At 44.9% G+C, this 105,706-nt stretch overlaps 5 protein-coding genes, 2 long non-coding RNA genes and 1 pseudogene across 10 annotated transcripts; 1 reads left to right on the forward strand and 7 right to left on the reverse strand.

Annotated features, from left to right (window-relative positions):
• Nucleotides 1-24,366: 24,366 nt before the first annotated feature.
• Nucleotides 24,367-36,994, reverse strand: mstnb (myostatin b). Of its 2 annotated transcripts, XM_029247462.1 has the most exons (4): nucleotides 36,373-36,994; nucleotides 27,503-27,774; nucleotides 26,305-26,675; nucleotides 24,367-25,686 (listed from the first exon to the last, which is right to left on the reverse strand). In XM_029247462.1, exons 1-4 carry the CDS (start codon nucleotides 36,498-36,500, stop codon nucleotides 25,306-25,308), a joined length of 1,152 nt encoding a protein of 383 aa, XP_029103295.1. In that variant the 5' UTR covers nucleotides 36,501-36,994; the 3' UTR covers nucleotides 24,367-25,305. The 2 variants fall into 2 exon arrangements, with proteins under 2 accessions (XP_029103295.1, XP_018590973.2); XM_018735457.2 differs by lacking the exon at nucleotides 36,373-36,994 and having other exon boundaries at nucleotides 27,503-28,224.
• akap19 (A-kinase anchoring protein 19) lies at nucleotides 31,530-36,383 on the forward strand. The gene is made up of 2 exons (XM_018735587.2): nucleotides 31,530-31,783; nucleotides 34,434-36,383. Exon 2 carries the CDS (start codon nucleotides 34,677-34,679, stop codon nucleotides 34,947-34,949), a length of 273 nt encoding a protein of 90 aa, XP_018591103.1. The 5' UTR covers nucleotides 31,530-31,783; nucleotides 34,434-34,676; the 3' UTR covers nucleotides 34,950-36,383.
• Nucleotides 36,995-39,976: 2,982 nt separating the features above from the next.
• On the reverse strand, nucleotides 39,977-65,721 carry hibch (3-hydroxyisobutyryl-CoA hydrolase). Of its 2 annotated transcripts, XM_018735599.2 has the most exons (15): nucleotides 65,598-65,721; nucleotides 65,191-65,233; nucleotides 62,574-62,705; nucleotides 62,373-62,457; nucleotides 61,725-61,805; nucleotides 61,245-61,297; nucleotides 52,179-52,257; nucleotides 49,139-49,284; nucleotides 47,540-47,626; nucleotides 46,438-46,496; nucleotides 44,604-44,685; nucleotides 41,382-41,501; nucleotides 40,925-40,958; nucleotides 40,635-40,770; nucleotides 40,207-40,309 (listed from the first exon to the last, which is right to left on the reverse strand). In XM_018735599.2, exons 1-14 carry the CDS (start codon nucleotides 65,627-65,629, stop codon nucleotides 40,655-40,657), a joined length of 1,149 nt encoding a protein of 382 aa, XP_018591115.1. In that variant the 5' UTR covers nucleotides 65,630-65,721; the 3' UTR covers nucleotides 40,207-40,309; nucleotides 40,635-40,654. The 2 variants fall into 2 exon arrangements, with proteins under 2 accessions (XP_018591114.1, XP_018591115.1); XM_018735598.2 differs by having other exon boundaries at nucleotides 39,977-40,770.
• A 1,770-nt stretch (nucleotides 65,722-67,491) lies between these two features.
• Nucleotides 67,492-69,976, reverse strand: LOC108924264 (uncharacterized). The gene is made up of 4 exons (XR_001965286.2): nucleotides 69,861-69,976; nucleotides 68,718-68,744; nucleotides 68,315-68,610; nucleotides 67,492-67,768 (listed from the first exon to the last, which is right to left on the reverse strand). It is a non-coding gene; the product is annotated as an uncharacterized LOC108924264 (long non-coding RNA).
• A 434-nt stretch (nucleotides 69,977-70,410) lies between these two features.
• Nucleotides 70,411-72,745, reverse strand: LOC114909287 (uncharacterized; annotated as a pseudogene).
• A 648-nt stretch (nucleotides 72,746-73,393) lies between these two features.
• LOC114909288 (uncharacterized) lies at nucleotides 73,394-74,236 on the reverse strand. Its single transcript, XR_003797205.1, has 2 exons — nucleotides 74,140-74,236; nucleotides 73,394-74,011 (listed from the first exon to the last, which is right to left on the reverse strand). It is a non-coding gene; the product is annotated as an uncharacterized LOC114909288 (long non-coding RNA).
• A 4,414-nt stretch (nucleotides 74,237-78,650) lies between these two features.
• ftcd (formimidoyltransferase cyclodeaminase) lies at nucleotides 78,651-88,544 on the reverse strand. The gene is made up of 14 exons (XM_018735517.1): nucleotides 88,405-88,544; nucleotides 87,667-87,850; nucleotides 86,491-86,619; nucleotides 86,296-86,384; nucleotides 85,827-86,006; nucleotides 85,558-85,695; nucleotides 84,887-85,018; nucleotides 84,694-84,755; nucleotides 84,489-84,618; nucleotides 83,585-83,746; nucleotides 82,139-82,182; nucleotides 79,393-79,531; nucleotides 78,910-79,005; nucleotides 78,651-78,815 (listed from the first exon to the last, which is right to left on the reverse strand). The coding sequence occupies exons 1-14, from the start codon at nucleotides 88,525-88,527 to the stop codon at nucleotides 78,732-78,734; spliced, it is 1,692 nt and encodes a 563-aa protein (XP_018591033.1). The 5' UTR covers nucleotides 88,528-88,544; the 3' UTR covers nucleotides 78,651-78,731.
• Nucleotides 88,545-89,969: 1,425 nt separating this feature from the next.
• lss (lanosterol synthase (2,3-oxidosqualene-lanosterol cyclase)) lies at nucleotides 89,970-104,427 on the reverse strand. Of its 2 annotated transcripts, XM_018735514.2 has the most exons (23): nucleotides 104,360-104,405; nucleotides 104,165-104,217; nucleotides 102,990-103,158; nucleotides 102,583-102,721; nucleotides 102,001-102,109; nucleotides 101,718-101,839; nucleotides 101,517-101,613; nucleotides 100,289-100,424; nucleotides 100,105-100,213; nucleotides 99,909-100,027; nucleotides 98,596-98,693; nucleotides 98,208-98,235; nucleotides 97,847-97,903; nucleotides 97,618-97,689; nucleotides 97,458-97,508; nucleotides 97,139-97,288; nucleotides 96,402-96,498; nucleotides 95,183-95,288; nucleotides 95,002-95,067; nucleotides 94,847-94,927; nucleotides 94,584-94,754; nucleotides 92,043-92,121; nucleotides 89,970-90,327 (listed from the first exon to the last, which is right to left on the reverse strand). In XM_018735514.2, the coding sequence occupies exons 3-23, from the start codon at nucleotides 103,020-103,022 to the stop codon at nucleotides 90,190-90,192; spliced, it is 2,058 nt and encodes a 685-aa protein (XP_018591030.2). In that variant the 5' UTR covers nucleotides 103,023-103,158; nucleotides 104,165-104,217; nucleotides 104,360-104,405; the 3' UTR covers nucleotides 89,970-90,189. The 2 variants fall into 2 exon arrangements, with proteins under 2 accessions (XP_018591030.2, XP_018591028.2); XM_018735512.2 differs by lacking the exon at nucleotides 104,165-104,217 and having other exon boundaries at nucleotides 104,360-104,427.
• Between the last annotated feature and the right edge of the window lie 1,279 nt (nucleotides 104,428-105,706).

Genomic DNA, 105,706 nt, shown 5'->3' on the forward strand with positions numbered 1-105,706 from the left:
CAGGATGCCCCGCGAGTTCAGCGGCCCACCGTTCTGGTCGAGTTGCAGTTCAAGGACTTCTCTGAGAGTATTAATCAAATTGCCGTTGCTGATGCATACCATAACCCTGCTATGGAAGCTGAAATGTCATTATTGGGTCCCGCCCTGTTTTCAGACATATTTATGTACCCATACGGGGTTGCGGGGAGCTGGAGCCTAACCTGGCAACACAGGGCATAAGGGGACGCACCCAGGATGGGACGCCAGTCCACTGCAAGGCACCCCAAGTGGGACTCGAACCCCAGACCCACCAGAGAACAGGACGAGGGCCAATCCACTGCACCACTGCACCACTGCACCCCCCTCCATATTTATGTATTATAATAAAATTCTATAAGACATTAAGAACTGAGGAGCTACTCATTGTTACATTTGCTGCATCTTTCCTAAGGGTCACGCTTGGTTATGTGGCTATTTGCATAATTATTAATATGAATTCATGGTTTGATATGTCAGTGTTTTGGTATGACACCCAGATTATAATATAATGTGCTGGGAATATTGAAATATATTTTCCTCTAGTTTTGTTGGGTTATAACTGAAATGATGCAACAGGCAACCTGCTGGCAGAAATATATGCATGAAAATGAACTTTGATATCCTTTCAGACGGCCTTGAACTTCAGATGCCGAGTGTGGCATGGCCTCTCTACGCAGAAACAAGTGAAATTCCTCGTAAGATTAAATTTTTCAATGGAAATTTCAGAAACGATGCTGATAATCCTGGAGGAAATGAAAATGCGATTATTGAAAGATATTCGTTCTTAGGAGCCCGGAGAAGGAACGGTCGGACACACGGGGCTCCTTTGGACGTGTCGTAGAACTTCTCTCGTGTCTCGGTGTCCCAAGGCCATAAGCAGAGCAACGTGGACTCTTTAACTATCAACAAATGACCGGACTCGAGCGCGCGGCGATCAAGAAGAAGGGATGCTACTCCTTGCCTGTAGATCGTGATAACGGAACGACTGCGCCTTCCTATCCTGGAGCCTGTGTTGGACCCACAGCGACCGGTGCCTATTAGTCAAGTGAGCTGAAGGCCTGGGACAAATGCAGCACCGATTTAGCAGAAGACGCACGGATCGCAAAGCGTGTGGACAAGCGCCTGTCCGGGGGACATTCAAACCCCAAACGGATTCCAGAGCAACCAGTCAAAATGACCACCCTGAGACCAGGCTTCTCCATGTCAGCCGGAATATGTTTTTCGCTGGACGGAAGCCAAGATCCCTACCGAGCCCCCTTTTTTCTTTTCATAGCGCTTTAAGAATAGATTTTAATAGACTGCGTTCTGTGAGCTCTAGACGTCGTAATTGCGTTTCCGCAGAAGGCGGAAGCGTCGGGCTGGTCGCGGCAGGTTTGCCGTGAAAGCACCTGCACGGCGCCTTCCTTGTTAATGGGCTCTGACGGGTATAGCCGACGACGGCCTGGCGGAATCCGCAGCCCGGTGAAAACAACCCTTTGTACTTCGCTTCCTGTAACAAATTCGTGGCGTGTTTTCCCTCGTTTCCTTAAAGGTTAGCGATCACGGCGCGCGGTCCGAGATGCCGCAAGGCCCCCGCCTAGGCGGCGGAGGAACCGCGGACCTGTGAAACACAATGTGACACAACACGACAGTCCGCATTCCTGCCCAGGAATTAGCAAGCATTCCATCACGGGGGCCCAATCAAATTAATAAAGGTCAACACATTAATTTACGATTCGGTGTATTCTGTTTGCTGCTGCGCTCAGTTGAGTAATCTGTCACTGGAGTGAAAGACACTCTGTTGGGCACAATGTGTTCCGCCCCGTCACCTAAGCCTACGAAGGACACATGCACCTTCCTTCGCTTGCACATGCAGACCGAAAAGAGAAGTCGGGGAGGATTTTCCAGGCATTAATGTCGTCGTAGCAGATTTCTGGAATATACGGTTAACAAGACAAAACATGTGGCCGCATTGAAAGGTGACAAACTCATTTTGGGCAGTCCGTAAGTCATCTCGATGTTATTTCTGTGTCGGTTGTACCTAAAAGCTCCAGTAGAACAATATTCAAGATATTGGAAGAACCCAAATTCAATTCAATTCAATGCAATTCAATTCAATGCAATTCAATTCAATTAAATTCAATTCAATTCAATGCAATTCAATTCAACTCAATTCAATTTATTTTTATAGAGCGCTCTTCTTGAACTTGAACTTCTCACGCAGTGACACAGAGCTCTTAAACACAGGCATAAGGGCAAAGAAACAAATAGATCAGACAAAGAAACAAAGACAGTTGACTGCAGACTGGCGTAATACATTATCAATGTTTTTATAATACTATTTTTATTTTTACTGACCACGGAGGAGAGGAGCAAAAAACTCCCACCTGAAAGTTGAGGGTGAAAGAAACCTCTGGGGGTCCAAGTACCAGTGATATTCTAGATTAAATAAGACTCCTATGCCAGTTTACAGGTTGTAATGGCTTTGCTCTATGGTAGCTCGATTTCCCAGTTCTGCGAGGTACGTCTCGTCCATCACAGCGGTTGGTCATCATCTTCAGTCAGCATGGGACTGCTTCTGTAATGGCCGGCCTCCTCGGGTCTTACTGTAGGGAAACAATACTCAACAAGAAGAAATTGTTAGTAATTCATAACTTAAAGAAATGAAACAGTTCAATACATGTTAACACAGAGGTGGCAAAAACAGAAACACAGCTAAGTGGAATGACATTTCTCAGCGATATGCCCGAGTGATCATATAAGTCTTTAGTCGGGATGTGAAAACAGAAACAGACGGGGCATTTCTGACAGTAACTGGTAGACTATTCCACAGTTTAGGTGCTCTATAACTAAAGGCATGACCTCCTACTGAGGTTTCACTGATCACAGGTACTTTAAGGTAACCTGCATCCAACGAACAAGGATATCGCCCTAAGACGTTCTGTGCTGCTGAATGGCTGTGTTATGTTTTTGAGTCTCATCAGCTTTACAACATATTTATTCATTTAGCTGGTGGTTTTCTCTTAAGCACCTTGCAGTCATTTACCATTTAAATGGTGCTTTATATACGTATATACGTGCTTTCCTCAAGGCAACCACAGCCGGATCCAAACACAGGTCTGTCGAGTCCAAAAGTAGCAGCTCTAACCGCTACGCCACCTGCTGGTCCTTTTATTCTGTAACTCTGCTGCTTCTAAACTTGACGTTGTTTCACAGGGGATAAAGTGCTGGAAGACGGTGTCCTACTTTCTCAGTAATGTGAGCGCAGCGTTTGCGGCAGTGCGCACTGGTGCTTGAGTGGCCCCGGACGCTTTGGCATCGACCAAGACGGAATAACGGCCCCATTCAGTGGCAGAGATCCCCCGCACAGCCACACAACGCACGTAACGTGAAGGGCTGCCGTGATGGTCGCGAGGCTGATAATTAGAGAGTTTGTAAAAAACCCCAATTAAACTGTCCTCTTGTCTGCAAGTGGCAGAGCTTGTTAGTTTAAAATCCCATGTGTCAACTATACATTGTTTAGTGGTTTGTTTATCCATCTGGACCTGGTTCTCGTCTCGGAACCGCACTGGTGTTTACTAGGTGCTGCCAGCACGCTGTAATAGTGGCATATTTTCAGAGCTTGGCAGCAGCCTTGCTGGTGGGTGACAAATATGCTCTGATTGTGCATCCAGAATTTAATTACTCGCTGAAAAGCTTGCAAAGAGTAAACCGTTTGTATTTTGTTTGTTTTGAAAAATCCCATGTGGACTCAAGTACAGCGCACAATAACATTTTGTGCGTATAGCCTGTGATTGGGTAAGTGTCCCATCCCCTACTGGCTTTCGTAACACAAGAAACCAGAGAGAATATTGGAGGCGGGGTGTAATTTTACACCTTGTGAGACTATTCTGAAAAGGTGTATGAAGAGGCTGATGTAAGAAAATGTTTCTTGGACACAGTGTGTTTTGGCTGATAAAAGTTCAGATTTTTTGATTTTAAATTCCACTGTTTCAAATGGATCATTTTTTAAAAGAGATTCGCCAAAGTGCCCGTGACTCATGGGGAAGATACTTTTTCATATGTGATGAAGCTGTTTACCTGAAAGATACACTTAATGAAATTAATACTGGATTACACATGACATATTCCACAGACTATTGTTAAAACCGTTTAATAAAGTAATTTAATGTACCCAAACTGTGCTATTTTGCTTTTTTTGATTGTATATTTGTACTGTCATCCATCTATTCATTTGCAACAACCGCTCATTCTGAGCAGGGCTGCGGAGAATCGGAATGTATCCCAGAAGAATTGGGTGCAAAGATGGGAGGTGCACCACGGATGGGACGCTAGTCCATCACAGGGTATGTTTGCAGTATCATCTGATGTAAATCTGCCTATAAATCTCACAGCTGAAAGTTCCCCTTTTCTTTTCCTCTCTCTTTCACTCCATCTGTAAACGGCCGATGGACGGACCTTTCTGGGAGAAAAACTGTCTCTTTCATATTCTATTCACCTTTCTTTTGTATCTTCAAAAACCACATAGTGTTCTGGAATAAATCACAGTTAGCTACATATTTATTGTGCTCCGCAAATGGAGAACAACATTTTATGGGCCTACAGTGCATAGGGCTTGCGAAATTTTGAGGACTTAAAAAGGAGGGAAAAATTTTGGAACACAGGAAAATAAGGAAAAATGATTGTGAGACAAATTTACTGGAACTGAAACTTCAAAACTACGTTTAAAAATGAGAATTGCTAAATTTCTAGGCATTTCGTGTGATGGTTTCTCTGTTTGGTTTCTAATCAGTGGATGTGGGATAAAAGTGCCCAGGCTCTACAGTTCCAAAAAAATCCAGCAATGGACAAGTGATTCAGTGGCACTTGCAGCACTAAAACATAAAATATTTTTGTACTCGGAAGTTAAGAATACCGTCTACATCACGCCTAAGTATTCAAGATAATATTATTGCCTCTGTCAAGTACAGATCTTCCCTCATCTCTCGCACAAAAAATATCGCAGTGCTTCCCAGCCCTGTGACTCTTCTTAAAGTTATAAATTGTTCTACCAGAGACTCTATACCTGCCTTGTAAGGACACTGTAAAATAGGTACGGAGGCCTTTGGTGCGATGGATCAGCTCAGCAGGAACCTCCCTGAGCTTCGTGTGAATGAGTCCTTCACTTCGGCTACATGGATTGCGGACAGGAGACCAAGCGAACGGGAGGCAAGGCTACAGTCCTACAGGAAAGTCCATGACCTGCTTTCCAGACGGCATCATCACCGGTTTGGAGGTGGAAAATCACGAAGAAGGCCAAGATGTTTCCACGCTTCATCCGTCCAAAACCATAGTTTCCATGTGCTGTTGATGCACTAGCTGCAGAAAAAAAAACTGCCACCTGTTTGTGTAAAATATGAACTAGAACATCTGCTAAGCTGGTTCCTGCTGCTTCCCAGGAGTATTGTAGATACCAGCTATGTTTGTACTTTCCGCACAAGTGTATCTGATTATTGGGTAACATGGTCAATATTTTTCCATCGCAAACGGGTATTCTGCTCCATGAAATACTGCTCTTGACTTCTTGATGTAGAACGCATTTTGTGCGAAACTCGTCTTCCGCGCGTTTAACTCCCAGGTATCCCGCAGTGGAAACCCAGCACTGCTCTGCTCTTCAAGAAATTCTCTTCACGTCTTTATTTTAGCACACCAAGCAAGGGGCGTTTATCAATCCTCGAACCCATTTTCCAGACTAAATGATGCTAATTTTACGCTTAAGCCATCACGTTGCTCTGGCAGACACATGTACCCATGACAAGTTACTTGCACGTGTCGGAATCCACGCTTAACTTCCAAAAAACACTTTCAACGTACAGCAAAATATAGAAAATTATCGGTTGTCATGTCCATCTCCGAAAATTGAGGAACGTTGACGTACTCTGTCGCGCTGACTGGATAATTGAGTGGATAGAAAAGAAGGATCAGCAGTGGGTCTTGAGCTTATGTCAGCCATGGAAGAACACATGGAAAAAGACAAGCTATGTTTAGAACCCTTCGGAACATTACTGCAGCCTTGACATGAAACACGGTTAGGTAAATCCCTGGCACTTAGCTTTGCCACCATATTTTACAGTGAGTTACAGGTGCTGAGCACTTCCAAGAATGGTATTTCCATAAACCATAAACTGCAGCAACTCTGCGGTTATTGTCCAATTATAAGCCTCTACAAGATCTGGTAACATAAAACCACACTAAAAATATTTCCCTTGACTTTATGGAATACAGCGGCAAAAATGATTGGCTTCCCCCTCCTGCGGTTTTGCTGAATCCCGAAGTCCCTAAGGTTAGTGAAACCCGAGGTCTTATTTTACTCTTATTTTTCTATATCGTTCTTAAATGAAAAACGTTTAATTCCCCTAGTGAATGAAAAACAATCTCTGGGATCTTCCCCGGTGCAGTTCAAACTCAAGGAAAGAGACTAAGGGACATGAACATCCTATGCACTTCAGTTTCTTCTCAAACACTGCCATACTTCGTGTAAAACTTCACCAACCCACACACCTTATTCACCGCGGTGACTTACGCTGCTAGATACACTTCTTACAGTGGGTCACTCATCCATACATCAGTGGAACACACACACACTCTCTGTCTCTGTCACTCACACACTATGGGTGAACCTGAACAGCATCTTTGGACTGTGGGAGGAAACCAGAGCACCCAATAAACTATAATATATATATATATATATAGTATATATTATATATAATAGAATATTCCAGTAAGCTTTACCATTCGTAAATATGTCTTGCTTTTTTTTCAGAACTCTCCCCGTGAGATACGAGTGACTTGAATCTGTATTTATTTCATTCCTAACACCAGATACAAACCAAGTCCTACGCTGCTCTCAGGACTGCTCGTGTTGTGTGGCTTTCTGAGAAAAGTTATGTGAAACAGAGCCAAGCGAAGTGACAAAGGCATGTTATGACATTTTGGCATACATCGAATGTAGTTGATTTATGTTGCTTCTGAATTATTTATACCAGTGGGTTTCCCCTTGGAGGAGTGGAGTGCTTGGAGAGTGTGGAATCTGAGCTTATTGTAACACTGCAGCTCTCCTGGACTTCGGGACAGAGACGTGTGACACGCGCCGATCGCAATAATAACTTTTTTATATTCAAGGCTACAGATTTCCAAATTTCAGCTGCGGCACTTAATTGCTTGTAAGGAGCGCTCATTTGTGCTTCCCCCCCTTCTGTCTGCGACACATGTAGTCCCTCTTTCTCATCTCTCCTGCCCTACACGTGTTTCTGCCATTTGCGGCCGGAAATTGAATCAAACGTCTGTATGTGCATTGAGAATATCTGACTAAAAGTGCCGACCTGCTCCTTAAATTCCTTTTCTGCCAAGACAAACCGAGTAATCAGCGCTGCACGAAAAGTATAATTGTAATACAGTTTTAATGTATAAATGTCAGGAGGGTTTAGAGCAGAGTGAGCAGCTCAGTGTGCACACTTACCACAGGATGGAAACAACCAGAGGACTGATCTCTCATACACACACACACGCACGCACACACAAACCACTTGTCCCAAGCTGGGTCACAGGGAGCCGGGCATCACAGGGCTTGAGGGGACAAACCCAGGACAGGACACCAGTCCGTTGCAAGGCACCCCAAGCAGGACTCAAACCCCAGACCCACCAGAGAGCAGGACCCGGGCAAACCCACTGCGCCACCATGCCCACCGTGAGGGCTCATCAGTTACAAGAAACAGGGGAAATGGCCTTCTTGCAGCTATTTTATTTTATGTGTTATTTATAAGCAGATGCTCTTATACAGAACTTAAGTATAATACACAAAGTGCAGATGAAAGCATATAGCAGAGAAAGGCAAATATGGACAAATGTGAAACATTTTAGATGTCTTATTATTAGTAAAACAACCAACAACCAAACTGGTCTTGTTCATTTTGGTGTTGTCTAAGATACCCAAGACGACTAAAGACTCGTAGAGCGGAGGCAGGGAGTTGATATTCAACGCAAAAGCGACACTGAGTCCTAAATGCTGGAAATGCTTCCATCCACAGGTCTGTATCCTTTTCACATGAAAATAAGAGAGAAGCGGAGTTGGAGAGAAGTAGAATCCCTACCAAATGGCCCAAGGCCGTGATATTTACAAGATTTCAGGAGAATAAAATGCAGTGTTGGCCACACTGTTTACACACACACAGATCTATCTATCTAGCTATCTAATGTGCATCTGTATATATAGATATAGATTTTATATATATCCATCCATCCATCCATCCATCCATCCATCCATCCATCCATCTTCCACCGCTTTTATCCGGGGCCGGGTCGCGGGGGCAGCAGTCCGAGCAGAGTCCTCCAGACTTCCCTCTCCCCGCAAACCTCCTCCAGCTCCTCTGGGGGAACCCCAAGGCGTTCCCAGGCCAGCCGGGAGACGTAGTCTCTCCAATGTGTCCTGGGTCTGCCCCGAGGCCTCCTCCCAGTGAAAGATGCCCGAAACACCTCCCCAGGGAGGCGTCCAGGAGGCATCCGGAACAGATGCCCGAGCCACCTCAACTGGCTCCTCTCAATGCGGAGGAGCAGCGGCTCTACTCCGAGCTCCTCCCAGGTGGCTGAGCTCCTCACCCTATCCCTAAGGGTGCGCCCAGCCACTCTGCGGAGGAAACTCATTTCTGCCGCTTGTATCCGCGATCTCATTCTTTCGGTCATGATCCAGAGTTCATGACCATAGGTGAGGGTAGGAACGTAGATCGACTGGTAAATTGAGAGCTTCGCCTTACGACTCAGCTCCTTCTTCACCACAACAGACCGGTACAATGACCGCATTACCGCGGACGCCGCACCGATCCGTCTGTCAACCTGGCTCTCCATTTTTCCCTCACTCGTGAACAAGACCCCGAGATACTTAAACTCCTCCACTTGAGGGAGGAGCTCCCCCCTAACCCGGAGGGGGCAATCCACCTTTTTCCGACTGAGAACCATGGTCTCGGATTTGGAGGTGCTGATTCTCATCCCCGCCGCTTCGCACTCGGCTGCAAACCTCTCCAGTGCACGCTGTAAGTCATGATTCGATGAAGCCAACAGGACCACATCGTCCGCAAAAAGCAGAGACGAGATCCTGCGGCCACCAAAACAGACACCCTCCGTTCCCTGGTTGCACCTAGAAATTCTGTCCATAAAGATAATGAACAGAATCGGTGACAAAGGGCAGCCCTGGCGGAGTCCAACATGCACCGGGAACAGGTCTGACTTACTGCCGGCAATGCGAACCAAGCTCCTACTCCGGTCGTACAGGGAACGAACAGCCCGTAGCAACGAGCCCCGAACCCCATAATCCCGAAGTACCCCCCACAGGATGCCACGAGGGACACGGTCGAATGCCTTCTCCAAGTCCACAAAACACATATGGACTGGTTGGGCAAACTCCCATGAACCCTCCAACACCCTAGTGAGGGTATAGAGCTGGTCCAGTGCCAGTTCCACGGCCAGGGCGAAAACCGCATTGCTCCTCCTGGATCCGAGGTTCGACTATCGGTCGGATTCTCCTCTCCAGTACCCCGGCATAGACTTTCCCAGGGAGGCTAAGGAGTGTGATCCCCCTGTAGTTGGAACACAATCTCCGGTCCCCCTTCTTAAAAAGAGGGACCACCACCCCGGTCTGCCAGTCCAGAGGCACCGTTCCCGAACTCCACGCGATGCTGCAGAGGCGTGTCAGCCAAGACAGCCCCACAACATCCAGAGATTTGAGAAACTCGGGGCGGATGGGTCGGCCGGGCACTCGGCCCCGACCACCACCCAAATCACAACGCACCGGCCCCTTATGGTCTCTCCGGCAGGTGGTGAGCCCACCGAAGAGCGGCTCCACGTCATGGCTTCGGGCTGAGCCTGGCCAGACCCCGTGGGCATAGACCTGGCCACCAGGCGCTCGCATGCGAGCCCCCCCCAAGGCCTGGCTCCAGGGTGGGGCCCCGGTGACCCCATACCGGGCAGGGTAAACGAAAGCCTCGATTTTATTTTGTTCATAAGGGGTTTTTGAACCGCGCTTTGTCTCGTCTGTCATCCAGGACCTGTTTGCCATGGGAGACCCTACCAGGGGCATATAGCCCCAGGCAACATAGCTCCTGGACTCATTCAGGCACTCAAACCCCTCCACCACGGTAAGGTGGAGGTTCACGGAGGGGTTTTATATATATATAATATATATATTTATATATATATAGAGAGAGAGAGAGATAGATGGGGGCTTGCGGTGGCATGGTGGCACAGCAGGGGTTTGGCCAGGTCCTGCTCTCTGGTGGGTCTGGGGTTCGAGTCCCAATTTGGGGTACCTTGCAATGGACTGGAATCTCATCCTGGGTGTGTCCCCTCCCTCTCCAGCCTTGTTCCCTGTACTGCCGGGTTAGGCTCTGGTTTGCCGCGACCCCACTCAGGACAAGCAGTTTGAGTCAATGTGCGTATATATATATATATATATATATATATAGTGCAATACTTACTTATTTGGTTGTTGGTATTAAGTGTTCTTTATGCTGCTGCTCTTCTGAGGGTTGCCATGTGGAATTTCATTGTTTTGTTTAGAGTGACAATAAAGTATCTTATCTTATATATATGTGCATACGTGTGTGGTAGACAAAAATGCTCTTCATGTACATATCCATGGACACATTTTCACACAGCTCACTCTATACCATGATGTGCATTTCCTTGTCTTCGAGGAGGGGAAGAGCACATGTAGCATGGAGTCTGCCGCAAGAACCCGTGTCTCTTCCCTGGTTTGGTGGTTAAAGTGTTCCGGATCTGTTCCGGGTACGACATCGACATTGCAGACACTTGCTTGGGCTTCAAATGGCCACGCGTTAAATTGCTGGAGCGTCTGCAATAACACCGATAAATTCATCGAAATTTGCTCAGTCGGCACCTTCGATATTCTTGCCAGCACAACCGGACGCTGAGGTACAGCGTATTATATGAGACTAATAAAGATTAATTTAGTATCTTGTGTTTCACGTAACAAAAAGCGTTCGAGAACGTGCGCCGCTGAAGTATTAAAACGATTTTTTATCTTCCGTATTTTTCCCCTCTTCTTAGTGGGAGTCACCAGTACTGTTTACAACTCCGAAGTTTGGAGTTCAGAAGAAAGGTCCTTGATTATTTCTTGATTCATGCTGTTTAAAGGTCTCTGGGATTGTCCAATTTCATTTAACAACGGTTGGGCCGATCGGGCATTATTAATGTCATAGTTCAAAATAATTTAGAAATGTCAAACATCGAGGCTTAAATGAAAGGATTAAGGTTAATTATTTCAGACAGAGTTGCTGTGTCAGTATTGGATTACCAGTGGAAGAAAAACAATTCTTCCTCCTTCCTCGAAAATGTCCTTGCCATATGGAGCTTTTTTCACATGTAACCTTTGGAAAAGACAGTATAGGTCCGCGAAAGGTTGCCACTTAACTTCGGCTGTCCTTCCGCTGGGCCAAAAACAAAAACAAGGAAAAGTGCAAGAGCGAAATAAGAGGTGTGACATTTTAAAAGCCATCCGGAGAAGGGTAAACCGCATCACGTGGCGGGTAAGCGAGGCACGGCGGTCGTGCGGAGTGATGCAAAGCGCATGATGAAATACGTAGATGTCCAAAAGACCACTTTGATCTGACGGTTGCGTAAGAGGAGGCGCTCGAGCCCGGCCCTGTTGTTTTGCAACTGGACGGAAGGAATGGTTACATGGGCTTGACTTCTAGAACAGCTTCCCTCTGAAGTTTTGTTATCCCTCCCTCTGGCCAGTGATAACAAACCCTCCCGTGACATTTGCTCCGTGGCCTCAGTTGACGTGTCCTTATTTCTCCTTGCGGCAGGGTGCGTGGGAGGCCGCGGCCGAGCTCCCATCCCGGTCTGCCGCCGCGGCGGAGCAGGTATGGCTCACCTCGGCTGACTCCGGCCTTCGGCCCAAGGCTGTACCCGCGCAGCGGGGAGACGCCCTGCGTGGTAAGGAGGGGGACGGCTGCCCTTTTCAGATGAGACGAATTCCGCCCGTGGGGAGAGCTCCGCTGCCAAGCAGGCCCAGCGAGCGTGCTTGATTACTGGCCACTTCAGCAGGGCTCATGGCAGAGGGCGACAAGTGGGACTCGGTCTAGGAACTCGGACGGCGAGCCGTGCGCGAGCCCGAGCCGCCACCGTGGCTTTGCGCCGCTCTCCCGGATGGGGTCTGCCGAGGGATGTGAAGTTCAGCATCTAAACACGTCCTTTCACCACAGAAATATTCCTTTGATCTTACTATTATGATGGTGTCCAGATGTCTCTGATATTTTTTAGAGGACCGGGTCGTTGAGCCCCTTGGCACCGAGGGCCACTGAAATGAAGCGAATGTGGTTTTTAAGCAGTCTCGGTCACGGTTTGCTTACGAAACTGAGGCATCTTGGCATTTCCAGTCATGCATGGTGGCGCAGCGAGTAGCACCGGTGCCTCGCGGTGCAAGGGTGGTGTGAGAGGATGTGGGTTTGGTCCCCGTTCAGTCTGTGTGGAGTTTGCATGTTCTCCCCGTGTCTGTGCGGGTTTCCTTCCGGTGCTCTGGTTTCCTCCCACACTCCAAAGACATGCTGCTCAGGTTCACCCATAGTGTGTGAGTGACAGAGAGAGTGTGTGTGTTCCACGGATGTATAGATGAGTGACCCAGTGTAAGTAGTGCATCTAGCAGTGTAAGTCACCGTGGTGAATAAGGTGTGTGGGCTGGTAACACTGCATAGAGTTCATTGGAAGTCACTTTGGAGAAAAACCTCAGTTAAATGAAATAACATACACATGCATTGGATTGTGAACATCGATTGCTGTTTGAAATTGTTTGTTACACAGGATCATCATCCACTGACAGTGTATTTGCTGAAGAGATCAGCCTGCCCAGTGTTGTCAGCTACACAGACACTAAACTTCTAATATGTCGCCAGAATTCTCAAATTCAAATTTTATTTGTCACACACATCCATAATTAGTATGACGTGCAATGAAATTCTCTGCATTTAACTATGAATCCTCCTTTAACCTAGTGAAGTGAAGATGCTTTCATCTATCAGTTCAATTAAACGAACATTAATTAATTCCAATATTAGAAGTTATCTGTGTTTTCAGCCCTCTGTCTTTTTTTTGTCATTGTTTATATATTGCAAGAAGTATTTGAATACACCATATATCTGCCAGGTATTTACAAAAAGTGCAGATATATTAGCGTATACATTGTTTCAGTCAAAAAGAAATCAAATTTGTTTTTTTATGACAAATAACGTATTATGGTCCACTGATCGTTGTTTTGGGAATTGAACTGTTTTGATATTTTCTGTGAAAGCTTTTTCCCATTAGTGTATCTGTTTTATTAGCTTTTTATGTTTAATATTTTTACTGTTCGGGTTCTATGGTATCCAAGATGGATAATATTTTCGGGCACACGAAAGCTGCAAGTGCTTATTTACTGGGAATTTCACAGTGTTATCTGAGGCAACACAGGTTTTCAAACACGTTGGTTATTTTGGCGACTAAGAGCAGAACTATATCCTCTCCGTGTTTTCCCACTCTCCCCGAAACGGTTGATCGCTGCCTCGTGCTGTGCGTTCCTTCTTAAGAAGTGCAGGAGGAGAGCTTGATTCAGCATGATTTTGCACCCACTAGGATAGCTGATGCCTTGAACAGGTGCCAAGCTGCTCTTTCTTCCACATAATGCTGGTGGAACGCGGTGCAGCGATGGACGGCGATAGGCTCAACGGCACTTTGCCATGTAGTGTCATTCCTGAGGACTCCTACCTCCGGAGTTAGGATAATGTGCCTCGAATACCATCAGTCTTCGAGCGGCACGTGTGTCCCTTTCGAAAATGTGAAAGACTTCTTCGAACCTAGAAAGTTCTGGAATGCTGCAGTTATGCTATAGCATCTGCTGGTAGCCTAATGGTCAGAGCGGATGCTTTTGGACTTGAAGGTTAGAGGTTTGAATCTCAGCTTTGGGTGTAGTACTCTTGAGCAAGGTAGTTATCCTAAATTGCTCCAGTAGAATTACCCACCTGTACATTCAAGATACACAGGACAAGATGTTATACCCCATGCGTGTTTATCAACGGCTGTACACAAAGACCCAGTCCAACCACATGAAGCCACAGCGTAGCTAACAGACATCTCCATGATCCGAGACCAAGAAGGTTAGCTGCCTTCTCCCACAAATCCACCAAACCAACCAAACGAAGAAATCCACCAAATCAACACACCAACCCAACGACACTACCAAGCCAAACTAACAAATCCACCAACCAGACCAACAAACCAAACCATCAAGCCCACCAACCAAACCAGCAGGGTACCAACACGAGTACTTCGTTGAGGTTGTCAAGCGGGCACCTCTCTTCGTCACCGTTTCGTTGAATTAGGCCCACGACACGTCCGGGAGGCTCAACAGTGCAGTCTGATGTTTCAGACCCACCCCGCTCCATACACACGTTAGATGCCCTTCACCCTCAACAAATACTGCACCTCCACTAACTCCACAACCAGTTAAACCACAGCTCCATGCATACCTTCCAGACACTGCACCTTCATATCCACCAGCAGAAACTGCAAATGCAACACTCTACCAACTTAAACTACCCTAATTAAAGGCCACACCTCCTTAATCACTGCCACTACCCACCTGTATAAATAGATAAAAAATTGTAAGCTGCATACATATATTCATTTATCTGACGCTTTTCTCCAAAACGACTTACAGTGTTAGTCTACCTACAATTATTTCCCCATTTGCTTCAAGACAGACATGCTCTGGAGAAAAGTGTCAGCTGAATGAACAAATTCTGAAACACCAGGTCTTATACTGTATGGTTACAACAACGTGGGAAGGAATAACACAACAAACTATGTTCTGCATGGGCTCATATCCGTCAATAGTCAGTAAGGGTAACTGTGTGAACTATACTTAAATAATCAATCAAAGCCACAACCTACAAATGATCCTTGTGCAAATTTGGGTTATTCCTTGATTAGTCTTCGGCTCCGTTTGACCCCTCCAGATTTTACGGAACTGTTTCCGCTGACTCGATCTGCAAATCAAATTTATTAAGCATTAACTCGTTGTACATTTTGAAAATGTGACCACTTTAATACGGAAGTTCAAAAACATAAGTGCGATGTTCGCCGCCCAGAAACGAGCGCTGTTCCAAAGGAGTCCCTGGGGCATTTGAGGACTCGAAAACAGAATTACAGAAGTTGTTTCTTGAGTAAGAAACTAAATATGATGTTACCCATTCTTTCTCGTGTCAGGTTTTAACGTTCGGCTCTTGGTCCTGTTTATTTATATGTTTATATAACGCATTGTTTATTGTTTTTTCCCCCAGTAGAAAACCTGTGGGAAACATAACGCTTTGAGGAGAGCGAAGCAAATACTCGAAGAGCATGCGGCGGGAGGGGAAGCGAGCGCCCTCCGCACACTTGCCTACCAAGTTGTGCTGCGTTTAAAAAAGTGCGCGTTCCTCGTTTGTTCCCATTCCGTTAATCGGTGCGACGAGAGGGATTTCGTCGACATTTACCCCGCTTTATTTTGCCTGAAGCACGCTCACCGTTCAGGAACACGGTGCTGTTCGTGCAGAGCCTCTCAGCTGCACTTTCCATCACCTGCAAAGCTGAGAAGAACGCCCTTGCTGCACGAGAACATTAGGGCAAATGCGGAGTATGTGCCGACAACTTTCACTGCTTTAGGACAATATATAATCCTTGGCTCGTAGCTGCATCTCGGACGCTCACAGGAAGTTCCCCGTTAAGCCGACAATTTTACGTAGGTTCGGCGTAACGTCAGGCTCATCTTCCAGCACCGACCTGAGAGTTTTTGTTGCTTTTTATTTCTGCGCTTTTCTTTTTTTTGCATCAAGGTCTGGATGCCTTGGCAAAACGCGTGAGTTTGAACCTGAGCCTGAATAGCCGTTATAAATATAAAGCAATTGAGCTCTGAAAGGCTAAGGTAGCCCATGCGGGGTTGTGTGTCGCAACCCGGTCCAGTCCGCTATTGGAGCAAGCTGTGTTGAGCACCGGATAGGGTGGGGCCTTCAAAAGCCCTCTCTGGGGTGGGCGGCTTGGTGGTCTTATATGGTCACGCACGTTTTCTCATAGGACATGGGCTGCTGGCGGCAAGGTGAGGGGTTGGGGGTTGCGAGCAGCCTGCTGCTGAGCTAGCGATTGGGTTAATGGCCCCTAGGGCTGGGAGCCAGGGACCGGATGTGTGCCAAGCTGAATGCCATAGCAGAGATGCCCAGGTCGGGGGGGGAGCGGGGAGTGGGATGATATTTGAAGTGCTCCTGTCAATGATTCTATCAACACGCGTCGTGACGTCACCGACCACTAGGACTCTAAAGAGCGGTGCTCGGTTACTGTGATGAAGCTTCATTTGGGCGAAATCAGCACGGGCCGTGCCAGGCCTTACAGTTGGAACATTAAGAAAACATATGGAGCATTATCGCGGAACGAAAAAAACGCAGAACTCCGCCCGATGCAGGACGGGACACGGGAACGCGCCGTTTCGCAACGGTTCGCGTTTGCCAATCCTGCGCTCTCAAACTTTCGGCTGCGGTTCGTCGAAGGCCGGAGAAGGACCGCCAAGATCTGTGCCGGCATTCGTACATTGCATCAGGGTTAATCTTAAATCAAAATCTGTGACCGCAGCTCAAACCCCTGTGTCATTCTTCACACCGTATCACCGTATCACTTCCTATTTCCAGATGTAAACCGCTGTAGGGGCCTCTAGCCGACCGTTCTAGGCCAGTGGAAGTTTTAAGGATCCAAAATAGCAGGCAAACTGAGAATATAGCTCATGTCACTTTATTTTTAAATTGATGAAGTTGTTATCTGAGTAAAGCCTCATGCTGCTGAGAAGGTCTACTGTTACCACAGAAGCTAAGAGCAGCCTGAAATGTAGAAGCCGTAAGGAAGTTCAGGGAATTCCACAGGAACAAGCAGAACACCAACTATGTCGTTTCATAAGTTGCGCTGTAGCTTCAGTTTATCTTTGTAATAGTGTGCCCCTTACAAGAAAAATACATCAAAGAATCATCACACCGCTTGTAGTGACTTAATTTTGTTTAAATCCTCACAGCTATGTTGAGTTCCAGCTTGAGGTCATGTTAGCTGCAGCTCCGTACTGTATTTCGCGATGCTCCCCGCGCGATTATCGTCGTGCTGCTTCGTGAGCGCATTTGCAGCCTCCAGACTCGACACCCTAAGTCGCTTCAGAGAGAGCCTAAAGAATAAATAAACAGCCAGATAAACAATAGTTCTCTGAAGTGTCGCCGTAGGCTGTGTTTCTCATGGCAGGAATTTTGAGGGAGAATTTAAAAGCTGCTTTTGATTTGTTCAACACGATATGCGTTTGTAGATTTCTTAGCTGGTTAGTTCACCGTTTTGCCTCACATCCTCAACTCGTTGTAGGGGAAGACGTAAAATCTTCAATGCATCTTTGGACTCTGTTGTGATTTGCTGGCAATAGACCTTTGACTGGATCCCCTGGCAGGGCCTCCGGCAGAGCAGGTGGCAGCAAGAACGAAATTGTCCCGTTGATGTCTGTTAGTTTTGTTCTTTCATGCGCACAACAGACTGGAACAAGGGCTGTTTTACACCAGCATCCCAGAAGGTACGTAGGCGACACTTTGATGCATATACACGGAGCAGAAAAACAGCGGTAGAGCCACAATATCATCGGTGCTCGATCACGTCAAAAATCTGGTGTGCAACAGACCATAAAACACAACCCCTGCCAGGTAATTTGAATGACAGATGGTAAAATAAATCCACGATGACCTTTTTAACTGACTGGTCACATGTTCGAAGATGGTCCTGCGCTAATCCCCACTAATCACCCTGATGCGTCCCTCGAGGCCTCTGCGACACGTGCTGTTGGTTTCCACTGCCTCGGCGGTCTTGGGGCTGCACAGAACAAGCGGTTTTGACGGAACTGGATTGTTGGACCTTCAGAATCATTGCATGACCATGTGCAGATTTGGCACCCTGCAGACATGTGGCCTTTGGCGCTGCAGTTGTGTGGGGGTGTGAAAACCAAGACGTGTGCTCTGGGTTGACCTTTCTCTGCTCTAACTATAATATTATCATAAGATGATGTATTGAGTTGCAGTGGCTCTGAATAACTGAGTTGGTCAAAGTGTTAAATGGGAACTGGCCCTTTTCTATTCAGACGTCTACAAGCCATGGTAGTGAAATAGAGAACACATGCATTCTTAAATAAATGGTTAAAAAGACTATTCGAAGTGGTAGAGACTGAAAGAAAATGATTTCTTTCAGAGGCTTTTTGATTGTTCGAAATAGATCCCAAGCGTAGCGTTGAGTTTTTTTCCCCTGCAAAGTTGCCGCAGAATCCCTTAGTGTGCGCATTCGGGACGTGGCTACGGCATACCAAAAGTGAAGGGTACTGAATGACTTGCCTCTACGCTCTCTACATTGGTAGCAGGGCCACTTGGTCCCTGCAGGGCCGTGGGAGGAAAAAAGTGCAAAGCTCCAGGGAACGCTACGCATCCCAGGGCCATGCAAAACCACCTGTCAGCAGACTCAAGTCGATAAGGGCCCAAGCAGCTGGCACTAATTGAAGGTATGAGAACGTGGAGCATCTGATGTTGGCGAGAATCTGCTTCCCAAGGTGGGATCTGGGTCTAGCTGTGCCCAGCATTGCTTCAGCGGCACGCAGAATTCAGATGAAATGAAAAGCCAGTCGTCTTTAATGGTACCATGTGACCTGCATTTTGCAGATCTGTGAGATGAGAGTACATTGGGAAAGTTCTGGATGCTGGGATGGAGCTGGATGAAATGACACTGCTCAACACCACAACTACCTATGGACTTCGGGGCCTGAAAGTGTCCACCTTATCCTATTCCACTGGGTATGAATGTAGAATATCAAAGGTGGAATACTGAAGCCGACGGTTCACTTGCTAGGAGAAAACTGCACTCGTGTTCACGTATACCGATGCCGTAACGAGAGGCAGCTGGGTGCTCAAGGACACCGTCTTGTAACCGGAACGCCGCAATTACGAGCCTGGAGGAGCGGAAAACTCGATCCACTGATCCAAATAAATAGCACATAACCTGACAACTCAGGCCTTCGGCGATACATTGACCTGTGTGAAGATCCACTATGAAGTGAAGGAGATCGTACACCTTCATTCACTTGTGTGATTTTACATATACTAGCCCCCATCCTGTGGGGTATTCGCTTATTGAAGCACGGTGATTTTGCGCTATTCACCCTGGTACAAGGACTCTCTCATCAAGTACAAGATAAAGGGTCTCCAACCATACAATGGCGGTTGATTCTGCTTGTTCAGATGCTAATCCCAGTGGAGTGAACAAGCTCTAAAGATGGGATGGAACACACTGCTGTGTGTCCGGACCGAGGATGCTGGGAACAGACGCTTTTTGTGCTTACCTGAAATACTGCGTTATGTTGTTGTGTGCAAAACGTTTCTTGAAAGTCGTGAGAGGAACAAAGTTGTGATAACAGCTATAATTTACTACACAAAGGGTTGTAGAACTTGTTCTGACACATGTTCTGCACCGAAAGTCTAAGTCCTCTCTCAAGTTATTAATAATCTGTGCCCATGGCCGGCTCTGTTGCATGTCCGTTTTACACGCTCCTCTACACAACACTCTCCTCTACTCATTTCTCTGCACTCGCTTCCTATAGCTGCCCGAATAAAATTCAAAACCCTGGTTATTGTCTACAAATGCATCAGTAGAACTGCTCCCAGCTATTTACAGGTCTTGATCAACCGCTAAACCCCAGCTAGACCCCTTCGCTCGTCTGCTTCTGCTCGCTCGGTGGTCCCGCGCACAAAAGGCAAAGCTCGGAGGTTCTCGGTTCTGGCTCCGTTGTGGTGGAACGACCTCCCCCTGTCACTCAGAACTGCTGAAACTCTGTCTAGATTGAAGAAGGGTCTGAAAACTCACCTTTACTGTACCCATTTCTCCCAAGATCTCTCCAGCTCATGTGTGGTGTAAATGTTCATGTGCTGTAACTTGATGAGTAATGAGTTATGGGGACAGCTGGTAGTGTAGTGGTTAGAGCTACTCCCTTTAGACCCAAAGGTTGCAGGTTTAATCCCCACCTCTGACTGTAGTACCCTTGAGCAGCATACTTACCCTAACATTGCTCCAGTAAAATTACCCAGCTGGGTAAATGATTGTAAGCATGTAATAATTGTGACCTTAACACTGTAAGTCACTTTGAAGAAAAGCATCAGCTAAATTAATGAATGAGCATCACCAGATAAAGCCTTTTATCAGCCACTACTCCGGCATTGTATTTGCTTGCTTGTGTATCTTAATATTATTTTAAAAAAAAAGTGTTTGGAGGGCGTTAGGATCTGTCTATGCTGTGTTTTATGCACCTACTTGAACGATGAACCTCGGTGCAGCAAGTGGTAGGTCACAAACTAGGTTTACTTGAGAGTCACATGTCTGCAGCCATGTCTCTTTCTCTTAATGTACTACATAAATTGTACTTTTGCTGAGATTTACATTGCTTTGGACAAAAGCGTCTGCTAAATGAATAAATGTAAATGTAAACGTAAACACATTCCTTTAAGAGCTGACAAATAAGATGTTAAAATTTGTCTCATGCTACTGTAAAAAACTGGAAGATTTGGGAGTGCATTTGAAAAGATCCGGAAGACTATTCCGTTACAATCTGAAGAAGCCCCGGAGCTCGATGGTGCAGTGGTTCCCCCCCCCCCCCCCATGTCCGCGGTTTTGCTTTCCGCAGTTTCAGTTACCCGGGGTTGACCGCAGTCGGAAAATATTAAATGGAAAATTCCAGAAATTAACAATTCACAAGTTTTAAATTGCACGCCGTTCTGAGCAGCGTGATGAAATCAGTACAATAAGACATTCTTAGAGAGAGAGAGCACATTTGGATCATTTTTATTACAGTATATTGTTATAATTGTTCTATTTTATTGTTAGTTGTTGTTAATCTCTTATTGTGCTTGATTTATAAATTAAACTTTATCATAGGTATGTATGTATTGGAAAAACATAGTATATGTAGGGTTCGGTACTATCCACGCTGGGGGTCTTGGAACATATTCCACTTGGAATGATATATGTCCACCACATGCTTAATTAAAGCAGGCTGTATCCCGGAATCCTGGAAAAGAGCTCAATTAATATGATTTTGAAGAAAGATCAAAATCTATGAGAATGCTCCTCTATTCCGCTCATCCGTTTGCTTAATTTAGACTTTAACGAAAACTTTTGGCTGGAGACTTTCCGTTTGAAAATCATCAAACCTGACAAGACTGTATTTATTGAAGCAAGATATGGGGATAATGATGTCTTAAATGAAGTCGATATCTCATTATATTAAAAAATTAATTTAATTAAAATGACTAATTTGATTGACTGAAGTCTGTGGGAAGACACGTGAGTCCCGTGCCGTTAGCATGCAGGCTGGTCACTTTCTCATACATCACGCTCACATAAAGGCCTATACCTTTCGGAGAAGGCTTAAGACTGTCCTCATTTCTTTCTCCCCAACATCTTGCTCAGTGTAAGGGCTGCAGAATAAAGTCACTGAATGCAGAAGCCCTGAGTCAGTGTTCTCCGCACACATTAAGCAAGTGGTTAGCTGTTTCCAGGTTCAAATGGGCTCATTTTGCTGCTGCCGAAGAGAGTGAACCCAAGAGCCCAAGACCATGAGTTACACACACAACCGCTCGTCCCGAGTGGGGTCACGGTGGACCGGAGCCTAACCCGGCAGCACAGGGCGCAAGGCTGGAGGGGGGAGGGGACGCACCCAGGACGGGACGCCAGTCCATCGCAAGGCATCCCAAGCGGGACTCGAACCCCAGACCCGCTACGCCACTGTACCTCTCGACCATGAGTTATGATTTTTTAATTCAGAAAATCCCAGGATCCAGTCTTTACCCAGAACTTCAGGGGATGGAAGTATTAGATTGCGTGTCTCACCAAACACTTAGCGCACTGTCTCGTTGGGCTTAGAGGGGAGTGTTTGCACCTGCTGTCAAGTAAAGTGATTGAGCCCCCCCCCAGGCCACTTTGGACAATAGAAAGGAGGTGGTGGGTTTGTGGAACGCAGCATTTTCAGGAGTCCGATGCTGAGCGGCCATTTATATTCACATTGCCCGTGACTGATGGTTCGGTATTCTCTCATGAAATGTTTTTACAAAACTCCAGTATTACTGAGCCTTTGAAAGGTGTCAGGAGACACTTGGAGATTTAAATGTGGACGGGTGGATGTCACATTTCCAAATCAACCCATCAGCAAAACAGACCAAGGCCTTATTTGTTAAACTGATAAGTTTTAATTGCCAGTCCCAAAAAATTCTTCTCATCTTCCAAGTCCTGGTATAATAATAATAATAATAATAATAAGAAGAAGAAGAAAATAATAATAATTTTTTTTTTTTCAGATAAAACTCAAGGCACTCTAAGTGCCACTATCAAGACTAATTGTGCAGGACAACTATTTACAAGTGCACATCTGAAGCTCTGAAAATGTATATACAATTTTGTTGCTCTACACTTGAAACAGAACAGAATTAACATACTGCAAAAAGAGCGTTTTGAATCTTCAAATACGTGACATTAAAAATGACTAAATATAAAGTGTGTCCATCGATATCTTTATGCATTTGGCATCGTTATCCAATGGTCAGCATGGCTGTTACGGAAATTAAATGTTTCGCTTGTGGTAATTAGTGTCGTTTTCTTTTGTACTTGGCAGGGTTTACACAACTTTGTATAGCGTTCAAATATATTCTACAGTGTTTAGTTTGATTAATTTTTTTTCTGCCGTGCCACCTGGAATTACCTCTTGAGAACACTGACAGTAAAAAGAGTTTGCATCTGAAGACATTATTGAATGCGGTTTCATGTCTATATGCAACAAGGTGCGAAAATTCTGATGTTACGCAATAACGCGGGATGTATTTGTGATGCCAGGAAAACCTATAGCACTAGATTGAGTTGTTTAGCTGACACTTTTTTCCAAAGCATCTTACAATGATTTACACATCTGTACAGCCGGCTAATCGTACCGGAGCAGTTCAAGGCAAGTACCTTGCTGACGACTACTAGAGTCAGAGGTGGGATTGAACCTGCGACCTTTGGATTCAAAGGCAGCAGCTCTAACCGCTACATGTAATTCACCTTTGGATCACACGTGATTATGATGATGGTGTTCATATAAGAACACGCCATCCTATGCTGCCCTTCATACACTTCCAATACACTGTGGTAAATAATGTGATCCATATGGAATTCGCTACTTTCGTTTTTCTTCCGAGACGTAGCTCCGAGCGCACATCTGAATGCATCACTCTTGCGGCACTTTACAGAGCCTGGTAACTTTCGCTACGATTCTTCTGTTCCAGGCGTGCCTGGTTAGCTGTGTGCGGTCAGTCTAAACGCCGTAAGAGAGTTTCAAAGGGGCCGTATCCTACTATGGATGTGACAGTGTTCATAGGCAAGTGCTTTCATAGCGGGCCTGGCAGGACAGTGCTGTCGATTCTCCTCGAGGACGTGGCCCCCTCGGGAGCGACGGTGCTCTGGGATGGCCAGCAAGGCGGCCGTTTCACCTTGCCACCGTCCCGTGTCTCCGCGTCCACGTCAGAAGAGCGTCCCACGAGTAAACGAGCGCCGGAAGAGGAAAGCGGCCTTCGCAAAGCAAAGTTCATCGATGCTAAAACACCCAAACGCCGGGTGTCGCCAAGAAGATGCCCATCGGCTCACGGTGCGCCGCATAAGATTTATGAGTTCGCTGCTTTAAATTCTTCACTTTCAAGGAACAGATAGCGCATAGCAGAAGCCCACCTGGCCATTATGGCAGTGATCCAGCTCGCAGCGAGAAGGAAACTGGCTGGGAACAGTGGTGCCGCTGCCCTCTACCGGAGGGAATGGAAGGTTCCGGAGCCTCGCTCCAAGCGCCTCTCTCGAGTCAGCGCACGTGTGACTTTGAGAAGATCGGGAATTCAGAGCGACGCTTTTCCGTGAACACGTGAAACGGTAAACGGTGCGCACGTGTAAGTAAATGCAGTACATATGCGCAACCGGGCGACTCTTAGGGTCGGTAGGATCCTCGCGATCCGTGACCTACGAGCCGCGTCCCAGGTGTTTATTACATCAGCAGGGTGTAGACTTGGGAGTTAATGCCTAAATTCTCATTACACAACTCTTTCTAGACACATCCGTTGAGTCGGTAATAATTTTCGCCGATTCCGGCTCACGGGTTTGCACTGGTTTGAACTTCTACTTCAGCAGGAATCTAGCAGTAAAAAAATGGCTGGATAAATAACGTGGAGTTAAACATAAAAGCAAGCACCTTTATTTGCGTAACAGATATATAGACTTTTGTTATTGTACACCTTTTTTGCTAGTGCGTTGTCTTATACATTTACCAGCAGCGTCTACAAAAGGAAACGACTAGCAGGAACAATGCATGTAGACGATTCAAATTAGCAAACGTATCAAAATCAGTTTTTACAACTTTTCGTAGCAACCAATTCTCTCTATTGGTCTGCCATAGTGCAAACGGTATTGTTATAGGAAGACAGAGTTTGAGCGTGGTTTTAACATTCATAAGGTTTGTGTGTCTCTGCCTCGTACACATCTTACAGCGTAGACTGCATTCGTAGTGCTTCGGATTCAAGTCCTTCGGTCCAGTAATTCTGATTGACCCAAATTCAAGTGCATTGGGCAGACGGGTGGCAATGTTACGGTAAAGCCGTGGGGTACGTCTCGTTCGGGTTATACTGCAGACGGCGCGTTAATGATCGGTGACGTCCGAGCGAGGACCGCTCAAACCCTCCGCTCCGTTTCCGGTCCTTTGCCGAACGCACGCGAGACCTCTCGGTGTCCCTCGGACGCGTCGCTCGTCTGACGATCGGTAATGCGGGCTGCCCAGGCTGCTGCGTGATGAAGCGTGTGTCTCGGAGTGTTTCGCTGTTCACTGTGTGTGTCTGCACGCGTGGAAAAAGAAAAAAAAAAAAAAAAAAAAAAAAGAAGTAGAACAGATCTTTGCCGGGAGATGCTGTAGCCTTTTTCCGCCACTTCCAGCCTCCAAGTCCAAGCGAAGGCTTCGCCACCTTCGCCTGCGGGTCGAAACTCCACCCGACGGCCGAGAGGTTCTTGCTGCTACTGCGGTTCTATTGCACAAAGTTTTCGGGAGAAACGTAGCGAGAAGCACTGACAGACAAAGTCATTCGGAAGCCCGCAGGAGTCCAGACCGGCACGGGAGCTGCTCCCACCCCCTCCCGGCCGGCACACTCATGAGCAGCCGCAGCGGTCCACCACCATGGAGGGGATCTTGCCGTAGATGATCTGCTCCTTCCTGTTGAAGTAGAGCATGTTGATGGGCGACATCTTGGTGGGCGTGCAGCAGGGCCCTGCCGTGCCCCGGGGGTTGGCCTTGTTCACCAGGTGCGTGTGCGGGTACTTCTGCAGGTGCATGTACTCGCACTCCCCGGAGCAGTAGTTAGCCTTGTAGCGCTTGGGCGCGATAATCCAGTCCCAGCCAAAGTCCTCGAAGTCCACGGTGAGCGGGTAACGGCAGCAGCGCGACTCCGGAGAGTTCTCGTCGCAGTCCAGGCCCGAGTCCCTCCTCAGCCGCTTCGGGTTCTCCGATATTTTCACCTCCATGAACGGTTGCTGGGAAAACGGGAGCACATGAAACAGATTGTGCCGTACAGATTTACAGTGCGCGGTTAACGTGTCAAGTCGGAGCGCGCGATTGGAGCGTTTTTGCAGGTTCTCTTAAACCCGTTCTCTGCTTTATTACTATTGGCAACAGGTAGCGATGTTCTCATTGCAACTGGAAACATACATACTGATTATACAAACATATAACACACACACACACACATATATATATATATATACACTGTATATATGTATATGAAAGCATTTAAAAACACATTCTTATCCTGAGTACAGATATAGCTATATGTACATATGTGTGTATATATATTATATACACATACACACATATATACAGTATACTGTATGTATATATATATATATAAAATATATATAAGACACAAATCTGACCTTGAACTGCCCAGTAAACCACAAAGACACAACACGAAGAACAAACCTCACGAGCTCTGCTTTTAACTTCTCAGGGATCATTTTACGGTTTTTTTCTTCTCACACGCTTCCACGTTAAAACTCTTTACCCATCAACCACTGCTCGATACCCTCGGTGCTGGTTTTACGCCGAGCGACCGAAGGAAAAAAGCCACAGTGGGGAACGAACGCGTCACTCACCAGTCCCTCTTCTCCCGGTTCTGCAGAAGTGACCGCTAAATCGTTTCCTTTTGAGTCGAAGGCGTTGATCTCGATGCCCCAGTTGGTCTCGGGTTGCCTCAGCCACACTTGGAGGACCTGCTTCACGTCTATGCTCTGCCAAGAGTTGATCCCGGCCTTCACGTCAATCTTCAGCGAGCGGATTCTCACATGCCTGCTGCCGTCGGTGGCCGGTTTCAGGCGGGATATCTGCAGGAACACCGTGGTGGCCTCCTCCGCAGACCTCAAGTGCACCCAGAGCTGCGCCCTCACCACGCGGCTCGACTGGATCTTCGGGCTGAACGAGAAGAAGCAGCACCTCGGTCTGCGATCCACCTGGACCGCGGGGTCGGCTGGAGGAACGGCACGGGGATGTTACAGACGTGACAAAAATCCAAAAGTCAACCAGCGAAGCATATCTGCCGCAGCTGGCGGAATTCTCATTACCGTTCCTTATTCAGCTGACGATGCTCACTATTAGGTTCATGCAAAGCCGACAGCGTTTTAAGAGGTCTGGGGATCAGGGAGGGACGACGACAATCCCGCTCTAAAGAGGAGCCGAGATGAGCCGAGGGCCGGACCAGGCAGGACAGGCGTTAACAGGAGAGAGCGAAACAGGGCAAGAACAAGCGCCTATTACCACACATCAGAGGGGATGAGAGAGGGAGAATTTTCCGGAAGGCTGTACTATTACAGGGGATTATCTGATGACTGCATGATTCAGTCTTTATTATTCCCAACCTGTTATTTTCCTACAGCCGGGGTTCCCACACTTGCCTTCTGGAGACCAAGTCTAAATAATACTGGCCGCAAAAGCGCATCGTTTAATATTTACTTGATTAGGGAGGGGAAGGAGGGAAGGCAGAGGAAGGCACTACTGGGTACAGTTAGACTTAAGGAGTGCGAGTGCAGCAACCCAGAGCTCGCGCGTGTGCGCGCGCTCGGCGGTGGCCGCGGCGCGGATCGAGGTGCGAATACTAGTGCGGTGTCGCGTCCGGCGGGTGTAACGCTTTTCTCCCGAGTTTAATTCACGTTAAGGGAGCGGCAGCGGACCAGCCGCGGACCAGCAGCGGACCAGCACCAGCAACACACCCCCGTCATCCTCCTCATCATTCTCCTCATCATCCTCCTCCTCCTCCTCCTGCCCGCCGCGCGGCACTACTCTCTACTAGTCTCTTACGCTCCGTGGCCATGGCCATGATGGTCTCGGTGGTGGCGTGGTCCTCGTCGTCCTCCAGCACCACGTCCTTGTTGTCGTCGCCCAGCACGTCGTACTGGTCGAGCAGCTGCTGCAGCGGGGGCGCCTTGGGCAGCAGCTGCTTCACGGCGTCGCGGCTGATGTTGGGCGCCTGCTTGAGGCGCAGTTTGCTCAGGATCTGCGCCTTGATGGCGTGCAGCCGCAGCAGCTTGCTGTGCTGCCGGACCTCGCAGCTGGAGCACTGCTCCGCGTCCCTGTCGTCCGCGCCCAGACCGAGCGGAGCGCACGCGAGCAGCACGCCGAGACACACCGCGACCTGCGCCCACTGCATGGCTCCGGCACGGCTCTGCGTTCGGGGGCTCCGGTGCCCTTTAAATCCCGCACCGCGCGAACAGGTGTCATGCCGCTCCTCACCGGGGCCTTTTTATACCGCGACTGCGCCTTCTCCATTGTGTCGTCAAAAAGCGATGATTGGCTGGACCCGCAACAATGAACGGAGCGCTCGGACCCGCGTCCACTCCTCCGAGACGCGAGCGCGCCGCTGTCGCTCGCTGGCACTCGACTCGCGCCGCCGCGCGCGCGCGCGACGTCAGCAGCGCCCGCGCGCGCATTTCGCTTCCGCGACACGCGAGGGATGGAGTCGGGTCACGCCGGCTCGTGCTCGCGCTCGCGCTCGCGCTCGTAGCCCGCCTCGTTCGCGGTAATTATCTTCACGCGCCGCCGAACGGACTTTTCTGGAGACGTCCACGAGATACGTGATTAGCTGAAGTGAAGTACAGTATTTATAGACGCGGGCGGGCGTATGACGCATGCGATTTATACATTTTGTTTTGTTTCGTTCACTTCCAGGGAAAGAAATCAACAGATTCCTTTATTTGGAATATTTTTAAAGCTTCAGATAAAAGTTGTACTGTAATAGCGAACTCCAAACCGAAGTTTTGTGCACTTGTTTTTTATTGTCTGAGAAGTGGTGAAGCCTGCCCCCTATTGACCGCATGTGAGGCGGCAGCTGAGGTAAACACGGTTCCGCGAAAGTTATGAGAACAGCGCAGCCCTCTCTCGCGTAAACGGGTTAATTCGTTCCGTGCGATAAGCCCGTTAAGCGAATTGCCGCTGTGAGGGGGATTGAGTCGCCGTTCTTTCTCGGGGAAAAAATGATTCCTGCTCCCCTCAAATTCACTGAAATGCCAAAGTAAGAGGAATCTGTATACATGACGATGACACTGACGTCTTCTACAACGTTTGTAACAAAAAATATTATTTCCAGACTCCCCTGTTGTTATATTCTCATTCTTTCGCTATAGAGAACTACTGGCCCAACAGAGGCCCACGGCGAGGACTCTGTCCTGGAAGCGTAGAGCGTGACGTGGGGTCCATCCCGGGCAGAAACATTTTGATCATTTGGCTCATCACGTTTATGACGCAAAGAAAAACGCTCAGAGGGTCACTGCCCATGTCTTTCACTACGCAGCACACACCTATGACTCTAGAGCTACTCATGATTCTCATTTGGCTCTCAGATTAAGGTTTTATTCGCAACATTGCAACAATATTCCTGTTATCAAGGAACTTTTTTATTCAAATAACTGAGCCAGCAGTTAAATATTGATAATATTTATTTCTAAAATTTAGACAGTATGTGGCATAGTGGTTAAAGACACCACTTTGCATTCAAAGGACTCGGGTTTGAATCCCACCCTCTGCTGTAGTACCCTTGACCGAGGTACTGTATCCTGGATTGATACAGCAAAAGTTATCCAGCTGTATAATTTTGTAAATGATTGTAAGATGCTTTGTCACAATATTTAATTAAAGACATTGACTATTTTAATCATCCATCAATCCATCCATCATCAACACCACTTGTCCCAAGCGGGGTCGCGGCAAGCCGGTGCCTAACCCGGCAACACAGGGCGCAAGGCCGAAGGGGAGGGGACACACCCTGGACGGAATGCCAGTTCACCGCAAGGCAGCCCAAGCAGAACTCAAACCCCAGACCCACCACACAGCGGGCACTGGCTGTGATTTATATTATTTAAACGTGAGTCTGAGAGAGACTATCCCAAAGGCACAAGGTGCAAGGCCAGTCAGGGTATAGCTACTCACACAGTCACACACTACATGCAATTCAGAGTCCCCACTTCACTTGAAACTGGCCTGAAAATCCAGAACACACAGACTTCTTCACAGACTGTTTCTTTTAACAACCTAGATCATTTCATATAGTGCTCTCCTCAACAAGGTGCCCCTGCTGGGCATTCTACTGTATTCCAAAAAACTCTTTATTGATTATGTACAGACAGTCCCTGCTGTGCGATGAAATATTAGCCGAAGGTGCTACTTATGGCAACACAACATACAGCAGCTCTATTTTCCCCTAAGAAATGAGGGAAATGCCAACCGAATACAGGCGGTCCCCAGATTACGAACAAGTTCCGTCCCTAAATCTGTTTTTAAGTCGAATTTGTACGTAAATCGGAAGAGTCAGGTACAGCTCCTGTCTAACGTCAGTAAGTCAAATGTTTGTCTTAGTATACAGTATATCTTGTACCTTTTTATGCATAAAAACATTAAAGAAACACTTCTGGATACACTAGAGTGTGAGTGTATGGGTAATAATAATAATAAGTAATGATAATAATGATAACAATAATAATACTGTATGGGCCCAAGTGTCTGAACGAAATAACATAGATCTTTTCGTCCTCATTAATTTTTCCATGATTAATAATTATTAATTCATCATTAATGGTTCATTAATTAAAAAAAATCCTCCATATTAACGCGTTTTGCCTTTCTGTTTGGTCAGCTAGCAAAGATACGTGAGACTGAGCCGTAAATATAAAAGGTTGGGCTTCTAAACGAATCCAAAAACCCGCAAAACAAAACACTGCGCCGTTAACGCTAAGCGCGGGAACAGGAGCCTCATCTAATAATAACTGTAACTTAACCACTCGGTGACAACTGAGCAGTTTAATAACAAGCAACGAGCACGGTGCTGAATTAACGTTAGGATGTCGCATGTTCATCATAGGATGCGTGGACAATAAGGCGCAACAACGGCACAAGGCAACAGTTAAGAAACAGGGGCGGACGACGCTCTGGGTTTGAACAGGAGAAAGAAAAACAACGGGCAACGTAAATTTTAAACGTCTTATTTTAACAGCAGTACGAAAAGAAATAACGCTCTCGATCCGAAAACTGCGGTTCTAACCAGCTCCCCGAACCCCCTTAACACCCAGAAATCTCCCTCCCCCAACACGGTCATCCCATCATTTTCCCCAGAAGTGCCCCCAGTGGTTGAACACTTTATTTACAATTTACCCAAAATGCAACTATTTACAACAAACGCAGTTCCCGCTCGAACACAGTCGTTACAGAACAGACATCGGTGCGCCGTAGTGATCGTGTCATCAATAAAACATTTATCATTTACAGGCACAGACAGATGTTCGATAAAAGTATAAAATCACATTTAATTTGTTCGATCGCATAGTAAAACGCGTGCCTCTAGGGGAGGTTAGCAACGCGTTTGCGGGGTTAGAGTGTCTGGGGGGGGGGAATAAAGAGCGAGCGGCTACAGCGGGACCCCTGAGAACGGGGAAGGAGCGTAACGCGCTTTGCCTCTGCTGTATCCTGATACTCTGTCTCCCCCTTGTGGAGCAAGGCGCTCAGTACAGCTCTCCGTCTCTAAATGCGCCAATCAGCAGCACTTCAGCCGCGGCCTGCAAGTCGGCCCGATTTCCCGCAGTGAGCACAGCTACGTCGAGGACAGTGTTGGCCGTAAGCGCCGCGGCTTCTGCAAATGGCTGCTTTTGGCGTCCCTTCAAAGGTGTGAACGTGAGCGGTAGCTGAATCGCAGGTCCGCACCAGCTGTAGCTCCGCAGCGGTAGCAATATCCATCTGGACACCGGACACAAGGGGGCGCCGTCGTCCTACCGCAGCGCAGCGCTCCTGCTCCGCTATAAAGGAGACAGAGCGGAGCGCGATGTGTTCAGTAAAGCGCGCGGGTTCGGCGCTGTCACGCGTCGCCCGGCTCTGCGGGTGTGTCGCTGGGAGCGCTGGAGCACGTGGAGCGGCGCGAGGGAGCCCCCTGCGGGCGACTCGAGCAACTGACAGGTGAGGCGGAGAGGGAACGCGGAGCGCGAGCTCGGAGCGGCAGAGACGGGCGCAGTCCGTGGGGTCGCTGTAGAGGAGCTCACCGTGGAGAGCCACCCCACCCCACCTCGGGACCTCCTGGGCAGGATCGGCGCTCCGGGGCCGGTAAGTGACACGAGCGTTTTCGGAACGTGTCTGTTCGTGGTCGTAATGTGCGCGTGGGGTGGGCGCGTGCACACGGAAGGGGCCGTCGAGGCGGCATGTCACCACATCTAGAGCCCACACCCCCCACGAACCCGAGTGAATCACTGTGTCCCTGAGAAGATGCGATGGAGGGGGTGTGTGACTGCAAGTGTGTGTCACGGAGCGCTGAGGAGCTGCACACGTGCGGTGGGCTGGGGCGGGGATGGGGGGGGGATGGGGAGTGCGGTGGAGCCTTGAAAGAATACTCTTGTTTATTTAGGGTTTTACACCATTTCTTCTACATGTTAGTACATGACCTTGGCTTTTTACTCAAGGGCATACAGCGTTTTTACTGATGTCACTCTGGGAACAGTTCAGACCCATAACGCTGTACCATACTGCTCATTAATTAATACACTGTTTATTTACATACATACATACGTATACTGTATTGTGTATATACTGTGTATGTACACATATACATTTACTCATTTAGCAGATGCTTTTCTCCAAAGCAACTTCCAGTGAACTCTATGTAGTGTTATGAGCCCACACACCTTATTCACCACGGTGACTTACACCACTAGATACAGTACTTACACTGGGTCAGTCATCCATACATCAGTGGAACACACACACCCTCTCTGTCACTCACGCACTATGGGGGAACCTGGACAGCATGTCTTTGGAGTGTGGGAGGAAACCAGAGCAACCGGACGAAACACACAGACACGGGGAGAACATGGAAACTCCACAGAGACTGAGCGGGGTTCGATCCCACATCCTCTCACACCACCCAGGCGCTGTGAAGCACCAGCATAAACTTCAGTGATAGAACAGTTTATTATGTGTGTCTTCATGAAGTGGCCAATTTGTCAGCCCTACAGAATATATAGATATGACCCAACCTGACCTTAGATAACATTTATGTACAGCAAACTGCCAGTTCAGCGCACTGTGTGTGTGGATTGTCTGACGCTCCCGAACACAGCTGGTGAAACACACGGAGGTGCACATGCAGGGTCTGGGGTGGCGTTTTCCCGTTTTACATTCACTGCAAGGGCCAGCGGTGGACCGCACTCGGAGACACACACACAACCGCTAACTTCTTTGCGGTGTGTTAGTTCCAGAGCACTTCAGAATAACCCCGTGTGTGTATTGTTTTGGTTTCATGATGTTGCTATGCTGGGACTCCATAATGATTTGAGAGTCATAGTAACTAACCTCTGATAATTAACAGCGGAAAACTGGCCACCGGTAGCTGTGTCAGTGTCACTGACAGTCGAGGGTCCGTCCCGCTCCATGTGTGTCCCCCCAACAACATATGGTAACTGAGCGGTCGCTTCAGACTCAGTAAGCTGATTGTCTTCGCAGTCATCTGTTTCACAGGAACTCTGCGTCTAGACAGGCTCGGATAATCCCACACGGTGTTAAACTGCTGCGGCTGGTGACACTTTTACCGCGAGGATCGCATTGATCTTCGAAAACGTCCCGGGCTTCATTTGGAAATGGGTGTCTTACGCCGGTTACTTGAGTTACTGACATTCGAGTTATGAATTTTCAAAGACGCAAACATTCCCTGCTTAACATTTCTTTTTAAATAGCTTTTTTTGTCACTGTTCTTTTTTCTGAAATTTCTGTCCAATGAGGAGTGGAAAAAGTGACCCGCATTTCCAAGTTCGGCCATTAGTTGGCAGCAAAAACACAGTAGGAGTGCAGCGCCTCCTTTATTATTCTGGATTCCGCAGTGTTTACAGTATTTACGGCTCATTCCTAGTGTCCCCAGGTGGAATTTTGCATGTTTGAGATATTTTCAGTGTACATTTATTATTTAGACCCATTTTTTATTTCAGTTTAATTTAAATGGAGCTGGAAGTTAATAAAAATGTTAAAATTCTTCAAAGTATTTTTATTTACCCTAACCCAAGTTTTTTACAGAGCCGTATCCATAAATAAATGCAGTGACATCTGTTTTATCAACCTTTTACTGATAGTGTAGATGTTAAATGAAGCCAGAAAGTTACAAAAACTGGACATATTTATGTAAAAAAAAAAATCAGTCAACAGCACTGAATGGGTGGTTATGGAGCTGAGATATTTTTAGTGTCAGTCATTTAAAATTTAAATTTTAATGTAGTTGAAGTTAATAAAAATAATAGTCACACTGCGATGTAGTGGTGTTAAATCCACACCGCTTGTACTCTGCTTGGGGTCCAATGTTTCCACGATACGGCCGACCACCCGGAGCACACGTTAAGTAAACTGCTACTGATAATGTATTTATGGATGAGTGGTTAAGGAATATTTTTTATTATAGATTTGTCTTAGGTGTTTACACAGTCTAGCCATTAATAAGTGTTTGTACTATTCAGCTTTTACTGATTGCAACTTAGTGGCCAAAGTGACTTTGGAGTTACGAACATTCGAGTTCCCAACAGACCGGTGGTCCCCACTGTGTTTGTAACTTGAGGGCCAAGTGTATAAAGCTGTCATGAGTAATAAGCATATATTATATTTTATATATTGTGCTTCATGACCGGTTTTGCTTTTGCAAGTCTGTGCAAAATTTTGTATAACTAATGTGCAGGGATGTGATTCCCAGAAGTGGAGTAACAGACTTCCTTTTGTGCAGAATGAAGAGCTTTGTCGTTTTACCAAATCATGAAGAGACGGCGGATTACGCTGGATGCCGTCAGCCGTTCCGAGGGGGCCTGCATGCGGTGTCACCCAGTAACTGGAGGGAAGCAGTAAGCCCCGGACGTCTGATAGTTTAAGGCTGAAGAGTGGAGCACTGACGCTCTGCGCTCCTCCTTTCCCCACCACCACCATCACTCCCGCCACCCGGTGTCGTAACCAATGCTACATTATTTACATCATGGGATGCGTCAAATCGAAGCACGGCGGGCAGACCCCCGACGCGAGCTCGGTGGAGAAGGCGGGCAGCCGGCAGGAGAACCACGCCGGGGAGAAGGCGGTGCTGGTGAGCTCGGAGGTGGGCCCCGGACACGATCGCCCGCCTGTGGACCCGGCTCTCCTGGACTACGCCGAGCGACTGTCCGAGGACATCGTGGCCCGAGCGGTGCAGCAGTGGGCAGAACTGGACAGCCGTTATAGCGACATCCCCTACATAGAGTGTGACGTGCCGTGAAGCCTGCCCCCCCAAACCCACCCTCACCCATGTGTCTGAGCGGCGCGCGAGAGCAACGGCAGAGCAGTCCGTCTCGGCCTACGTCAGCGCCGGGGAAGCGCCGCTTCCTGGAGACGGTGGCGTGTCTCTGTCCTCAGGCCAAACTGCTGCTTCTCCTTTCTGTACCGCCTTTCCACTGTTTTACCATGTTACGTATGGTACTTCGGACTTCCAGCCAGTACTGGAAAACGTCACGCACGTGCGCGTAGCTGAGAAGAGGCGTGCGTCTCCTCCAGACCCGTGTGTCTCTTGCACGGCACTAATGGGAGAAAGCGGGCTGAGTGGATGTAGGGATATGGATCTTTCTTGTGTGGAACGGCAGGGAAAAAGACAATCTTGTTGGTAATGCAAATCCGCTCCGCTCAGCTGGCGTCCTCGTACCAGAACAGCTCAGTCTGACGATGCTATAAATAAGCCCCTGCTTATGACTCTATGTGCTTGTCCAGGGCAGGGGTGCTGGAGCCCCCAGCCCCCAGCCATCACCCTCAGCCTGCTGCAGCATGGAGGAGAATGGCCTGCGGTAATGGGCCTTGCGGTTAACCACGAAGGGGCCTCTTCTCTCTGCTCACACTGTCCAGCCTAGAAAGTGCACAGGTTCCAGGAAGCCCGTGATCATTTAGGTCCTGCGATTAATCACGCGGCCGGACGGACCTAGTAAGAGGTACGGATGGGACAACGCGATGACGTGGATGTCCGGGGTGAACATGTATGTCAAGGCCCTGTTGTACACAGTCATTCGGTGTCACTCCAGTTGATACAGAGGAGGAATTAGACAACTTTCAGCCAAATCTCAGTCCCCATATTTCATGCATTTAGGTTTACTGCACTACATGGGGGGGGGGGGTTCTATATTAAACCTTACTGCCATATGCCTATTATAATGTCTAGCACAAAATACATTTCCGAAAGGCCTTGAGATTTCTGCTGAGGAATTTAGGCAGTCTGAAAATAGCTGCAGACGACTGCGGGAGACGCTCACCAGGGATGCCTGAGTTGTTTAGTGTGCAAAGTCCTGGCGACTTTACCTGGACGGTAGTACAAGCGCATTTATCTCTCCTGCCTGGGCGATTTATCTAATAAAGAATCCGAATGGCCGGTATTTTGAATTCATTTAAAAGGGTGCTGAAAAGTTACTTGTTTTTTAACGCTCGTACAGCGTGTCACGTAAAGTCAGAATAAGGACATGGCAATAAAACACGTGAGACGGCACTCGTGAGACTTCCACACGAGGAATATTTAACCCTGATCCTGGGAATGCCGCGTTCGGCAGGTTTTACAGCTCTCGTATCAGCACAAAGAGCCGAGATAACAAAATAAACAGGTTCACATGGGTACAGTAAATTTAAAAAAAAAAAAAAAAAAATCAGTTCGTTCGCTGTCAGACCCAGGGCTCGTCCCTGCAGCCTTCTGTCGATGACATTCCTCCAGCTCCACGGCGCCCTTCCCGACCACTAAACATTCCTTTGGGAGCAACGAGGACGCGATGAAACACGTATTACTAGAATATGACATTTTGATCAGAACGTGTGTTTGTTTACATCGTCACGCTTTTTTCCTGCCGTGTTTGAGCTGACGTGCTGCTGTTGCTGCTCTGAAGCCCCTGTGGGCACACGGAGCGCAGGCCGCCCTCGCCATACGGTGCTTTATCCCCGAAAGCAGTGAGCAACGTGAAAGTCCATTCCAGCGAACATCAACAACATAACGTCCTTTGACCGAGTCCTGGTTCAGCCCTTAACATTGTGACCCATCATCCGAGATCAGTCGCAAACAGAGAAGCTTACGGAGAGACCGAAGCACAGCCTTTCCCAGAGGCCTGTGATCGGTACATCGTTACAAGCAGATTTTGTCTGAGGTATGTCAGATTTCGTCAGTTTCTCCTTCCCCGTATTAAAATGCATGAACGACAAAACACGCATTAAAATATTCAACAACAGATTATATTAACAGGGCAGTTTGTCATGTAGTGGTTAGAACTGGCGCCTTTGGACCTACAGGTTCAAATCCCACCTCCAGCTGTAGTACCCGTGAGCAAGGTACTTACCCTAAATTGCTCCAGTAAAAATTACCCAGCTGTATAAATGAGTAAATAACTGTAATTTGCTTTGGGGCAAGTGTTAGCTATAGAGTAAGTGTCATGATGTTTTAAATTTAGCAGTCGATTTAACATACGTTACCTGACATGTAATGAGAATTGTGAAATGTTTATTCTGCTGGGAGCATTTAATTTCTCGAAAGATTCCGTGTTGTCAATTCCGAATTTTAATTACTTGTAAGAACTTGATACAATCAGAAGTTTCTTTGACATGATGCTGACACGATGTCAGTGCGGATTGCCTGAAACTGAAAGTCAGCGTGCGTGGAAGTGTGTCTGATGAGTCCGAGAGCGTTTACATTTCAAGATTTGATTTTTTTTTTTCTTCAAAAAAGGTAAAACATGATTTTACTTAGTTTTCACGTTTGTGAAATCCCAGGGGATTTTTACCTTTAATTTCTCGCTCGGAGGTACATCGTGTCAAATTCCTTTGTAACTCACAAATACGTAAATAAACAAAAACCTATTCTTCACCAAAGATGAATTTTGATCCTTTCGCTTAATATTCCCGACTCGATCCTTTCTGTCTCGTCCCAGTGCTGTGGATAAATGGAAGAGAAGTTAACGGCGGGTGGCCTTTTTCAGAGCAGCACCCTGCTTTAATTCATAGCTAAGTGAGTTTTTTAGGCTTTTAGAGAAGCACTCGGATCGGGAGAGTTCGCCAAGAAAGGCGGCAGAGAATAACTACAATTGCGCACCAAATGGCACTTATTAACTTTATTACCACAATAACTGAAGCCACGTTGAAAGAACGCAGTCAACTGACTTCGCTACTTCTATCCAGCACTACAGCATGGCCAAAAGTCCAAATGCAAAGCTGTGTAAATCCATCTGGGCTGTAGACTTTGTTCAGCAAATAAATAATGGCGTGTCAACAGGATGAAGATGAGGTGGAGGACAAATAATGACTTAAGCCCAGCTGTTACACACTGGAAATTTCCCAGCCTCAAAAGCTCAAAACTGTAAAATTAGGAATGCTCACCGCAAAGCTGATAAAATATCAGCGGTGACCTGTACCCACAAAAATAGTGAAATACGACCTGGGCAGTTGAACCTCTTTATCTTGGACAAAGGAGAAAGGCATCAGCTAAGTAACAGGTAACAAGGTTTATGGGCAGCAGGTGGCATCGTGGTTAGAGCCTTTGGTTTGCACTCGAAGGATGCAGGTTGCAATCCTAGCATAGTGCCCTTGATCACAGTACCTTGAACTGATACGGTAAAAACTACCCTGCTGTGTAAATGGGCGAATCATTGTAAGTAGCTTATGGTACGAAATGAACATTTAGTTCACTTTGGAGAAATAAAATGAGAGTAGTCTTAGAGTTGGGTACTTATGTATGGTCAGCGATAGTATGGCCTGTGCCTCTTTGTCCTGCTGGAAAGAGCAGCTATGTTTCTGCAGTGCGTACAGCAGGGCTCATGGGTCGAGTTCCTGTGTACCCAGTCCTTTTACTGTGTGGATCCATTAATGAGCTTCTATGGGGTCAGGGAGGATCCCACGGAACACAGGTGTGTTCAGTACTGCGGTGGACTCGGTACACATTTATGCACACATTGTCAACACAAACGGTCACAGTGAGATCCCTTTGAGGGACAGTAAGGGAAGATGCAGCCTCACCTTAGTCATGGTCAGATGGGAAGATGACAAACCTCAGCACAACACCTCGGAACACAGACCGGAGGGGCATCTCCTTTTGAAAGTGATTTTTTTCCCACATGAAGGTTAAATCTCTACACGTTTATGAATTAGAGGAGGAAACCATGCAGCTGAGTCCCTGTATGTGGGGCCACAATGAGCCAAAGTCATGATTCAGCAACAAGGCTGAGATTGCTGCAGGAAGCAGGGGGCAAATCAGGATATGTCCATGAGTCACAGAGTGTGTGAAGCAGTGTGTGATGGCAGCAGAACTGGACTGGGAAGAACAAACTGCCACACATGGATCCATCTGCAGCAGAGCGCTTGCAGCGTGCCAGTGCAGGGAGGGAGGTCACAGACCTAATGGCCGGACAGAGGATGGCTTCACACACACCCTTCTGTCATGAAAGATCAGCCAACCTCTCGACTAGGCCTTTACAGGGAGACACACAGTTAATGTTTCTAACAATGTCACTGTAACTATTACTGCTGCCACTTTATTGAAACATCAGAAAAATGTTTATCAGTCTGTGGGCAGGAAGGGAAAACGATGAGATATGGATTCCGAGGCATTGATTTATTGTATGTTTACAGTAACTCCTTGTTTACTGTACTTCACGCTGGCTCATTAAACTGAACCTTCCCAGCCGAGTTCAAAAGTGCACCATATTTCTCAGTACACTGGGGACCTTCTTGTATTGTTTACTTTGGGTAGTGGGATTTAAATTATTTACAGGGGATTTACTGTAAGTAATTAACAGAAATAATGGCGATAAAATGGAAGTCATACATAATTCACAAAGGCATCTCTACTGGGTAAATGTTCTTAAGGATATGAAACAAAAAAAAAAAAAAAAAAAACTGAACATCTGTGTACCAACGATAGGACGTTAAGGCAGTTTAATGTGGAGCGGTTTAAAAGCAGTTCCCAGCTGACCACTTGGACCACACTGCATATGTATACATGCACACCCTTTTTTCCTGAACACCAATGTATTAATTTAATGCCATTTAGGGTTAGCACTAAAAACTTGTACTGTGATTTAACATCAACTAGTAAAGGGAGCTGCATCACATCATCTAAAGGACTGTCACACAGCTATTTGCACATCTTTAACGTTCTTGTACAGCCCAAAAGTGATTTTTAAAATAACTACAGTTGCATCATAGTATGCTTTACAGAAAAAATTGCATTTAATGAAATACATTTAGATTGAAATGAAATACGACTACATCACCTGCTACTTCATTTGTTAAATATGCCCAGCCTTGCTCATTCACCAAAAATATGCATTTAAATTTTTTTTTTTCTCAGGCAGCTGTAGGAGTGTGATGCTAAAATACCAGTGGACATGATGTACAGTACTTGAAGCCAGAAAAACCAAACAAATAATAACAGCAGCATCTCTAAGTCTGAATTTCTGCTCAGAACTGTAGGTGCCCTTGCAATTACAAATCTGAGGCAAAAAAGGTTTGTGCTTTTTTTTTAAAAATATTTTCTCTTAATGAGTCACACATCCACTTGGTAAGTTTCAAGTTGCCTGCTTTCTGTGGAATCCCTTCCTCTATCATCTGCAGCTTTAAAGCTTGTACCTTAAACAGAGGATTCAGAGAAACAATTGTTTATCATCATGTTTACTGCGTATGTGGAAAAGAACATCATGTTCGTCACTCCGCCAGAATATCAGTAAATCCTCACAATTACATTTTAAAAATGAACATATAATCTGTTTTTTCCCCTTGGGCCATAACACACAAAAGCACTTAACGGTGAATCGTTTACTTCAGTCCAAAGTTCAGTTAAGATGCTTAATTTGTAACAGACTGGGCTCTCTTAGCCATACCCCCCACTGGGTAACCCTTGCACCAGAGAGCAACCAAAGAGAAGGTGTTGGGAGATGATGCTTTATCTCCATACCCTCCCTGCAGTGTGAATGCTCAGAGCTTGAGGTCATGCTCTCCAAGAGGTGCGAAGCAACTGTCCACAAACTGCTCCGTCACATCCTTTAGCGAAGATGGCTGCCATCTGGGGTTTTGGTCTTTGTCGATCAAAACTGTGGGGACAAGTACTCAGTGACTCCAGGAGGCACAACAGGATGTCTTCAAAAAAAGGCTGTTTAACTCAAGCATGTTTTCTTGTTTTACGTTTTGCGCAGTTTGCAGGTTTAACCTTTGAAAAGAACTGCTGCAGAAAGATAGAAACCTTACCTGCTCTTACTCCTTCATAGAAATCCTTCCCTCTCTGCAAGGAAAACAAAAATATTAAATGTGACACACAGGCACTAGCATACATAAAACGAACACTAGAAAAACCAGAGAACAGAAGCAGATATAACGATGGAAGCAGTGATTGACATGGACACGCTTACTTTTCCCACACATGGCCTCTGTATGATGATATTTTTGGTTAAATAAATCATAAATTAAAATGTGTTCCATAGTATTTGTCAAACAAGGTTATTTTTATTTACTGTTAGGATCTGATGAGGACTAAGCGTGCACTTTCTTCTCATGTCACTGTACACCGGTAATTAGGGGCCATTAAATGATACCATTAAACTAATGTAATGGGATAACTGGATTAGCTTCAAATAAACTTGCATTAAGTTGAAGTGAGAAGACCAGGAACATGAAAACAAAATGTGGATCGTTTTTTAACTCGTACCATGCAGGCTTGGCTAAGCCTATACTCCATCACCAGCACGTCCTGTAGACTCATGGTTGCCCCTGCTTGAAGCTGTCGGAAGGTTATCTTCAGTGACGCTGGAGACATCTTGGCAAGAGTCTACAGAGTTGCAAGATTCAAGACCAGGAATAACTCTGAATCTCACTTCTGATATTTATACAATTTGTCACATCAACAGGCAGTAATTGCCAGAGCCACACAACTTCATGCACTCCTGACCAGGATTTGATGGAAAAAATAGCATTCCAATGCAAGCACACTGATTCAGATAACACATATTAAGAGCTGTTCCTCCTGGAACATATGGATTTCAAAGGTAAACAAATGATTTAATAAGGAAATACAGTTGTGTCGCTACTGGTGTTAGTAAACAATGCCTCCTAGGAACTAAACTCCATAGTGACTATCCTAGTTCCCCCCTTGCTGGAAGCTCAGCTTAGACTAAGAGAGCAAAGAAAGAAGAAGAGTAATAAGAGGAGAGACCTAGCTGTGATCAAAGAGTGTGAAAAAGAAAAGGATAAAGAAGAGAGTCACAGCTGTCTGCGGAATCAGAAAGAGGTATACCGCTGCTCAGCTGCAGAAGGCTGCTAAAGAACCTGGTTGAGGCCAGATAAGATGATGGGCTGCTCCAGCAGGAAAGGAACTACATGGGTGAAATGAAGATGGGGAAACTGAAGTGGGACAGAAAATGCAAACACATAGAGGGAGAAAAGCTCCTGAGGGAATGGAACGCAAGACTGGGTGTAAAAAAGTAGTGACAACGCAAACCAGAGGGAGCTAGGATCACGAGAATACCAGCAGTCCTTCTACTTGGCAAAAGATAATGTTAGGTGTTTGCATGCATGCTCTACCTAGAATTACTCGGACGAGGTGACGTTAACGCTAAAGATGGGCCAATACAGCACACAGTCCCTAGAGCTGAATGCCACACGCATTACAACACAAAGCACGCTTAGCTTTTACCCACGGGTCACAGAAACCATTTTCACCAAACAAATATGCGACTTCAAATGATGAAATCATTGCCATGTACATGAATATCAAAGGGAAATGAATGAGGAGCCTTAATGAGTAATAAGTACCATTAATGGCTGCCTAACTTGAATCAGTACTATCTGGCATGGTCCACAGAGATTTGGAAGCAAAACTAGCTGCTCTGAATCTCCATTACTGCGTTTGTGATGACGGGACAGCATAAACAGGGATACAGGACTCCATCTGTTATGCACTTCGAGCACTTTTATAAAAATCATCTCCCATCTTTCAAGTAAATTGAATACCTTTAACAGCACAACAGCCACACTTAGATACACATTTATCTAAATTAGAAAAATAAAATGTATCCTGTACAGCGTGCTTCATTTTTGCTTTGTATGTATTCTTAATAAATGGAAATTAAAGACAGGCACCTTGTGTTGAACCTGTATATGAATGCGACGTTTGAATGCTATAGCAGCTGAGTCACAGTAGCTGTTCTGCTGCCAACACCTATCCCTTCCAAAGACCACTGGCTGGCTCTGTCTGTGTGTGTACACGTTGCTGTTGTGATGAGAACAGTTTGCTGGCACTGTGGTCACCTGGGGGTGGGCTTCCAGTTTAATAGCAGTCAAACATACCGAGAAGAAAACCAAGCACCAAGGCCAGAAGCCAGAGCTGTGACAGCCGAGCCGAGTCAAGAGTTCTGCTTAAGGAGAAACATCCATCCTTTAAACGTTTCGGCATTTGTTTACATTTTGGGCTTATTCACAGCCAGATGAATGAGTGACAGATTGTTATTCTGCATTTAATTTATTTTTCATAAAAAATTACGTATGATTTAAATCTTATGCCAGGGGATTAAAGAGATTATCAAAAAGGATTCCTCCTCTGAAGTGGAGATGATCTAATTAACCTCTGTCCAAAATAAATTATTTTGTATAAGGGACATAAACCAATTATTATGTTCAGTTTTGTTGTGCGAGGTCCGTCTTGGTGTTATATGTACAGCAGCATGGATATCAACGACAAACCTTGGCTTTAGCACTTGCATGCTGTGGAATCTCTATTCAACTGATTTTTTTTAAAACTACTCACCACTGCTTTTACCAGTTGTCATAGTGATTTATTCATCAACCCAAATAATACTGATGGAAAAAAAATAATAAAAATTCCATTTAACCTTTGTGCGTTATGAAGAAAATAACGCAATATGGTGTACCGCAACAGAAGCGATGTCAGTGTTGGTGATTAATTTACAGCACAGATGTATAGAATATTTTACATCCATTTTTCTCATTTCTAAATACTGCCTTAATCAAACAAAGTCCATTAATTACACCGTCACGTAAACTGCATGAGTTACGTAGTTAGTGGACATTTTTCTGGTGATGAGGATATGAAAGGATGTAAAAGGTATCAAAAGGACAAGCTGCCTGAGGCCGGCTTGCAGCTCTGCAGATGCATTGACAGCACTGCCAGTGGAGGCCGGGAAAAAGAGGCGCATTAAAAACAAACAAAATAACTGGCGCGGTGTAAATTTCTCTTATCCCCGTTTGTTGCAGATATAATATGTCCCAAGGGGGGGAAAAAACTATTTACTGAAATAGGCCTATCGTAACAGAATACTGTTCACCATATTGACCATAGTCACTAATGTTCAGAACATTTATTACCATTTTATTATTATTATTATTGGACTCAGTCACTATACTTAACTACTTGTCAAAGTCAGGGTTGTGGCAGTCAGGAGCCTATCCTGGAAGAATACTGTGCAAGGCTAAACCAGGTGCACCCTGGACAGGACATCAATCCATTGCAGTATTATTATTGCTGAGTGTTGATTTTCAGCATGTGTACAACTTGGCGGCAAAGTTAACACTTTCTCTTTATAGGACTTTTACAAAATTATGTTTGGCAAGAAAAGTATGCTATATCCAACTATATATCAGACAAGTAACTTAATACTATCTTGTTAAAGCAGGTAATGTATTTAATACTATTGGACTCTTTAATAAAGCACATTTTCTCAATTTAAGAGAGATTTAAAAGTCAATAGGTCACTCACTCTGATATTTACTTGTGCTGCCTTTAAACCACTTCACGATAACAATGATGGTCCTTAGCCAAAAATGTTTGGACACCTCTGCCCTAGAAAACAGGAAGCGATTGCTCTCCAGTTATTCATGTTTTTGACCCTTGTATTTGCCACCAAGCCTGACTTACCTCTGCCTGCTTCTGTGCGAATGCAGAGCCATCCTGCTTCAGATTTTCTTGGATTCCCTCCACACTGCTTGCTTCAAACAGCCTGTGACACCAGCAAAAAAGATGACTGGAATCAGGAGTTAAAATGACTGGTTTCTCTAGGGTGTGCAGTAACAGCTGCAGGCCAATTAGGCTTTGTGTCCTGTCCTCCTCTTCATTCATGCAGAATATATTCATTCAAGCATATTTGATAACAGGGAATACAGAAACGGGCTACTTCTGTACACGACAATATTCGTTTCAATAATAAGCCAACTTTATTCAGCAGAACTGAGTGAAATGTAAGTGTCTCCCCCAGTGGAAACAAGTGGAATAAATCGTGCACTCTGTTTAATGTCAAATGTGTCGTCAGAAAGGAGCGAGCAGGAGAATATCAGGAGGAGGAAGCCACCGGTCCCCAAGACCCCAGTGACACTGGCCTCGGTGCAGAAGGAGGAATTCATCCTCTTGCACCCGGTAGCTGAACGGCGCTGCCCACAGAGTGCTGACATCAATCCCATCAGTCACTAGAAGGCCACAGTGCCACAGGGGGGTGAAGGCTCCCACTAATGCAACTGTGACCAGGTCTTGTTCACAGCATGGAGCAGAAGGCCTGTAAGCATTAACACCTGCGACACTGTAGCCCATCTTGCTCACAGCAAGCGGTCCAGTGCTCCCCCCCCCACCACCACCCAACTGGATAAGTGGTGCAGCTCATGGTGAGGGCAGGCTAAGGTGAAACCACAGCTGACCCTCTTTAGACACGGCAAACCTCTGTTTGTACAGCTCAGAAATAAGAGGTTTTATCCAACTGCTCTCGTGACAAGTGCGTGGTTGTAGAGTTGCCTGTAAAGAGCCATTCAAAAGAGGGCAGGCTCTGGCAGACATATAAATTTGAGACGCGTGTGTGTCATCATGTACATTCTGTCGCTACATCATGTGCTGTGGATGCAGTCTGAAGAACACACACTTTAAAGGGAGAAAGCATCTATTGTGTATGAAGTCACTCTCTAATAACCTGCACCAACTGTGGAAGGCTCTGGAAAGAACATCTTTGGTAAAACCCTGGTCAGTTCAGTCAAACATTTTTTTTTTTGAAGAATCCTTACTTGTTCTGTATAATTAATTAGTCTTGCACCCAGCTTATCTTTGTGGGTAGCAGTGCCAAGACACCTGGGATCGACTCCCTAGCCAGCCCTAAATCACTCCTCCATGTATCTGTTTGGGCTGATGCTGTATCTTCTACTTGTCATGTTTTATTAGAGTGTTTTTTCTTTTGTCTGAAACCTGATTGGTTCATGAGCCCTGACTGGTGGAGATGGGCCTCTCTTGACATAAATATTAATCCTCTTCAGCGGGGTTCCTCGAAGCACTTTGTGACTTCCTATTGCTGGCAGTACTTTGTGTAGCGCTTCGGCTGAATCGCGATTATTTTAATAAAATATTTTACTTTAGTGGTCACGAGAGTCCTTGCTATTCTTCCACACAACCTTTTATTTCAGTCTGTGTGGTGAGCAATAAAGAGAACCAGAGTACAGACTTTGTTCCCTTGTGCTCATATCTACCTCCAACTGTCCTCGGTGCCCCCGTGGAGAGCAGGTAGGTAAATTCAGCGAGGACTCAATGCAGCGCAAACCCCGGAATGACACTAACTGGATGTAAACTTGCATGCAAACATGATGACAGGCAACATAACCCTGGGCGCCATACAAGCTGGTGAGGACATACACTCCAAGGGAGAGGTCTGTGTAGCCCAAACGGTTATGTGGAGTGCTCTACTACTCATAAGAATCATGGTTACATGAGGGCTGTTTACCGGTTAATGGCATCCGTGTGTTGGGCAAGTGCAAAGGGCTTCTCCTGGTCCAGACTGCTCTGTAAAGAAACAACATGGCCCTCAGAAATCAGGATCCATCCCACACAAACACATGCTGGATATCTATTCAAGGTACTTTTATAGAGACCCCTTTGAGAAAAGGATGCCTCCAAGCATTAAAGCCTATAATCTGTCAAAACTGTGTAAAAAGGGAAAATCTGAAACAGCAGGAGCCAGTGTTTTCCTCCCCCCAGATATCTACTACCTTTTTCTGCACAGTATAAGGTGCCTATTGAACAGTAGGTTTTCTTTCTTTCATCCAATGTTGATAAACGAAGTTATCAATAATCCTTTGGGAAACTCTAGCAAACAGTCACTCCTCTTCTTCCCATATCACCAAAAAGGTCATCCAATGCCGATGGTATGGAACTCAGCAAACTCATTAAGTTTCTCCCAGGGCATCACCAGCAAACAACAAATGGTGCCCTGTTTGACAGCTTCGAGGGTGGGATTCCACCCCTCTTTGTGGATCAATCGTAACAACAGAAAAGACCAATCTCCTTTTCCCGTTTCAAAGCACCAGCTGTAAGACCAATTCCAATAATGCAGGACAGACATGGCCCTACAGTATGCTATATCATGGTGAAACCCTGTCATAATGGAACCTGTCCGGATCAACCAGATTTTAAGATGTGAAGAGTCCTGAGGGTGATGACGCATTGCTATAGTCCCCTCAGTACAGCACACAAAACCGAAGGCCTGGTTGTCATAGCAACTTCCACACCTAAAGAAAAATCTCCACTTCAGCCTTCCCTCCCCCTCACAGACAAATTTACGGGGTACTAATACCACTGAGTTGTGAGTCCCACACAATATAATACTGAACATAATGAGTTTCATTAAAAATTAACAGCAGTGTTTTCACAGTTAGACTGAGCTGCTGGGCCTAATAAGGCTGAACGCTAACAAGATATTACGAATCAGTAATATTCCAATTCACTGCACACGGTCCAAAAGTCTACACACCCTGGCCCGTTGACAATAGCTGTATTTTACTGTAGTAAGTCAAAACAGACCACATGCATTATGGTGGGCCTGTTACCTGGTTCTGATAGGAGTCCAGCACAGCACCAACATCATCAAAGGATGGAGACTTCAAGTTCACCAGGTCCTCTTCCAGGGCAGAAATCTAGGAAGGGGAGGAACGAGAGAGAGAAGTGGCTGTACACTCTCCATCTTGACTGCTCATCCTTCTTGACCTCTTCTAGACTCAACTACTGAACTCTCATCAGGAACGAAGAATGAATTTAGAGAATTTAGTGAAAAGTTCATCCCAGATGTAGCTCAGCTGCTTTCTGCGATGATTCTTCTGCACTGTAGCACCATTCAGTGGTAGATTCCTACAATGCTTATGAATGGGAGAGTGCAGAATGGACACAATGAGTTATTTTCAGCAAAGTGTTACAACTCTTTAATGAAGTCACATGTTTCCTCAGTAAAGGACCTTTAGCAGAGGACTGTGGAGCGAAACACATGATTCACTGTTTGAGAACCTTTTCCATGTGGAAATGTGGCATGTGCCAGGGCCAGGCTTTAAAAAGCCTGCTTCCTCTCTGACTAGTTCCACAGATCTAGGCAATATGTACATCTATCCTGACTTTTCTCACTTGCTAATTACGTTCAATGGGGAGGTTTGCACTAGGTCATTACCCTAAACCCTTCATGTCCATGTAAAATACATTCCCCTGAGTGCTGGTCAACACCAAACCCCCTGGGAGTCGTGGTTTTGATCCACACCACTAATCTGAGTGTCAGATGGTTAGTGAGTAAATATGAGTGACACAGGGTATTGTTTCATGAGTTCTACCATAAAAACATCAGTCTGGGAGTAGAAAGAAGGGATGTTCTATATCTCATTTAAAAAATGACCTGGAGGAAAACCCAGCCAAGTCAACAGTGAGGCCCTGAACATAGTGACATTTTCAGAAGCAGCTCATAAATAACAGTCCTTCCTGTTTTTGTTGTTATTATCAACAGTTATCATTATCATCATCATTACTGTCTTCACATGGTGGATATCTTTGTTCAAGGTAATTACAGTATTTCTATGAAAGGGACCTGGGAGTTCAGTGGACATGTTTTCACTGCAGTGTAACAATTGTAAAACCATTCCATAGCACCAAAGTTTTACATAAACACTAAAAGACTGTTTGCTGTTGCGGGACATCAGTTGTTATATGCCAGTTACACAGAATTTTGACATGGTCAAAAATCGTAAAGCATGGAGAATGATGATCCATAAAGTGACCGAAAGTCGGCCTCGACTGAATGGTTAAATCCATCCATCCACACTGAATTTTAGCAAAAAATTCTACAAAAGTGTACATTTCTACAAACCTTAAGAGTAAAGGATCTCAAAATTTTCTATTAGCTGAACCTCAAACCAAGCTGCCTGCCCCTTGACCTATTCCTGACCTTGGACCTGTTCTGTGGACCAAGCTGCAGTCTGCGGTTGTAAAGTTGTTACTTTTACAGGCAGTCCTGGGTGGAGGGCCAGGTCTAGCTCCTACAGAAAGACCAAATGAACCAGTTCCCTTTCCCACACCCCCGGCTGTTCAGACTTTACCTTCTGAGACTCCACAAAGTGGGTGATCAAATGAACCAGTTCCCTTTCCCACACCCCCGGCTGTTCAGACTTTACCTTCTGAGACTCCACAAAGTGGGTGGCCACACCTGCCCTCTGGACATCACGCCCTTTGAGACGAAAGCCAGTGAGTGCCAGGAATAGGCCCAGTTTGCCCTGCAATCTGGGTAGGAAGTAGCCACCACCAACATCAGGAAAGAGGCCTGCAAAGAAGATTAGTAAGAGGTTACCATGGACCGCTCAGGAGAAGCAGTCAGAAGCCCAGATGAGTGACTAAAGTGAAACCGCTTTCTTGAGAAACATTAACAAGTTCAGAGCTTTCATAAACAGTTTGGAGTAAAAATGCTTCACCATAACATTGACATAGCCGTCTAAAAAGCATTCCACATTTTTAAAATAAACAGGCGGACATGACTTCAGCGTTCTCCTTCTGCAGAAACCCATATGGGACCAGAGTATCAAATCATCTGCAAATTGAAGGCTGCAGCTATTGACTTGTCACAGAAAAGTGACTTTTTTCTGACTCCAGAGATGAAAGTCAAAACCCTACGAAGACATAGATATTTCTTCCTATAACTGCCTGTGTATGCCTATATTATACGAGGTGTACACACCTGTACAACCGAAAAGACAAAATAGGTTACACCTGGAGGGTGGCAAAGGGAGCATCCCTACAGGAAGGACACAGTATGGGCCTCCTTGAAGAGAAGATATGCAATGGAGAGGTTTGCGCAAGGCCGTTACCCTAAACCCTTCATGTCCATTTAAAACCCCTCATCATGACCACAAGAGACAAAGTTTTCGTTGTTTTATTGCTTTATTCAGCCCATCTTTAAAATGGCATAAAAGGTTTTATCACAAATATTTTGATTTAATAGTGCAAAGAATAAAACAATTTCAAATTTCATTTTAGGACAAACTAAGATGAATGGGCACATTAACTGGGGGGGGGGAATCAAAGATAGAATAGTGTTGTTCAGTAACTGATTATATTTCAACAATAAGTGTAACAGGAATCGTATTTGGATGAAAATGGATGGATAACTTTTTCAGATAAGAATACAGCGAAATGCATTCATAAATATTACCTTGGTGCAACTGCTAGTCTGCTATCCTCAAGACATTCAAAAAAAAAGTTTTCAGGATTCATTCTGGTCTTTGACAAAGCTTCCTTGTGGTCTTATTGAACATTAACAAGCATTTTTCCCAGCATGCAACTGTACACAACATGTCCTGCAAGGCATACAGTACAAGAGCAGGGATTAGGGTTTCTGACCCCAATCCTGGGCTCAAATTATAATTTCACAAATGCAGATAACTGCTGTTGAACCTGTGCGCTTTGTCCAGTGGGTACGTGGTTTAAAAACACTAAATCCCTTAATCTGTGGGCCTGCTGGGGGGTTAAGCACTAGGAATGGTGGGGGTGGGGTTCCCCTGAAGGACAATGAATAGATTTGTCATCATCTATGTCAGATTTCCCCTCACAGATCATGTGTGTTGAATGCATTTGTACTGCTTTTTAAACACAGCAGTGTTAGAACACAGACGAAAAACAAAGAGGTGGCAAGGAGGAATGGAGACAAAACCCTTTATCCTTTACAAAGACCTGAAACATAACCCTTCCCCTTCGACGGAATCATTCCTGACATGCGGCCAAGGTCTGGAGTACAGTGCGGAGCCCAGACGGGGGCAAAGATAAACTCTTCACTTGCTCCTTTGCTTTTGTTGTACTTTTGCATGCCACTGGCCTGGATAGTGCCCAAATACCAGGGTGAGGGCCTCTGGAGTAGGACTGGGGTCTGCAGGGACCACACAGAGAATATGGGCACATAGCCATTCCACAAAAGCACAAACTGCCTCTAGCAATTGTGCATGCATCTTTATGTCAAATAGCACATAGTGAGATTCTCATTCACAAGAAAAGCTTTCAGCAGCTGCAAAGGAAACGAGGAAGAAGAGGTTAAGAGAAGAGCAGTGAGAAGGCCCAGTAAAAGCACTCAGCACCATGGCTCTGGTCTTGCTTATGCAAAAACCATAACCTTTCTGTCTATCAAATACTAAGCTACACATTCCAATAAAATCTTGACAAAAATCATATTTTTCCTCTGTGAAATCTTACACACCATTGTTAGAAATTCTGCATGCTGAATCAGGTTATTTCTGACACTTTATTCCTCAAACGACTGAATGCGTCTTGCAGATTAACTCATTTACAGCAACCAAATGAACCTCATTTCTGCCCTGCCACTCGGCTGAAATCGTGCCTCATATTGTTCAGCTTATTTCCACTAATCAATTTTTTTAAAACTTTGGATTGTCATCTTGTTTCCTCCACATAGGCTAGCTAATTCCACTGCCAGGTTATCTATTTTCTGTCTGCACGCTTAAGGTATTTACTAAACTTGGTTAGCTTGTTTTGATGAACTAGATACCTTGCACCTGTAAGCCAAGCTTCTTTCCATGAAAGAAGGTGATGTGTCCATGGCACACTAACCAGCATTCTTTCCTCAGTCTCTAAGACATAGCTGAGATTCCTTCCAAACCCATCAAGAACTCTCAGCTTGAGAGTCTTCTTCCCAGGTATCACAGCCCTCTGATGTGTTGCCGTGGCCCCCGGAGGGCTAACAGGTGCATTAGCAGCCAGCAATTCCACATAAAAAGATCAAGCGTAAGCGTTTTGCCCCATGCGGTGGACTACCGTGACATTCCAAGCAGATGAACACAAGTTTTAAAAGATGTAGTAACTGCACTAGAACAGCAAGAACTGCACAGTTTAAAAATGGGGTATTTACTCTCAGTTGTACGTCGCTTGGAAGTGTCTGCTAAATGAAGAAATTTCGCTACGATGTAAATGTACACCGTTATAAGCAGAAATAGAGTTCACTCTTTTTTCTAAAAACCACTCTACCTTCCTTTTGTCACTGTATTTTACACAGAAGACCAAGAATACAAGCTTTTGTGATCAAACATAACAGAGCACATGATGTTCTTGTAATATTCCTGTTTTATCTCACGTTCACTTTACTTCAAGCATTTTGGATAAGCCAAGTGTGATCTCTAAGTGTAAACCAAGCAGCAACATGGTCTCTGTGCTTACCTATGGCCGTCTCTGGCATGGCAAACAGCGTCTTCTCAGTGGCGACCCGAAACCGCCCGTGGACCGAGAGGCCGACACCCTGCAACGGAATCAAATCATCATGAACGATCGATGGCCCGTATGGAACCGGAGATTCAACAGGGTGAGTAAGCCTTCCTACTTTCAACCAACAGATAAAATTACTAATACCAAGACCACTAGAGAAGCTCCAGAGGACACCACTACTATCATCCATTACTCACTGCTGCCTGCCCTTGAATGATATGACCCACATTCTTGGATAAACTTCAGGAAAAAAAAAAATCATCATTAACTTGCTGTCAATATTTTCATTTATTATACTGCCGATGGGGGGTGCGGTGGCGCAGTGGGTTGGACCACAGTCCTGCTCTCCGGTGGGTCTGGGGTTCGAGTCCCGCTTGGGGTGCCTTGCGACGGAGTGGCGTCCCATCCTGGGTGTGTCCCCTCCCCCTCCGGCCTTACGCCCTGTTACCGGGTAGGCTCCGGTTCCCCGTGACCCCGTATGGGACAAGCGGTTCTGAAAATGTGTGTGTGTGTATTATACTGCCATGGCTTTACAGGAATTTGTATAATAAAAATGTAAACAGACATTTATATCAGAAATTTTGCATATTATACAACAGTTGAGCACTCATCAATAGCGACACTCAGTTGTGTTCCTGCAAGAATGTGTACAATTCTGAAAGTTTTGAGAATGTGCCCTTCTTTTCCCCCTGGGAAAACTCTGACAACTTTGCTATAAAAACACAAAGTCTAGATTTAGTGACGGAGTGATGCTGACGGATTTCAAAGTGATTAGAGCGGAAATAAGCGCAGAGCCAACACTTTGACACACAACAGTAACCCCAGCTTTGCAATGGCACGACAGTCATCCAACAGAACCACGGCCCTCTCATTCCCTCATCCAATCAGTCTCAGCAATAGCTTATTTCCTCTGAATGAGGTAACATCAAGATAGTAAAGGAAAGACAGAAGCACGCATGGGTTACGGTATGGACGTAGCTGTGATCTTAAAGCACATTGTTATCCATAGCATCAAGCAGTTTCTTCTGTCACTGAAGAGAACAGGAAATGTACCCTGTGTTTCCTTACTCTGAATTCTATGCCATATTAGAGGCCTGCAGCCCTATGGCAAAACACAGAGTACGAGTAAAGCTGGACTAAACAGCCATAGCGGGAAAAATCCCAGCAGTTCACAGAGTTCTGGGTGACAAGCATGTAATCTGTGGTAGGCAACGATAACAGGACACAGACAGCAACTGTTGTGACATGAGATATGGAGGAGTAAACAAGCCCCCTGAAGACACCATGCAGTGGCAGTCATGGCTGAGGCCTGCTCTCAGGCAAACTGGGCTCAGCTCTGTTAATGATTTACTCCACTGTCAGCGTTGTATGCTCCAGCACCCTGATCTGTTTCAGACACAGTGGAGTGGAGCTGTTCACAAAGGACTGGTTCCTGTCTGGTGGGACAGTTTACAGTAACTGAGCTGTAGTGCCAAGGAAACGTTGCTCACTGAAGCCCTCAAGCCAAACTGAGGCAGAGACCCATCAACAAAAAGAAACAAGTAGAATCCACTCAACGGTGAGCCACTGTAAATAGAAAAACATGTGAGGCACATGGAGCGAGAGTGAAGAGGGTGCTCTGGTTACACTGGGATCTGCGTTCTTCAACCCATGTGCCCTTCCCGCTCTGCCGGCCCCAGAGGACCCATCCTCTCACCACACCATCTCTCTGTGTAACACGGGACACCGGGATGATTTTACTGTTCTCTCAGGCAAGGACAAAAGAGCAGATCTGTGAGGAGCAGCCACTGAAGCGAAAATTAGTTTACAAAACCGTCATCTGGAAGAGTGACAGACTCTGAAGTTTATTCTAACCCCTAGAGAATGATGGATTATTACTGCTTTTGTCGAGGATGTTCGGGGTACACTGTAGCGATGGCCCCGTGCTAAACTACTCACATCAGGTTTCACTTAATCCAATGTCACCTCACAGAGACAAGAGACACGAGCTGTGGATTTAATTTAATTTGTTTGAACAGACAAAGTGCATACTTGTTGATCCATCACTGAAAACGCACAGTAATGCAGTGGAAAACATTAAAAATGTTCACAGCTAATGTTCTATAGTTTCCTGGGCTTGCAGAACTTTGTGCCGATCCATTTCCGAGTTCCTCGGGTGTCAAGATATCAACATTTAATTGTCTGATTAGCAACGGAATCTATATTATAAAACTGAGTTAGTGGGTATTCTAAGTGATGACTGTCATTATGCCTTGCGCTGATATTGCTGGAAGAATGTGTTTGTCATAAGGCCCAGATGGCACTGGTCCTAAATGTGTTACAAACTGGATTATTTACACGAGCCCAGGCGGGAGTTGTGCAGACTCCTTTCGCTGGCACTGACAGAGACAAACAGAGGGGCAAAGGAACTTTCTCTGTTTACTGTCATTGCTTCCACTATGCCATGCCCTTGTGGTCCTAGGGGAGTATACCACCAACTATCATCATCATCATCATCATCATCATCATCAGATAACATCAGAAAGCACAGCTCTCAACCTGAAGAGATGTGCAAAAATGCTAGTAGTACCTTCATCACACTTTCTCTTCTGTTCTTCATATAGCACATTATGAATGATCCCCTGGGCTTTTGCTCAAGAATAATTCACTACATGCCTTCAATCTGAGAGCATCAATACTTATAGGAGATATTTAATGGCTGCTTCAGACTTTATCGCATGGAAAATTAGATATCTGAAAAAGTATCTGTAAGAAATACAGCTTTTTTCCCCCTAGTATGGAAAATGCCACATGCCAAGGTGCAGCCCTTGAAATGAAGTGGAAAAAGAAATTCCTGCATGAAAGATGTAGGCTGTTTAAAAGGAAACGTCAGTGGCTGTTCATCTTTTTCAAAGTTATCTCAAGACATGTGGTAATCTAAGAGGGAGTCAGAAGTTCTCCAAGAAAGGACTTGAGAAAAATCTCACTCAAAGAGATGCATACTTTCTGTCCAAAACTGGAGAGCACCAATGCCCTGGACACATGTGACATTTAAAAATGCCTCTCAAAACACCTGACAAATAACAGTAAAATCTTCACAACTTAGTTTTACTAAGGCAGCAAAATGACCTATATGATCCCAATACTTCTAACAACACAACGCTGCAAATATAAACCTGTGGAGAAGTGTAACTGTGGCAGATCCTTACCGCAGCAAATGAACTGTATTTTACATCTTAGTACTACTAAACTTTCAAAGGAGGATAGTTGACTCTTCCATTAATATATTAATTCTGCCTCCTTTTGTGAAGCTCCACTGTAGTTTCAGGTACACTTTAACATTTGAAAATAACAAAGGGATTTTAAGAATGCACGTGATCCTCCGCAGTCCCTTTCATTGAAAGCATTTTAACAATTTTAGTCGCATGTTTCTTTGGAGCAGTTCAGGTATGTACCCTTAACCATTATGCAATCTGCAGCCCTAAAAATATTTTCATTGCATGAAAGCTGTGAAATGTTGTAAAAGCAATGCTTGCCAAACCCAGCACGGTTAATTTCCAATATGTTATACCAAACATGACTACATTTATTCACTTAACGGACGCTTTTCTCCAAAGCGACTTACAATGAACACTATGTAGTGTTATCAGCTCACACACCTTATTCACCAAGGTGACTTACACTGCTAGGTACACTACTTACACTGGGTCACTCATCCATACATCAGTGGAACACACTCTCTCTGTCACTCACACGCTATGGGGGAACCTGAACAACATGTCTCTGGACTGTGGGAAGAAACCAGAGCACCCGGAGGGAACCCACGCAGACACGAGGAGAACATGCAAACTCCACACAGACTGAGCGGGGATCGAACCCACGTTCTCTCGCACCACCCAGGCGCTGTGAGACAGCAGCGCTACTCGCTGTGCCACCGTGCTGACTAAAAGACAAAAATATTCTCTATAGGGATTAAAAACAAGGACACCACAAATTTGTTAACCTGCAAGTAGGACTGAAAACTTTTAAAAACTGGCACTGAGACACATTTAATGACAAAGTCTAATGCGATACAGGGAAAATGCAGTTAAATGTTATTGTAGAAGAACAATTTTGACATCAGAAAATTTATAGCAGTCAGCTTGATATCGAGAGGGAGCTCTATAAAAGTTTAGATGATCTCTTCGCTCCCAAAAAAGGCAATACTGCCCGAGTTGAGAGGATTTTAGTTACGCACTGCAGGGTTTCATTTTCCAATGTGCAATTAAAACATTACCTTTAAAAAATATGACTGCACCTTTTGCCCTACAAAGGACATCAGGGTTTGAGTCTCCTTATATGTAACATCATGGCAAGGAGATGGTGTTCCTTCAGAAGGGTAGGATGCCCTTTTGCCTTCACGACTCCAGGTTTAATTGGAGATCGGTGATGCACCCGGAAGCCTATAAAGTGAAAGAAGTTATTGCCTCACAGCACAGACATCAGGGAAGGAGATAAAATATATGTGTTTTCACCCTTCCTTAGCTGTCATGTTTTGAAAGGACCAAACAATTACGTAACTTGCTATGACAAGAAGACGAGAGAACGTGGGTTCGATCCCCGCTCAGTCTGTGTGGAGTTTGCATGTTCTCCTCGTGTCTGCGTGGGTTCCCTCCGGGTGCTCTGGTTTCTTCCCACAGTCCAGAGACATGTTGTTCAGGTTCCCCCAAAGTGTGTGAGTGACAGAGAGAGTGTGTGTTCCACTGATGTATGGGTGAGTGACCCATTGTAAGTAGTATAAGTCACCTTGGTGAATAAGGTGTGTGGGCTGATAACACACATAGAGTTCACTGGAAGTGGCATTGGAGAAAAGCGTCTGTTAAGTAAATAAATGTAAGAGCTTTAAATACAGAATTAGTTTTTTTGCAGCGGTAGTCAATTTTTTGGCTGTGCCCGGGACATAACGATAACCAAAATGGGACTTAAAGAAGAAAGCTCAGCCCTCGGAACCCCTCTCTTTGTTGTATGGAGCTGCATTTCCGAGAATAACGTGCTCTGAAATTGCCAGTCTATGACTCACAACGTATAATAAATACAGCTGCGGCAGATGTTTGCTTTTGTGATGGATTTTTGCAGAGCAAGTGACCATCTGAAGCAGAAGTTATAGGTGACCATACCACAAATATACCCATGTCTTATGCCAAGGGCTTCCACAAACTATCCCACTTTTACTATATGCCTCTTGAGAATTAATACCCATCTTTGCTATCCACCCCATCCCTCTAATTATAACGTCTTTTTGTTAAAGCTTCTCCAAAAAATGTAATTATGTTTTTTTCTTTTTGTAAGTGGCAAAAAATGCTACAAAACATAGCTCTCCCATAATACAGCACTGTCGTTGTGGGGGTAAATAGTTGTTGGGCAACCATTGTAGGGAGTTACGGGGGATTAATGACTCCCGTGTTGTTCGGGTGTTTGAAAGCTTTTGGCCGGCTGCGTGTGCGCGCTGCGAGTGCTGCTGTATAACAATGTGGAGGGGCAATAAAGCTTGAGTTCAGACACTTCTGTCACTGCCAACAGCATGGTCCAGATGGGTTGTTGCAATATTTCTGAACAACTTACATAAATATTGTACAGTGTACTGCTGCATTTTGTCATATTTATTTGTTATTATCTGAAGTGTTTTGCATAATTTCTTGAGATGTTAATCTGAGTTATTTGGGGTTTTTGGGATGGGCTGCGAACCGACTATAATTTTCTCCTTAAGCAATAAAAGGAAATGGACTCCCGCTCTCTGTCTTTTTGTTATTCGTCCCATTTTCAGGGACAGATTAAGCACAGATAGGGGGGTATGCTTGTATTCCTAAATTGTTTTTTCCTGATAAGGATATTCTTGAACAGGATCCAAACCACAACATACTGGTCATCCTTCCACTACGCACATGACACATGTTTAAAAGTGAATGTAACAGTTTAAAAGTTATAAAATTTTGTATAAAAGTTTCTCAATTTTTGAGCACAACTAAACCAAAGCGCTCACTCTCAGAATATTTTTAGAGGGATTCCTAATCGGGTGCATGTCCATATGCATTGATCTATATCAAATCAAAACAAGAAAACTGCAAAATCAGTTTTTAGTGTGTATGATGTTGATTAATGTAGTGTTGATGCGTAAACACTCACAAATGCTGCACAGCTGCTCTTCATGAGCCCAGTGAGGGGCAACATGTCCTGTTCTCCTCAGCTGCACACAGGTGTTGCAGCAATACCTGACAGCTCCCAAATTTAAGCCCTCCTTCAAATGAGAGGATTTCCATTACTGAAAGGTCGACACCCAGGTGCCAGCAACTATCATGGATTTATGTTCTTGAAGGAATTTCACTTTACCAATGATGGAAATATGTACAGGTATACTTGCCTCCAAAATGAACTGCAACAATAAAGTGTGTTAAGGCTTGGATCACGATTGTACCATGGTCACTGTGAAAAACCAACACCATTGCTCAAAGGGAATAGGTAATCTCAGCAACCTTCTACAAGTTGGACCCGCTGGATCTTTTCAGCAAACTATGCAAAACATAACTGTAAAAACTTGGTCTAGTCCTACTAGTAAAGGGCCTTAACCCTGGTCCTCAAAAAGACAGGTTAGAATAGTGAACTACAGAGCAGTGTTTTCCATCACTTCACTGATATAATCTCATCTCATATTTTAGGCAATCCACTGAACCTCAAACCTGCAGACTTTTGACCCTCAAAACTGAGTTGAACTTTACTGCCCAAATTCCTCTCCCAAGTTCCTCTGTCCTCATTTTGACCTCTTGCTGAAGAGCCACCTGTCATTAACAATTGTACATGTTTGAGTTGAGATGCATCAGTGTATATATAAATATATATTTCCCAAGTTTACATTGTGACTAAAGAAACAAGAAAGGGTTGACAGTGCAAAGATCCACACAAAAGGTTCCCGACTGTACACATAACCAGAAAGCAGAACACCGTAAAGAATTTAATCAAGCTGGGTTCTGGGAAGAAACATTAGTACATTACTGCAATACAAGGCTCACGCGCTTGGATGAGCCTAATTAGTGCTCATTAAATTAGTTTCAAATAGTAACACAAAAGGTCCTCTTTCTTCACTTCACAGCATGTACCACCACTAGACCCTGCTGTGTCCAGAAGAGCACAGTGCTGCCTGCTGGAGAACAGGGGCCCGCAAAAGCCCCATTTACATCAGTAAAAGACCTCTCATACGGGGTCTGTGCCTGGACGCATGTCTACCATTTCGACAGATGCTCTCAAGCACTTACAAGTAATGCCTGGATCTACCTCATTAAGCTGTGCCACACTTATCACTTACCCCATTCGCACTAATTGCGCTAACCCCCCCCGGCTCACAGAGGAAAAGCACTTCACAGGCAACTGATGCGCACATGCTGCACTACTTCTGCAAACACGGCTAACGATGAATGTCTGACCGGCCTCTGGATTTTATGAGAATCAGCTGGGCCACTGAGGGAGGGGGGAGGAAAGCAAAGCAAAGGAAAAGCAATAACCTTACAAGCCCTGACACCTGCTTGAGCTCTTTCTAAAAAAGACGTGCCTTCCCAGTCCGCTACAGAAGACAGCAAAAATTCATACAACTAATCCCAGATCAGAGCGTCCTGGCGTATATTCGGCTGGAAACACATATTCTTACAAAATTTCTGCACGGCTGTGCTACAATTATTTTGTTTGCGTTAATCAGCTATTAAAAATACTCAATAATACTCGTTGTCAATCAAGGTCTTTGTGCCCTGGATTTATGTACATGTAAAATTATCCAACAATTTAAAATCAATAAAAAATGACACAAGTACGTTTTGTTTAACATGTCATGATGCAACCCAGCAGAATCCACCCAATGCATTAATTGATAATAAAATAACTGGGTTTGTACAAAGCCTGACTAATGGCGCCACCTGCAGGTTGACAAGGGACCAACAACATTAGAAACCTTGCTTTACAAAGTCTGCTGTGTCCCCACAGGGTGACATAATGTGCAGACTACTTTGTGACATTTAAATCCAATCCACCCCTCACCCTCTTCAAAATGAGGTGGCCAAAGGGAAACCCTAAGTCAAAGTCACAAACAAATTTAAATCGGTACCGTAAAATTTGCAAAAAGGGTTATCAAGTTAAATTTTTTGGGAAAGACGTTACAGGGACAGACATTTCTATTCAAAACGCATGCCGTGGCACTAGCAAGGCGAGCACAACAATCATTTGGTGTAATCTGATTTACCGTTTCACCAGAATTGATACTTTACTAACAGATCAGAAGAGAGGGTGATTACAATAATGAGATTATGTGAATTTCTTAGCTCAGCGGTATTCTAATAATAACAATTAAAACAACAACAGAATAAAACAAAAAAAAAAGAACATAATCGCAAGAAATGATGATAAGGAAGGGTATAGAAAACGCAGAATGCAAATGTGTTATGTGTCAGTGATTTGGAGTGGGCCATTCTGGTAAGAATTCTGAAGTTTCTTTAAAAAGTAAAAAATTCACAAGTTTGGTTAAAAAAAAATGGGGGAGCCTTTTTGTAGTTCAGGAGCACACATCTTATTTTCTCCAACTAAATTAATGATAATAAAGAGTTTACCAGCATCCTCTGAATGACCACATTTTCAGGAACAAATTACATGCATTATATGAGAGAAGCCAGTATTTCCATGTAGTTATTTCTGATATGATTAACAGTAAATTACAACTAGGCCACAGTAAAACAGATAAACGGTAAAAATAAGAAAATTTACACACTCATAAAGATGTGTGTGTAATAAAAGTACAAAAGGCTATAATATTTAGTGCTGGTTGGATAGAACCATCTAAGAAGGTTCAAGAAGGTAACCAGATGTTGCAGAATTCACTTAAAATTATTTCTTATTACAGGGTCATCTGCTCATTGCTGATCATTTATACCCTGGCAATACTTGGAGAATTTTTGCTTCATAACACAATATCAATCTGTCAATAACATTGCAGAAAAACTAATAACTGAAGAAAAAACAAATACTTACCCCTCCCATTGTTATTCCCTCAATCAAGGCCACATATGGTTTTTTAAATGTCCCTTTGAATATGAACAAAAACATTTTATTACTGCATTTGTAGTTTTTTTTTTTTTTGCTATGAATAGTTTTTACATACCTATATCGGACGTGAGTACATAACCATATTCAAATGCTCAATGCAAATAGCAAAAACCCTTTACAACACTAATTCAAACTGCAACGTAATAAGATATTTGCTAGTATGTCGAGCTGCAGATGGCTAATGCATGATCAGTCGCTATGAGTAAGCATTTCTTTCTTAATATGAGTTTACCAGATAACATCTGCTAACATGATATGCTACTTGCACTAATGGCCTTGTATTAGCCTTGGGGAACCTCCAATGAGACTGATCTACAGCTATGACACTGGAAAGAAAATATCAAAACTGAACTTTTAGCTGACAAAGGAAAAACAGTGGAAGGGCTGCAGAGAAATGACACAAACCTATTGCGTTGTTCAATATGTACTCCTCACGGAAGAAGTCCTGGGCAAGGGAGTCTCCTGTTTTTCCAGCATCGGTAACCGCTGGGAGAACAAATCACATCAGGTGTCATACATAGCTTAACCTTCACAATGCACATCATCAGCTCCTTTATTTGTACTGAGCTTATGGTTTCATCCAAGACATTCAATTGTTGTCTGACAATAAAATGGATGGCACATGACACAGCAACTTACAGCTACAGCGGTCTCTGAAAAACTGCAGTTAACGTATATTTCAAACACCGTTACACTTTAAACACTTCACGTAGATCACAAACATCAAACTTTTCAGTGGTTTGTAGTTAAAAAGCAATCCTCATATAAGATGCATTAAAATTAATTCCTCTGGTGCACCAACCAATAATATTTAATCCAAGTTAAATTTAAGTTGCACAGAAACGCAGCAGATAGATTCCTTAGCTGCGTAGGTTCAAATCCATCTCAATGTGTACTTGCAAACCAAAGACATGTATGAAAGAAGGCAAAGAAAAATCACTTTGACAACCTTACCGAGAAAACCGCAGCAAGATGCTTGAACTTGATGGCATCTGCCTCACCTACCCAAGCTACGTTTAAGAGAGAGATTTCTGGGAGTTTTTTTTTTGTTACCTCTAATGTCCCCACCAGCACAAAATGCTTTTCCGCCAGCTCCTTTGATAACCACAAGGTCTGTTTCTGGATCTTTCTCCCATTTCTGAGCAGGAATAACAGGAAGAAGTATCAAAGTCACAGCCTGAGCTCAGTCGCATGATCAGCATAGGAAATAACACTCTGGCAGTCACCAGGGTTCACTAAGGTCCCCTAGCTCACCTTCAGCTGTGGGTAAATGTGTCTGATCATGGATAGGTTGAGGGCATTCAGGGCTTTAGGCCGGTTCAGCGTGATCACGCCAGCATTTCTGATGCGCTCAAACACAACCTCAGGTCCTGCTGAACTGGACATCTGGCTCAGGACAGGCAGACATAAGGCCAAAAGCACATACAACATCCATCAAAAAAATGCTTACACTTTGAACTAAACACACACACACACACATTTTCAGAACCACTTGTCCCATACGGGATCGCGGGGAACCGGAGCCTACCCGGTAACACAGGGCGTAAGGCCGGAGGGGGAGGGGACACACCCAGGACGGGACACCAGTCCGGCGGAAGGCACTCCAAGCGGGACTCGAACCCCAGACCCACCGGAGAGCAGGACTGTGGTCCAACCCACTGCGCCACAGCACCCCTTGAACTAAACATTCTAAGGGAAATCTAGGAGAAAAGCAAGTTTTTTTTAAGTGAAGCAGCATCCTAGAACTGCAGACTTTCCCAATTACTGTAACTGCATCACAATATCAATTAATTTGGATAAATGTCAAAATACAACTAATATGTCTTGTCATTTTGTTGTGTCTGCACTTCATAGGCAGTCATTCTTTGTAGATTTTCTGAGACATTTCACCTGACAGTCAGTGATAGTCGCCGAAACCCAACATTTCATTTCATTCCATTTATTTATTTAGCAGATGTTTTTCTCCAAAGCGACTTCCAATGAACTCTATGTAGTGTTATCAGCCCACAACCCTTATTCACCAAGGTGACTTACACTGCTAGATACACTACTTACATTGGGTCACTCATCCATACATCAGTAAAAAACACTATGTCACTCACTGTGGGTGAACCTGAACAGCAGGTCTTTGGACTGTGGGAGGAAACCAGAGCACTCGGAAGAAACCCACGTATACACGGGGAGAACATGTAAACTCCACACAGACTGAGCGGGGATCGAACCCTTTGGACCCAAAGGTCACAGGTGTGATTCCCACCTCAAGCTGTAGTACCTTTGAGCAAGGTACTAACCCTAAAATTGCTCCAGTAAAATTACCCAACTGCATAAATTAGTAAACAGCTGTAAGTACCTCAAAATTGTAAGTCACTTTAGAGAAGAGCATCAGATATATGAATAAATTTGTAAAAGAATGAATTGGATTCAGAGTTGGTCACTCCACCGAGACAGCTCTCTTGGCAGCGTCTGATGCTCTCCAGTCAGCGGCCTCCCTCTCCCCAGTCTTCATCCTCCTCGACTTGTCTGCAGCTTTTCTACTTTCTATTCTATTCTACTCTCCTCTCTTGGTTCACTTGGCATGAAAGGAACAGCACTAAAATGGTTTGAGTCCTACCAATCTGACAGATCCGATCAAGTGGACTGACGGGGGTCCCGTTCTTCTCCTCTGCCTCTCTCAACTAGTGCCCCGCAGGGCTCGGTACTGGGCCCTGTACTCTTCTCAGCGTACATCTCTTCCCTCGGCCCTGTTATTGCCTCTTGTGGATTCAACTACCACTGCTACACCTACAATACCCAGCTCTTCCTCTCATTTCCACCTGGAGTATCAGACATTTCCTTGCGCATCGCTGCCTGCCTATAGGACATCTCTGCATAGATGTCTGATCACCACTACAGCTCATCCTCTCCAAAACAAGAGATCCTTCATGAAATTCAAAACTCTGGTTATGACCTACAAAAGCATAAATGGAACTGCTCCCAGACATCTACAAAACTTGATCATCTGCTACACCCCAACCAGACTGCTACACTCCTCCACATCTGCCTGTTTGGTGGTCCCATGCATAAAAGGTGCAAAAGCACAAAGGTTCTCAATTCTGGCTCCAATGTGGAGGAATGAACTCCCCCTCTTACTCAGAACTGCTGAATCTCTGTCCACATTTAGAAAGAGTTTTAAAACTCACCTCTTCCAGACTCACTTCACCCATGAGCTCTTAAATTTATGTAATGTGTAAATGTTTATGCTCTATAACTTTGAGACCGTAACTGTTAAACAATGGATAAACTGTCATGCAGCTATTCATATAATGTAAATGTTCATATATATGAAAAATAAAGAATTAATATGGAAAAAAAATTATTAGGAAGTTGGTTAGGAATTAGCAATATTCAGATAAAGTTTTATGTAAATACTCATGTGATGTACATTGGTTCATTTGACAGAAAGAAACTAACTGCACTAAAGAATCACACATTTGCATCTAAGTCTCTCTTTCTGCTAATGTACACATTATATTTTCTATGAGATGTACGTCGCTTTGAAAGAATAGTGTCTGCTAAAAGAATAAATGTAATATATAAGTGAATGTTATGGAAGAGATAGGAGATGGAGAAAGAAGTGAATTGAAAAGATCGTTTTCGACACCTCTCCTGAATGTTGAGAAGGATTCAGCAGTTATGAGTGACAGAGGGGGAATCACTCCAACACATTGGAGGTACATCCAAGAACCTTCTATGATACGCTACCCACAAGGATTCACACTGGAGGTGGGGGTCAAACCCAGGGTCCATCTAGTGCAAGGCGGCCGCTCTAACCAGCACGCCACCTGCTGCCCAGCCCTGAAGGTGCAGTTTGTGGACACTCCTTTACACTCACCATGTGCTGCTGTATCGCCCGCAGTCTGAAGACGGATGACAGCCTGGAAGAGAAGGGATTCGCTGAGAACTCAGTGACCCGGAAGAGAACCCAGAACACACAGCCGCTGTGACTGAGGCTCGGCCACCGACCAAACACTGTGTGTGTGTATGTGTAGAGACCCACAGCCCGCTGTTGCACACATGCAACATTTCCTACAAAGAAAACACAGGCCTCAATCGGCAGGAATGAGTAACTTATTTTCACAAGACAATTCCGCCATTGCTGTGTGTTTTCCTTCGCTGAACTGCCTCAGGGTCAGAATGATACTTTTGTTTTGTGTGCAGGTGAGCGAAAGGACCAGTCCGCAGTGCCAAATAATTAATGCAGTTCGCTCGGCTGCCGGCGCCCAGCCTCCTCTGTCTTACCTGTACCCGGAACTCACAAAGGTTACTGGCATTGTAACGATATATTGAACCGTTTGTTTAATTTTGGTGGAACTGTCCTGTAAGCTTCATTAAAGCTGTGCGCATTGGCTAGCGTCCTGCGTCGGGGGCGTGGCCGTACGTCATGACGCATACGCTGTACGTCGGCGGATGACGGTTTATTAGGTTTGCATTGAGGAGACTGCCATCTGCTGGCGTATCTTGAAAAATAGTCTGTTTGCTTCCTTCATTTTCACGGCCGGCATTGATGCGGCGCCTTACTGTTCGCAGTGCACTTGTCTTACCACAATATTTCTGTCACACTCAGGTCCCCGTTGGGCTCTTTAAAATAATTTCTGTATAGACAGCATTAACTCCTTGTACACATATTAAATATGATGTTGCGTATATAATTTAACATAATTTCTGTGGGTCTGAGCTACACTTGGGTGAATACAGTCCCTGTGAGGACGCGTCGCTCTAAATGGATACAGTTCTGTACATGATTAATACTAATAAAGTCTGCTTGAAATTACAGCTAAATACTGTGATTTACTTTGCAATTCTACTCGGCTTTCTCTTCCTTTGTCCCTGAAGGTTGCAGGGCTGAATCCCACTTTCTGCTGGAGTACTCTTGAGCAAGGTACTTACCCTGACCTGATACAGTAAAAGTGACCCGTTTGGAGAAACGTCTAACTCACAATTTATACCTTACAGGTCCATTTGATGGTGGGGTTTATAGAGTGAATAACAAAACTGTTTTGGCTTTGGTTTGAAGAGCGCTGAACTGGTAATGGCAGCATGTGAGAAGCCCCTTAAACAGATTGGCCCTCCTCGTACCCCAGTTTTACTGTGGTACAGGGGCTCCGGTGCCCAAGGGTCGCCGCGCACTATGCTGTCCGAAACACTGTGGAAGTAGCATTTCGAGGGACTTCTGAACTTGTCGGGCATGTTCTCCTTTCTTGAAGCAGGGCTGGAATCTTCTAGTCGGTCCAGGTCCATTTTTCTGGTTGACGTTAATGGTGTTTGGACAGCTATGTCGTGGCAGCGCAGCAGGAATGATTGAGACATTGAAACCATATCCTGATCCTGTAAATACCTCCTGTGTAACATTATTTCCCTCCGGCGGCCTAGGAAATCCTCAGAATACCCCGTGGTGGAAAGAAATCTGTGATAAGGAAACCCTGGTTTACCCTGCTTGGCTTGTTGACACAACAACACTCATAAAATGAACGGATAAATTGAATTTGTCCTAGTTTACATGACTATATATGGTATGCATATTTACATTTATCAGATGCGTTTCTCCAAAGCGACTTCCAATGAGCTCTACGTAGTGTTACCAGCCCACACACCTACACCAAGGCAACTTACACCGCTAGATACGCTACTTGCACTGGGTCACTCATCCATACATCAGTGGAACACACACACACTCTCTCTCTGTCCCTCACACACTATGGGTGAACCTGAACAGCATGTCTTTAGACTGTGAGAGGAAACCAGAGCACCTAGAGGAAACCCACACAGACACGGGGAGAACAGGCAAACTCCACACAGACTGAGTGGGAATTGAACTCCCATCCTCTCACATCACCCAGGTGCTGTGAGATAGGAGGGCTACTCACCGTGCCACCATGCTGTCCAGTTAAACATCTCTGTGTTAAGAACTCTGCCTCATCTCTACTAAATAAAGCCACACCTCCATTCTGTGCCAAAAGTAGTATAGGCCCTATGAGACTGAACTTTGTGCGTATGACAGATTCCATATATGTATTTATTTATTAATAAAAAAATGTCAAAGGCTTTCAATGAACTGTTTAGACACATCCTCCACAGTTGTAAATTTCTCAAAGAATTTTAATGCTGCATGTTAAAAAAATGACTCAGAAACAAATTCCAGGAAGTCAGACTCCTGTATATATATTTAAACAGCACACTCTCAAACCTTAAAACTATGGTTCTCGGTGGGGAGAGTTACTCTAGGGAATGGGTTTTTCTGAAATATTAAGTACAGTACTGTTTACATTGCCACAACAGCAATGAAAGGACAGAAAACAAATTTTAAAAAGAAAAGAAGAGTCTGGGAATGGATGGTCCCTTGGTAGATGAGTCCTTTTTTCATACCTTCAGTGATGCTCTAATCTGAGTGACTGCTCACACACAGAAGCCACCTGGAAGAGACAATATGTCACAAATTATTACATGGTCATATCTGCATTTGTTCATTTATCTGACATTTTTTCCAAATCCACTTACAATGTTAATCTACCTACAATTATTTATCCATTTGTACAGCTCGGTAATCTTTTTTCACTCATAGCTGATTTGAGCTACTGCCTTTGGCTCAAAAGGCTCCAGGTTCGATCCTCGCTTCAGGTTGTAATATCCCTGAGCAAGGTACTTACCCTAAATTGCTTCAGTAAAACTTACCCAGCTGTATAAATGGGTGAATAATTGTAACCTTAACACTGTAAGTCGCTTTGGAGAAACGTGTCAGCTAAATAAATAAACGCACTGGAGTAATTTAGGGTAAGAACCTTATTCGAGGCACTATAGCCAGAGGTGAGGTTTGAACCCAGTACTTCATAGTCCAAAGGTAGCAGCTCTAATCACCACACTACCAGCTGTTGTATCTTATTGTAGTTTAATGATTAATGATTTTTGTCTTTTTGTATGTATTGTATTGAATGTACAATTATTGCTGGGTTCCTGCGTACCCATTTTCATTAGCAGTGTCCATGATGGTGGCCATGGTGGTGGCCATGATGATGGCCATGATGGTGACCATGATGGTGGCCATGATGGTGACCATGACCCTCTCTATAGCAGTGCCCATCTACACAAAGTGATGGGTTGTATACAGGGCCATAGACTGGGAACCCTGCAGGAGGCCCAACGAGGGATGGGTTCATCACTGCAGGATACTGAGCCATTCCAGGGGGACAAACCCCAGGGTAGGACCCTGGTGGTGGTAACACCTGGGGTGGCACATAGGTGCCTGGAAGATAATTTCCTAAAATACATGAAGAAAGAACAAGAAAAAGCAGATTGTAAGAAACAGAAACCACTCATTAAAGATTATTAATGATGAAAAAAATTGACGGAGCAGTGATTAATTACCTGGATTGTTATTGAACATTTTACAGTCTGAAATATAAAAAAATTAGAAGACATAAGTGATTGCTATCAGGGTGTCTATCTTAGAGGGCAGAATATTTCATGAAAACGTCTCCTAAAGGGTAACAAATGAACAGGAGTTACTAGTCCGTCTTTATCGCCATTGTGTAAAACGTACAGGAACTGGGTGTGGTCCAGTGCCAAATATGAAAAACACAGAACAATAACAGCGTGCAACACGACCTCAGTGTCCAAGCAATACATAAAAAAGACGCAACAACAGTGCAAACACGAGCAACGTCAAGGAATGCAAACACTTGTGGGCGTGCAGTATCGAGCAGATCAGACGTAATACAGGATAAACAGGGTGAACAAGGTAAAGAAGACATAAACAGAATGAGACCGTCAGAAACCTGTGGCAGTCAGGCACCAAAATTTCATTAATAGTATAAAGACAAATATTTAATATGAATAATAAAATATAATTAATAACAGTGATGTGTGTCTGCTGTGTCTAAAGGCAAAACAACGCCAGGGAGTCCATCGACTGAACTAATTATACTAGTCATACGTGCTACGATTTATGTATTGTACTGTACTTGATATTTTCTGGCATCTCTGTATTTTCTTCTTTACACACCGCCAGTGTGAATACCAGGAAGTGAACTGATAATGTAAACTGCATGTGACACACCTCAACGTTCAGTCCAGCCCTGATCTGCGGATTTGGACAATGCCAGTACCACGGACACGAGAGAATCCGGGCTGTTCGGTTTGTTGATGTATGACAGCGAGTGTTAAGCGTAATTAAGCCACAGGCTAGTTTAGAGTTAGTAAGTGTACAGCACAGTATTTAAAATAGGAGGCTGTGACACAAGTGCTACTTGGACTATACTGTTCTCTATGTGCTTTGTGATCTTGTTAATATACAGATGATTTTTCTTATTGGAATTATATATAATCTCAGAGAAACCATTAAAATATAAACAAATAAAATACTGCACTGTCTTTCGCCAACGCCGTCAACCTTTGACACAAACACCATGTGTTACATTACTGTGACAAACACACCAAGCAGACAGCAGTGATCTTAAACACACTGACTGACAGAAAGAGTGGAGCACGGCGGTCCAGTGGTGTACTTACAGATCAGCTGTCAGCTCTGTGCTCCTCAATGGTTCAGACACAATCTCCTAATGGCGAGGATGCATCACACACTTTTGAGCGCAGTGTCACAACCAGCCACCCCTACATTCTTCACCTCTTAGGTGCCACATCGGCGCATGTGACCTAACCGATCAGGGTGGAGTTGAGTTCCCGCAGCAGCCACCCAGCCTACGATCGTTATCGTTATTGTTCTTCGATGAGGAACAAATGCATTTATTAAAGGAGTTTGTTTTGAAATTTTTGGCTATTGTATTATAATGTTTTGTACGATATGGCTGTTTTCTGGCACGCTATTTGAAGCAGAAACTGACAAAGCACCGTGTGCTTTTTCTGTTTTCTCCGTTCATAAGAACGAACTGGAAATTTTCTTGTACACATTGTTGAGGTTATGGAATTCACCTAAAGTTAAGTAATACCTTTAAACACCAGTTGAAGTTTGATTTATTTGTGAGATACATACTGCAGATGCGCTGGGATACATTATCGGTGATGTTACCTCGGGTCTTCAGGTGTTTCAGCTCTTTTAACATCAGACACCCTCGCCCAGGTGACCCGGCCGGGGCTGATCAACCTCGACTTGCTTCCCGGGAGGAAATGAGCACGGTTCTGTCCTCTTAATCCAGAGCCACCTGTTGGCTGACCCTGTGGCTTCAGTAGCTGATCTAATGGCCTTCCTCTTTGCCACCCCTGTGATGCCCAGCAGTGTTAGGGCTTTGCACAATGAGCACCCTGCAAATCCCAGACAGCCCACCTCAATGGGCTTGCAGTGTGCTCGCCAGCCTTGCCTCCAAAATTGTTTCAAAAGCTCCTGGTACATTGCTCGTTTCTGCTCGTTGCCTTCTTCTAGCCACTCCTTCCAGGGCACTGTGAGCTCCAGCATGACCATTTGTTTAGAAGCCTCTGAAAAGATAATCATGTCCGGACAGAGAGTTGTAAATACAATTTTTTTCTGGGAAAATCGACCGCTTGCCTAATTCCACTCTTAGCTGTGATTAGGAGGCCTGACTTCGCTCTAAGCTGTGGTTGGGCCTTTTGGCCAATCTTGACGAAGGAGATGGTGTTCCTTGCAGGGTGGTGATGCTTAGTGCCATTGATGGCTGTGGCAGCATGATCCGCAACTGCCTTTAGCACCTGGTCATGACGCCAGTGGTAGTGACCTTTTCCAAGAGCTTTTGGGCAATTGCTCAGAAGATGTTCCAGGGATCCTCTTCCAGTGCAAAGAGGACAGGAGGACCATTCACTCTTCACCCAGATTTAGCTGGACTTGTTAAGCTGTCATATACACCTTGGACCAGAAACTGATTCGATGGAAGTCAGCCTGCCAGATGCTTGACCAGGTGACTTTTCACTGCAATGCACTCTCCCACTTTGTCCCTACTCCTTGCTGCTTGAGCCCCACCATCCTGCTGGCTCTAACTTCCTCCATGTCTGCCTGTACTTCCTCCTGAATCATATGGTGCCTTTCTTTGCCACGGACCTTGCCCACCTGAGTCTTTGGGAAGAGGTCTAAGCCTGTTCTCCTTGTTGCCACCATACCCACCAATGCCTTCATCTCAGGTGCAACTCTGCTCCCTCCAGTTCTTTCTCTGCCCTCCATCTCCAGCCAGTCCATACCTTAATGCCAGCTGCAGCCACCTTGGGGTCCGTGGAGTCTCTGTACTGGAGCGCATCTCTTGTACCTGCCACCATGAACGCTGCCCGAAGTGAACACTTCCATCTCCTCTTCCTGAAGGACTCGAAATGGGAGTTGCAAGATGTTACTTCTCCCCTACAGGGCCACGTTGCTCAGACTCCGAGGCAAGCCAAGCCATCTGCGGCGGTGGTTGCTGATCTTCCTTTCCAAAGATTCAACTGTTGGTATGGAGACTGTGTATATTAACAGAGGTCATAGCAGTCTAGGCAAAATGGCGTGTTGATAACTCAAGGCCTTGAACCTACCAGGCAAACCCAAATTTTCTACCTTGGTAAGCCAAGCCTCGAGGTCTCTGATGGTTCTCTGGATGGTGGTAGTGCCTTTGAGGCTACAGTCAAAACACTTTCCAACACTCTTGACTGGTTGTTCAGTGATGGATGGGATGGTTGTTCCAGACAAAGAAAAAAAAAACTTACCCACCACTTTTCCCTTCTTCAGCTCAAGAGACCTTGATTTTTTTGGTTGAAAGGCCATCCTTGCTCATGTGACAAGCTTCTCTTGGCCTATAACGATCCACCTGCTGGCAGGCACACATATTGTAGTGACTGTGAGATCACCCATGAATCCTCTTATGGGGGGCTGGCACAATCCAGTCTTTGTCAAGGTACCTCTTCACTCCATCTCCGTTGATTTTACTACCATCTTCATGGCAAGGGTGAAAAGTGTAACCGAGATAGTATACCCAGTTATTATACCCTTCTCAGGCTGACGCCAGCCTGATGTGATAGACCCAGAAGTGACTCTCATCTTGAAATTGCTGTAATAATCCAGAATGAGGTCCTTGATCTTGCTGGGAACATCAATCTTAACCAGCTTGTGTGGTATGGACCCATAAGCACTGGCAAGGTCCAGCCATGGTCCCTTTGCCTTTGTAAGCTTCTCTGATGAGTTGTGTAGCAGTGCCAGTGTGCTCAAAACATCCAAGCACTCCAGGGATGCCACCATTTTGTACAGAGGTCTCCATGTACACATTCCTCAAGAGGAACTCCGTCAGCCAATGCGACAAGACGCTGAAGAAGATCTTGCACTCCATGCTGACGAGTGAAAAGGCTTTAAACTGGTCGATATATATATAGTACGTAAATGTGTGCGTGTGCACCTTAAAAATAAATTGTAGGAAGGTGATCAGGAATCGTCTTGAGTTTCACACACCTACTCGTGCGATGTACATCGATGCATATAGTGGAAAGAATCAAATTAACTTTACTTAAGATTCACACGTCCGCAACTATGTCTCTCTTTCACTTAATGTAATGCACAAATTATTGAAAATTGAAATTAATATAAAAGTATTTCTCTGAGATGTACGTTGCTTTGGAGAAAAGCGTCTGCTAGATGAATAAATGCTAATTATGTAAATGTAAAAGCAGCGCTCAGTGTGCCAGTGAAATGGAACAAACCTGAAACATCTCTAGAGGGATTGTTTGTCCCATACGCAATCTCTGCGTCACAGTCTCTGCCAAAATAAAACATACTTCATGCATGAGGAGTGGTCCAACTGCTTTTGCATGTGACAATGAATTCTGGTATTTCCAGTGTGGATGCCAGTTTCGGGTGGCTTCTCATTACTGTCATTAATGCAACGCTCTTTTTGCTCTCAGCCTTTAACACTGCACTTCTAAAAATGATCCGTGTTTCTCCGTGATTCATAAAACAAAGGAAGGTGCAATGTTTGAAGAAATCAAAAGGGATTTTAGCAGTTCACAAAAAAACTGAGGAGGTTATTCATTCAGCATATTTTAGCAATTTATTCAGATTTTTTTCAATGATAATTTTGAGAATTGAAAGCAGAATGAGAAGAGAAATTTTGAAAAAAATACAAAAAAACCCATAATCCATGCATAATAATGTTTTCAGAATTGAAATTCAGAATTGTCAGAATTATTATTATTATTACTATTATTGTTGCTGTTATGTCTCTGCACTATATACCTACTGCATATACTATGTGATCATGCATTTATATATTCCTTCATGTGCTAAAATACTTAATGGAGTAATTTTCACACATAAGGCTTTCTTGTACATTACAGTACGCAAATATTTTACTGAAACACAAAATAAAGGGGATTTTGCACATCACATACATTTAGTGCACAGTTCAATTTCTGCACAACATTTTATTGATCCTGAACAGTTAATTTTCTTGAATGAAGTATAAACCTCAAAGCCATTTAGAATCTGTTGATCTGTTGACCTCGTTTACCCTGTAGTCAATACAAACAGCATACTTAACGCTGATATTACTGATGATTTTAAAGCAAGTCTTAATGCACAAAACAGGCTTCATAAATTGTATATTGAAAAAACAACAATATCAGAAGAAAATTAGTTATAATGAAAAGAACAGGGTTGGTTATGGATGGTGCTGGTGTATATCACTCTTGTACGTCTTCAGCGGTTCACTCTTGCTTTCACTTGAGCCATGTCCACAATGCTGCAGGTAGGGAAAATATATTTAAAAATTATGAAAATGTGTTTGTCTTCTCTTATATTTTAATCACTGTGAATCTTAGTCCTTTATATACTATGTAATTTCACACTGATGTAATATTGATTTCCTACCTTGCTGTTTTCATCAGCAGTGTCCATGCTTATGGCCATGGTGAGAACCATGCCCATGACCATGACCATGCCCATGACCATGCCCATGACCGTGACCATGACCGTGTCCGTGACCATGATCGTGACCGTGACCGTGTCCGTGACCATGATCGTGACCGTGACCATGCCCATGCCCATGCCCTTCTCCAGAGTTGCAGGAGGGGCCACAGCCTGGGGGATGTTGTGGAGGACAGACCTGGGGCTGCTGTGGAGGACAGACCTGGGGCTGCTGTGGGCCTGAATAATTCCCCGGAGGATAATTCCCCGGAGGATAATTTCCCGGAGGATAATTTCCTTCAATACATAAACAGAGAAGAAGAAAAGCAAGATTAAATTTTATATAAATATGATTGTGAGAAACAGAAAGCTCATCTCAAAATGTATTTTTATGAAAGATTAAGAAATATGGATTAATTACCTTGATTGTTACCGAACATTTTACAATCCACAATCTAAAAGTGAAGAAAGATCAGTCATTATTGTCAGCATGTCTCATGTGCAGTAGCATATTTCTTGACCGCAGCTCATTATCATTATGTCAATTTGAAGAAAAGGCAACACCCTGTATGTATGCATTAAAAGACCTGCAGGACATGATCACTACATTGCAATACTAATTATACTGTTACTGCTCTCCAGTTTTGCTCATGTAGAAACATCACAGTATGAATACGCTGAAAAAGTTGTTTAAAAGTACAGAACCTGTCACATGCACAAAATTCAGTCTCATACGGCCTACACTGCTTTTGGCACAGAATAGAGGTGTGGCTTTATTTAGGCAAGAGGTGGGGCAGGGTTCTGAACACAGAGATGTTTAACTGTTACAGTACAGCTGGTAGTGTACTGGTTAGCGCTACTGCCTTTGGAGCGAAAAGTTGCAGGCTTGAATCCCACTTCTGCCTTGCATTACCCTTGAGCAAAGCCTTTATCTTAAATTGCTCCAGTATAAACGGGTACATAACAGTAGGGAGAGTCACCTTGGAGAAAAGCCTCAGATAAATGAAGAAATGCAAAGTGTAGATTTGTACAGCACACTGCTGGATTCACACTGTAAAGATCTGTCTTCTATAAGGAAGAAATAAGTTGTATATTTATGCATTTAGCCGATGCTTTTCTCCAAAGCGACTTACAAGGTTAATCTACTTACACTTTTTTACCCATTTATACAGCTGGGTAATTGTACTGGAGCAATTTAGGGTAAGTACCTTGCTCAAGGGTACTACAGCCAGAGGTGGGGATCGAACCTGCAACCTTATGTTCGATAATCAATTGTACATAAACTGTGCACAAATCACACTCTCACTTTGGAACAGAAAAAACAAACGTAAAGGTGTGGGAACACGTACCAGAGAGTGAGCACAAGAGAGAATGAAAGATACCGTGGTACAAGGAGGTACAGTGGTGTACTTACATGTGACCAGTCTGCTCTGTGCTCCTCAGCGGTTCAGCCACACTGTCCTTACAGTAAAGAAGTGTCACAAATGTTTGAGCGCATAGCCACACCCAGCTCTCCTCGCGTTTTTTTTCCCTCTCATAGCTGCTGTTTCACTTGTGAACGTGGGAGCTGTGATCAGCGGGAGCAAGGCAACGGGCGTATCTCAACCGCTGCTCCTGCCACCATCGGTTACTTTACTCAAAAACAGATTTTGCTAATAAAAGCAGAGTAAGTGGAACATGGATAAACTGTATAAAGTACAGTGATGCATATTTTTCCAGTTTACACAGGCACACACTTTCCCTGCTAGAAAGCCTTTGCTCATATGTTTGCAGCACACAAAAGATGTGGATCCCTTTTCAAAGAGAGCTGCAGAACCTGTTGGGACATATTTGGGACAAAACTGCAGCTTGCGTTGGGCGCACAGGATACCCTGTAGAACACACACACACACACATACTTTCCAAAATATGTGAAAATGCAGCGTAGTAGAATACCTAGAAGAACAGCACTGGGAAGCACAGTTCGAAGATTTCGTATTAATACACGATTAGGGTAACAGAGCATAATTTACTCTGTTGATATCAAACGTTACATGATCTGGAACCAGAATGAGAGCAAAGTTTATTAAGAACATGCCTGCTGTATTGATAGGGTATGCAAAACATGATCTTATTGTCATTGCATGGTAGCACATGGTGAGTATGGAGCTGCAGGTACTGATGTCTTTCTCACACAAGGTCAAGTTCAAGTGGTTTTGATTGTCATTCCTCTATATAGCTTGTACACAGTGGAACGAAATGCCGTTTCTCCGGAGACCGTGGTGGAACACAGAACAGAGTACAAGACAGTAAATAAATACACAGGACATGGACATGGGCAGTGAACTGTAGGCAGTTGTAGTGTAGGAGTCATGCTCATACAGATGTTCCTGTACCTTCTGCTAGATGGTAGAGAAGGTGAGAGGGGTGAGAGGGGTCGCCCAGCCATCTAGTAGAAGGTACAGATGTTCCTGTACCTTCTGCTAGATGGTAGAGAGGGTGAGAGGGGTGAGAGGGGTTGCCCAACCATTTAGTAGGAGGTACAGATGTTCCGGTACTTTCTGCTAGATGGTAGAGAGGAGTGAGGGAGGTTGCCCACAATGCTGGTGGCCTTGCGATGCAGCGGTTGTTGTATGAGGTGTCGATGGTGGGTAGAGAGAGTCGGATGATCTTTTCAGCTGTTCTCACACTTTGCCACCTCACCGTTAATAACAACGTTTGGTCTAGTAGGCGTAGTAAAACATCAGGAAAAGCAGTGGAGTTTCGTCTGTGAAAAGGAGAGGTGTGTCAGGATAAATAAATCATATCATGAAATCATAAAAAGGTGATAGCAGTAACATAGGTCAGAAAGAACAAACCTCCAGCAGTGCGCAATCGCATACAAACATGCGTAAAACTCCATCGTTAATATAGTTATAAGACCCATTGCCTTTAAAGCAATTGTGCATTTACTGAACCTATTGACCACACACATTCAATCTGGTTTTGAAATCCATAACCTTTTGATCATAAGTTTAGCCTGTTACACACTTTTTAGTGTTTTCCTGCATCGCAGGCTGAAAAACTGAACAATGTCCTTTAAACTGAAAGCTGGTAGTGTAGTGCTAGGTCATATTAGTCTATCTGCTAAATAAATAAATGTACACACACACACACACACACACTATCTGAACCACTCGTCCCCTACAAGGTCATAGGGAGCCAGAGCCTAACCCAGCAAAACAGGGAGTAAGGCTGGAGGAAGAGGGGACACACCCAGGATGGGATGCCAGTCCATCACAGGACACCCCAAGCGGGATTCAAACCCCAGACCCACCAGAGAGCAGGACCTGGTCCAACCCACTGCGCCACTGCACCCCCCTCCAAATAAATGTAGATAAATTTAAATGTAAATATAGTGGTTAGTGTTATTGCCTTTAGATCCAAAGGTTGCAGATTCGATCCCCACCTCCAGCTGTAGTACCCTTGAGCAAGGTTGGAGCCAAATGAATAAATGTAATATAAACTGAAGATGCACAGTTCATTTAAAATTATCAGATGGTTTTCTGATTCTGCTTTTACATTAAAAAATGCAAATTAGTGACTGCAATTTATATCATCTTGCCAGTTTCCCCACCTTCTCAGGCCATCGACAGTAGAAAACTGTACATAATCTGCTAATGTCAATATGCAGTTAACAGCATGGCTTACAGTACCCAATACTAACCAATGTTTGACATCTTTAATGCTGTCGTCCTACAGACGCATCATAAATCCTAAACTGATGTGCATCTTGGAATGGTCAAAGGATGTAAACCACACAGTACTGGTCAAAAGTTTGAATGCACACAGGCAACATAGGTATGGGATGAACTGGGCAGAAGAATGAAATCAAAGCAATTCTCAAGTGCGTTACATCCCTGGGACCTGCTGCTGAAGAGCTGGAAAGACACGTTGGGTGATTTCCTCTCACAGAAGTTAACCAAATGTCTTCCGGGTGGCAAGGTGGCACAGTGGCATAGCATGTAGCACTGTTGTCTCGCAACGCCTGAGTGGTGCAAAAGGATGTGGGTTTGATCTCCACTCAGTCTGTGTGGAGGTTTCATGTTCTCCCTGTGTCTGGGTGCTCTGGTTTCCTCCCACAGTCCAAAGACATGCTTTTCAGATTCCCCTGTAGTGTGTGATACACTGATGTATGCTTAAGTGACCCATGGTAAGTAGTGTATCTAGCAGTGTAAGTCTTTGGGTGCTCTGGTTTCCTCCCACACTCTGAAGATATGATGTGCAGGTTCCCCATAGTGTGTGAGTGACAGAAAGAGAGTGTGTGTGTTCCACTGATGTATGGATGAGTGACCCAGTGTAAGTAGTGTATCTAGCAGTGTAAGTCACCATGGTGAATAAGGTGTGTGGGCTGATGATACTATGTAGTATCCACTGGAAGTTGCTTTGGAGGAAAGTGTCTGCTAAATAAATGTAAAGGACTTTGCAGGCTGAACTCTTTAACACAGACAGCTGTGTTTATTCGCAGTGTTTATTTTGCAGCGTTCAAGGCAATATCATTTGAAGCTTGGGATGTGGGCGTGCCGCTCTCCAGCGTGTCAATCTCTCCCGTCTGCCGCATCAAGCACTGCACGCGCGCTCTCCTTTGCCTCCCGCAGCAGATCTGAGGCCCTCTGTCGGGTCTGAGGAAAGAAAAAAAACGACATTCGAGGGAAGTGTCGCAGATGAACTGCGATCAGCCGTGGAGGACGTCCACAAGGAGCAGTAGTCACTTACAGTTATTTTGAAGGACTCATCTGTGATGTCTTTGAGGTTGATCGTAACATTGTAGTAAGCTCCGAAGACTGCAGCCTCCAGTGCTTTCGCTGCCACCTAAACACAGGATGATCATCGTGTTATCGGTTAGGAAAACACGTTTTGCGGTATACTTATACACAGACTTCATGTACGTTTAGAAATTAAAATTTTCTTAAATTAAAAATGTGAAGTAAACATTTTAGATTCATTACATAAATATGACATATTTTCCCTGAAACACCCAGCCCATTCTCAGTCATGTACTGTACGACAAACCTCCAAATAAATGGCATCTTTTCCGTATTTGGCAGTGTTCTGCATTATTGGTAAAATTTCACTTGTCGGTGCCATATCACAGTGCTCGAAAAGGGAAGATGAGGTTCAGATCAAATACTTGTGATGTAAGTTTGGGCTGTTATTTCCAAGCCCAGTTCACGCATCCACGTGCAAATGCCTGCTCACCTGGAGGTCTGACCTGCAGGCCACATTGCCGTAGACCTCCAGCTCTTTCAGACAAGGCCACAGCTGGTTTATCCTCTCTGCTAGGGACAGCGGGACCCCCACAGCCTCTTTAAGACCTTCTTGCATAGCCACCTCCCTCCTGGACACAGTTACGGCGGAGTCGATGACAAAGTCAAAGTCAAGACCTTTTGACAACTCTTCACAAGCCCAGCACACAGCTTCAAACCAGCTCATATTCACAGGGTCCTGGATACATAAAGCAGGGAGCATAAATCATTCAGTACTGACTGTGGCAATGTGTGTGTGGGGACAAAGAGTTTGGGGATATATCCCACTCAGCAACCACATTTGATTCCCAGATACCATATGTGACAATATGTATAACGAATGGGAAAAGCGATGCTTGTTGGGCAGTCATCTATTCAGACGTGAGAATGGTCCTTAGGTTAAGCCCGGCATGGATATGCAGCCATCCCCTAAGAAACGCCCATTTGACTTTCAAGAGTTGAACTCTATGAGGAATTTTTTTTTAAATACCCTACTTCAATTTACCAGGTATTTTTATGTGTTTACAATGACCCATTGGTATATTACCTGGTTTCTTCACAATTACAGTTCATCTCATGCTGCGTCAAGTTCTCGACCCCCATCGGCCCTTGTTTGCTAGTTTTACCTGTTATAATCTCTGTGATCATGGCCCGTGAGCACTGTCGGAAGCACATCCGCTTGTTTGATGAAGGCGAATTCATTTACATTGCTTAATTGATGGGGGAGGCGCAGAGGCGCGGTGGTTCAGTGGGTTGGACCAGGTCCTGCTCTCTGGTGAGTCTGGGGTTCAAGTCCCGCTTGGAGTGCCTTGCGATGGACTGGCATCCCGTCCTGGGTGTGTCTCTTCCCCCTCCAGCCTTACACCCTGTGTTGCCGGGTGAGGCTCCGGCTCCCCGCGACCCCGTATGGGACAAGCGGTTCAGACAATGTTTAACTGATTTCTTTTGTCTTTACTGTTCTGTTTTTTGCATTAAAGGTTCAATTAATAAATGAACATTGGGTATCATACGTATGTATGTTTTGTCTGAGCATCTGAGAGTAAGTAATAGGTACGGAAGAGCTGAGCAAGTGCAGGTAGACAGTGCTGCAATATTATGATTAATGAAGGGAAATTACCTTTTTATGTTACAATAATGGGGTGCGGTGGCACAGCGGGTTTGGCTGGGGTCTGCTCTCTGGTGGGTCTGGGGTTCGAGTCATGCTTGAGGTGCCTTACAATGGACTAGTGTCCCATCCTTGATGTGTCCCCTCCCCCTCCTGTGTTGCCGGGTTAGGCTCCGATTTGCTGCCACCCTGCTTGGGACAAGTGGTTTCAGACTGTGTGTGTGTGTGTGTGTGTGTGTGTGTGTGTGTGTGTGTGTGTGTGTTATGTTAACTGAAGTAACTCTGCCAATTTTTATGGGATTTGGAGACACTTTAGCATAAATGGTTGTCAATTTTGGGGCTTAGAACCACAGGAAAAAAATGTTAGCATAGAAACTACTGGTAATTATGTATTGAACTTACAGTATGAGACCTCATAAGGAGTGCATTACCTTATACAAAACTGTATTTATAAGATAAGATAAGATAAGAGACTTTATTCTCACTGTATGCAGTACAATGAAATTTTGTGGTGAAATGTTAAACATTAAAAACGTTAGTGTGATAATGTCTGTTATGGAAAAATGAAGAAAGGCACAGCATAGTACAGTATACAGTACAGTAATCCTGTCGACACCGTGGTCCAGGCTACAGTAGCATTGTCTTTTCCCTTTCAGTTACCCACTGAGAATAAGTAGTTCAACTATACTGTACGGTGTTGTAATTTCACAGGAAAAGTAAAATAAAATCTCAGCACAGTTCAAAACAGATTAGATTCATTCACACACACACACACACACACACACACACACACACACACAGCCTGACACTGATTGTCCTGAAATGAACCGGAGCCTAACCCAGCAACACAGGGCGGAAGGCTGGAGGGGGGACACACCCAGGACAGGACACACCCAGGACGGGACACCAGTCCATCGCAAGCCACCCCAAGCAGGACTCGAACCCCAGACCTGCCAGAGAGCGGGACCCGGCCAAACCCGCTGCGTCACCGCACCACCACGCCCCCTTCAATTCATACATCTTTTTTTAAAAATAATGAACCTAAAATGGACAACTAATTACTACTAATCCCTTCACGATAGGATTTTGAGGTGATTAGAAATTAGATTTAAATTTATATGATACAGAGAGCTTGTTTTGCGAAGTTCAATGCCTAGTAAGTACTGGAAACCAGGTTAAATCTGTGCAAGACAGAAACTCCTCAGACATTCCTTGCTCTCTGGTCTATAGGCCTTTTCACCAAGACCAAAATTATGATAGACAGAGGAATGAAGTGTTAATTTTCTTCATAAACGTGACGTTGTTTGTCTTTTGAAAACAAGCACACATTATGTGACTCTATAGAAAGGAGAGGATGACGATGAATCGCAACAGGTTTGACTGATCGCAGATTCTGCCACACCTTCTCAATGCAATGGATAGAACTGGCTGTGCCGTCACTAAACCGCCTTTAATAGCGACAGCAGTCGTTTCAGAGCAGCTGACACTGGGACAAACGCACACACTGCGATGTCGGAACCAGCGGAGGTTGACCTCGTAGAAAACCAAGCCGGAAAACACGTTTCGTCATTTGTCTCTTTGTCTTTCACTGTACCTTTTAATTTCATCTGTGGTGCTTTTGGGAAGTTTGAGCGCATCCTGAAAAGAAGACAGAGGAAAGATCAGTTGAAAGACCAGGAAAACCACACACACGCAGTCTGAAACCGCTTGACCCATGCGGGGTCACAGGGAGCCGGAGCCTAACCCGGCAACACGGGGCGCAAGGCTGGAGGGGGAGGGGACACACCCAGGATGGGACGCCAGTCCATCACAAGGTACCCCAATCAGGACTCAAACCCCAGACCCACTGGAAAGCAGGTCGTGGTCAAACCCGCAGCACCACTGCACCGCTGCGCCCCCTTTCCAGGAAAAACAGAAGGTCTTTTTTTATATCAGGACCGGGGAGCTGACACAATGCAGTCACTGTGGTTTTTAGAACCTGGCATTCAGAAAAGGAGAACTGGATGGGGTTATAAGGTTCCAAAGTCCTGCCTTCGACATCAGGACGAGCGTTGTCACAAGGGAAGCACAGCATGACTAGGCAATCAGACACTCCCAGATCACAAGACCCTGTGGCATCCACACTGATGAATAATGAATGACAGCTCTGTACAACGCCCATTAGCTGCACCTGCCTGACAAGTCCTGCTTGTCACTCTTGTCTCCGTACACTCCTGCACATGAACGCTTCTCTCCATATACACCCTTCTGTGGAAGAAAACACCCTGCGGAAGGTATGCATTTCCTTAAAAGCAGCAGTTGTGTAACATGTTGACTTGCAAATTTGCCCAGCAGCAGGTTTCAAAGGTCACAGGAAGAAAAGTTTGAGTTTGTGCCCAATCCCTCCCAACCCCCCAGTATGAATAAACAAGGGGCTGGCTCCTTAAGCACAGCCCAAAAGGACTGTTGCCTAGCAACAGTACCAGATACATGTGATCTCAGACAAGATTTTAAAACCACAAAAATGTAAAGGTGCAACAACTTACCTTAAATCGTTAACGTAATGTGAGTAATGTGAGGGGAAAGAAAATACAATTCTTGTTCCAAATGCCACCATTTAGAAAAATGCAGTGAATAAGATTTGGGACCTGGCATTGTGTAGGTCTGCTGAAAAGTCCCATTATGAATGAGTGTTTTTGCAAAGAACATTATTTTACACTGACACAATGATGGTTCACGACCGGATTACTGCCTAGAGTGGCGTTCATATGCTAAATATGTTCTCTGACTGAAGAATCACACACACACACACGCACACACACCGTCCGAACCGCTCGTCTCATATAGGGTCGCGATGAGCCGGAGCCTAACCCAGCAACACAAAGCTCAAGGCTGGAGGGGGAGCGGACACACCCAGGACGGGACTCCACTCCGTCGCAAGCCACCCCAAGCAGGATTCGAACCCCAGACCCGCCAGAGAGCGGGACCCGGCCAAACCCGCTGCACCACCGCGCCCCCCGCTGAAGAATTATTCCCTATAAATTCATTTTTTCTAGCTCACCATGTAGGCATTGAAGGCACTGGAGTCTTCATCCACCATGGCCAGAAGTTCATTCATAGCCTGGTGGAAGGGGGGGATGAGTCGCCTCATGACACTGTCCAGACTCTCAAACTGCTTCTTCCCATAGGTCATCTGTCCCACCATGGATCCTAGGGCAGCTCCCTAGAAACAGCACATTGCTAAGTCAGACAAATGAAGTGGTTCATTACCACTCTTCCCATGATACCCTGAACCGTACTTAAAGTGCACTAGTCAAAGAGTATGAATAGAGTAAAGATATAAAGTCTACTTTGCATCATCTACTGTCTTAAATGTGCAGGGTAAAAGTAACGGATTTACCTATCATCCCCAACAATCATTCACCCATCTATACACCACAGCAACCAACACGCACATATACACACACTTCGGGCAATGCAGAGTCACTAACCCACCTACAGCACATGTCTTTGGGCTGCGGGAAGACGACAAGAGCACCTGGGGGACACCCATGCAAACACAGCGAGAAACATGCAAACTTCTCACAGACTGAGAGGGGATTGAACCCATATAAAATGCACCACTGCGCCACATACATAATAGCATATAATTATAATGAATAATACACACACACACACACACACACATTTTCAGAACCGCTCGTCCCATACAGGGTCGCGAGGAACCGTAGCCTACCCGGCAACACAGGGCGTAAGGTTGGAGGGGGAAGGGGACACACCCAGGACGGGACGCCAGTGCATCGCAAGGCACCCCAAGCGGGACTCGAACCCCAGACCCACCGGAGAGCAGGACCCGGTCCAACCCACTGCGCCACCCTTATAATTATGTAATATTACATAATTGTATATAAAGAAAAGAAAATCGCTATCCTTAAGTCACAAAGGGATGATGTCATAATATGAACCATTGCAGCGATAGCAGCAGAGACTGATCCTCCCCCAGGAGCAGCTGTCCTGGCCCCCACGCTGCGGACAAACTGCTGCAGAGGAAGGGACACAAGCCTCTTGTCCTCCTGGGTGTTTTCCACCATGTACCTGCAACACGGATGAATGAGCAGTCAGCTCAGCATGTGGACGGAGCTTCCCGCGCAGAGAGGAACGGTAACTCACTCTATTATTCTCTCCTTGGGAACAAATGGCCCCAGGGAATCTAGACCCAATTTGCTGACGACCTGAAGGGGAGAGAGACCAGCGAGAGGAACGATCTTTCGGATCAGATCAAGATCAGCAGGTTGAAGACTCAACGAGCGGCAGACCATTATGTTTCAGCAGGACTTGAGTTCGACCACCGATGCGCGCTCACCAGTCGCACTTTGTGCTCTTCCTCCACCACAAAAAGATGATCCCTCTTGATGTAAAAGTCAGCACAGTCCAGCATGGCTTTGAGTGGGATCAGACCAACTATCTGGGACCCCACCACTGGAAGGTTCAAATCCTGGACAGTAGAAAAGTTGTCCAGGGTGAGACTCATAATCTGACTGCAAGATTCATTTGTATGCGTCGCTGTATTTCTTAGCAGTTTTCACACTGCGACCCGTCTGGCTGAGAAGGGGCTTGGGGTCGCAATCCCAGGGTTATTTCTTTAACACAAAATTTTAAAGTGAAGTAACGTTTGTACCTCTCAAGATGAATACAAGAAAGGTAATGAGTTAGCTAAACCCAGTAACTTATTAATAAGCTTATATTTATTCATTTAGCTGACACTTTTCTCCACTGCAGCCTACATTAATCACAAACTTACCATTCATACAGCAGGGTAATTTTTTTTTTACTGGACCAATTTAGGGGAAGTACGTTGCTCAAGGGTACTACAGATGAACCCGCGACCTTCAAGACCTTTAGATCCAAAGGTAGCAGCTCTAACCACTACACTACCAACTGTCCCACAGTTGCCACTGATTGAACATAGGCTATACCTGCCTCGCGAGACACATGTGAGATTCTGATTTTGAGTACTTCTGTGCAGCTCCTCACCTTGGCATCCCTGCAGATCTCCTCATAGACGACATGGAGGGGGGTCAGCTCAAAGTCCAGGATGTTCGTAGACACCTGTGCCAGGTTGGCCTCTTCGAGAAACCAGCCCATTCCCTGTACCTTCTTTAGGAGACCTGGCTGGAGTACAGCCATAAACCACACTCAGCAGATTGTTGTGTTGATTTGTTAACGGTGAGATAAAAATTCCTCGAGACCCCTGACTGAGACCCCTGACCCACACTGGGCTGAGACGGACAAACGGCTTCCACCTTGTCTTTGCCTCTGCCCTGCTCGCGGATGTCCAGGGCAATCCGATGTGCCTGCTCCTTAGTGCTCAGGAGGTTCACGTTGTAGGCGATGAGAAACTTGCGGGCACCTGTCACCGTGGCCCCCCAGGAGGGAACAAACACAGCAGGACCGTAGTCTGGGGCCCACTCAGACTTTTTCATCTGAGAAGGAATAAGCCCAGCATACCTTACAAAAATGTGTACGGTTCCATATCTATTTGCATCTGAGATGTTTCAGTAGGCAGGACATGTGTACAGTAAAATCTGAAATAATGCTTATGAAACTAAAATAACATTTGACGAAACAGTAGCATAGAGATGTATGCATTCCTGATGGAAGGAATAATGGAGGTAATATGACAGCAGTGCAAATATAATACAGTGACTGATGACTAGTATAATATGATCAAACTAATGACACAGTGATGAGGTTACAGAAGCTGAACCTCACCTTCTCAGGCAGTGCCTCATACTCTCCAGCTCGAATCGAGGGCAAAGATCTTCGGTTCTCCTCGCGGGCTGCTTCTCCGTAGAGGTACACTGATGGGAAGCACGAAGGTCCGTCACGTTCGCTTTCACGGGTGCATCACGTACTTCGTTCCTTCGTTTCTTTTGTAACATAAGGACAAGAAGGCGCGCGTCTCACCTGGCACTTGGAGCATGTCTGAGAGCCGCTCGCCAAAGGAGTTGGCGCAGTCCACGCACTCTCCCATAGTCACGTTCTGCACTGGGATGAAGGGGCACACGTCCATGGCGCCCATCCTGGGATGCTCCCCTGAAACATCCAAGAAGAGGTGTTGTGGGGTGGGGGTGTTGGGTTGTGCAAGCGCAATCCTTACATAAATTAAAACTATTAAAAAATATAAGCCTAGTGATGTCACCTCCGAGCATTCTGTGTGTTTTCATGATATAAACTTTGTTACTCAACAATTCCAGCATTACCACATCTAGAACTCCTTCATGACCATGCTGAAAAGCTCAAGTGGTGAGCAGCCAGACATAATGTTTCCAAGTACTCAGTTTCACTAATTCGTACACATTTACATAACATTCACGTTTATTCATTTAATAAGTAAAACTAGCTACTCTCCAAAGTGACGTACATCTTGAAGAACAATTTTTAAAAAAAGTACATTATGTCAAGAGAAGGAGAGATATGGATGCAGACACATAATTCGAGAGCACAGTTCGTTGTCACATACCATCATATGAACGAGTGTACGTCACACAAGCATAAAGGTCTACCCATTATTCAACAATTTCTCATCAAAAAATTATTAAACATAAACCTTTACACATTTATCATGCACTTAAGAGATCAGGGGAGAAGTGAGCTCAAAAGAGATGAGTTTTGAGACCCTTCTTAAATGTAGAGAGGGATTCAGCAGTTCTGAGTGAGAGGGGGAGGTCATTCCAGCATATTGGAGCCAGAACTGAAAACTTTCGCGCTTTTTATTTTGGACCTTTTGCGCATGGGACCCCACCAAGCAGGCAGAGGTGAAGAAATGTAGCAGTCTGGTTAGGGTGTTGTTAATTGAATTTATTGTATTTTTCTGTGAGATGTATGTCGCTTTGCAGAAAAGCGTCTGCTAACTGAATAAAGGAACAATATAACGTACAACGTAATGTAAAGGTAAAATGTAAATGCAATTCAACTAATCTGATGAGACTGATCTCAGGTCCTCCAGTGACTGAAGTGAATGCTTCATTGGTTAATATCGACTCTTATGAACACGTCCTAACAGCCAGCAGGCCAGTAACTCCCCTCGGCAGATGATGATGTGACATGTGACAAGCTGGTTACCCCAGCGCGCATCCCCACCTGAGTGTTTAGCCATGTCGATGAGGCCAAAGGCAGTGCGTGCCGCATTCAGCGCCCCCTCAACCACGGCCTGTGGTGAGCCCACAAAGGTGTAGACTGTGCGGTTGGTAGAGGAGCCGGGGTCGACATCCAGCAGACTGCACCCATCAGTAGCAGAGATGGCATCTGCGATGGCATCAATGACCTGTGTATAGCGCAACCCCCAGGCCCAAAACTGACATTGTATTTCTAAATTATGACGAACCATGAAAAACTCACATATTATTGCCGCATTCTGAAAAAGCGTACCGACAAAAAGCTCCGAAACATCATTGACTTCTATGTGAAATGTTAAGCACCATAAGTAGTTTGGTAGAAAGAGCTGCTGTCCTCAGGTGCAGAGTTTGGAAGGTTGAATCCCACCAACTGCTGCAGTACCAGGAGTAATGCGATTACCCTCAATTACTCTGGTAAGAATTCCCCAGCTGTATTAATGGGTAAATAATATCAGGTACCTTATAAGACATTATAAGTTGCTTTGGAGAAATGTGTCAGCTAAATATATAAGTGTAAGAATAAACACTTTCCCTTTACTGCTGATCACAGAAAGCACAGGTTTTTTTTTTCCTGAGCCAGACCATGATTCAAAATGCGCTCACTGCTTAAAACAGTAGAGCCCTCTGTTTTACCCACAACGGACTACTCTCAAAGCGCTTCTCCATTCATGGATGCTTCCCCATGCTCCAGCTTTTCTCCTACCTCTTTGTTCCTTCCTTCCGAGAAGTTTGGCACACATTCCACCAGCTTGGCCATGGCTCGTGTGGATCCCAGCGATGTCCCAAGATAGTGAGGCTCAGGAGTGTCCGAAAAGAGTAGTGTCATGCCTCCCACCCCTTCTCCTCCCACCGTGGACACGGCTGGTCTCTTCAAAGGCATCCAGAATCATTAACCTACTCCACTGTCCTGGACCCGGGTCACCTGGCAATTTTGCTCCAGCCATCGAAGCTAAAAACAAGCAGATGTGAACAGTTGGGGTGCAGTGCTGATCTGACACACTGATCTTGTTGAGCTGACACTTCGCAGAGGGATCTAGTGATCCCCATGGAGGAGAGGAAGAATGGCAGGAGAATGTAAAATCAGTGAAACGTAGCTAATGCGAGAGGGTCATAAAGAACTGTGCCTTCTGATCAGATCTCTGGTGGTAATTTTGATGTCGACAGATCCCTCGAATTCTTTTACATCCCTGAAGTCCACGTTTGAACCCAACCGTAACAATAATGCAAGCTGTACCCCAGTCTTCTCCCTTCTCTCCCACAAACACTCTGACCTTAGGACCCAAACCTTCTCCGCTTTGATGTACTGATTAACTTATCGGTGTCTCGAATTGTGCTGACCGTGCAACTTTGCATCATAAGGGATATTCTTGAAGTGCTTTTTTCTGCAACTTGGCCAGCATTTTCTTGTGTTGTATGTTGTTCTGACTTCCTAATACATGGTAGTAATACTTGTTTGAAGCCAAACTGTATTTTTCTCACTGAGCTCTGAGCACATCTACATTAATTAATACATCTGTGGAATACCTAATTAATTCCTGTTGGATATGGCTCACAAATAATTGCTTTGTTTAATGTCTTTCCCCCAAAGTAGTGGACTGGACTTTTGTAATGCCGGGCATAATTTGCTGTGATGGCCCTTAGTGATGCTCCCACAATGATTTTTCCTCCACATTATTACATTGTTCAAATTATAATTTCTTCCATTCATAACAGCAAAGAGTGATTTCCACCAGGCAACAGGCCTCTGAATAGAGCTGGATAGGTCCTCTAGAGATACACTCACTAGACTAGGATTTACAAAGCATGCAATAAAAAGTTAGAATGGACGGAAAAACAAAAACAAAGTCTTGATACTGACTTCTCTCCGGGACCATCCAAGCTCTGTCAGCCACCGATAGGTGATCAGTTAAAAGTTAAACATGTTTACTTTATGCCCACAAACTAAACACACACCCTGCAGACACAGTAAATTAGTAACTACAGATTTGGGTTAATATGGAAGATAACCCGCAGACTCCCAATGGACCAGTCATTGCCTTATTGGTACCTATTTCTGCCTTCTCTCCTTGACCATAATGCTACCAACTGTCCCTAAGACAGTATACAATTTATAGAACACATACCTTTTTACTGTTTTTTTTTGTAATCTCTAAGACAACGATACAACCGGACTCCTTATACGCCTTTACTGAAAACCCATAAATGGCTCTTTAGAATTACACTAAACCAGAAGCTCCAATAATTCACACTGAAACATTAATTCGCATAGAATTTTATCTTCATTACTTGTTAACAGTGATTACATGAAATCAGTGACATTTACGTACTTTAACATTGAGTTTAAATGACACAATGGTGGCTTTACCACCCATGGAAAAGACACGATTTTGGTCAGCAGTGAAATGCACAGTAAAAGTACCCTGACTCTTCCCATGTAACTAGAGGGTTAAGGAGTCTAGGTATAGAGGTTTCCTGGTCACCAGCTTCATCAGAGCTTGATCTTTCCAGCCAGTGGGCTGGAGGGATGGAGCCTGCAGAAGCGACCCAGGGTCCAGATTGGGAACACGTTCCTGTAGGAGGTGTAGCTTATGGCACAGCTCTTGTTGAAGACACCAGCAATGTTCTCCTGCAGAGAAGGACAGGAGGAATCTGTGAGGAGCTTGATTCATATACACACTGCAGGTACTGTGAAGAGCATAGTACATTAGTCCAAGATAATTAAACTGTTCCCTCCACAGATTGCAACCTTGCCGTAATGCGGGGGCTTGAGAGGTAGTAATAGATGGCTTCAAACTGGTAGGAAATGATTTGGAGCTTGTGAAGGCGATACAGAAGTACAGACTACATTTAGTAGGTCTTTAGCCTCACACACCATTTGCCTCTGGCCTTACGATCTCTTGAGCTGCCCCACGTAACGAACCCAAAGAAAGCGTGAAGATACTCCTTAGCCCATGGTTGGTAGCTGCACATCTGGAGTTTGTTTCAGTGGATGAGAGTTGTGTTGGAAGAACAAGTGGCACTGCGGAAGACTGATGGATGTGAGCTCCTATGCCAAACAGCTGTGCAGAGTATCAAACCTTTCTAAACACATTTTTCATAGAGGGCACAACCTATGGGGTATGTAGTCCTGCTGGGAAACTTCCATAGACATATATTTAACACTGAAACCTGGAATCCAAGTGGTAACTTGTTATTGGACTTCTGTGCCAGTAACGGATTAAACATAAACACCCCTTTTCAGGCTGAAGGTAGAATATGAGTGTACTTCGTACCAGAGTACCTCAGGGCAACTGTGTATGATCAACTTTGTAGTTGTGTCTTTTGACCTGAGCATCTGCATTCTAGATGCTCAAGAGAAGAGGGCTGCTGAGCTGTCAGCTGATCTCCACCTTATAGTGAGGTGGATAAGGTGAAAGGAGATGTAGGCAGACAAACAGGGGAGGCACAAGCAAGTAGTAATCATACCATGGGAGTATCTGTCAGAGATCTAGGTTTGAGTTTAACTCCAATCTTCACAAGAGTTTTTTTTCTGCATTCCATGGAATGTTGTAGAGCATTTCTAATTTTTTTTATTTACCAAGGCTGCTTCAAGGAACTGTGTTTGAAGATGATCAGTACCTGCCATGGCAATAGTGTAAGAACCTGTTGGTAGCCACTGCATTAGATGTTACAGAAACAAAAGCCAAGGTAAGGGAGGAATTGATGAAGCTATAGCAAGTGACTTTCAGATGTCCCAAAAACAGTTTTGGCAGAAACTATCTAGTGATAATGGAGGCGGAAACAGAATACAGTATCTCCTAGGATGTTCCTCAAATGAAGATACCATTGGGAGGTGGAAGGAGCACTCTGAGGAGCTCTTGAACCAGTGCTTCCATATAACATTCGCACTAGATTCTGAAGAATTAGGGGCCATCTCTTGTCCTGAGGATACTGTAACAGCGAGACAACTCTGCAGCAGCAGATCTGGATGAGATTTGTCAAGATGAAAGGACTGGAGGTTGTTGGGATTTCTGGGTTAACACACCTCTTCAATATTGGAGGGAAGGGTAGGGCAATACCTCTGGACTGGGAGACAAAAGTGGTGGTTCATTCTTTAAAAAGTGTGGACCAGGGGATAATCTACCAAGGGTTCAATCACCCCTCTTGGTGTTCCCGAGAAAGCTTGTGGCAAGATGCTCTAGAGGGATACAGCTGATCACCGAGACTCAATTTCAAGAGTAATAATAATTTCCAGCTTGGTCTGACACCCCTGTAACCCTTACCAGGATAAGAAGTTTAAAACTGGATGGATAGATGGATGGAAACATTGCAAAAAATGGTGATCCAAAAGGAAAGACTAACCTGTGGCCAGTCTCCGTTGGGTAGTTGCCTATCAATCAGCACCTGTATCCCTCTCTCTATCACCTGGATATCTGGATACCTGAAAAGAAAAAAAAAACATAATTATTTCAGAAAAACACCCATCCATCCATCTTCCTCCGCTCATCCGGGCCCGGGTCGCGGGGGCAGTAGTCTAAGCAGAGCCCCCCAGACTTCCCTCTCCCTGCAAACCTCCTCCAGCTCCTCTGCTACCACCCCTCCGCGAACCGCCACCTTATCGAGGTGGAGGGGTTTGAATGCCTGAATGATCTCAGGAGCTATGTTGCCTGGGGCTATATGCCCCTGGTAGGGTCTCCCAAGGCAAACAGGTCCTGGGTGACAGACGAGACAAAGTGCAGTTCAAAAACCCCTTATGAAGAAAAAATCAAGGTTTTCGTTTACCCCGCCCGGTATGGGGTCACCGGGGCCCCACCCTGGAGCCAGGCCTGGGGTGGGGGGGCTCGCATGCAAGCGCCTGGTGGCCAGGTCTACGCCCAGGGGGCCTGGGCGGGCTCAGCCCGAAGCCAAGACGTGGAGCCGCTCTTCGGTGGGCTCACCACCTGCTGGAGAGGACATAAGGGGCCGGTGCGTTGTGATTTGGGCGGTGGTCGGGGCCGAATGCCCGGCCGACCCAAACCTCGGGCGCCAACTCTGGCCTTTGGGACTTGGAATGTCACCTCACTGGCGGGGAAGGAGCCTGTGCTAGTGCAGGAGGTTGAGAGATACCGTCTAGATATAGTCGGGCTCACTTCCACTCACAGCTTGGGTTCTGGAACCACTCTTCTCGACCAAGGGTGGACTCTCCACTATTCTGGCGTTGCCCAGGGTGAGAGGCGGCGGGCGGGTGTGGGCGGGCTTATTAATAGCCCCCCAGTTCAGCCGCCATGTGTTGGAGTCTACCCCGGTGAATGAGAGGGTCGTCTCCCTACGCCTTCGGGTCAGGGAACGGTCTCTCACTGTCGTTTGTGCTTATGCGCCTAGCGGCAGTGTAGAGTACCTGGCCTTTTTAGAGTCCCTGGGGGGCATGCTGGAAAGCGCTCCCACTGGGGACTCTGTCGTTCTACTGGGGGACTTTAACACCCACGTGGGCAGCGACAGTGATACCTGGAGGGGTGTGATTGGGAGGAACGGCCTCCCTGCTCTGAACCCGAGTGGCGAGTTGTTATTGGATTTCTGTGCTAGTCACGGTTTGTCCATAACAAACACCATGTTCATGCATAAGGGTGTCCATCAGTGCACTTCAGAAAAACACATGCATAAATATACGGGCACTTATCTTCAACCTTGCACTGAATAGAACCTGATTTCTGAGAATTTGATTTCATAAGCAAGTGTAGTGTGTACCTTAAATTTGATTTATATATGCCTCAGTGACAAGAAAAGGAAAAACAATCGAAACCATGCTCCATTATAATGAGTAAAAATGCAATAAGAGTACAAGCAGCATCAGTCACACAGCTTTTTTCTCTCTCTCTCATGCCTCAGGTGTAGAGTGCACACACGCACGCACGGTCTGTTACCACTCATCCCAAGCAGGGTCGTGGTGAACCGGACCCTAACCCAGCAACACAGGGTGCAAGGCTGAGGGGGGAGGGGGACACACCCAGGACAGGATGCCAGCCCATCGCAAGGCGCCCCAAGTGGGACTCGAATCCCAGAATCCCACCGGAAAACAGGACCCAGGCAAACCCATTGTGCCACCGCACGCCCCAGCATAGAGTGCCTGTATGAATAATGGAAGCACTCCATAAGTAAGAAACTGTTTATCAATTTGATCATTTATCACCACGCGCCCCCATTTCAGATACGTGTCTTTAAACTGTTTATTACTTAAAGTTTTATTGAACTGTCTCATGTTTTTTTCTAATAAGGATGAAATAAAAAGATAAGGGAAAGAAATCTGGGGGGGGGGCACAGTGGCACAGTGAGTTTGGCTAGGGCCTGCTCTGTGGTGGGTCGGGGGTTCAAGCCCTGCTTGGGGTGCCTTGCAACAGACTGGTGTCTTGTTCTGTCCTGGGTGTATCCCCTCCCCCTCCAGCCTTGCACCCTATGTTGCCAGGTTAGGCTTTGGCTGGCCTCGACCCCACTCTGGCCAAGCAGTTACACACAGTGTGTGTGTGTGTGTGTGTGTGACAAAGAGAAATCCAAAATGGAATGAAACGGAAGCCTTTTGTGCTTGAAAATACAGGCCCCCAGTGGAGAATTTTGATAATGCAATTAGAGGAAAAATGGTGGCACATTGGTGTAGCAGGTAGCACTGCATCCTCAGGGCACATAGGCGGTGCAATCAGGCACAGGTTCATTCCAGACTCAGCCCGAATGAAGTTTACATGTTTTCCCCGTGTTCATGTGGGTCTCCTCCAGGTGCTCCTGTTTTCTCCCACAGTCCAAAGACTTTATTTGGGTGGGGGATCACATTCCTGGTATAAATGAGCTGCTCACCGAAAGGTAACTAGGCAGTCAGACTATGGGTTCTAAGCGCTGGTGTAAGCCACCAAGAACTGCAGGGCACATTAAAGCTACCTGACAGCCATGAGCCCCAGGAGAGCCCAGCAGGTGTTGTGGAGCTGGGAGTGCTCGCTCTGGACGTAGCGCCGCTGCTCACACGACTCAAAGTCTTCTCCCCAGCCGCCGTCAGCCATCTGCTTGGTTAGAAGGAAGTCGCAAGCGCTCTGCACCTCGTGGCATGCCGACCTGTCCGGTGAGACAAATCTGGTTGGCTGCTATCTCCAGTCAATGAGGTGCCTCCATCTAGGCCTCCGCTCACTGTGCTGGTCTGCACCTACCCATTCAGAAAGTCATGACCCATGCATGCAAAGGCCTCCAGTCCAAACCAGGCTCCGTATGTAAAGCACACTCCCCAGGACCTAAGGGTGCACAGTGTGAATGAGCAACGTGGTTCACACTTCGAGTAACCACAAATGACGGTGAGGTAGCGTACCCTTCCCACGATCCATCAGGTTTCTGCACCCTCCGGCAGTACTCCAGGCCTTCCCTCAGTGTAGACCTGAGACAGCATTAATCATCAAGGGTATGAGATTGCACTATCACACAACAGGAAAAGATTCTACTAATTATAAATGTACATTCACAACTAGGAGGGTATCCTGGAAGTGCATTACCTGATTTCTTCTGCTTTGTACTCCGGGAATACCTTGTGAAAGTGTTTTAGTGCTTGCATCACTGCTGAAGTGCACTCCACGTAAGTGTAGTCGATCATGATGTCGCCTGAAAAACCAGAGAGGACGTCATCTCAGGTATGTCTACCTATTGCCACTGCCTCCCCCTACACAACCCACACCCCTGCAAGAGCACTGTGCTCTTGAACCTCTGACTTTTTTGGTGATCCCATGCTTTAGAGTTCCAAAGTCTGTAACTTCTTAGTTTTGGCTGCAGTGTGATGCAAGGAGCCTCCTCTATCCCTCAGAGCTGCTGAATCCCTTTTGGAAATCAAGAAAGGTCTCAAAATACATCTCCTTCAGATGCAATTCTCTCCTGCTCTTTGAACAGATCACTCCTTGTGTCATGATCACCTTTTTGCTGTGTCTCCATTCTACAGGCCAGTACTCGTGTAATGTGTACTAGCAAAGAAACAACGGTATCAAACAAACTGTGTTTCGATAGTCATGTGTTTGCATTTAAATCTCTTTCTTGTATAACGTGCTTCTGTTTATTCCGAGTTTCATGCTGCTTTGGAGAAAAGCATCTGTCAAATGAAAAGATTAAATTTAAATGTAAATGCTGGGCATCACGATAAAGGTAGTGGTGATCAACCAGTTAGTTGGCAAACTGGTACAACATGAAATCCTCATGGTGCGATATGGTTGTGGAGAAGGTAACACGGGTGTTTCAGATTTGTTTTTTGTGTTTCAGATCTGGGTTCAAATCCAGCTCAGTTTGTGCAGAGTTTGCAAGTTCTCCCCACGTACACGTAGGCTTGCTCCGGATGCTCTGGTTTCCTCTCACAGTCCAAAGATACATGTTTTAAATGAATTAGTCACTCTAAATTGCTCTTAGTGTATGAATGTATGACTGAATTAGTGTGTGTACCCAACAATGGACTGGCATCTGGTGAAGAGTGTACCCAGTCTCACAAAACCAGTGTCCAAGATAGACTCTGGACAACTAAGACCCTGCGTTGAACAAGCAGTTAATCATAATAGATGGACAGAAAAAATGCAGAATTAACTCTGAATGCGAGCAGCACACTGATTACAGATAGGGAGCAAAAACATAAGATACTCAGTTCAACTCATCTGGCTAAATGTGTTGGCTATGCGACCAAATAAAAAAAATAATGACAGAGATGGCTCCATTCGTGATGCCCTCAGGCAGACTTACCAAACACCTCTGAAGGGTTCAACAACTCCAGTAGTCGCCCTCCTCGCTTGGTCTCATACGTGGCAAATCCACCATCCCCGTTTCTCATACTTAGCAGCTGGAAGCATAATGGGGGGGGGGGGGGGGCACTTTGAGTGATGGGAGATGCTGGATTGGCCCCTGCGATGCAGCGTGAAGGACATTCATCCAAGTTACTTGTAGTTGTACAGATTTTAAACCACTAGGGTGATCCAAGTTCTTCCAAGTACTTAAGTGCTCTGCTTAAGGGTACTGTCACGCGGAACACAGAGAGCCGGGACGGCTGAACCCAAGTGCAGCGTTGTTCGTCTGAAGTTGAGGGAAGCGGCAAGATCTCAAAACCAGGGACAGGCGAAGGGTCGGTCGATCGGCGAACAGGACAGGAACGAGGATCCATGGACGTGGTCGGAAAACGAAGCAAGGAGTCAGAAAACCGGAGATCGTGAACAGAGAATAGAGTAAGTGTGTGTGCGAAGTAAAGCGAGGAAGGGCGGTTGTCCCAAACAAGATTCCGCAACGGTATGGGAGCTGAAGAGGGTCTTTATAGGGTGTGCGATTACTCAGGAGCTAGTGCAGAGTCAGGTGTTGTCGCTTGTGTTGTGGGCGTGGACGTGACGGGTACCAGATGACTTGAGCCTATTAACTAAGGGACTGTTTGCTGGCAGTGAAATGCGATGAGAGGCGATCTGTGGTGCAGGCACACCGCGTGGAGCTCTAACCACATTGACGGCATCGTAGAGGCGCTCGATGGGGACGTGCTGCCGGAGGAAGGAGCACCGTTCCTGGAGCAGCATCACTGATTTCAACCCCTCTGCCGTGCAGTCGGCCACGATCCAGCCGCAGTCTCTTGTACTAAAGGGGAACCCTCCCTGGGACACACACAAATGCCATTTATAAATCCACACACGTACCAGTGTAGACTTATATGCGGTTCCATCCCGATGCACATATTCACCTTCAGCGAATGTATAATACACTTAAAAGGGTATTAATATTCAATTTCAATACATTTTAGTCTGAATTTACAGTTGCCCTTACCTTGTTCATTTGTCTGTAGTATTTCTTGTACTCTGGTGGGTTGTCTGGTATCTAACACAAAGAACAGATCATACAAAAACTGAACTATTTTGATTTTTTTTTAAAAAGCTGAATCCAATCAAGCTGCAAACCTGTCCTCCTTTGCATTTGACTCCCTCACCTGCGTTATTACAAAGAACTGGTGGGCATGTTGAAGGCACTGTGTGAACCGGGGGTTGTCCTGAGCGCCTGCCTGGAGGAATCACAGAGAACCCACTGCGCTGAACATGCTGTTCAGATCACACACTAAACACTCGAAGGGCATTAGCACATCTGTATGATAAATAACACTCCACCATACGTGACCTTAGGACACATCATCGCAACGTTCTGAGGGTTGTGTCTGTTACCTCCAAGAAAGCTTGTACTGCAAAGGCTGTGTCCCAAAGCTGGGAGCCATTGGTTCCCTGCAGAGTAAAGCAGTGAGCAGATGGGAATGTCACAAACACACATCATGGTATAACTACAGGCTGTAAAATGATGCCTAAAATTTCTTAAAAAAAAGCACTCAATGCCTAGAGTGACTGGATCCTCTTAAACTCAAAGGGTGCAAAGTTGACTAACTAGGCACCCTCATGGAAGCAGGTAACTAATCAGCTGGATCAGGAGACATTAAGGATGCCAGTAACCAATATGTAATGGGTGTGAGCCAACACAGACCCCTTTGTTATGGCAAAAGCTCATTCTTTGCAAGAAAACCACTAAACACACCTGCATCTTCATGCCATCAAGCCCCAGCCTAGGAAAAGATGAAAGGACAGTTAAGAAGTTAAGTCTTGATCCATAAAACAGAAGGATGTTACAAATTTACTTGGCAGACATCATCCAGGTTGGCTTTCATAGTCGTGTATCTAACATCCTTTTGCAGCGGCATGAACTGTTACTCTGAGTTTTATGTCGCTTTCGAGACATTTGTAAAAGACTTGCAAAGCTTTTTTTTTCCCCCCACTTAAAAAGTCACGTTTATAATAATGACTGGCAAACAAAACAAAACATTCAGCACACACATTACTGAAGGGGCCTTCACTGAGAGAGCGGTGATCTTATCAAGTTTGGGTCCCCCGCATGAAACGAGTGGCAATAACCTGCAGTAACTGACCATAGGTAGTCTGGGATCCTGGACACATGTTCCTGGAAGGCTGCTGAGCCGGGCCCATCTACGTACCAGCGCACCAGCATGTTGATGGTTTTGGAGATCTAAAGAAACCAGACAATGGGTTATATAATACATATTTCATTCACTGCAACTGAGATCATGCCTGTTAAACAGTGGATAAACCTTCATGCAACTATTCCTGTAATGTAACGTAAATGTTTTTTATACACACACACACACACACACACACACACACACACAGGTATGCGCCACTTAACGACGGGGTTACGTTCTGCGAAACCAGTCGCAGTTCGACTTCGTCATTGAGCAAACACCTTGGAGTGTACAGTACTATTTTACATTACTGAACTGTTCTAAGGAGAAAGAGTACACTCTAAAATAACAAGAAAAACTACCGTACAGTAAATACATAAACTAGTAACAGAGTTGTTATCATTTTCATGTACTATGTACTATGTACTATACATAAATCGTATATACCTTCATATGTCTGGCAGCGCAGTTGGTTTGTTTACAAAACATGCTTAAAACGTGAGTGATGCATCGCGTCACGACCCATACGACAGCTGCGATGTCAATTCAATTCAAGAGTTTGTCATGTGTACAGTAAACAGTTTGTTACACCGTACAATGAGATTCTTACTCTGCGAATCCTCTCAGCAGCCTATGACATAAATAATGACATAAGGAAAAAAAACACAAGAAAAACGCAGGGCGTAAATCACAAATTTACAAAAATTACTATTAGTGCAAGGTCACAAATTACAAAAATTACTAAAATTACTAATTTATTAAATTACTACTTTGATAGGAATTTTTCAGTCCATTATATTGTTATGGGATCACCATCGTATATGCGGTCTGGTGCTGCCCGAAACGTCGTAAAGCGGCGCATACCTGTATATACAGTATATATATATATATACACAGTATATATATATATATATATATATATATATATATATATATATATATATATATATATACACACATACACACACACACACACTTTTTTAAATAAATAAAAAAAATTTAATTACTAGGAAGGACTTATCGATATTCTGATAAAGTTTTATACAGCTACTTGTGTGATGTACATTGGTTCATATGGTGGAAAGTAACTAACTGCACTTAAGAATCATGCATCTGCATCTAAGTGTCTCTCCGCTAGTGCAATGAACACATTGCATTTTCTATGAGATATACATTGCTTTGGAGAAAAGCTTCTGCTAAATGAATAAATGTAAATGTAGAATTCTGATTTGATTGTAGAAACTGGGGTTGTCTTTTCTAACCGGTCCAATGCTGATGCACTTTGTGAAGCGGTCATCGGCCTTGATGTGGTCATACAACTCTTTGACGGCTCTGCCCCGTAAGGCGGTGCTGTGGTGGGCCTCGTACACGTTCATCACCACTGTGTAGAAAGATATGCTGTTTACGTGTCGAAGGAATCACCACATCACGTGCAGAACGATAGTCGGATGCACTTACTGTACGCGACTGTCAGCAGCATGCTGTGAGGGGTGTACATATCGCAGGGGGCCACGTTGTTCCTCTGAGCAGGCCAGTCAATTGTGGAATAATCCTGGACGTACAGCTCCTACAGACAGACAATACGATGAGGAGGGGAAAAGGTGGAGAGTGTGTCCCTGGTTGATCTGAGAAGTCACCGTACCTGTCTCAGGCTGAGCACCAGCTCATCCTCTGGGGCGCTGAGCCGCACAGCATAGCAGTAGCTCATGGGGAGGTAGACCTGGCGACAGTGGCACCACAGGGTGGAGGGGTGTGCTGGCATCCATGTGGGGAAGAGCCTGGAGAGGAAACAAATGACAGAGCTCTGCTGATCACTGCCCATCATACAAATCACAAACACCCATCCCTTACATAAAAGGCTACTGTACAATTAATAAGCACAATGGCTTCTGAAAATAAATAAATTTTTTTTATGGAAAAAGTCTGTTGTCCAGTACAACGCTACTTCCCCCCAGTAAGGCAGTACTTTACATCCACAACAGGTATTTCTATTTACTGCTTGTGTTGTACGCTGCAAAGCATGCAGACATTACACTTCTTTCACAACAAAAACAACTGCACAGGGGGCAAGGCTGAAGGCTGAATGGGGAGGGGACACACGGAAGACGGAATGCAAGGCACCTCAAGCAGGACTCGAACCCCAGACCCACCACAGAGCAGGCCCCAGCCAAACCCACCATGCTCCCCATTGACAGTCTCTGCCAATGACAATTCTTATTAGGGTAAATGTAACTTAAATGAAAAAAGCCAATACAATACAAAACTTTCATATATAAACTGTGGAGCTGTAATTCTTAGATCAATAACTTAAATCATAGAAAACCGCTTTTATACATCAACTCCCTTACACTATCAAAAATATAGAATTTCTCTGGTGGTTTACAAACTGGAGTCTTAAAGTGACACAGATTATCTAAGGGATACCTGTTTTAATAATTTGCATAAGTGACTCAATTTTTGTTGCAAATATTATGAAATATGTTGGTGCATTGTCATGCAAACAAAACCTTTAATATTTGTTTGTTTTCTAATTTCAGTGACCATATTTATTTGTCTGGGAACATATTTTTTAACATAATTTGATGACCCCCAAGGAATTTCCCTAATGAAATGAATTAACCCTGACAGAGAAAGGATGGGTGTACATAAGACCTGAGGTGCACATCAGTGGGATGTCTATTTAAAAACCCAAATGCACAAAGATTCAAAAAGGATTCAAGGATCTGATGAATATGTTTTAATAAGTGGCAAGTACTGGCAAAAAAAAAAAAAATCCATTTGACAATATACAACTTGCTTTGTCTGCCACGCTTAATGCATCAGTGAGAAGTAGCTCAAAAAGATGCATTTGTGTAACAATTGCTACATACCACATCTCTGGCAGTAGGGTATTCATCCCTTCCCAGCTGTAGACGTTCATGATGGCTAACCAGAATTTACCCCACGATGGGATCCCCACAGCACCTCCTGTGACACACATTATAAAAATTAGCAGGGAGACAATTTCACTCTTTTCCCCAATGCCCCAAAGATTTTTCATTTTAATTCTTCAAAAATTTAATAAAACCAACCCTTGCTGTGAAGGGTGCTCCTAGCTCGCATCATATCTGGATCATCAGGCCCAACTCCCAGGATCCTCAGAGTGATGTAACTCAACGCTGTTCCAAACACTGTGGATTTGTCTTCGATGTGTCTGGAACAACAGCCGGTACAAAAGAGCACAGCATAACCAACTGGTCCTATGTCACTTTTCTCAATATTTAACATTGTGGTGAGATAATTTCTGCGTAGGCCAGCAGCAGACTGGGCACCACAGTGCAAAGCAAGAAAGCTGGAGTTGAAAGTACCACATACAGGCCCCATCCTCCGTCAGGCAGCTGCACTGAACGCAGGTAGCGCACCATTTCCTTCTTCCAGGCCTCTGGAAGGGAGATCTTGGCAACATGACACGTGATCAGCAAGCCTGTAAATTCGCACACAAAAACATACCAATCAGTACAGGACTGGATATGGCAATGGCAAGTTCTAGTCTTTAAAGGTATAGCCCTTTGCACAAAACAAATCACGTTTTTTGTAGACGTGTTTCTTTTGGCGTGTGTGTACGTATCTAATTCCGATTTAATTTTCCCATTTCAACTTATTTTTAAAGAATTCTATTCTCACAAAGGGACACAAAACGTGAGGGGAGACAATAACTAATTAAAGGTTGGCTACACATTTAATTATTCAGTTAGGTATTAAAGCTATAAAGTAAGCCAACTTGGCATGGAGGAAAGGAAAACAAAAAAAAACTCCCAGCGGAAAGACAAGAGAAAAAAATAAACCTCTGGGGCTCCAAGTGCCAGTGGCTACCTATCCCTCCGGGGCATTCAAAAGAGAAAATTTGTGTCTGTTTATAAGACCTTGATCTCGAGACTTAACAGGTATGTTCCGCACCTGGCAGAAGAAAAAGAGGCCCTCCGTAATCCCCTGCCCAGTGGCCATCCTCAGCCTGCAGGTGCTGGTAAAACTCCATGCCTTTCCGTGCGGCCTCCTGGGCATTTTGGGCAGCTGGAGAGTCTCGAACAAACCTGCTCTGTGGGGTGGGGGGGCAAAGAGTCAGCTAACCCTAACCTCAACTCACAGCTTTACAAGTACAGCTTCATACTGATCTTTCCAAAGACAAATGAGAAAGAATCCTGGATTACGCTTGTTGTCCAATAACTTAATTGAGTTTAGAATGATCCCTTTTAGCTGTGATCAGCACCAATTTTTCGCAGACTGGAGTGGCATCAGCCATGTGGCAGAACTGTACAAGTCAAAAAACAAGAGAAGAACGAGAGCAGTCGGTGATAGAGGCGTACAGTGTGCAGACCCAGAGAGTGGGCCTCCAGCATGGTCTGCTCCCTATCGATACCATCCTTCTCCTCCACATAGTGCCAGGTCTGCCTGCCCTCCACGTTGCTCAGTCTCCAGCGGCACAGGTCCGTGGCGGGCGCAGTCTTGTATGGCCCTCCCCGTCTTCGCAGGCACCTGAGTAGAAATCACAACTGTGTGTGTGTGTACATAACAAACACTTTTATCCCTGTGTCAGACAGGTGCCTGTACAATACTACCGCGGTATAATGCACCAGAGTAACAAGAGTTTTTCCAAAAGGACTAAGAAACGGAACAGGTGGGATACTCTTTATGGGAACGCGACAGATGCGTCGTACTGCTTAGTCCAAAGCACTGGATCCCTATAGTTTTTCTAACATTAACTCTTCAGACCATAGATAATAACAATATAATGATAAACAATTATTATACTGTTAGCGTGTGAATATGTGAGCGATCGTGTGCACGTGTGGCTACAGGAGTGGCTTGCAGCGTAGCAGTTCGAGCTACTGCCTTTAGACCCGAAGGTCTTAGGTTTAAATCCCACCTCTGGCTTACCCTGAACTGCTCCACTAAACTTACCCAGCTGTATAAATAGGTAAATAATTGTAAGTAATATAACACTAAGTCAGTTTGGAGAAAAACATCAGCTAAATGAATCAATCAATGTAAATGATTCTGGGATAGTCTCCAGATCTCTGCAACCCTGATCAAGGCAAGAGGTTAATGAAAATGGACAGATACTTTTTTAGTCCTTACCCTGCTGAAAGCTTTGTCCAAGATGATCTGCATTTATTCAGCAGAGTACCTGAGTCTTACTGTATCTGTTCAGGGTAAACCCACTTAATCAAGGGTACTACAGCAGGAGTGGCATTCAAACCCAGGATCTTCTGACTGCAGTCCTACAGCCCTGAACACTAAACCATGTGTTGCACCTGGCATGATTGTGTAAACTAAAATTCTCTATGGATTTCCAGTTCTTGTTCCTAGAAAGTATTTTTCTGATTTTTTTTTTTTAAATCTAGTTATAAATGTCTGTGGAGCTGTCATCTATGGATAAAGAGTACTTAGTTACTGACTTTTATGACCATCTGAAAGCAGTCAGCAAGACAATGTGTTCCAAATATTATATTCCATCTATGATTAATTTTTAAATGCTTACCTCTCCTGTCATGATGTGACTGACTGACTGACTGTGTTATCAGTGACAGTGGTCTGCAAAACAATATCGTGGTTCTACAATTATAAATTCTTTCAAATTTACAAAAAATACAGTAATACTTTGTTTTCTTTCTGTCTTTCTCATGGAATAATTCAGGTTTTTCGTTTAACAACAAACTCATTGAAAATTACTTACGTTCCTTCTGACATCACTACTCCTCACGGCAACCTCACGGTATCCAATGTGCCAGTGTTCAATTCCAGCTCCTCCGTGTGAAATGCTCAGCCTTCTCCCTTCGCTCGCATGGAAATGTAGTCCTGATTCTTCAAAAGTAGCTGGAATTAACGTTATGATAACTTTTACATAACTACAACTCCCATAATGCAAGCAAACTCTTTCGAGTCGTATGCGGCATGGAGAGACATGAGTCGAGGATCGAGCGTCCAATCACAGCTCAGAGGAACAGAAAAGGGGCGTGCCTAACAACTATGCCGAACGCTCTTTGGTCTCCATTTATTCTGAAAGTTAATACACTGAAGTAAAATGAAGGAATAATAAAGGCATATGGTAATGACTTGCACTTGCAGAATCAGAAATGAAAGGATATACATATGCAACATTATATATTCAAAATTTTAACTAATTGTTTCTAAACCTTTGGCGAACAACAGCATAGTTCCATTATGTGTTTTACATATATTAAGAACAAATAGAATAACCATAATCCATCTTTTCAGGGAATACTTTAGTTTACTGTAGGTTACTTTTTCTGGAGGGAGGGTATATTTGAGGTATTGGAGCCTTCATTTTTTCATGTATTTTGCCATTTTATCTATCTCTAACCACTCATAACTCATGACTTCAGAATGAAAGTAAATTTTAAAAGTGACCAACTTTTCAGTTAAACCACAAAGTAATTAAAGAAAAATAGTGTGATCTGGGCATCTAGCCAAGTCTTGCACCAGCAACTTTGATTTCAATTCACATCAATTGACATCAACATGAATGAGAACAGAAGCATAGCACTGCGAGTCAATTTTTACCATAAAAAACATTAAGGTATAGCACTCACTAATTTCTCCTAGTCCTACACCAATTGCCATCAATCCCAAAAACGATTTCTTTTAAAGATTTTTTTAGAATTTTAGCAAAAATATAATTTAGTGGGGGCACGGCAGCTCGGCGGGCATGACCGGGTCCTGCTCTCCGGTGGGTCTGAGGTTCGAGTCCCGCTTGGGGTGTCTTGTGATGGACTGGCATCCTGTCCTGGGTGTGTCCCCTCCCCCTTCAGCCTTGCACCCTGTGTTGTTTATTAGTAACAGCAGGCAAAACAGCTTATTGCTGTAGAAAACATACAGTACTGATACTGAACCATAAAAGATGTATCCTTACAGTATTTTCTTTAAAATCTCATGACATAAAAACATTTTGATTTTTGTAAGTTAAAATGTCTAATACAACGCATCTGTGGGATAAAATGTAACGAGGCACTGTCACAAATATAGTATCATAGCTGCAAAACCATGCACCGCAGGGACCACC

This window comes from Scleropages formosus, chromosome 21 (assembly GCF_900964775.1).
Source record: "Scleropages formosus chromosome 21, fSclFor1.1, whole genome shotgun sequence".
NCBI lineage: Eukaryota > Metazoa > Chordata > Actinopteri > Osteoglossiformes > Osteoglossidae > Scleropages > Scleropages formosus.

Coding starts and splice junctions, on each gene's coding strand:
- lss (XM_018735512.2), bottom strand. Junction 98,236..98,595: donor AGGATCCCAGACTACCTATG/GTCAGTTACTGC, acceptor ATCTTTTCCTAG/GCTGGGGCTTGATGGCATGA. Junction 97,904..98,207: donor TTGATGGCATGAAGATGCAG/GTGTGTTTAGTG, acceptor TTTACTCTGCAG/GGAACCAATGGCTCCCAGCT.
- hibch (XM_018735598.2), bottom strand. CDS start 65,629: ATGCCAGTAACCTTTGTGAGTTCCGGGTACAG. Junction 46,497..47,539: donor TGGACTCCTATCAGAACCAG/GTAACAGGCCCA, acceptor GTTTCTTTACAG/AGCAGTCTGGACCAGGAGAA. Junction 40,771..40,924: donor CTATGAAGGAGTAAGAGCAG/GTAAGGTTTCTA, acceptor TTGTCCCCACAG/TTTTGATCGACAAAGACCAA.
- mstnb (XM_029247462.1), bottom strand. CDS start 36,500: ATGTCATATTCTAGTAATACGTGTTTCATCGCGTCCTCGTTGCTCCCA. Junction 27,775..36,372: donor GCTGCAGGGACGAGCCCTGG/GTCTGACAGCGA, acceptor CGCGGACGACAG/GGACGCGGAGCAGTGCTCCA. Junction 25,687..26,304: donor AACCGGGAGAAGAGGGACTG/GTGAGTGACGCG, acceptor CCGTTTTCCCAG/CAACCGTTCATGGAGGTGAA.
- ftcd (XM_018735517.1), bottom strand. CDS start 88,527: ATGACACTACTCTTTTCGGACACTCCTGAGCCTCACTATCTTGGGACA. Junction 86,007..86,295: donor ATGAGGCACTGCCTGAGAAG/GTGAGGTTCAGC, acceptor ATTCCTTCTCAG/ATGAAAAAGTCTGAGTGGGC. Junction 78,816..78,909: donor ATGAGTCCTTCAAAATAACT/GTAAGTGACTAC, acceptor TTCTTTCCTCAG/ACCCGACAGAGGGCCTCAGA.
- akap19 (XM_018735587.2), top strand. CDS start 34,677: ATGGGATGCGTCAAATCGAAGCACGGCGGGCAGACCCCCGACGCGAGC.